This window comes from Lemur catta, chromosome 4, assembly GCF_020740605.2.
Source record: "Lemur catta isolate mLemCat1 chromosome 4, mLemCat1.pri, whole genome shotgun sequence".
NCBI classification, from domain to species: domain Eukaryota; kingdom Metazoa; phylum Chordata; class Mammalia; order Primates; family Lemuridae; genus Lemur; species Lemur catta.
This window is the reverse complement of record NC_059131.1, coordinates 338,136-481,564: the sequence shown is the minus strand read 5'-3', so window position 1 is coordinate 481,564 and position 143,429 is coordinate 338,136. Positions and strand designations below refer to the sequence as shown.

The 143,429-nt window shown below is 47.6% G+C and overlaps 3 protein-coding genes across 6 annotated transcripts; 2 read left to right on the top strand and 1 right to left on the bottom strand.

Moving 5' to 3' along the window:
- Positions 1–70,235: 70,235 nt before the first annotated feature.
- Positions 70,236–78,484, top strand: ALKAL2 (ALK and LTK ligand 2). 3 transcript variants are annotated; one of them, XM_045548955.1, is made up of 6 exons: positions 70,236–70,301; positions 70,921–71,192; positions 72,372–72,425; positions 72,512–72,592; positions 75,534–75,593; positions 77,895–78,484. In XM_045548955.1, the coding sequence occupies exons 2-6, from the start codon at positions 70,940–70,942 to the stop codon at positions 77,987–77,989; spliced, it is 543 nt and encodes a 180-aa protein (XP_045404911.1). In that variant the 5' UTR covers positions 70,236–70,301; positions 70,921–70,939; the 3' UTR covers positions 77,990–78,484. The 3 variants fall into 3 exon arrangements, with proteins under 3 accessions (XP_045404911.1, XP_045404909.1, XP_045404910.1); XM_045548953.1 differs by lacking the exon at positions 70,236–70,301 and having other exon boundaries at positions 70,940–71,192; positions 75,534–75,598; XM_045548954.1 differs by lacking the exon at positions 70,236–70,301 and having other exon boundaries at positions 70,940–71,192; positions 75,534–75,598; positions 77,898–77,947.
- A 1,793-nt stretch (positions 78,485–80,277) lies between these two features.
- Positions 80,278–92,559, bottom strand: ACP1 (acid phosphatase 1). 2 transcript variants are annotated; one of them, XM_045548952.1, is made up of 6 exons: positions 92,441–92,559; positions 88,326–88,399; positions 88,125–88,238; positions 82,842–82,903; positions 81,024–81,129; positions 80,278–80,881 (listed from the first exon to the last, which is right to left on the bottom strand). In XM_045548952.1, exons 1-6 carry the CDS (start codon positions 92,481–92,483, stop codon positions 80,804–80,806), a joined length of 477 nt encoding a protein of 158 aa, XP_045404908.1. In that variant the 5' UTR covers positions 92,484–92,559; the 3' UTR covers positions 80,278–80,803. The 2 variants fall into 2 exon arrangements, with proteins under 2 accessions (XP_045404908.1, XP_045404907.1); XM_045548951.1 differs by lacking the exon at positions 88,125–88,238 and adding an exon at positions 87,971–88,084 and having other exon boundaries at positions 92,441–92,558.
- Positions 92,560–92,983: 424 nt separating this feature from the next.
- SH3YL1 (SH3 and SYLF domain containing 1) lies at positions 92,984–124,402 on the top strand. Its single transcript, XM_045548950.1, has 10 exons — positions 92,984–93,094; positions 102,394–102,504; positions 105,957–106,070; positions 108,929–108,993; positions 114,131–114,243; positions 115,177–115,305; positions 117,123–117,291; positions 117,885–117,963; positions 122,074–122,130; positions 124,196–124,402. Coding segments are annotated over exons 1-10 (1,029 nt in total). The 5' UTR covers positions 92,984–93,093; the 3' UTR covers positions 124,387–124,402.
- Positions 124,403–143,429: the final 19,027 nt, after the last annotated feature.

Below are 143,429 nucleotides of genomic sequence, written 5' to 3'. Positions count from 1 at the left end.
GTCCCATCGTTTCCAGGAGGCCGTGGATGACTGCCTGGGAGGGTGTGGGCAGGGTGCGTGCACAGTGGCTCCGCAACCCCCCTGCATGGCAGCCATTGTCCACACACATGTCACCACTTTTAGCTGCTCCTTCCATAGCCTCTTAGACTGGAGGTTTTTAAGAAAACAACATGTGTCCTTTCTTCTTTGTACCCAAATATCAGTTTCCTGCATAAAAATAGTATGTACTAATAAATGTTGGATGAAATTATGTGCGTACATTTTCGATGGTATCAGAAACTGACATGCATGATGTTGGGGATCCTGTCCCTGATAGTTGGGCACATGTTCTGTACGGGAACTTTCAGGTCACACGTCTTTTTGGCCTTACTGCTGCACCTAGATTAGCTGTGATTCTCCAAAGACGATGTTTCTTTCATCATGTTTGACCCCCTTGTGAATACCTTTGGCTTCCTCCTTGGTATTTAGCTCTAAAGAGTCATATTTGCTGGGTTATATACACAGCAATCCCCTCTCATCTGGACCACAAGGCTCCCTCAACACACAGAGTCACCAATAACACACACCCCTCCCACATCCACACATTTAAAACTTGGAAGATTTAAAAAGGAAGTTTTTTTAAAAGTCAGAGGAAAAAAAAAAACCAAGATCTCATAAACTCAGCAAGAATTCTATTTTGTAAAAAATCCCTCATTTACAAGAATTTGAAAAGATTTAATCTCCAGTATCATCGAAAGATAGCTTCAATAATTAGAAAACTGTTTCCTTGGAAGCGACTGAGTTCAACACATAATTTAACTGCTGTTCATCATGCGAGTGACAACGTAGGACAAAATCTTTTAGGATGCAGCTGCCTTTCACCCAAAGCTTTGTGATCATAAAAACATGGCTCTAGGTTTTTTATTCTGCAAGATCTGCAGTTAGCTTTTTAAAAGCTTAACTTTTGTCCAGCAAACTCATAACTCATAAGCTCGTTCCAGCTGTTTCCTGGGCCGCCTGGCCTCCAGCCCACACGTTCGCTTGGCGCTGGACGTGGGTGAGACAGACGCCGCACTGCCCAACCCCGCAGCTGCGCACACTCCCCGTCGCTGTGGAAACCCTCTAGAAACCTGCCCTGATGGACGAGGTCCTGCCTGGTGGCCTATTTTGGAGCAGCAGCACAGCGAGAGGCAAATGCAGCCTTCTGAGTGATGGCCCATCGGCAGCTGCGCGGTCCAGGAACGAGCTGCGGGGGTGGGGGTGGGCCGGCTGCTTGTGAGGAGGACCTGGCTCTAGAGCCGCAGGGACGTGAGGGACAACAGCGGGGCCGTCACCTGCCATCCGCATCCCCTGCCGACTGCAGGTAATACAGCCAGGGGTCAGGGGTCAGACATGCGTCTGCAGAACGCCCCAAAACCAGGTGCAGACAGTCCAAGTGCATCCTCCGTGTGTCGACCTGCACACCAAGGGTGACACGGGCTGGTGTCCTGGGGGGACCCAGCGACACGGGGGCAAGAGCATGTGTGAGACGTGAACAGAAAGGAAAGGTTTGACTGGTTTCCACGGCACGGTCACCAGCCGTGTCCACCAAAAATGCATCTGGAAGTGCTTGTCCAGCGTGTGACTGTGCAACTGCATTGCTCTTCCCGGCTCGCACATCCATTAAGCAGGACGGTCCAAGTGGCCGTCACCACCTGTGCTCCCAGCTCCCAGCACCTGGCAAAGCAGAACCTGATCTTTTCTAGCATCTTGCGTGATGAGTAGCAGGGTCTGACAGGAAAGCTGACAGACAGACGCGTCCCCCATCCAGCTGAAGAGAACGCCAGACACCGGAATCTTCCCACAGCTCCTGGGCAGCCGCACGGACAGGGAGAGGAGTGTGAGGAGCCGGCTCAGCCTCTGCCACGCCACGGCCTCTGCCAGGACACGGCCTCTGCCACGCCACAGCCTCTGCCAGGACATGGCCTCTGCCACGCCACGGCCACTGCCAGGACACGGCCTCTGCCACGCCACGGCCACTGCCATGCCATGGCCTCTGCCAGGACACGGCCTCTGCCAGGACACGGCCTCTGCCATGCCACGGCCTCTGCCAGGACACGGCCTCTGCCACGCCACGGCCTGCCAGGACAGGGTCTCTGCCACGCCACGGCCACTGCCAGGACATGGCCTCTGCCACGCCACGGCCTCTGCCATGCCACGGCCACTGCCAGAACACGGCCTCTGCCACGCCACGGCCTCTGCCACGCCATGGCCGCTGCCACACCACACCACCGCAGGCCCTGCCTCATCTGTGGCATGGCCAGGATGCCGGCAGACACTGACCCGCTCGGGCAGCAGCCTGCAGGCCATGCTCACAACTGCCCTACTGCACTGATTCCTGCAGGGACAGACGGGCAGTTCCCCAGGACTTGCCGTTTGCTCCCTCAGTATTTAAAACCGATCAGGTGATGCACACACTCTTTTTTTTATCTTGAATTTTACCATAAACTGTGAAACTATATTTTTAGCCAGAGGCATCCGGCATCCTCCTCTGTCTCATCTCAGCTTTCTGAGGGAAGTCAGGGAAACCCTTTATCACTCTTCCCAGAAGTATAAGGCTATTTTGATAACTCAGTGCAGTCCGATATTATTTTAGCTGGTACCAGTGTTCATTCAACAGACAGTCGTGAAGTTACACAGATCCAAGTCCCTGCAGTGCCCAGTGTCTCGCTGATGGCAAAGAACCGTTTGCTGCTACTGCACGGTGCGTCCAGTGGACGCAGAGAGGAAATGCCTCCCCCACAGTCCAGCCAAGGCTGTGGGTTTTTAAAACCGGCTTGGGAGCCTGCCCTCGTTCCTCCCATCGTGTTAGTCCCAAACATGAGTCATCCCAGACTTCGACCATTGTGTTGAAGCATTAACTCATATGTGTTCATACTCCCGTGTCTGCATCTCTGCCTGCGGCATTTATGAAATTGCTCCTGTGAGTTCAGGAACAGAGTGAAAACCCACGTATCCCTCACATTGCTACGCACGTCAGGGTCAGCACGGTGATTTCATCTGGTCTCCAGCAAATCGATTCGGGTCAGCAGTAGGTCATTAGGTAGGAAATGTCCCATTTCCTTAGGTCCTGAGTTTGACAGTTGACATCTGTGACATTTCACTCTGACATTTCTTTTTTGATTTTTATTGTGAAGGTACATCCTTAGTCTTTCAAATGCACAGTTTGGCTTGTTATTATGTTTCACATTTTTCGGAGCAATTTTTGTAAACCATGGATAAGTCATGTTATTTTCGAAAAGAGTTCTATTGTGAAACAAATGGTGTGCAGACAGCTAGAAATACCAACGAAGTGTTTGGGAAGGATGTGGCTAATGAACACATAGTACATCGATGGTTTGAGAAGTTCCATTCTGGTGATTTCAGTTTTGAAAATGAGCCACGTGGCGACCTGAGACCAAGGTGGATAATGATGGGCTGAAAGCTGTAGTGGAAGCAAATCTATCTCAATGTACGTGTGAATTAGCGCAAGGTTTGACGTTACTATTCCAACAATATTGGCCCATTTGAAACAAATCAGCAAGGTAAAGAGGCTGGATAGATGGGTGACACATGAATTTAAACCAGCATCAGCAGAGAAATCGTCTCGAAGCTTGCCTTTCTTTGCTGTCATGACATAAAGGCAAACCATTTCTACACTGTATTGTGACATGTGATGAAAAATGGATTATTTTTGACAATCACAAGTGTTTGGCACAATGGTTGGATAAACATGAAGTGCCAAAACAGTCCAAAACTGAATATTCCTCAAAAAAAGCTAATGGTGTCTGTCTGGTGGTCCAGCACTGGTATTATCCACTACAGCTTCATGAAACCTGGTCAGTCGATCACAGCGGATGTCTACTGCAACAACTGGACAAAATGATGAGGATGCTTGCTATTAAGCAGCAGAGATTGGTCAATAGAGACAGTACAATCCTCTTGCTCGACCACATGTCGCACAAAAAATGCTGCTCAAACTACAGAGACTGGACTTGGAAGCTCTCTGTCATCCACTGTATTCACCAGACCTTGCACCAGCTGACTCCCACTTCTTCCAGGCTTTGGACCACTTCTTGCAAGGAAAAATATTCCATTCCCAACAAGCTGTGGAAAATGCCTTTCATGATTTTATGGCCACTCGCTCTCCAGGCTTCCTCACGGCTGGCATAAACAAGCTACTGGTAAGACCGAAAACTGTGTTGATAGTTCAGGCTCATACTTTGATTAAGTGTACTGCTTTTTGTTTGAGATATAATAAACTACACTTCTGATTCCAAATCAGACATTTCATATTTAATGACCTTTATATTTATAATCTCCCCATTTCACAGGTGGGGTTACTGAGGCTAAGTTAAAAAATTGCCCAAAGTCACACAATTGTTACATGGTGGGGTGTAGGTTTGAACACAGGTCATTTTGATTCCAAAGCCTGTGTTCTTTTAGCATGCACCTTGTCATCTCTGGTAAAGAAACAAGAAGGATCAAGGACTGCTGGTGACAGGAAGGCGTCTGTGTGAGTGACATCATGACTGATGGTGGAAAAGCACCACTGCCTTATCACCACGCACGTGGCTCCTACCGTGGACCAGGCATGACACTGAATAACTTTTCAAATACGGACATTTTAAATTTTCACAACTCTGCAGGGTGGCGTCATCGTCCCCTTTTATGTGAAGGGAAACTGAGTCCTGAAGAGTTTTCGTTTCCTGCCCAGGTTCCGCGGCTGGGAGACGGCACAGCCAGAGCTCCCACCTCACTGGGCTCTCTCGTTAGGGGCAAGGTTTAGGAGACATTTCTACAGACACAGCTTGTATATTTTATGTACGTTCCCATTCATGGGTTAATTTGAAATGCACCAGATTTGTCACAGCCACTGTGCTGAGTGCTGAGGACACAGCAGTGACTGACACTTAGCCCCAAGGAATGCAGTCGGAGACGGCCATGTTCCTCTCATGGCTCTGGGACTTGCGGACAGAGTCCTGCTGCTCCACAGCCTGGGAGGGACAGGGACATGCCCACGGTGCATGATGTCACCAGAGAGGCTCAGCAACGTCCCCAAGACTGCAGAGGGGGTGGGGCTGGTGACGTGCACCCCCCGTGCCTAACCTGCCTGGTGACACACACACGGGTCCTCTGAATCTGCCCCACACGCTTTCTCTTCCCCGGGGTCTCGGCGCGGGTCTTTGCCTGGTGACTGCCCACAGTGGCCTCTGTCACACTCTGTCACGGCTGCCTGCCTGCCCCAGGTTTCAATGTCTCGGCCCTTGTTTCTTGACAATGCAGCTCCCTGTCCATCCACACACCCCACTGCCTCTGTATTCAACATTTCACTGGAAGTCCCAGTTCAAAAAGGCATTAAAAAGAAATTAAGATATGACAATTGGATTGGAAAAATAAATTATCGTTATCTGCAGATGGCAGACTATGTATGTTGAAAATCCAAAAAAATCTAAACATTAACTATCTGAATTAAGTAAGGTTTCTAACTACAAGGTCAAAATTTTAAATTTAATTATATCTCTATAAACCAGAAACACACAGAAAATAAAACAGCATCACAAACACCATAAAGCATTAGGTATCTGGAACAAACCCACAAGATAGGTGCAGGGCCATTCATCAGGAAACTAAAAAAAAGTATTCAGTGAATTTTAAACAATAAAGACTCGATACTGTAAAGACATCAGTTACTACCAAATAAATCTGTAGATTCAGGGAATTATCAATTAACGTGCCATCAGGATTTGTGTTTGCAAGATTTTTTAAAATTCTGAAATTATATTTACATAACCCTCTTAAAGAAAAAAAATTACTAATGAAGTATTCAGGACAATCTTCACTAGAGTGAAGGAGGGGAATAGGATACCGGCTTCAAAATACCGGGTAATGGTTTTATTTCTTAGACTGGGTGACACGTACACGGGTATTCATTTTATTATTCTTTAGTAAATAATACATGTGTGTTCTAAATCCTCATTTGCTTATATGGTATACTTAATAAAAATTTTAAATTTCATTATAAAAAAATTCTGAAATTTGCCTGCAGAGGCCAAGAGTGGACCAGACGACGCGCGCAGGGACCGGACGAGACCCGCTCAGGATGGGACCGGGTGGGACGGACGGAGCGTCCGCGCTCAGCGCACACCTGGCATCGGCAGGTGACTCAGTGGCACTGAAATTTCAACACGGGGTGCCAGACCGCTGGGAACACACGCGGGAGACGGAGGAGACTGCCCCACCGCGGCACACGAGGTTCGCCCACGTGGGTGGGAGCTCGGAGCCGGGAGGGGAACCGAGACCCCAAGGAAAGCGTCTTCGTGCCGGGAAGAAACGTCCCCGACGGGGCACAAACGCGGTACCCGCCAGGGAGACGACTCACTAGTCAAACTACGTTAAATACGAGCACAAACAGTGTGAACGTCAATCTACATACAGAAGCCCGTGTAGACACGTGCGCACCCGCCGGGCAGGTGGACGTTCTCAAACGCGACGTGCTGAACGTGAACTTGGCGACGTCGCATGTTGTGTCAGAAATTGCTTGACAGCGTCGGGCTAACGGCTGCGTCGCATTCCAGGCTCTGCGGTGCCCCGATTCTCTCACCGGCTCTGCCTTGGTTTCCCCTAACAGAGGGTCCGGGTCTTGTTCCGGCCTGGCGGGAGGCAGGTGGGGGAGAGGCAGGTGGGGGAGAGGTAGGTGGGGAGGCTGAGGCAGGTGGGGAGGCAGGTGGGGGAGAGGCAGGTGGGGGAGAGGCAGGTGGGGAGGCTGAGGCAGGTGGGGAGGCAGGTGGGGGAGGCTGAAGCAGGTGGGGGAGGCTGAGGCAGGTGGGGGAGGCAGGTGGGGAGGCTGAGGCAGGTGGGGAGGCAGGTGGGGAGGCTGAGGCAGGTGGGGGAGGCAGGAGGGGAGGCTGAGGCAGGTGGGGGAGGCAGGAGGGGGAGGCTGAGGCAGGTGGGGGAGGCAGGTGGGGGAGGCTGAGGCAGGTGGGGGAGGCAGGTGGGGAGGCTGAGGCAGGTGGGGGAGGCAGGTGGGGAGGCTGAGGCAGGTGGGGGAGGCAGGAGGGGGAGGCTGAGGCAGGTGGGGAGGCAGATGGGGAGGCTGAGGCAGGTGGGGGAGGCAGGTGGGGAGGCTGAGGCAGGTGGGGGAGGCAAGGGGGGAGGCTGGGGCAGGTGGGAGAGGCAGGTGGGGAGGCTGAGGCAGGTGGGGGAGGCAGGAGGGGGAGGCTGAGGCAGGTGGGGAGGCAGGTGGGGGAGGCTGAGGCAGGTGGGGAGGCTGAGGCAGGTGGGGAGGCAGGTGGGGAGGGAGAGGCAGGTGGGGAGGCAGGTGAGGGAGGGGGAGGCAGGTGGGGAGGCTGAGGCAGGGCGAGCCCGGGTGCCCACCTGGCTGCCTCACCTGCGGGACAAGCCACCCCGCCGGCTTGCGCCCAAGCCGTGGAAGAACCAAGGTGGGAGAATTTCAACACCGAGTGTGTAAATGCTTCGTTAGGTGGAAGGAGCAGCAAACGTGTCAGTTTATATGGATCATTTTAACTGTGGTTGTCACACTTTCCATTCAGAATTTCAGTGACAAACTTTCCGAAGTGTCCGTCTTAGCCTCGGCTACTGTAACGGGCACCGCGCGCTGGTGGCTGAGACAGCCCGGACCTCGCAGCACGGGGGTCGAGGTCTGCGATCTCGGTGCCAGCAGGAGGTTCCCCCGGGCGCTGCCCTGGGCCGCCGCAGCCGCCGTGTCCGGGCTCGGGGCTCACACTGCACGTGTGTGATGGGGGCTCATACTACACGTGCGTGATGGGGGCTCACACCGCACGTGTGTGATGGGTGCTCACACCGCATGTGTGTGATGGGTGCTCACACCGCATGTGTGTGACGGGCGCTCACACTGCACGTGTGTGATGGGTGCTCACACCGCACGTGTGTGACAGGTGCTCACACAGCTCACACGGCTTCTGCTGTTGTGGCCCGGGGAGGCAGCGCCAGCCTCTGGGGTCTCCTGCGAGAACACTGACCCCATCACGGGCCCCACCCCCACGCAGCCCTAATCCCCTCCCCAAGGCCCGTCTCCAACCACCATCCCGTCTAGTTCTTCAGTGGAAACAAAAAATATGGTTTTAAAACAAACAGCCAGAGGATCAAAACCTCTGCCATCCGGTCGACCTGAGGTTTTCAAAAGAACAATCGCACTGACACTAAACCCTAAAAGATCAGTTTCCATCTTCCGCAGTTCTGACTTGCACAAAGTTGGCTTCAGAGCCGCGTTTAAACGCACCCTCATTTTCCGCGCGTTTCATGGGCATCTTCTCACTGGGACAGCCAGGGTGTGGCATCCACGCTTCTCAAATGCCCCTTATTAGCATTTCAAAACACTATCTGCAGCACTACCCCATGACAAGGGCAGAATAACACATCATTAATGACTTGTGCAAAGGCAAATGTACCAATTAAAGCGCAGTTCTTTTGTAAAAAGGCAATAATTAACCAAATGCCCACGTATTGGCAGATACTGTGATTCCACAGCAGATTTAACATGGTGGCAAAACAACTGACTTGGGAGTGGAATAATTGATGCTTCAGACACACGGTGCTGAAAATAGGATTTTCTTTCATAGAAGGGTTGAGCTGCACCATTGACTGAAAACATCCATTTCTGTAACCAGCAGCTGAAAGCATTTTCACCAAGGACAGAGAACTCCCGTCGCCATGGCAGCCCCGGCCTGAGCATCGCGTGGAGCCTGTTGTTGCTTTCGGATGTTGGATGTCATAACCAACGTCTGCACCCGGACGCTGGGAATGTGGGAACGCGGACCGAGCACAGGCTGGATTCTCCCACAGCCGGGACCACGATCGGGGCAGGGGGACCACCCGCTCCCAGCCAGCCCTGCCAGGTGTGGGTGGGACGCCTCACAGCCGACAAAACACATAGAGGAAGCCCCCAGGATGGGGAAAACAAAGGCCCTGGACTTTGAAGAACAGATAGAACACTGGAGAAGGGCGTCTGTGGGAGGGTCGTGTAGACCTGCCAGCAGCTCCAGTGAACGGAGGTGACCCATGGTCACAGGGAAGTGCAAGGGAACAGGAGTCCCACGGGCAGAAGCCACTGAGAACGATCAGGGACGTAGGTCATGTTCATGTTATATTTAAAAGAAATTGGAAGCTGGGGATGTTTTTGAGAAGGGAATGCCGTGATCCTAACTCTGCCATGGGAAACAGACCTAAGCATGCCCGATAAATCAGAGGACACATTTGAGACATTTTGGGGACATGGGGGGGCGACGGTGGCCAGGGGCAGAGTCAGGGGTGTGACGTGCGGGTCCCAGGGCAGGCACAGAGCACACTGAGGCCACACCCGATGGCCCAGAATCGGGGAAGAGTGGGGCTGAGACAAGACGAGGTGGCCAATGAGGAAAGGGACAGAGTGTCCAGTCTCCATGGCAACAGGACAACTCTGAACACTGACCCTAAGCTTGCGTGTGGACCCAGAAGCCACCTGGGCAGCAGGGCGGGAGCGCGGCTGGGCCCCAGCACCCACCTGCCACCTGCGAGAGGCTAAGACCTTGGCCTCCCTGAGCCGGGAGCCGGCCCGAGTCTCCCACGGTTGGCGTGGTGATCGGAACACGGCACAGGGAAAGGCAGCGCACGTTACAGGACTGGAGGATCAAGTGTGGTGACCAAACACTCAGGCTTACTGACAGATATTTTTGGAATACGGGGTTTGGGCGGCAGATGCGTGAGACGGCCGTAGAGCAGGGGCATCAGCCCCGAGCACACACTTACCTACAAGGCGCCAGGTACCATGTGAAGCACGACTATTGCAGCACGAACTGTACAACTGTCTTGTCCTAAAGAACCACAGTGTGGCACAAACCTTCCCGATGGCAGCAGGGCTTGAACCGGAGATCTGTCCTTTGAGCGTTTAGAGGGACCAAGAAGTACCCACAGTGACGCCTCCAGCACAGCTCTGGACCTGCTTGTCCTCTACCCCCCACCCAGCAGGGACCCCATGACCAGAGTCTCCTCTTCCACTCAGGGTGAGTCCTCGAGCTCCGGTGAGTTCCTGGCACGTAGCAGTCGCAAGTGCTCAAAAGTCTTTGCTGGTTGATTTAATTATGACAGAAACCTGGAAACTTGTGGCTCCTTGCCCGACCTCCCAGCCCCGCCCCAGCCTGCGGCCGCGTGGAATTCTGGGCCACTAGTTACACTGCCAGGCGCAGCCCTCTCACCTGGAGCAGGAAGGGGGAGCCCCGAAAGGCTGAGTATCCACCCCAGGAGCCTGGCAGCCCCTTGGTGAGTTTCTCTCTGCCTCCAGCTGCTGCCCAGGGAACGAGGTGGGACGACATGAAGTAGACTGTATTGGGGGGACAGACTAGAGCCCCCAGGAAAACCCAGCCCCTCCCCGTCAGTGAAGGCCTAGAGTCCACGCGCAATACGGAGGTGTGATCGTCACAGAATCATAAATGCAAAATATGTATGTGCATAACTGTGCATTGGGACTGTACCGCCCCACAAGTACAGAGAAACAGTCGGGAGACGACACTGCAGAACTGGGGCTGGCTGCACTGCCGTGGTCGTGCTGCTCAGGGTGGCTGCTGTCTCTTCTCTGCTTTGTCTCGTTTTACAACATAGAAATAAAAATCTCTGTGAGCCGGAATTTTCTCCTGAAGATCCGTTGCATACACTGAGAGTTAAATTTGCTTTCCTTCCAGAAATTTCCTCGCTATTTGGACTAGTGATCAGCTATTTCCTCTGTCTCGTACAGAGACAGTCACGGGCAAGTTCAGGAACTCCGTGGTTGCTTCCGTGTGCTGCCGTGAGCTGAGCAAACCCCTCTGGTATCAGGACGTAGCTTGTTTTTACTGTGCTGCAGGTGCCACTTGGTCTAGAATTGTTTATTTTATATCTTGCACTTTACTGAACTATCTGATGAACATACAAAAAATTGTAAAATGTAACTAAATCTTTGATTACAAATTCAAAAAGTAAATATAATGACCTCACGTGAAAGCCAGTTCTACTCCGTATCCTGCACCAGGTAAAAAACTGAAAACTGAGGCAAAGTGATCATAGCTGTCCCGATCCTGTTGGTATCACTGTTTTAAAGCATCAGCGTTTGCAGAAGGTGGGGGAGAAAGGCTGGGGTGGACGCAGGCAGGTGCAGGGCCTGGGCCCAGCAGGGCAGTGGCAGAACCGCTGACACCAGCCGGGCGGGAGAGGAGGCGGAGGGGACCCTGCTCCGAGGGAGCCTGGTGTGGGGACAGAGGGGACAGCCGGTCCCAGGACGGGCTCTGACGGCTCCTTGGGGGCAAGCCCAGAGGAGCAGGATGGGGCCACGGGGGAAGCATCCTCAGACCCCTCCTGAGTTAATCCGTGGCCGCCCGGGCACGTGTTCTGGTCATTATGTGCCCAGGGATGGGATTGGTGAAGAGTTTAACACAAGAAGAAAACCGAGGTTCAGGAAAGGGGCAGATTCAGGTTCAGAGGGCGGATGTTCTGAGTCCCGGTGAGCCCTGCGTCTCTGCAAACTCGGGAAGACTTTCTATCTTTTCTTTCCTTACGGCAACACAGAGCCTCAGGGACATGGGGACATCCCTTCCCGGCTGGCCCTTGTGGTCCAGCCGCCTCTCGGGATGCTCGATAAATGGTTTTATTTTCTTCCTTCCCTCCCCCTTCCTTCCTGTGTTTCTCCTTTCCCTCCAGCTCTCTCAAGCCTTCTGTCTTGTTTTCACCAAACAAAGGATTTCTCAGGGGACAGCTGGGTACACGGGGGTTTGGCCCAAAAGCCGTCTCGAGCTGCGGCTTTGCCTGCGTTTCCATCCACCGAGGAGAGGAGAGCCGAGCCGGACGCTGCTTCCTGGAGCTGCCATTAAACGTGGTGATGCACTTTACAGGCATCCGGCATCCAGGAACCACTGCCACCCCGCATGGCCCCTCCCGCAGTGGCCACCGCAGCCACCGCCCCGTGGGAGGCAGGAGGGCCAGGACTTGGCCGTGACTCCTGCAGCCAGAGTGGGTGAGGAACCTCCCCACGGAGCCCCGGCCGTGTCAATGTGGCTCTAAGTTGTTCCCCTGCGTCCTACGTGTCCTTGGCCACTCTAAGTGTAGATTCTTGTTTCACTTCTGAAATCAATTCTTATTCTGTATTTTCTTCCAGAAAGCAGGAAGGCAATACAATAGAAAGAATGGACTTCCAAGCATTTCTGTAGACAAGGAAATGGCATTTTAAAATGCTCTTCTCAATTGCAATAGCCATACACCTTCCGAATGGTTTCTCAAAGGGGTTCTGAGAAGAAATCCCAGCCACCCCGCCTGTTGCCTGAGCAAGTTGTCCCCCCGCTCCCCGCCCCCCGTGGGAGTCTGCGGCTCTGACGCCGGGAGGGCGGCTCTCGGGACCTGGGGCTCACACTGCTTCCCCGACGACCACTCCTCCTGGACATCTGCCCCTGGCAGTCCCCTGGTGCCAGCACCTGGCGACAGTAGATGAAAAGGCCACTGTCCCGAAGGAGACCTAGACCCGGTCACTGCGAGTGGGGCTGTGCAGGGCTCCCCCGCGGGGGTCTGTACGAAAGGTCCACGAAAGGCGCCGCAGGGCCGATCCACGGGGCCAACCCACGGGCCTGGTCCACGGGGCTGACCCACGGGCCTGACCCACGGGGCCGCTCCACTGGCCAACCCTTGGGGCCGCTCCACGGGGCCGATCCACGGGGCCGCTCCATGGTGCTGCTCCACAGCGCCCTGCAGCTGGAGTCTGGGGCCCAGATTTGGAGGCCGGGCGGAGCTCTCTCCCTCCTCCCGCCGCAGGCCCGGGTGTCCACGTGGCCCTGCGGTCCCTCACTCTGTCTGAGGTGAAGATGATAAACATAAAATTCCCAAACCTCTCTTTTTCACAACCACCTACTCATTAAAATAATTCTGCTTATTTTTCAAGCTTGGTGATAAAAAAAATACCTACACATCACTTAAAGGAAAGCAAAGGCAAAGATCTGATCAGTCTGTGGACTCATCTGGTAATTATGTCACTTACTGGATTAGGACTGATTTATCCTGAAGTTTGGCCACTGCGATCTTCCTGTCACGGGCTGATTCCATTTGCCCACGGCTGCAGCCAGAGCTTGGGGTCAAAGCACATGCCAGGTACTGATTACATAGACTTATTTCCACTTAAATAGTGAATCCAAATATCCCCCTCACTATAACCTGCCCTAAGCACAATTCTGTCCAAATTCTGCCTCACCCGCTGTCATTCCCTGCATACAAGAAAGAATAAAAGATTCAGAACATTGGTGACATAATGTCCCTGAGCTTCAGAAACCAGGCACTGCCCCTGCCACCCCGCCTCGCCGCAGAGCCATCATTCTGGGCCCATCCTGCCTGCTCGAGCCACTGGGCTCGTGGCACATCTCCTGGGGATATGACAGTCTCTGCCGGGCACATGCAGCCACCAGCCCGCAGGGCGGCTGACATCCACACGGAACCACTGCCCCCGGGCCCTGTTAGGCCAAGTCCAGGCACAGGGAGTTTACCCAGAAAGTGTGAAAACCCTGATTGAAATAATTTCCCCTTTCAAGTCATGCAACTTCCTACTTTTCAGAAGGATAGAAACACTGATACCCCGGCAGAAATTTGCATGGCAGCTTCTTGCTAGATACCGCGTGGAAAATAAATTCCCTGACGTTGCCCTTCAGTGCCGGCTGTCAGAAGGGAGGAGAGAGGTTTAACCGACACAAAGCCCAGATAAGGCTGCTCTTTCTTCTCAGGGGAAATGATACACCAAAGGAAACAGTGTGACAATTGGTAATGGCACTTAGCACGTCTGTGCTGCGCCCTGTTCTCAGCGTCCCCAGGACCCGGTGAGGCCAGCGTGACCGTGACCCGGCTCCAGGCGGCCGCTTCCCGCAAGGCAGCTTCACAGGGCACAAAACCTGCAGTTTGGTCCTGTCTTTGCTGTGCTCACGGCTGCAATAGGTCTTCGCTCTTTTGCTTCATTGCACGCTTGGCTTTGGGTTTTTCCAAACTATTTTTCCAGACATGTTTTCCTCTGTCGCAGGGTCAGGTTTGGAATCTCGCAGCCACGTTGCTGCAGAGGGAGCTTATGTGGGTGCCACAGCTGGGGTCGTCACTTGTCCGGGCCCTGGGATATCGTCGTGCCGTGATTTACGCAGCGCGCACCTCTGACAGGTGATGTGGTCTAGCAGGAAGTGTGCGTTTTACCGGACATTTGGTCTAAATCCTTACAGTGTCACCTCCTAATCATGTGGCCGTCACGTTGCTTAGTATTCCTAAGGCTGGTTTCCTCGTCTGCAAAACGAGAGAGCAACACGTACCTCACGGGGTACAACACCCCACCCCCCGCACTTCCATGTTCTGCTTGGATGGGTGGGTTGAACACGGCCCCTGGGCTGCAGGTCAGCTGAGATGGGCAGGCTGTGTCCTACGGGATGGAGGTGCCTCAGGAAGCTTCTAGTTTTGTGATTGTCCTGAGAATTACTGTGTCTCCTGAATGCAGCCAAGCTGAAGGCTGCAGACACACCGAGAAATACCAAGTTCCCCAAATGATCTGGCTAATTTTATCTTAAATTATGTATTTATATTCTATTATTTGCAAAATTGGTATGATGAAGGTTTTCGTAACCAGAATACACACACATTTTCTCCTGAGGCTTGCCTGTGGGTCTGGGGGCCATGTTAATATTTTTCAGTCCCTCCGAGCCCTGAGTAGTGCTGCTGCTCGAATACCCAGCACTTCCGTTGGGTCGCGGTTCCGAAGCTCCACGGTTCAGAAAGCCGCGTGGGAGCAAGTGCTCCCGGGACAGTCGGCCAAAGCCTCCGCCCCGCCGGCCTCGGCACTGCGCTGGATTCTGGGTAGCGGCAATTTTAAAGGGATTTCCTTGCAGAGGTGCTGACTCAGTGAAGTTCTGTTGTTTGTTCGTTTTTATCAATTGCGTGTGTTTTGATGTCTCTGTGGGACTCCGTACTCACTAGTGCTCCCAAAGTGTGCAAAATCTCCGAGCGCCACGACGTGAGGCTGAAACGTGCACAGCGCAGCCGCCCCTACCTCTGGGCTAACACATCACGCTTCACTGCCCATTTTTGCTTAATAAAAAATGACAAAACAGACTGGATTTTCCCACACTACGTTCTGACCACACTCCTCAGTTCGCACAGAACGGGTCACGGGTAAGACACGCTGACTGTGTACTTATGATCCCCAAGTTAGCCAGGTTCAATTTAGGCTTTTTCAATTTTATGATGCTGCAAAAGTGATATTCAGTAAAAACTGTACTTCGAGTACCTCTACAAACACTCTGTGTTTCTTCTTTTTTTTAATTTTATTTATTTGCTATTTATTTATTTATTTTGAGACAAAGTCTCGCTCTGTCACCTGAGCTAGAGTGCAGTGGTATCATCGATGCTCACAGCAACCTCAGACTTCTGGGCTCAAGGGATCCTCCTGCCTCAGCCTCCCGAGTAGCTGGGGCAATAGGCAGCTGCCACCACGCCCGGCTAATTTTTCTATTTTTAGTAGAAACGGAGTCTCACTCTTGCTCAGGCTGGTCTCGAACTCCTGACCTCAAGCAATCCTCCCACCTCGGCCTCCCAGAGTGCTGGGATTACAGGCGTGAGCCACCGCACCTGGCCAACATTCTGTTTTTCACTTTCAGTACAGTGTTGGGAAATTACCAGAGCTGTTGAGCACGTTGGCATAAAATAGGCTTTGTGTTGGCTGCTTTTGCCCAGCTAGAAGTGTTCTGAGCTCGCTTAAGGTGGGTGAGGCTAAGCAATGGTGTTTGGTAGGTCAGGTGTATTAAATGCATTTGGACTTACGATATTTTCAACTTGCGATGGGTTTACCAAGACGTGGCCCCGTTGTAAGTTGAGGAGTGTTTGTGTGTTAAAGTGCTGAGGTCAGTAAGTCTTTTATCGTCATCCTGTCACCACAGAAAGTCAGAGAGCCCCTGGGGATTGCAGAGAAGCAGTAAACCTGCACGGGGACCGAGCGCAGACGGGGCCTGCTCCGCGCTGGCAGAGCCCGGCAGCAGCCGAGCTGTGGGGAGAGTCCCGGACCTCCAGCCCCCTCTGCCGACCGCAGCCGTGAGGCCTGGCCGGGCCGCCCATGCCGGGACTGGGGACACTGGTCCAAAATGAGTGTGTTTCGCTCTTTGACCCAAAGGTCTATTTCTCCCCTGAAGCTGAGCCGTCCTGAGCAGGGGGTCGGCACCGGCAGGACGGCTCACGCGGCGGAGCCCTGAGCGGAGCTCCGTGTTCTGAGCTGCCTTCGCATCTGTTTCCATGGAGTTGTTGTTATTTTTATTTATTTATTTTTGGAAAACCACCTCAGTCACTTTTTCCCCAGCTTTACTGCATGCAATTGACAGAAATTGCATCTATCTAAGGTGTGCGGTGTGATGATCTGACGTGTGCGTCGCGAAGGTGTCAGGGCAGCTGGTCAGGTGCCAGCAAGGGGGGGGGGACGGGAAAGTCAGTCCGGTTCCAACCGACAGCCCTGGACCAACCCCCCGAGGAGGGATGAGCCATTGGTTTCCAGCGTCGCAAGGGACACAGTGGCCGGCCCGCATTCTGCCGCGGTTACAGTAACTCAGCACCGTGGCTTTGCCCCGCCCCGTGGGAAGAGCAGGAACCCTGAGTGACAGCTGAGACCGGGCAGGACGAACTCTGACCCCGGCGTCTCCGACCTCAGCAAACGGAAACGGCCGCGCCGGGTGGTCGTGGCGGCTCCGCGGACCCTGCCCGCTGCGTTCCCCAGAGCCACCTCCCCCTGCACGGCCCTCCTGCGCGTCCGCTTCCCCGCAGCGTGTGCGCGCCCTGGCGCTCCTCCCGGCGACGTTAGCAAGAACGTGGACGCCGGTGGCAAAACGGTCCCCACAATCAAGTTAATTCACACGTCCCTCACCCCACGTGGGCACCTGCGTGCGTGTGTGGGGAGAAGACGCTCCCAGCAAACTCCGAGTGTCACCTGCAGTGAGGAACCGCACCTGGGTCTCCGGAGCTCACTCACCTGCGTCGCGGACACGTCATGCCTTTGACGGGCATCTGCCCGCTTCTCACCTGCCCCGGGAACCGCGCTCCTCTCTCTGTTTCCACCACTGCGACTGTTTCGGTTCCACGTGTGCGGAGATCACGCGGTGTTGGTGTCTCTGTGCCCGGCTTGCTCCCCTCAGCGGGCCGTCCTGCGGTCATCCGCGTGGTGGCACGCGGCAGGCTCCCCCCTGTCGAGCTGAACAGCCCTGCCGTGTGTGCACGCAGCGCGCTCTCTGTCCCCACGCGCCGTGGACGGACGCTGAGGGGGGAGCGCGGCTGCAGTGAACACAGGAGTGCAGATGTCTCTTCCAGACGGGGATTGTGTCACCTCTGGGCACACACAGACAGGGACTGCCAAATCACATGGCAGGTCTATTTGTAATGGGGGGGGGGAACTCCACACTGTTTTCCCTAAGAGCTGCACCAACTTACGCTCACATGGGCACTGCACGTGGTCCCCTTCACCACCTGTGACGTTTTGTCTTTTGGGCACTAGTCATGGGGATCAGTGTGAGGCGTCCTCTCCTTGTGTTTCTGCCTGGCGTTTGCCTGCTGGTCGGGCTCTCGTTGGCCATTTGCGTGTCCGAGGACCGTGTGTCGGGTCGGTTTCCCGTGACCGGCTTGTCTGGGTTCCTACGTGGTCTGCACATGAACCCTTCGTCGGGGCCAAGGTTTGCAAATGCCCTCCCACTCCCAGGCTGTCTCTTGCCTCCATCGGTTTTTCTGTGCCGTGTAGAAGTCTTTTGTTGGATATCGTCCAGTTTCTCCACTTTTGCTTTTGTCTCCTGTGCTTTTCGTGTCATAGCCAAGAACCCCCTGCCCAGACCAACGTCAAGATTTTTCCTTGTTTTTTTCCAGTAGTTTTACTATTTCAGGTCGTAAGTTTAAGTCTTTAATTCATTTTGAGTCAATTTTTACATATTATGTGAGGTAGTGGTCCAATTTTGGGTTTTTGCATGTGAATGTCCAGTTTTCCCGACACCGTTTATCGAAAAGACTGTTATTTCCCCTTGCCTGTTCCCACCCTGGGTCAAGACCAGTCGCTGCAGGACTGCAGATTTATCTCCAGGGTCTTTGTCCTGTTCCATCGGTTTGTGTCTGTCTTACACCAACTCCAGGCTGTTGTACAGCCGTTTAGTACATTTTAGGGTCAGCACTGTGGTTCTTCCAGCTTTTCTTTTTCTCTCAAGATTGCTTTGGCTATTGAGGGTCTTTTGTGATTCCATATGAATTTCAAAACTGCCTTTTCTATTTCTGTGAAGAATGCCATTGGTGTTTCGACGCGGATTGCCCTGAATCTGCAGAGCACTGTGCGTAGCAGGGACACTTAACAATGTTGACTCTTCCAAACCGTGAACATGGATGTCTTGCCATTTCCGTGCATCCTGTTCAATCGCTTCATCAATGTTTTCTAGTTGTCACTGTGGACATCTCTCATCTCCCGGGTGAAATTTATTCTTATTATCTTATTTTTTGTAGCTATTGTAAGTGGGATGGTTTTCTTGATTTCTTTTTCCTCCTGTTATTGACTTCTGGTTTTACACTAGTGTGGTGAGAAAGAATATTTTACAGGATTCCATCCTCTTAAATTGGTTAAGACTTGTTTTGCTCTAATAAATGATCTATCCTGGAAGCTTCCTCACGTGCTTGAGAAGAGTGTGTTCTGCTACTGCTGAACGCACATGTCTGTAGGTCCGTTTAGTCCGTGGGGCTGTTCGAGACCTGCCTGCCTGCTGATCTGTCTGGATGATCTGTCCACTGCGGAGAGCGGGTGCTGACGTCCCCTGCGATTATCACGTTGCTGCCTCTCCCTTCAGTCCTGCCCACGCTGGCTTTATGTATGTCAGTGCCCTGATGCTAGTGCACATACATTTATAACTGTTACAGCCTCTTCATGAATTGCCCCATTGTCATTATGCAATGACCTACTTTGTCTCTTTTAACAACTTTTTACTGCAAGTATAGCCCCCTGCTCTCCTTGGGTTACCCTCTGCATGGAATATCTTTTTCCACCCTGCACGTTTAGTCTATGTGTGTCTGTGAAGCTCAAGTGAGTCTGTGCGGGCAGCAGAGAGTTGCATCTTGTTTTTAAATCCAATCAGCCTCGGTGTCTTTTGCTTGGAGAAGTTACCCATTTACACTTAGAGCACTCGCTGATAGCTAAGGGCCTACCATTACCATTTGGTGATTGTTTTCTGGTTGTTTTGTGTTTCCTTTCTCCCTCACCTGCTGTCTCCTTTGCGTTTTGATAATTTGATAGTGGTTTGCTTTCACGCTTTTCTCTTTTTTGTTGTGTCTACTGCAGAAACTGTTGATATCCTGATGGACGTCGGTGTGTGTGAAGAGCCTCTTTTTCCTGCTGTTTCCAGTGTTCTCTACTTGTCTTTCACGTGTAAGAGTTTGATTATAACGTGACTCTGAAACTCCAGTCGTCTGTGATCACTTCAGGTTTCTTTGGCTCCACAGATCTGGACGTCCATTTCCTCTCTAGACTGGGCGTGTTCTCTGTCAGTGTTTCTCTGCACCGGCTCCCTACCTCCCGCTTCCTCTTTCCTTCTGGAACTACCCTCACAGGTGTACCGACCCACCTGGCGGTGCCTGTGAGCCCTGTGGGATTCCTTTCGTCCCTCTGACTGGGTAACTTCAACTGACCTGTCATCAATTCTTCCTTCTGATCGAGGGAGTCGGCTGGCAAGCTCTCCCTGGAATTTTTCAGCTCAGTCATTCTGTTTTTTAGCTCCAGAATTTTTTATTGGCTCTTTGTTATGGTTTCCATTTGTTGAACTTCTCACTTTGTTCATATATTTCCTGATTTCATTTGGTTATCTGTGTTCTCTTGTATCTCATTGAACTACTTTAAGGTGATTATTTTGAGTTTTTTGCCAGGTTCATAGATCTGCATTTCTTTAGGGTTCATTCCTGCCTGGGGCTTTGATTTATTCCTTTGGTGGTGCCACGGTTCCCCGATTACTCCTGATCTTTGTGGCTTTGAAGAAGTAGGCACCTCATCTAGCCTTTATAGGCAGCATCGGCAGAGAAAGCCTGTGCAGAGATTCTGGGTGGGCTGGCTGGGGGGCTTCCTGGGTGGGCGAGGCTGGTGCCTGGGTCCGTGGGTGTGGCCTGGATCCTGGGTCCGCAGGGCTGCTCTGGTGCTGGTGTCGTCCTCGAGCCTGAGTCTCAGGTCCTGGTGTGTCACGGGGTGGGGACCCAGTCACATCCATTGTGGCTGGCCCCTGGGTCCACAGAGGCAAACCTGATGCTTGGAGCACATGGTGCCCTGGAGCCCAGGTCTGCAGAGAGTGGCCTGGAGCCCGAGGCTATGGGAGCCGGTGGGGTCTGAGCTGCAGGGGCCGGTCTGGCTCTGAAGCCCCCGGAGGTGGGCCTGGCGCTGGGGTCTGTGGCAAAGCCAGATGCTACTGGACTCCTGTCCCTGTGCGAAGGGACCTCTCTCCGTGCTGTGCCAGCTTGGGGAGGGGAGACATGGGCCGTGTGAAATGTCCCTCCTGCCTCTTCAACGCATAATTTTCTACTTCTTTGTTCCACTGGGTGCTCTGCTCCCCCGCCCGGATCCCTTAGCTTTTGTGAAGGTGTTTTCCTGTGTGGATAGTTGTTCAAACTGACATTTCTGTGAGTGCTGGAAACCCCTGTTCCACCATCTTGCTGACATCACTTCTTCCACGGAGCTGTTTTTAAACCCCGTATTTTTAGAATTCATTGAAATTTATTGTATAACCTGTGTATATAAAATCCACTTTATGAAATTACCACATCATCCTTAATATAGTTCTGAAAAGAATCCTATGGTTTTGAGAGATTCAGAAAATTTACATTTGTGGTTTCAACAATGACAAGAAACACCCACCTCCAGTTATCCCACCTGCCACAAAAACGTGGCCTTCCTTCCACGGCAGGAAAGAAGATAGGACCAGAGCTGCTGTTTTCAGAATTTTTGGTTATTATTTTCTTTCCTCATTCTGTATATTTTATTATGTATTTTTAAAAGTATTTAGAAGAAAGTCAAGTATCCATAGGTAAATTTCTATCTACATCAGAAACATACCATCTATGGCAGTATATATATCTGAGAAAGCATGTTAACAGACAACAGATCAAACAATAACAGATCTATTAAAAATAACAGATCAGATTTATTGAGCTAAAAAATGATTTTTAAGAAGTGAATGACAAGCAGATTGAAGATGGTGAGTAAAGTTCACAATTATAATCTTTATTTCTCCAACAGAATCATGCACATTTGGTTTTTAAAAGAAAAAAAAAGATTACAGAAGTGCTTTATTTTACCCATGCCAAAAACAGACAGACTTATTTTCACGATAACAATGAAATTTTAATCTGATTTGGTACCACTATATAAGTGCATTTCAGAAATGGATTTTAAAATAATAATCATTTAAAAACTCAAGCTTTCACTTTATTTTTAGTTGTCTAAACTTAGCCTGAACCCTCTGGCTGGTTTTCATAAGCTTAAAAACAAGCCAGTCTCTTTAGAAAAGGAATTTTTTTTCCTTAGGGAGTTTACGGCTCGAGAGATTGGTAACAGGAGATGCAGACTTCTTGTGCTTTGCACTTAAGCTCTGAGCACATCCCGGTTTGAGGCCTTGGAGAAACGCATCGAGAACTGAGTGCTGGAGGCTGGTCGTGTGCAGCGTGTGTGGGACCAGCTCAGCGGTGATCATGCAGTTGGCACTAAATCAAGGCTTATCAAATGCAGGATGGAAAGAACTACTGAATACGCCAGCACTGGAAATGTAGATGTCATTTGTCCTCTGAGGAAATGCATGGCACTGCTCAGCGCGTGGTAACCAGTCCGTGCACCCGAAGACGGGTCTCCGTGGGCACAGGGCCCCCAGCACAGAGGGGCCACACGCCCAGCCCTGGGGTTTCTTCCAGCGCCAGGGTGACAGCATCGCAGGAGAAGGGACAGCCACACGGAGAACGTCCCCTCCGTAGCACGCACGTGAAACCACGCACGCCCTGCGACCCCCTGTCCTCAGACCCGGGCGGAACAACGATGCACTTTTTCTTTGAATAACATCGGGGAGTGAGAAACAGAGAAATTTTAAAAGGAAAACAAAACAAAATCTTAGAATGCCAAGATTTTAGGGCCTAAAACAAATTGAAGAGATTCCATAGATTTACCTAAAAAATGATTTGGCACAATAAAATTTGCTTGCTTTGAGAAAACTACAAAACCCCTCTCACGTAATGAAATCTCAGCCAACAATACCAATAAATCTAACCTCGTATTTCAAAACTGTATTTTTGGACAGCAGACCTTCATAATATTGGATAGAATCCACAGTAAACGACTCTCCCTAAGCTTTAGTGAGTGTGTGGTCCTTTGCCATGTGAAAAACACACAGTTTGGTTTTTTAGGGTTTTTTAATGAAACCAAATCTCAAAATATGTTGAGCACAGTAGATGCCTGTGAAAATATTAATTACCGCTCGGAGAGAATAAACGCCAGGTAGGCTGTTATTTTCGAAATTCTCAGAGGCAGTTTATGTTGAACAACGCAGTATAATCACGGTGTCTGCAATCTTGGACCCTGGGTCTGGGCTCCTCGGCACAGTCCAGGGTGCCCAGTGACGGGGCTGGACCGGGTATGTGGGGGACGGGGCTGGACTGGGTATGTGGGGGACGGGGCTGGACACGGGAGGAGGAAGGAGGACGTTGGTGTCTGCAGGGAGAAGAGGAGCCTGTCTCGGTCGGCTGGTTCAAGGACCACGTTGCAAAGACTGAGCGGGTGGGGACAGCTCCTGGGGTGACAGAGCGCGTGGGATCCCCGGAAACACAGCCGAGCTGGGACAGCAGCGTTTGCCCCGAGCCAGCACGGGGTGTGTTGACAGCAGTGACCTGGTACAGCCACATGGGACAAGGACCTCACTGGGATGCAACGTGGTCCCCGTGTCACCTCCTTCGTTTTCACAGTAGAACGTTTTCAGTTCACTTGTTTCTTTGTGTTCCTTTAAGGTGACTTTTCTGTCCTGCTTTTTATTGGTTTAGTCCCCACGGTGTGTCCTCCAGCCGGTGGTGGCTGTCTAGCATCGTGCTCATGTGCCATCACCGTCCCAGACATTATGAAAAAGATCAGGCCACGCATTTCAGACAACGTATCGTCCTGTCGTGACTGGGCTGTGCCCGGCCCAGTAGCTTGGCTCTGCCACCCAGGCCCGACTGCGATGGAGCAGGTGAGAGTCCCCTGCAGCAGGTGACAGGCCGTGGGCTCATCTCCACGCGGGACCCCCAGTGACGTGGTGCAATGGGAGTGTTGCCATCCAGCGGATCAGCATGGCTCTGGATGACTTTAATTCCTCCCCTGATATTGCCATCACGTTCATTTGTGATTTTGAAGCAGTCATTTAAATCCCTGGTCTGTTTTGTGGTTGTAAAAAAAAAAATGATGATTTATTTGCCACCTGTTTGTCAGAAATGCAAAAATGAATGTCAGTTGAGCCACATACTGGTTTCTAAGTTAAAAAATAGTAAACGTTGTTGTTATCCAAAACAGGAAGGATTACTTCCAAATTCATTCTACAAGGCCAGCATCACCTGACACCAAAACCAAAGACATCACAAGGAAAGAAAACTATAGACCCATATCTCTGAGGAACATAGATGCAAAATCCACAGTACACTACTAGCAAACCAAATTCAACAACACATTTAAAAGATTGTATGTACATCATGACCTTGTAGGTTTAACCCTGTGATACAAGATTGGCTTAATATACACAAATCAATGTGATACTCCACATTCAGAGAATGAAAGATAAAAATCTTTTTCTCATCTCAATAGATGCAGAAAAAGCATTTGATGAAGTTCAACATTCTTTCACGATGAAAACTCTCAGCAAATTAGGTTTAGAAGGAAATTTCTTCAACATAATTGAGGCCATTTATGAAAAGGCAACAGCTAATATCATAAGCAATGGGGGAAAACCGAAAGCTTTTTCTCTGAGATCCGGTGCAAGGCAGGGATACCCATTCTCACCCTTTTGTTCAGGGTCGTACTGGAATTGGCAGCAAGAGCAATCAGATAATAATAAGAAATAAAAGGCATCCAAATCAGAAAGGAGGAAGTGAAACTATCCCTACTTGTAGATAACATGATCCTGTATGTAGAAAACCCCAAAGTTTCCACACAGAAAAGCTATTTAAACTAACAAATCCAGTTAAGTTGCAGCATACAAAATCAACATCCAAAAGTCAATTGCATTTATTTTCATCAATATTGACCTATCCAAAAAAGAAATCAAGAAAACAATCCTATTTATGATAGCTTGAAAAAGAAGAAAATACTTAGGAATAAATTTAACCAAGGAGCTGAAAAAGCTGTACACTAAAAAGTATGAAATATTAAGGAAGACACAAATAAATGGAAAAATATTTTATGTTCATGGACTGGAAGTATTAATAATGTTAAAGTGTTCATAATAAACCAAGTGATATATAACTTCAGTGCAATCCATATCAAAATTTCAGTGTCATTTTTCACAGACATGGAAAAAACAATTCTAAAATTCTTATGGGATCATAAAAGACAAAAAAAAAAAAAACCCAAAGCAATCCTAAGAAAGAAAAATTAAGTTGGAAGCATCACACCTCCTGATTTCAAATTGTCTTAGAAAGCTATAATAATCAAAACAGTATGGTACTGGCATAAAAAAGGGCACTATAGATCAGTGGAACAGAGTAGAAATCCCAGAAATAAACCCAAGCATAAACAGTCGACTAATTTTCAACCAGGGCACCAAGAAGACACAGCGGGGAAAGGACGATCTCTTCAATAAATGGTGCTCAGAAAACAGGATATCCACAGGCAAAACAGTGAAGCTGGGTCCCTATCTTATGGATACACAAAAAAATCAACTCTGAATACACTGAAGACCTGCAATTGCAAAACTCCTAGGGAAAAAAATAGGATTTTTCTCCTTGACATTGGCGTTGGCAGTGATTTTTTTAGATAGGCACAGCACAGGCAAAAAAAGCAAAATAAACAAGTGGGACTACAGCAAACTGAAAAGCTTCTACACAGCAAAGAAAATAATAGAGTGAAGAAGCAACCTATGAATTGGGAGAAAGTATTTGCAAACCGTATGTCTTATAAGGGGTTAATACCCTAACTGTATAAGGAACTCAAACAACTCAATCACAAGAAAACAAAGAACCCCATGTAAAAATGGGCACAGGACCCAACAGGCACTTCTCCAAAGCACACACATGGCAGCAGGTGTGCAGAAGGTGTTCAGCATCACTAGGCATCAGGGAAATGCACACTAAAACCACGATGGGACACCCCCTCACACCCATTAGGGTGACCAGTATCAAAAAGACAAAAGATAGCAAGAGTTGGCGAGGATGTGGAGGAAGGGCAGCCCTTGCAAATTATCGGTGGCTACGTAAATGGAGCAGCCATTGTGCAAAACAGTTTGGAGATGCCTCAAAAAACTAAAAATAGAACTACCATATGAGCCAAAAATCCCTCTTCTGGGTATATAGTCAAAGAAAACAAAATCAACACCTCCTGTACATACCCGCATTTCCATGGTCATTGCAGCATTATCGATAGTGGCCAAGGTATGAAAATAATCTCTCGCCCATCGACAGATGAGTGGAAAAATGTGTGTGTGTATGTATGTATATGTATTTCATTTAAAAATAACCTATTTCCTTGCATATTTAATCCTTTTAATATTAAAAAAGGCAGCAGCAGAGACAGACCTCCGCCGGCGGGGGCAGAGCCGCGCCCACGCTGCTGGCCTGGCCGGGCGTGGTCCCCGCTGTGACGTACAGGTGTGGCCGTGAGATCGTTGCTCATGTCTTCCTAGAGTCCCACTTTTGGCCAAAGAAAGTGGGGAGTAAATTACTGTTTTTGTATTTTTTAAAAATTGAAATATTCTGAAACAAGTGACCGAATGCATACGTATTTTAATATAATATGTAAAAGTGCAAATAATCATTCTAACGGTGCAGGAATCATCCTTAGACCCTGGGTTACGGGTCACTCCTCCTACTGGGGACACACCAGTAACTCGATGCCAGGCAGCACCTTCTCCGAGACCAGAAGTCTCTTGTATCCTCTCAAAAACGTAACAGTTTTGTGCGTGTGTAACGGAAAACTCCAGGAGGAAGCTTTCATCCTTTGAGACTTCCTTCTCGGAAGCTCATTCAGACATGACACGTCCCAGCAGCAGGCTGTCAGCCCTGGGAACCACACTCAGGGGTCTGCGGGTGACACGAGGGACAGGGTTTGGTTTTGTCCACACAAGGTGGCCCCAACGGCACCACCACCCCGGAGTCCCAGCCCCGGGACGCTGCCCTGTCTGCAGGACTCTGCGTTCTCTCTGTCCTCTTCCCCCACTGTCTGTCTGGCACACCGTGACCTCGGCCTTGACCCCCACATCGACTGTCCTGGCCTCAGTCTCCCTCTTCTCGGGACCCACGGGGACCCACCACTTGTCGCTGACGGGCAAGTCACATCTCCGGCCTCAGCCCCTGCTCTGAACACTGGCTTGAGTGCCCTGTAGCCTCCTCTGCATCTTGCCGAGCACCCACAGCCCTCCCCGCGTGGCTGGGGTCCCCGCCTGGGAGGAGGTGTGGCAGCATGAGGTCAGCCCTGACCTCTGTCCCAGGCCAGCCTGCGTGTGGCTCATGAAACTTAAATCTCCAGACTCATCGGGCAGCAGAGGCTGCTGGAGACCCTGCTGGTGAGTCACGCTGCCGTCACCCTCTCTGCCTGCAAACTGGGTCCCCTCCTGGCCTGTCTCTGTGATTAATCAGATTGCAGTCGCATCGATCAGGGGCAGATGCTGTTCTCTGTGTTGTCTAACGTATCGATGGGGCTCGTAAATGCCAGACGGGGTTAATGTCATGGCCACCCTCCGAGGACCTGCACCCCCAGTGGCACACGATGCTTAGGCCCCGGGCACCAGTCGGCCTCCGGCTCAGTCGTGGTCATTTGACCCCGTGGGCACCGTGGGCTTGGTCGTCCCTAGAACCAGGAGCACCTCAAGGTTGAAAGAATGGCTTCAAAATAGGAAAAAGAAACTATAAAATCAAAATTAATAAATGTTTAATTATTTGTTAAAAAAATTAATTTTTTCTTTTAAACCACACACTTGCAATGCAACTCGTACATTTCTAAATCAATTGTATTTATGTGAAACGTCGTTACACTTTGTAACATTGTAACACTTGATCTTCTGCGGGGTGTCCTGCCGGGGCCGGGGACATCCTCTCTGTGCTGCTCCCCTGGGCAGACTCCCCTCACAGTGCTCACTCTCCCCACAGTGCTCCCCCACAGTGCTCCCCTCACAGTGCTCACTCTCCCCACAGTGCTCCCCCACAGTGCTCCCCTCACAGTGCTCACTCTCCCCACAGTGCTCCCCCACAGTGCTCCCCTCACAGTGCTCACTCTCCCCACAGTGCTCTCCCCACAGTGCTCCCCCATGGCCCTCGCCCGTGGGGTTTGCAGCGTGGCGGGAAGTGGGCACTTTCTGCGCCACGCCGTGTCATCTTCGCCCATTTCTGCGTCAGCGAAGAGGCGAGGAGGCTGACTTTAGGTTCTGAGATTTTTTTTTTGCTCTTATTCTCGCTGTTCAAGGTTGAAGCTCTCTGCTGGTGACTTAGAAAGTTTCTAAAGTGGAGTAAAAACATCTCCGCCTACTTGCTCGACTCCTAAACGCTGCCAAACGCCCGTACTGGAAAACAGACGGTGAGTTTTCAGCACGTGGACAGGAGGTGGAGGCAGCATGATTCGAACACAGAAGGAAAACGGTTAACGGCTCAGTCGTCACAGGAGTTTACCTCTTTGTTCCCGTAAAGAGAAAACAATGAAATCACAGAATAGAAAGACCAACTTAGGCAAGTGAGGAATTGATTTGCCAAATCACCTTCTAGACTAATACATTTCAGGATTCTAAGATGTCAGAATCAGAGATCAATACCCTGTACCCTGGAAATACATCTGCGGTCACTTTCGCTGACGTGAAAAGGCATCATTTTCTGGCTTTTGTCCAATAAAAGTCATCATTTTAGAAGGTTGAAATAGTTTTTCTCAGCAGATATTAGAATCGCGTTGCTAAGCAGGAATCACACATCTCAGCACCTAACTCTGCACACACTTGTCCTCGCTCCACACGGGACAAACCCGGTCGGTCTGCACCGTCTCTCGCGCCTGGCACGGCCGCGGCTGCGGGACAACCGAACCGGTCAACGGAACGGCTGGGAGCGGACAGCCACGGCGTCTGCAGGGGACTGTAAGGAAGTTAAAGCCCCCCAAATTAAAAATAGGTAAACAAAGCAACACTTGGACTGTCCACTTGTCACCGCTGTGCACGTGCTTCGTCCTCCTCGGTCTGTGGTTCTCTAACGTGTGCTGGACGGTCGCCGGCACGCAAGGCTGCCACGGGACCCGGTGGCCCAGCAGCCGTGGGCAGCCAGTTTCTGATTTTAATGGCGGCCAATTTATCTATTTTTCTTTTGTGACTTGTACTTTTGATGTCACATCCACACAGCCATTGCCCAGTTCAACAGCACGAGGCTGTCCCTGTGCTTTTTTCTAAGAGTTTTATAGTTTTATGTTTAGGTGTTTGATCCCTTTTGAGTTACTTTTTTGTCTATGCTGTAAGATAAGGACCCAACCTCATTCTTTTGCGTGTGGACATCCAATTTTCCCAACACTGTTTGTTGAAAAATCTATCCAGAAATGCTTCATTTAAAAAAAATGTGATTTTTCAAAGGAAACATTATTAAAGTTTTTAATGTAAATGCTAATTTTCATATTAAAATTTTTAAAAGCTCACTGTTTTCGTGCACTTACCCTGTGCCAGGCACGACGGTATCTCTAAGGCTCACCAGAGCCCCAGAGACTTATTCTGTCAGAAATGTCTGTTCGGTGTCTACTTTCTGGCTACTTCTATGAGCGCTGGGTGCAGCACAGGGAAATGAGGAAACAGAAATCGCAGGTTTCTCGAGGAGCAATTCTAGTCGGGAAGACACACAACAAACACAGAACATGTATAGAATTGTAAGTACTTAGTGTCCCGGAAAAAATAAACCAAGGAGGGGAAGGACACGGGGCCTCAGAGGGCAGAGGCTGGTGGCAGCCGCGCGGAGGGGGAGGCGCTTGGTCCACGGGCACCACCACCCCCGGCAGCCTGCAGGGGTTGGGGGGCAAGAGGAGCCCGGCGCTAGCGGGGAGGGAAGGACGCGGCCCTGTGGGGCCTGGCGGGTGCCCGGTTCTCGTCTTCCCCCCTCACAGGCGGGGGCTGCAGCCTGCAGGGGTCAGCACCGCCCACGGCCCCCCAAGTGGCAGGTCACACCGGCAGGATGTGCCCGGCCGGCCTGAGTCCCGGCTGCTCGAAAACCACCCGTCCCGCTGACGGGCCCACCCGCGGGAATCCCAAGTGTTGCAGGATTCTGGTTAAATAATAACGTGTTAAACCGTCACCGTTTTCCTCGACTGCAGAGGGAAAGGCCAGCGGCTGTTCTCCACGGGCCGATCCAGCAGACAGCCTTGCTCTGCCCAGGACGCCTCTCCCACCTGCTCCTGCCAAGCTGCCCGCCCACCCGGGCACCGCTGGCTCGGAGGCCGTCCGTGGCCCTGCGTCGGCTCCAGACACCTCTGCCCGTGCCCGCGAGGGCCCCTGTCTGCCCGCTGGGGCCCTGACTGCTCATCCCAGCTGCACATCCGTCCCAGCTGTGGCCCTGTCATTCTTGTCCCCTGACGAGACCGTGGCCCCACAGACCCAGGGGCCGGAGGCACCGAGGTCATCGCAGGCCTGTGGGTGTGCACGGGGCACACGCAGGGAACCGCATTGGCACGGTGGCCCCCTCAGGAGGGTCACACCTGTGTCGTGTTTGCACATCAGCCTGCCCTCCCCGCAGTCGCCCCACGGCAAACCGGGAGCCTCACCCCGTCGGGAAATGCTTTCCTTTCATCTCAAGTCTCAGCTCCAGCCCACGCCTGGCACTCGACATGCTAGACAAGTGTGTGCTGAGCGTGATGTCAGAACACGGTTTAAGCAAAACACGCGAACCCGTCAGCGAGCCACGCGGCCAGTCAGGCTGTGCTCTGATTTGACGTTCGTGTGCCCAGCAGTCTTTGATGTGTGTATTTTGGGTCTGATAGATGTGTTTTGGATAAAATCATGTCAATTCGTTCTTTCAAAAGACGGAAATGAGTGTGCTCCTAAGGGTGACGTGTGGGTGTGGGTGACCTGGGCCCGGAGGGGCCGGAGCTCAGACGCCGTCCGGAGAGCCCGAGACAGACGAGCTGAGAATCTCCGATCCCGGATGATCCGGAAACTTACTCTGGCTCCAGGTTTCCAGGGTTCTAATTATACCATCCTTTGAAATTCCTGGGAACAGTCACTGGAAATACGGTATTGGTCACGTCCCAAGCTAAGGCATATTCATGAGAGAGGCTTTTCCCTCCCTTCCATGTGGACCATATGGATTCAGAGTCGCTTTCAAGTGCAGTATTTGGGTTTTGGAACAAACACTGCATTACTTTTTGGAACAACTAAAGCGTTTTTATTATATGATTTTTGTAGATCAAAAAAGAAATATACGGACTGAAATGGTCTTCGGGCCTGCTGAGGCTTTGTAGCCACATCAAGGACAAATTCAAAGGCATCAGCTGTTGGGTGAAATGACAGGTACTGGAAGCATCAAAGGCAGAAGGAGCCACACGGGCCACTCGGCACCGGCCTCGGCCTCGCCCTCAGCCTCGCACTGCTGTGCTGCCGATGTCACTGCCCCCCGCAGCCGCCCTGCCCCACCAAGATGTGCCCAGACAGCGCTAAATGCTCGGGGGACAAAGTCACCCGTGGTCAGAGCCCCTGTACACGTGGAATGACCACAGGCCCCACGGCAAGGAACAAATGTCCCCACTAAGTCTCCCACAGACTCACAAGGGTGGACACAACGTCCCCATGGGGACAGCGCAAAGACCATTCACTGCTGCAGACTGAGGGGCAGTGAGTCCAGTACCTGTCTCCAGGTAAGCGAACCCCGCCTACGTAAGTAAACAAACTGCTCCAGCCTGCATCTGAGATGTAGTTAGAAGTCCAGAGAGGTTCATATATTTGCCAAAAGTCACACAGCTAGTTAAAATTATTCACATAATCTGTGGCCTTTCTAGATTATAATCTAAACCCCAAATTTCAGACTTGGAGGATCAAGTTAACAAAGTAATTTAGAGCAATTTAAACACTTAGTAAAAGTCTTTCCTTTATGTGTTAGAAATTAAACACGTTCTACACACTAAAATTTTTATGCAGTGAAACATAAATTGATATTTGGCAAATCATTACATGCCAATGTTTTCCTAAATAGCAATAAAATTTTGACAGAATTCAGTGATCTTTTCCTTCTCCAAATTCCCCGCCCCCAAGCAAGTTAGGAAGGGTGCGGGCAGAAGAGAAGAAGCGGCCGTTGGAAATTTTAAGGGACAATCTGAGCACAAGCATCACCCCACTCCAGCCCCTCCCACGCAAGCTCCTCTCGCTTCCAGACCAGAGCGAGTGGAGGCCCAGGCAGGTGTAGACCCTCCCTCTGCCGCGTCTCGGGGGCAGCTCCCTTCTCAGGGGACACGCGTGAACAGAGAGGCTGCAGAGGCACCACCGCAGAGCCTACGGGTGACTTCTGCAAGGCTCGAGCTGTGCGGCACCTTCCCCCAGTACGTGGTAGAGGGTCCACGTGGGGAAAACACACCCAAGCTTTGCATCCTACACCTGAGAACTTACAAAATGTCCCCAGATTAGACACCAGATGATGTGCTGTCTAGAAAACTGTCACCAGTGCCCTGTAATGTCTCTGGTGCTCCCAGCAGCCAGAGTGCCCCCTGCTTCCCTGCCCACAGCCCTTCCTGGACGGCGGGGAGGCAGCAGCCTCAAGCAAACAGGGAACTATTGATTAGAGCCGTGAGGGTGGGAGGGGCCGGCGGTCGCCCGGCACCTGGGCAGAGAGGCCAGCGAGGGTCTGCACGGAGCCAGCGAGGGCGGGTGGCTTCAGAATACATGCTCGGGAGTCGCAGGGAGGAAGTGGGTGTTTGTGGAGAACGGGAAATTGGGAGTCTTTACAAAGACCCTCGTGATCCAAAGAAAGGGCCCAGAAACGTGGAAAAACAATAGGAAGTGACTCAAGACAACCGTCCTGGACTCAAAAGCAGTGTACGCTGTCATTCCAACAAAAACCAAACCAAACCAAACAGCACTGCAGAGTCACCACGAACACAGTTGTGTGCACAGCAGTAATAAAGAGAAAGTCTAAAATCCACCAGCAGCAGAGCAGGGGGACAGTTGCCTACTCAGCAGCCAAAATCCCATTTTTATCCTAAAAGCTAAAAGCCAAAATGGAATGGAGTAAGGCCAGCCAGTATTGGGGAGAGGACATGGGACGACGGAGCTTTTCCCCAGCAAGGTGTGTGTCCCCTAATGTGCACAAACAGCCGCGCTGGAAACTGCTCGGCTCATGCCCGCCTGGAAAGCAGCCCCGGAGGGGAGTCCCGCCCACCGCGACACGCTCAGAGGGGAAAATCACGATGTGACAGAACTGCTAGGGAGTATGGATGGTTAAACGGGGTCACAAGGGCCGGCCCCGATGCAGCAGGGCTGGGGTCCTTACAGGCAGAGGAACAAACCCAGGGACGGCAGGTGCACAGAGAAAAGGCCGTGTTAGAACAATTTTAAAACATTATTTAAAGTACAGTAAGTTGACCCCTGTGGAAATCGATACTAAAGTGTACTTTAAAGTTTTCATAGTTGAAAAAGTGTCACGATGGTACAGTAACCGATAAATGTGTGAAAAGAGCACAGTTAAAACAGACACAGGAAATGTACAAATGGTTTTTGCGTGGTTAGTATAGTGTTTTTCTTAATACATAACATGAATTAAAGGGTCGAGTGTGATAGACAAAGTTTCTAAAACATCCTCAGCTTTCTGCAATCTTTGCTCCTGTGGCCACTAGAGTCTCACAACTAACTGTAAGGAGTTCCAGTCTGTGTCAGCATGACACAGCAATGTCTTTGAAAGAGGAAGAAAGAGGGAAAAGTGAGAGTCGCTGGGAAGCTGTCGGGGGCTCAGGGCTCACACCTGTGATCCCACCACTTTGGGAGGCCGAGGACGGAGGATCGCTTGAGGCTGGGAGTTTGAGAAAACACATAAATGGGAATTGTTTAGTTTTACTCTGATTATAAAAGAACTCATTGATAATAGAAGATCTGCACGGTGCATGAAACTATAAAATAAAAATGTGAAAAAAATTGTAAATAAGAATGTAAAAAAACAGTACGCTAACTCCTCAGACTCACCTTGCTAATGTTCTGGGGTGTATTTGTATTTTTTCTTCAGAAACGAGGGTGAGAGTAGTAGTCGGAATTACAAAAACACTAAAACTACCACTCAGGGAACAGTCACCGCACCCGGAAACCGGGAGAATCTCTGTCGGCACCTGGGACCCGGCTCACACAACGGCAAGGTGGGGTGTGGAAGCCGGGGAGGAGGCCCCGGTCCAGGCGAGGGCACCGGCGGCCCCGAGGTTGAGAGCCGGGCTCTGCGGGGCGTCCGAGGACGCTGGGCCCACACAGCAGCCTCCCTGCGGGCCAGGCCACGGCGCCGGGGTGTGACGTGCTCCACACACGTTTTCTCTGCGTTTGCACCAGGCATCCTGCCGGGAGCAGTGACACACGGCTGTAACGGTTTTCCAAAATGTTTACCGTATTATTTTAACTCTTTGTTCTATAGCTGCACGTCCAGGTGATTTTCCATACATCACACTAGCAAAAGCCACGCTGAACAGCTTGCGAACAGGTAAACACGGAGCTAGTCCCCAAAATGGAAATACTAGGTCAAAAGTGTGAACGCGTTTAAGACTCTTAATTTAGTCTAATTACCTCCAAAACGCCTATCACTGTGCATTTGCACAGACGTGTTGGGTGTTACGATCCCCCCAGCACTGGGTGTTATTACTATTATTAAGCCTTGTCCATCTGGAACGCTCAAACATTTTAACTTGGATTTACTTAATTTCTCAGAATCTTAGACATTTTTCTTACTTTTTAATGTCAATTTATTTTAGTTTTGAAATTTTTGGTGATTTGTTTGTGTCTTATTAATTTGCAGTGGTTCTTTGTACATTATGAAAGTTAACATTTTCTGCCATGAATATGGACAGATGTTTTTATTGCTCCATTATTTATTTTTAAAACTGTTTTGATGTTTCAAAGCTAGAGCTTAAGTTGTAAAATCTGTTAAACCTTCATGTTTAGTTATGTGAACTTAAGCCTTAAAATATTTAACTTACCAAAAATCTAAGACATAGGCTGCTGCTTCCCAAAGATTAGGCCTCCTCACTTTGGTGGAGAGCAATTCAATTTCCAGAGTCCTTCTTATCCCAAACTTAAATATTTTATTTTGTAAAAAATCCCAACCAGGTTTCTTGGTTTCCAGTCTCGTGTCCTTCATGCATTTTGAGTTGACCCTTGTCTTGGCGTGAGGCAGGGTCCAGCTCATGCTTCCCCGGGTGGACCTCAGTCTTCCCAGCGCCATTTATTGAAGAGCCTGTCCTTTGCCCATTGTGTGTTAGTGGCACCTTTGTCAAAAATCAAGTGAGCGTAAACGTGCGGATTTATTTCTGGGCTCTCTGTTCCATTCCATTAGTCTCTGTGTCTGTTTTTACGCCAGTACCCTGCTGTCTGGGTCACTCTGGCTTTGTGGTATATTTTGAAACCAGACGGTGTGATGTCCCCAGCTTTGTTCTTTGTGTTCAAGATTGCTTCAGCTATTTGGGGTCTTTTGTGGTTCCACACAAATTTTAGGATTGCTTTTTCTATTTCTGTGAAAAATATTATTGGAATTTGGATAGAGATTGGACTGAATCTAGGAGATCTCTTTGAAGAAAACGTAGGAGCAAAGTTCCATGACATACGTCTGTCAATGATTTTTTTTTGGATCTGACCCTAAAAGCCCTGGGAGCCAAAGCAGAAAGAGACAACTGGGATTGCATCAAATTAAAAAACTTCTATCCTGCAAAGGAAGAAGACAACGGAGTGAAGAGAAAAACCTGTGAAATGGGAGAAAATATTTGAAATCCATGTGTCTGACAAGGGGTTAATATCAAAGACATATAAGGAACTCAAACACTCAATAGCTATGAAACAAATAACCCCATTAAAAATGGGTAAAATGGGTAAAACTTTTCCCAGGAAGGCCAGCAGCCACATAGAAAATGTCCAGCATCCCCACTCTTTAGGGAGATGCACAAAATCACATGAGATGTCACCTCCCACTTGCCGGAATGGCTACTACCAAAAAGACAAACGATAAATGTTGGCGAGGAATTGGTGAAAAGGGACCTTGCACACTCACTGTTGGTGCGACGATGTAAGTTAATACAGTTGTTATAGAAAATTTTTCAGTTGCCACACACACACACACAAAAAAAAACCTAAAAATAGAACTGCCGTATTATCCAGCAGTTGCACCGCTGGGGAATTGTCCGGAGGAGATGCCATCAGGGTCTTAGGGAGACGCCGCACCCCACGCTCGCGGCAGCGCCACTCACAGGAACCGCGGTGTGGGATCGACCTGCCCGTCCACCCGCAGACGGACCCACGCTAAGGGAGATGAGCCGGGCGCAGACAGACACACGCGTGTGACCTCACATACATGGAACCTAAAAACACCCCACTCACAGCAGCAGAGGCAGCAGGTCACAGAGGGCCTGGGGAGGGGACGGGGGAGTCCAGGAGCTCTGCTGCACGGCATCCAGCTATGGTTAATAGCAATGTGCTGGGTGCGGGAAAATCGCTAAGACAGTAAATTGTAAGTGTTCTCACAACAAAAAATGGTGAGTGTCTGAAGGCAACGGCTACGCTCATTACCTTGATTCAGCCATTCTGCAATTCGTGTTTCAACACACCACATTGTACATATAAATATATATAATTTTTACTTTTCAATTAAAAATTTCCAACCCAGTACAAAATAATTATTGAAAATAACCTTATAATCAGGGAAATACAGTAAAAACTAATTTATCTGGGTTTTGTCATCTGGAATTTTTAACAGTTACCTCTGAAGTTGCGTATCTAACACATTGTTTTGATATGAAGAGATTAAGTGAAAAAGTGGATACTGGGGCTCAGGTGAGGCAGCCTCTCCCGGGCTATGCCACCACGTGGTCATTTCAGATAAAGCAACTCCCCCCACCCCAGCATAATGCTGCCCAAGCCCCTCTCTGAGCCACTTCCGACTCACCAAAGTGAGTAATGTCTTTCCTGTTCTCCGCATTTTGATACATTCGAATTCTCCAGAAGCAGAGCAGTGACAGGGCTGACCAGCCGCCGACCTGCCCCTGGGCGTCCCCCACTCCGTCCTCCACCCCCGTCAGAACTCACACAAAGTGGAACCCTCAGGAGGGACGGCTGTTATGTTCCTGGTTAATCGGATCCTCTCTCTCCCCTGGGCGGCTTGGAGAGAGAACCTTCCTGCTAGATACGAGTGCTGGCGTCTGGATGCTTATTCTAGCTCCCCCCTTCCCGGGTGTTTTCACGAAAGGATTTACGTCTGTTTCAAACGACATGTAGATGAAGTGGGGTTTTTTTATGGCTTTGGTAAATTTCACCTGACAAAGTAATGAGGACATTAAGCCTCGGTCCTCAGAGAGCACAAACCGCGGTGAGGATGGGAACAGTCGGCCAAGTTTCACACAGTCAGCGCTAAGTGTCATCTACCCTCTGACATCTGAGGTTTGCATTCATTTACTCTCCTGAATTCCTTGTTCTGAGAACAACTTGAGAAAAAATGAGGACGTCTCCTAGGCATTGAGTAGCTCCTGAATGTCAAATGTACATGACTCAAATTCGCCTCAGACGGACAGTCTGGCGACTAAAGACGATGTCCTGGATGCAGTGCCCTGTTGCTGCTGACCTGCCTCTGCAAGAGCCGTGCAGCCGAGGGTCCCCCCCAGCGGTGGGGAACTGTGGCCTTCTGGGTCTGTAAGTGTGGCCTTTCGACTAAAGCCAAATCTTACAGAACAAATCCTTATAGTTTTATTAATACATTTTTGTTTGTCTTTTGTATTTTTATTTTATTTTTAAAATGAATGTATTTAAAATAACAAAGAATAAAATAAGTTTCAATGAAATAATCCTCCCAGATGGACCGGTACAATTAGAACATTAATAAGCCGTGAGGGCTAAATTGACGGCTGCTTCGCTCGTGATTTAGTTCTAATCTCCCCACCTGAGTGGCCTCGCTACTGAATGAGGCTGCTTGGTGAGAGTTTGCGGGGGTCGACTACGCCAGTCTGTTACCAGCTTTTGACAATGGTGCACTGTGTTTCTGTTTGAAGTGGAATTTGTGAGTAGTTGCACAGCTTGACAGTATTTTTTAATTCTTAACAGACTATCATGTTGAAGAAGACAAAGAGAACGCTGAAGGAAGAAAACAGATTTTTTAATAAGGATTGGGAATTGCAATATTATCTCATTTCTGCTAAAGATAAGATGATTTGCTTGCTTTGTGATACTGTAAATATCAACATTAAAGAAATTCAGTGCTCATCAGCATTATAACACTCATAAGGGCCACAAATATTTTAAGTTAGAAGGAGAGGCATGAAAGATTGTATTGCAGAAATTAAAAGATGAAAAGCAAAAGCAAAGACAATTATTTCAAGCAGCAATAAGATCTGGAAGTAATGCCACTGAAGCAACTTACAAAATAGCTTATATACTCGGGGGGAAAAGGAAACCATTCAGTGATGTAGAAATTGTGAAAGAATGCACTGTGGAAGTTGTAGGATGCTTAGACCCTGATTATGTTTCAAAGTACAAACAACTGCCTTTGTCAAGGAGAAACATAATTGATAAGCAGCATGAATTAGCCTTCAACTTAACCTAACAACTTCATGCAATACTTTGAAAGGAAAATATATATTATTGAATTTCTTTGGATGAATCAACTGATACTACTGACTCATCACAGGCTTTATACTTCATTCATATCATAACAGCAGATTTTCTTTGCTACAAAGAGTTACTTGCTTTGGGCACTCTTGTGAACAAAACACGGGGAATAGATATCTTCAACAACTTTCATGATAAATGTGGTGAAGTTGGACTGAATTTGGTAAATTTAGTGAGTGTATGTACAGACGGTGCACCTTCCATGACAGGAAAACATGATGGATTTATTGCACAGATTTAAAAAAAGTATTAATAGATCCAGATGCTCTCATTTCTTTTCATTATATCTTGTATCAGCAAAATCTCTGTGCTAAATCTACTATTTTAAGTGACATTTTGTAACAAGTTATAAGTACTGTTAACACTATTTATGCAAATGCAACATGGCATCATCAGTTTTGTAACATGCTAAAGTTGAAGGATGAGGTATCAGTGTGGATTTGCCATTATCATTCTAAAGTGCATTGGTTATTTCAGGGACAGGTGTCAGCCAAAATTTGATGTCTGCAAGAACAGATAGTTAAATTTTATGAAGGCAGAATCAGCAATGGGAATTATTGAAGGAAGATTTCTATAGGAATGCAGCATTTCTGTGTGATATCATGTCAAATCAAAATGACTTGAATATTTCTTTGCAAGGTAAAACTGTCTATATATGATATGTGGCAAAAAATCCAAGCATTCCAAAAAAAGCTATCTTTTTTCAAAACACTTCTTCAAAAGAAAATTTCGGATGAACATTTTTCCCAGTTAGCAAAGGTCATTGATGAGCAGGATGACAGATGTGAATCATTTGAAGGAGTCACAGCTGTTGCAGACCTATTATTATTAATTGGAGAATACAATGAAAGGTTCACTGACTTGAGAATCATGACATCACACTCAAATTAGCATTTCATCCTCACCTCGTTGATATCACCAAGACAACTGAAGAACTACAGATGGAATTGACTAAGCTCTGTAGATGACATTTTAAAGTCATTGTTTTGTAAACAGGTGGAAAACCCTACCATGCTCATGGATTGTCAGAATCAGCATTGTTAAAATGTCTATACTACCCACAGTGATCTACAGATTCAATAAAATCCCTATTAAAATACCAACATCATTTTTTACAGAACCAGAAAAAAATAATTCTATGCTTCATGTGGAACCAGAGAATACCCCATATGCCCAAAGCAACCTTAAGCAAAAGGAATAAATCTGGAGGCATCATATGGCCAGACTGCAAGCTATGCTACAAGGCTATAGTAACTAAAACAGCATGGTACTGGCACAAGAACAGAGACAGAGACCAATGGAACAGCACTGAGCACCCAAATATAAAACCATCCCCATACAGCCATCTGATCTTTGACAAAGCAGACAAAAACATACACTGGGGAAAAGAATTTCTATTCAATAAATGGTGCTGGGAAAATTGGATAGCCACATGCGGAAGACTGAAACAGGATCCACACCTCTCACCATTCACAAAAATCAACTCATGATGGATAATAGACTTAAACCTGAGGCATGAAACCATAAGAATACTAGAAGAAAATGTTGGAAAAACTCATAGACATCGGCCTAGGCAAAGAATTTATGAAGAAGACGCCAAAATCAATCACAGCAACAACAAAAATAAACAAATGGGACCTGATCAAATTAAAAATCTTCTGCACAGCCAAGGAAACTATCATTAGAGCAAACAGACAACCTACAGAATGGGAGAAAATATTTGCATGCTATATATCTGACAAGGGGCTGATAACCAGAAGTTATAAAGAACTCAAGCAAATCAGCAAGAAAAAAAGTCAAACAATCCCATTAAAAAGTGAGAGAAAGACTTGAACAGAAACTTTTCAAAAGAAGATATACTAATGGAAAATAAACATATGAAAAAATGTTCATGTCTCTAATCGTCAGGGAAATGCAAATCAAAACCACAATGAGATATCACTTACCTCTAGTGAGAACAGCTTTTATCAAAAAGTCCCAAAACAACAAATTCTGGCATGGATGTGGAGAGATAGAAACACTCATACACTGTCATGTGGGACTGCAAACTAGCACAAACTCTATGGAAAGTAATATGGAGATACCTCAAAGAACTAAGAGTAGAACTACTGTTTTGATCCAGCAATCCCACTACTGGGTATCTACTCAAGGGAAAAAAAGACATTCTATAAAAAAAGACACCTTCCCTTGAATGTTTATAGCAGCACAATTCACAATTGTAAAGAAGTGGAAATAACCCAAGTGCCCATCAATACATCAATGGATTAATAAAATGTGGTATGTGTTCTACTCAGCCATAAAAAACGGTGAACTAATACCTTTTGTACTAACCTGGATGGAACTGGAAAACATTCTTCTAAGCAAAGTGTCACAAGAATGGAAACACAACCACATGTTGTCACCATTAAATTGGAACTAATTGATCAACACTTATGTGCACATATGGAAATAACATTCATTGGAAATCAAGCAAGTCGGGGGGACGAGGGGATGGGTAAATTCACACCTAATGAGTACAATGCACACTGTCTGGGTGATGGGCACACTTATAACTTTGACTCAAACAGTACTATAGCAATTTATGTAACCAAAACATTTGTACCCCTGTAATATTCTGAAATAAGAAAATATATATATATTTTAAGTCATTGTTTAGTGCTAAGAAAGATGCAATTGAAATATGGAAAAATGCAGTAGAATACCCACGCCTTTGGCAACATGCCTGAAAAATGCTTCCTTACTTTTCAACCACTTATTCCTGCAAATCTACATTCTCCTACCTAACCCAAGTCAAGATGCCCCTAAGGTCACAAATGACCGATACCGTCTAGAGGATCAACTGACACTGCCGACCTCCTGCTGCAACCAGATATTCAAATGCTTTCCAACAAAAAGCAGACACAAAAAAGTCACTGAAAGGTTGGTTAACTTTAAAATTAACAAATAGTTTACATTTTTTGAAGTTATTAAGTAGGTAGTAGTTAGCTTTTTACAAAATAACGTACATTTTTAAGTATTAAGACATCTAATTTCAGTGTCTTGAATGTGGCATTATTTTATTACAGCTAAATTACTGTGGTCTCCAATGTGAAAATGTCCCCACCCCTGGTCTGTGCCATCCTCGGGGCCCTCGTGGGCACAGGGAGAACTCTCCATCTTCTGACGCCAAACCAACCACATGTCAGTTGTCAGAGCAAGTAGGGTGTAGCCTGAGAGTGGTGAGGGAACCAGAAATGCATCACATTTTCTTCTGGTAACAAATCAGGATTATCCAAGTGCGTTTATTATCTTCTCAATCATGTTAACTTTCTCGTTACCAGATACTGTATGAGGAGTATACGGATACTGCAAAAGGAAAGTATCTCAAACAATATCTGCACCTACCTCCAGGGCACTGCAGAATTGCTAGAGCTCGTCGCTCCACTCCACCCAGGAATCCAATATTACAGCATTTCGGGAGACGGCCAAACGCATGTTTTAAGTTAGGTTATCTGGATAGGAATGAGATGTAGAATCACTAGTTAAGGGTACAAGATTTTTCATTCAACAAACATGTAGAGAAAAAAGAAAGGTGGGAAATGAATTGGAGAGAGGGAGAAAAACAAGGAAGAAAAAGGAGCAAGAAAAGAAAGAGAAGACAAGAGAAGGAGGAAGGCAGAGAAGGAGGGAGAAAGGGAGTTGCCAGGCACAGCCCTTTGCCAACTCAGGAGCGGGAGCTGGGTGGAGATGATGCCAGGAGACAGGAAGGGGCCACCCTCGGGCTAGCAACGAGCCCTTAAACTACTATCTGCAGCACAGTGAGATGAGGGAAAAGACTTTGAAATGATTCTAACAACAAAAGCTGTATAGTATGATAAATCAAATTTTCATAGATAATTCCCTAAAATGAAAGGAAATTAAAAATTGTCTTATATTTTCATCTTCTATTAGAATGGATCACTTTCAAAAATATGAAATAAGAATTTTACCTTCTAATATCTTCAGGAGTATATGAACAGAGAAGAAAGACATGAATTTAAAAAAAGTTGATGTAAATGTATATGCATGCACCACAATTTTTTAAAGAACATCTTGAGAAAACATAACTATTTTAAGAAAACTACAATCTTTCATAAAACCCTATATGTTATGAACAAAGACATAACTGTAAGAAATCAATACTTTTGTAACCCAAGTGATGAACAGAAACTAATACCAAAAGGAAAACTGACTTCTGTGAAATGCCCACTAGCAAACAGGTAACCAGGGGTCACCCACGTAACCCTAGCTTTGGGTCTTGACCTGGTTTCATTGCATAAAATTCAGTCTAAGTCACATAACAACAATGTTAACATGGTTAAAAATTAATATTTCCTTTAATTAATAGCACACTGAATCCATTAACACATTAAAAGGGTCGTGCACCATGAAAGGATTTGACAGAGTGGGATTTATCCAGACAAGCAAGGGTAGTTCAACATGAGAAAATCAATAAATGTAACACACCACATTGACAGAACGTGTGCAAGACACACACACACATCTCAATAGATGCCGAAGTAGCATTTGACAAAATTCAATGCCGTTTTATGATAAAAACACTCAACAAAGTAGGAATAGAAGGGAACTTCTTTGCCCTGCAAAAGGACAGTTGAAAGCCCACTGCTAACGTTGCACTTATGGTAAAAGACTGAAACTTCCCCCTGAGATCAAGAACAAGATAAAATTGCACCTCCCACTTCCCACCACTGTTCAGCATTGCACTGGGCGTCCCAACAAGAGCAATAAGGCAAGAAAAGGAATAAAGGCATGACTTCCAAATTGGAAAGGAGGAAGTAGAACTTTATTTGCAGGTGACATAGAAAATCCCGCAGAACACACCATGCACACACAATTCTACCAGAGATAATAAACAAATCTAGCAACATTTCTAAGATCAAGATCAACACACAAAAATCAGCTGAGCTTCTCTACACAGCCATAATAATCATAAAAGAAATTAAGAATGCAATTTCATTTATGATAGCATCCAAATGAATAAAATACCTGGAAAGAAATTTAACCACAGAACTGAAGACTGCTACAGTGAAACTGCCAAATGTTGCATAAAGTAAAGAAGATCTAGAAAAAGGGAAAGACATGCCACCCCCCCCCCCCCGGCTCCCCCCCCCCCCCCCCCCCCGCATGGACTGGAAGACTTAGTATCGTTAACATAACAACATTCTCCCAAGGTGACCTACAGATTCAATGCAACTCCTATCAAAATTCCAATGGCCTTTTTTGCAGAAAGGGAAAAACTGATTCTCGAATTCATATGGAAATGCAAGGAGCTCCAAATACTGAAAACTATCAGGGAAAAGGAAAAACAAAGTAGTAAGACTCACACTCCCAATTTCAAAACCTACCACAAGCCTACAGTCATCAAAACACTGTGGTTCTGGCATAAGGATAGACAGAGGCCAAAGAAATAGAATTAAGAGTCCAGAAATTATCCTAAACATCTCTCGTCAAATGATTTTTCACGAGGTGCCAAGACCACTCAATGGGAAAGAACAGTGTCTTCCAGAAGGGGTGCTGAGACAAAAGGATAACCACAAACACAGGAACGAAGTTAAACCCCAGCCTCACACCACATACAAAAATTAACTCAAGATGGATGATGACTTAAATATGAGCTCAAACATAAAACTCTTCGGAGGAAGCATAGAGGTAATCATTCTGACTTTGGATTTGGCAATGAATTCTTAGATTTCACATGAAAAGAACAAGCAACAGGCCAGGCACAGTGGCTCACACCTGTAATCTCAGCACTTGAGGAGGCTGCTGAGGCAGGAGGATCACTTGAGCCCAGGAGATCGAGATCAGCCTGGGCAACATAGCAAGACCCCATCTCTACAACATATTTAAAAACTTAGCCAAGCACAGTGGCACACACCTGCAGTCCCAGCTACTTGGGAGGTTGAGGCAGGAGGATCTGTTGAGTTCAGGAGTTCAAGACTGCAGTGAGCTATGATCTCCACTAAACTCCAGCCTGGGGACAGAACAAGACCTTGTCTTAAAAAGAAAAGAAAAGAAAAGAAAAAATAACAGGCAACAAAAGCCAAAAATAGATAAATTTCATTTCATAAAAATTAAAAACTTTTGGACATCAAAAGATCTTATCAAGAATATGAAAAAATGACCTACAGAATGGGTGAAAATACTTGTAAAATTATATATCGGAATTAATATTCAGATCACATAAAGAACTCTCACAGCTCAACAGAAAGACAACCCATCTTTTTGTCTGAATTTAGCTCTAGCTTCCAAAGATTTCTTCAACAATATTTTCCAACTCCTTCACTGAATTTTAACTTTTTGTCATGCATGTTTTTAATTTCTAAGAGTTCATCTTTATCCTCTGAATGTTTGTCTAGTAACGTCTTGTTCTTGCTTGATGGTTAATGAAACTGTCTCTAATCTCTCTCGAGATATTAATGATTATGTCTTTTAGTTTTCTTCTGCTTGTAAAATATTTAAATTCGTTTTTTGTTGTTTATTTTGCTGTCTATCTTTCCTGCTAGAAAGTTTCCTGATATGCTCAGTAATTGCTGGGCTTCTGTTCCTAGTTTTAAAAGGAGCATTAAACACCCGATGGATGAGGAGTGTAGACACAGCCCCCACGCCCCGTCTCCGGCGCGCAGTGGGGCCGGGCAGCCGAGTCCGGCAGGGCCAGAGCCGGATTCCGTCTCAGCAGCTAACGAACGTCCAGGCCTCTCGGGGACCAGACAAACCCGCCTGCTCCGCCTGGGCAGGGCAGGTCCCTGGGCGTGGGCAGCCTGTCGTGAACCCTCCGAGGCCGCTGCTCGCTCGGAGCCTCCCCCCTGGCCAAAGCCGCCATCAGACCCCGAGGTTCCCCTGTCACCGCGCAGTCTGGGACGCAGCTTGCAGTGTCCCTTGCCAAAGAAGGAAAAAATACAAGTGTAACCTCTCTAAAGAGAATGGGTGCAGGCGGGAGAGGGGAGAGTGGGGGCACAAGAACTGCCCGTGGCTGCTTTGCCAAAGTCACCTAGGATCAGCCGCGCACCGGCCCCCCCCCCCCCCCCCGGAGCAGACACCCGGGGCCAGGCGCGCACCTGCGCGGACACGCTGCCAACGGCAGGGAGACCGGATGCTCGGTCTCCCTCGAGGAAACAAAACAGAAACGATCTGATTTTACATAAAATTCAATATGCACACAAAGGTTTGGAACCACTTTCAGGTGGACGTTCTACAGAATTAATCTCGGAAGGAGGAGTCAGTCCAGCAAGCTTGCCTCTCTGGGCCACCTGCCTGCCACACCTTGCGCAGGGCGGGGCGCGAGGAGCCGGGCCCGCAGCCGGGGACACCTGCACATTGCGCGTCCAAAGAATCACATTTTTGAGCATGTTCAAAGTTATGTTTAACCTTTTATAGTCTTTCTGGTTTTCACAGTTCAGAGGTTATTATGAACCTTTTCCTTCTTTATAAAATTTGGAAATTCAGAGAAAAGTACTCACTGTAAATTATGAATGAAATAGGAAGGACCCTAACTACAATAAGGAAACCTCTGGGCTTACACAGAAAGAGAGGAAAGAGAGGGGCACACCTGAGTGAGATGAGGGGGTACCTGGGTGAGGGGAAGGGGCACCTGGGTGAGATGAGGGGGCACCTGAGTGAGATGAGGGGGTACCTGGGTGAGGGGAAGGGGCACCTGGGTGAGATGAGGGGGCTCCTGGGTGAGGGGAGGCTGTCCCTCCTTCAGGGAAGAGCAAATGTCAGCTCCTCTGGAGGACCTGTGTCCCACCCTCTGTCCAGGCGGGACCTACTGCTTGTGGCCATGGCTGTGACTCTCCTTGGAGTTCTGTTCCCGCACAGGTGGGGCACAGGCTCCTCCCTACCCCACCTGCAGCGACTGTGCCACGTGAAAGCCCTGCAGGACCTCAAGTCTGCGTCCCCCACTTCCGCCCGCATCGGTCTGGGCCGTCCCGGGCCTCTGTCCCCAGCTCTGTCCCAGCAGACGCGGAGCCCGCCCTGCCGGGCCGGGGTTCCGGGCGCGGTGGAGCCTCCCCAGGGCCAGACTGGGGAGGGAGGCCGAGCACCGGCTGACACAGCGTCTTCTCTGTGTAAACATTCGTTAAGAGCATCAGGTGCTGGGTACACGTCCTTCCCCTTTTATATCCCTCCCCGATGCGCCGCGCCGGCACCTGCCTGCCGTCCTCCCTCTGAAGGAGTCTCCCTGCCGCAGCCTCCCCGTCCCTCCTCCGGGATCCGAGTCAGCCAGGGAGGACGCTGCGGGCCCGGGCACCACAGTGGGCGGGGGGGGAGCGTGGGAGAAGGGTGCAGGACGCCCCCTGCCCCTGGGGTGACCCTCCCGTGCGAAGTGGGATGCTGGCGTCCAGAGAAAACGAGTTTCAAACAAAGCTGCTCCCGCTCTGTTGCTACGATCCGGAGGAACTGAAACTTGGCAGATCCAGTCGAGGATTTCTTTCACTTTAAAGGATAAGAACAAATTTTAAAAATACCGTGTTTGAATATTCTCCAAGAAAGTGCATCAAAGATTGTGGACTCCTATTTTTTGTGTGTGTATAGACTTTGTATCTAAGTACAGAATAGATGATTTTATTTATTTTGTTGTTGTTGTTTTTGAGGTTTTTTTAAACATTAAGGTAAAATTTTCATGCAGTCAAATGCACGGATCCCAAGGGTACATTTGGAACTGGGTACTGCACGTTCACTCGCTCATAAAGCCACGGAGCCAGCTGTACCGGTTTCCCGCGGCGGCTGTGACAAAGCACTGCAGAGCCAGTGGCGTAAACCAAGATGCATTTACTACGTTTCCACACGGTTCCAGCAGCTGGGAGTCCAGGACGGTTTCCCTGGCCCAAACCAAGGTGCGGTAGTGCCGTCTCCCCCAGGAGGCTCGAGGGCAGGTCCCTTCTGCCTTTTCCTGCTTCCGGAGCTCGTCCTCATTCCCTGGTGGTCCCTGCACCACCACCTGTTCTTCCCTGCGTCCTTTGTCTCATCATCTTCTTCCTCTTCTGTCTTCAATCTCCCTCTGCCTCCCTCTCCAGCACGACCTCCCAATTTCAAGATCCTTAGCTTAATCCCATTTGCAAAGTCCTTCCACGCAGCACTGGCACGTTCCTGGCTTCGGTTCCTGGATGTCTTCCGGAAGGTCCCATTGAGCTCCTCCCCCCAGGCGCGGTGAGCCTCTCTGCCCCTGGGGACACAGGTGCCTGCTCCCACGCCATGCAAAGGCGTCATGCAACGCTCCCCTCTGTGCCGGGGTTCTTTTACTCAGCGTCACGTGTTTCAGATTTATCTATGTTGCTGTGTGCAATTCTTTTCATGGCTCAATAGTATTGTTTTGTGATTGCATCGCGTTTTTTAAATCTATTTTCCTGTTCATAGGTATCTGGACTGTTCATAGTCTTTGCAGTTATGAATAAAGCAATTACAAGCCTGCCTGTGCAAGTCTTTTTGTGGAAAGATCTTTTTGTACTTCTCTGATGAATACCAGGGCAGCATCAGACTCAGGGGGCACGTATATTTCTACCTTATGAGAAACTGCCAGTTTGCAAGGTGGCGGGGACACGTCACACTCCCTGCAGCGTGTGTGAGAGTTCAAGGTGCCCAATGCCCCCCTCAACATTCTGTGCAGGTGAGTTTTTAATTTTAGCAGATATCACACATGCAAAGTGGTATCACCTGTGACATTAATCTACATCACCCTGACATCTAACATTTTCTATATTTTCATGTTTTTATTGTACGTGTGTACATATTCTTTAGTGGAATATCGGTATAAGCCATTGAATCATTTTTGTTTGGTTATCTACTTTTACTGATTTTTTGGAGCTCTATCTATGTTCTGTACACAAGTCCTGTGTTTGATATATTAGTATGAATGGTTTGTCCTCGTGTGTGACTTGTCTTTGTATTTTCTTAATGACGTGTTTTAAAGAGAAGAATTTTAAACTTCGACACAGTTCAATTTTCCAATTTGTTCCTTATAAGCTTAGTGCCTTTTGTTGTTGTTGTTCTCTGTGAGGAAACTTCGTCTACTCCAAGGTTGCAGAGTATCCTCATATGCTTCCTCTCAGGTTTGTAGTGCTGGCTTATACTTTGTATATGATCATAACTTATATGTTCAGTGAGAAGGAGGGATAGAGGTTTGTTTTTTTCCACGTTTATTCTGTTATTCCAGCATCACTTACATAAACATTCCATTCTCCATTTAACTTCTTCAGGACTCTTGTCAGCACTCAGTTTACCGTCCACGTGGCACCAGCTCTGTGCTCTGGGTGTGGTGTCCAGCACCACACTGTCTGTAGCCAGAGCTTTATAGCAAGTCTTGAAATTCAGTAGGATGAGTCTCGCTACTTCATTCTTTCTTATCAAAGGTACTTGGGCTATTTGGGGTCCTTCGCATTTCCATATAAATTTAGAATTAACTTGTAATTTTTTTTCAAAAGCAGCCTGTTGAGGTTTTGGTTGGGATTGTGCTGAATTTAAAAATTAATTTGTGAATATTTGAATTCTTAACAAACTTGAGAGTCTAAATTAATGAAAGTAGTGTATCTCTCCATTTACTTAGTTCTTCTTTAATTTCACTGTACATGTTTTGCCCATCTTTGTAAAATAGGCTCCTGAATATTTTATATTTCTTCTTGATTTGATTATAAGGTTTTAGTTCATTTTCCACTTGAATGATGCATGCATATAGAAATGCAATTAATTTTTATGTTTCTTTGGTATCTTACGGCCTCGGTAAATTCACTTATTAATTCTAGTATTTATTTTGTATATCCCTTAGAATTTTCTGCATAAACCACTTGTGTCATATGTGAGCAAATACCATTTTATTCCTTCCTTTCCAATCTATTAACATATGCCTTTAATTTTTTTTCTCATTTGATTGCATTGGCTAGAAGCCCCCATGCAGTGTTGACTTGAAGTGCTCAGAAAGAACATCTTCGTCTTGTTCAAAATTTTTATTAGATATATGATTATTCAAATTTTCAATTTCCTTCTGTGTTGATTTTGGCAAGCTGTCTATAAAAGAATTTGTCTATTTCCTCTAAGTTATCAAATTTATTGAAATAACTTTGTTTATAATATTCCCTTATAATCTTTCTAAATTATGTAGAAACTACAGCAAAGTACCCTCTTTAATTTCTGATATTTATAATTATGTTTTCTTTCTTGATTAGTATTGCTGAGGTTTATAAATTTTATTATTCTTCTTAACAAACATCTTATAGCATTTTTAGTTGTCTTTATTGTTTGCCTTTCTCTATTTTACTTATTTCAGTTCTTTATCATTTCCTTTATTCTATTAATTTGGGTTTAATTTACTTTTCTTGGTCAAGTTTCTTAGGTGGAAGCATAAAATAAGTTTAAATCATTGTTCTTTTCTAATATCAGCATTAAAAGCTGTGGATTTCCCTGTAAACACTGCTATTACTATGTTTATTTTCATAGAGTTCAATTTTTTTAAGTTTTCCTAAAGTTTTCACCCTTTACCTATGAGTTATTTAGAAGTAAGTTGTTTAATTTCCAAGGATTTGGGTGTTTTCTAGGCCTTTGTAGCTAGTTCTATCAAATTCTGAGAAAAGGATGTTAAAAATCTCCACTACAATTTTGGATTTGTCTATTTCTCTTTTCCATTCTATCACATTTTTTTCATTTATTCTGATGCTCTATATTTAGATGCATCATTATTGATTATTATTTCTTCTTGAAAATTTGAACTTTTATTATTGTTAAACATTCTTCTTTATTTCTTGTAATAATCTGTGTCTTTAAGCCTATATTGTTTAGTACTAGTGTAGCCAGCTTTCTTATACTGATTGCCTGGTGTATTTTTTTCCATCCTTTTACTTTGCACTTGTTTTTTTATAGTAAAAGTATAAATCTCTTGCAGGCAGCATATAGTTAAGTCTTACTTTTTTATTCAGTCTGACAATCTGCATTTTAACTGGAATATTTGGCCCATTTACATTTAACATAATTATTGATGTGGTTGCGTTTCCAACTTGAATACCTAAGACTGCCATGCTAAAGGCTAAGCTCTCCTGATAAGTGAAAATCTAGACAGAAAACAACTAAGGAACCTCAGCTGGTTCTCAGCTACCCCTGGCCAGCAGCCTGTCAACTGCCAGACTCTTCAGTGAGACCATTCTAGATCATTTGCTAGCAAACCCCCAGCTACCAGCAAACCTACCAACTGTCCACTGAATGAGAGAGCCCTTCAGAGATCAGCTGAACTACCCCAGGACAGAAGAACCACTCATAAAACCCACATAATTGTGAGCTTAATAAAATGACTATTGTTTTCATGACCAACCTTTGAAGCCATTTCGTTGCATGGCCAAAATGAATTGATACACGATCTCACTTACTACTGTGTAATTGATTGACTGCTCTAGCTACACTTTCCTCTGATTGACCCACTTCCAATTTAGTCCAAATATTTCTTTGCCTGATACTTTCCCCACATTACTTATCTACTGGAAATCTGTTAAGGCTACTTCTTGACTCCCCCACCCCCACAAAAAAAAACTTTTGCTAAATTTCATTTAGTGGATGATTTTATTTGAAGTTGTTTAACATCTAAGACCTTTGCCTACTTTTGACAGATGATGTGTTTCCTCAGATTACCCCAAATCACCCACCTTCATTCTAAGCACTAGTAGCCCTAATTTTCCTTTCCTATAGTGACTCATCCTTTACCTTTTCCCTTCTTCCAGAAACGGAGAGATCTTCAATATTCTATCAACCAGAGTGACATTTCTAGGCAAGCAGAACTCTCACCCTTGTCTACTATTTAATCAATATAATGTTGCCGCAAAAAATTAATGGTGCTAAAAAATCAAAATACATGAAAATATCTGTGTATTTATATGTGGTTGTCCTGAAAATATCCCAGGGAAGAGTGTGACCCAGGAGCAATATTGTTGGTCATTAACCCACAAATAAGTCTAAACATAGTAAGCTCTGGAGGTATCTCACAGGCGTGTTGTCATCCATGTGTGTCACTGATGGAAAAAATAAAAACCCCAGCTCACTCTGTCACCTGGCTCACTCAGGATAAGGGTGGAGAACTTTGCCACTCAGTGCAGGGTGCACTCGGCTGGGGCATGTGCTGTCAGTGTTGGTAGGAGTCCCAAGTCTTACTGATAATGGCATTAAACAAGATTTTGCACATAAATATCTTTAACATTTCATGTATGTGTATTTACATATGAAATTTCCATTCTGCTAACATATTCGGAGCCCCCAGATCATTTCCTAATGTGAAATTTGGGGTTCCTGAGAAACAACCCCGGAGACTGGAACAGTAGGTACTGCTGTTGGCCAAACTGTATTTGTTTTCATGCCCTCACATTCTTAAAGCACAATGTTTTATTTATGGGAACTCTATATAAAACTTGGAAAATTAAACAAAAACAAATAGATATGCTCTGCTTTTGAGTCGTGAGAGTTCAAAAACTACCAGCTCCACAGAGCGTCATGGGACCCTCATGACACTCACCTTTCAAAACGACATCAGGGTAAACATGGTAGAGACAGTGCCACGTGCCACCGCGCTCACACTGGCACTCCCCTCCTGAGCCACGACTTTCTCTTGGACCTGGACGTAGCTGGAGAGCATTCCAGTTTCAGCAGGCGGCATCTGAGGGTGTGGAAAATAAGATTTCTGGCTTCTAGGTCCTGAATCTACAAACCATGAAACCTAACACATCTGGGAACGTTGAGCTGTGTGTTGCAAGACGGGTGGAGAAGTTGCCAGAGCCAGTGAGACGTCTCTGCCAGCTGGTTTGGCTCTGCGGAGCGCTGCCTCCCGTCCACCTTCTACTCGTGGTCATTGCTGGGCATACCCGTCGAGCTGCAGGACTTAAGCCAGGGTGAGCAACCAGACATGGGTTTTCGAATCTACCTTCGTGGACTCCAAAACACCCAGCAGTGGTGCCAGGGGTTCTATTTACTTATGTGACTCTGTAAAGTCTGGAGACCTGCCTGCCAGGACTGAGGGTCACAATTTCCCCTGGAGGCACAGAGCCATTTACACCACTTTTAGAATCTTGCACAGGTACCGGGTGCCAAGCTGCGAGGTTCCTGCAGTGCATGGGGCCCACACTTAGCTGATAGGCCCCACACAGGGAAACACAGCTCAGCTCAAAGCAAGGCCGTCTCCCTGCAGCAGGAGCTCCGTGAGCCAGCAGGCACGGCCTCGGGGTGGACGTCCAGTCCTCTGCCGTCCGCTCCCTCTCTTCTGCCCCTTCCCTTCCCCACTGTCTTCTAAAATACAGGGAGTCACAGCAGGTAGACAAACATGGACCCTGGGAAATGAAGAGGATAGAAACAAAACACATTCTCCTCCACACAAATCTCCAGGAATTTCTGAAACAAGTTGGCTTTTTTATACCAGCACTAGTGACTCGTGGGGTGAGCACTGCACCAAGGGGCAGAAGACTGTGTTCTGGGCCTCAGCCTGCTCCCTCCCCTCAAAAATAGACCCCAAAGATGAATAGAAATTTCTACGGTTTCCTTATAGCATAGAGGTTTCCATTCTCAGAACCTGCTGGTTCCAGCCCTCCTCGGGGCGGGGAGGGCAGCCCGGGAGGCCCAGTATCCAGAGATACGACCACCCCTTGACCCAGAACAGCTCAGCACAGCTTCAGGACTAGAGGAACGTGAGGTGCCAGCACAGTCACCAGGATGCCCAACTGAGAAACTGCCTCTCGGGCTCCTTCCACAAAGCCCCCAGGACAGTTTGTTGAAAAGAACCTGAGAATTCTGGTTGAAGTTCATGGGAGTTGACTTAGGAAGCCACCTAATGTTATGAGCTAGAAAACCAAAAAAGGCCACAGTGTCTAGCTACGAAACATCAGAGTCAGGAGGCACCCACAACCCCAAGGCAGAGTCTTCTGAGCTGGATCGTCCCGAATCCAGTGGACACCTCTGGCGAGGCCGGGTGGGGGTGATGGGCTTGCAGGGCCTGTGGACGGCCCAGAAAGGAGAGAATCCCGTCTTTGGAGGACGTCAGCGTGTCAGGGTGGTACCCAGCACCCCGCAGCTAGAAGACACGGCCGTCCCAGAGCTGATGATCCCCTTGGAAACAGGCTTGCAACTCCAGCCGGGGAGTCCCCTCTTTCTCACCAGTTTCCCCAATTCCACTGTCTCCCGAAGAGTGGCCAGGCCCGTAAGTTTGGCAAGGAGAGCTTCATGTCCCACGAGGGGCCCAGCCTGCAGGTGGCCATTCTGACAGGCTGGGAGGCGGAGCTCGGGCAGGAGCGGGAACAGGGCTTCCACGGAGGGACAAGGGCACAGGAATGTATGCAGAGCAGGATGGCGGAACATACATGTTTAACAAGCTATGGGAGCAGTCATGGATGTTCATGAGAGGAGACACATGGGCGTGCAGAGTTGAGCCTCATGCCCTGCCTGGGACCGTGTTCAGAGGGAGGCAGAGGCTGCCAGGCCAGCACCACCCGGTGGCCCGCGGTCTCTCGGGGGGAGGGAGTGCGGCCCGCGGTGCCCACGGCGGAAGGGCAGGAATCGGCGCTGCCCGGGCCTTTCCCGCGGGTGGGCTGTGCTCTGCGCACAGGGAAGAAAGCCTGGGGGTCCGGCGAGGCTGCCCGGCCCACCCTGTCCAGTCGTGGCCAGGAACTCAGTTTCAAGTTTTCTCTAGGGTCCCCTTGGCCAAGAGAGGGTCTGCTCAGTCGTTTGGGGGTCTAGGATTTTATTTTTATTTCTCAGTAGCAACATGGTTTTTTTTTCGTTTTGCTTCCTGGGATCTCAGAACCAAAGCATCGGATGCCGAACACCTTCCTTCTGCTGCCCTTTCAGAAACCAGAACTTTCTGGGTCAACCGCGATCCTGCCCAAGCCGGGGTGTTTCCAGTCTTCCCCCCTCCCGGCCGCCCGCTTCCTGCAGGTGCCTGGTCTGTCACGACGCCACACTGACCCGCGCGGTCCCAGACAGACACGTTAATGTCTACACCTCACTGTTACTTTAGGGGCTTAGTACATTTTAGGTTTTCTTTTATGACGTAGCCAGTAGCCTGAGAGAGAAACGCCCCGAGGGAAGGACCAGCGATTGCGCCCCAGGTCAGACGCGACGTCAAACCCTTTCATCCACACAACCGCCCTAAGTGACAGGGACCGTGACTCCTGCTTCGCGGATGAGGACGCTGGAATTGAAAACCTGCGAAGGTCGCACAGCTGGACAGGACGCCAGGCCACTGACCCCGAGGCCCTGCCCTCCTGTCCCCCCATGTCCCCCAACCCCCAGGACGTCCCTTGCCGTCCAAGGCATCCTTCCATCTGGGGACGCAAAAATGTCCCTCTCTGCCAGTCACCTCCGAGAAGCGCACTGTGAGAAGTGACCCCGCACGTTGGCGCGAGGCGCGGAGGGAGCGTGCACGTGTGCAGTTCGGGACCTGCAGGTCACCCACGTCCTGCGGCATCAGGAGCGGGGCCAGGAGCCGCCCCCTGCGTGGCTTCGGGATCCCCAGGGCCAGCCCTGCTCCGGCCACACGCAGGGGACAGACAGCTGTCCTGAGACGAAATGCGTGGGTGTCGGATGAATTACTTAAATGAAGCTTTTGCGTGCTCCGTTTACCTCATCTGTTCAATATAGTCTGTAAATACAAAGAAACATCCTACCAAAAGCACAGACTCTCAGGTGCGGGGCCTGTGGCTTTGTCCACCGTGTCCCCATGCCGTGTCCCCGTGGTCAGCTGTCCGGCCGTGCACGTGGCATGTACTGGTCCCAGGGATGCGACGCCAGGTGAGAGGACCCCCGTCCGCCAAGGGCTCAGATTTTGGAGGAAACCGGGCCCGGTGACCCGTCAGGCCCGTCGGTCACTGCTGCAGCAGACAGGGTCCCCGTGCTGGGGACAGGGCGACAGCGCACGGCTGCGCTCAGGGCAGAGTTTCCACACGCGTCAACGTGACAAGGAATCGCGGCCGCTCACTGTCCGGGAGCCGTGAGGGTCTGGACGTTCCTCTCCAGGCCTCGCGTTCCGTGTCCCTCCACCTGCTCGGCGACGCGGGCTCTAGGCCGGCAGGTTTGACAGACGGGTGTGTCCTGAGGGCCACGCGCTTCATCCTCTAGTGTGACGGGCCCCCACGCGCCTGAGATTTCGAGACGACGGTTTCCGCTCCACGGATGGTGTGTCCAGGAGCTTCAGCCTCAGAGGCCCCAGGGACGGGGGAGGCAGCCGGGCCGCGAGGTTCCGGCCCGGGGCGGGTTCGGCTGCAGCGAAGCCTCGTTCACCCAACTCGGGACTCGACCCAGGGCCAGGCGCTCAGACATGCTGCCCACCCTGGGGGACACACGGCGCCCCAGCCCCACCACACAAACCAAGTTTCAGCAGAGAAGTAGGAAATCAGAAAAACTGTTTTCTGCTTTTGTTTCTTTATTTTGTGTTACTGCAAATGGGAGGAGAAAAGAAAAAGCCACCCAAGTTTACAGAAAAGGGTTGGGATTCCTGTTACCCAAGGCTTTCACGTCCCTTTTCCTTCCTTTTACAAAACAAACAACAACAACAAAACCCCCAAACTTTTAAAAATACCCACGGATGGGATCTAAGAAGCATTTCTCGGTCCAGCCCCGGCCCAGCCAGGGGCCCTCGGAGCAGAGCGCGGGCGCCGTGCCCTGCCCTCTCCAGTACGAATCCGGACTTTTCCCCCCAAATTTAAAAGTATGTCTTCCCCGAGCCTAACCCTAGCCCTGCCCTCCTCGAGAACTCGAGAACTTCCGAACCACAGGAGGCCGTGCGCTCCCTGCCCTGGGTTGGAAACTCAGTCCGCTCACCCGGCGCCCTTGGAACGCGACTTCAGGACGTGTGAAGTGTCAAGTCCAATCTAACATGAAATCCCACCCTGCAGTCGCCGCCCGGAACGAGCACACGTGGCGCTGATTGCGTGGTGTCGGGGCAGAGCGTGACGGCCGAACCGCGGGTCAAACCCAGCCCTGCTGTGCCGCAGAGGGCTGCGCTGGCCCCGCTCCAGCCTCTCGGCAGCGCGGGCAGCTGTTTACATCTCGCTGCTTTTTCTGTCACTTACTAAGCCACCAGGGGAAGATGAAAAATTCCCATCCTGGTGGTGCATAAGCTATTTGGCCAGATGCCAAGAAAGTGGCCTGCGGCCCACCATGCAAAACTGATCATGGAATTTTGCCTTTATTTGGGCACCAGAAGGAGAAAGAATAAGCAAGGAAGAAGACTGGAAATCAAGAATACCCTTTCGGATGAAAAACTCGAATTTGTTTTTGAACTTGGGTGGCTAAAGGGCTTGTCCTTGCATTTCGGTGTGGGTGAGAGGAAAAGCCCATTAGTCCTCCAGAGCCCGACCGGGGACACTCGCTCAGCAGAGGTGTCACTAACAGGTGGCAGCAGAGGCCTGTCCCACACTGTCCACCCACGTGCCCCGCGGGCACCATCCCTCTGGCAGGCCACAGGCACTGAGGAGTGATTCGCTCCCGGCATATCCAGCAGGCAAATGTGTCCTGATACCACACTGTAACTGGCTGGTTCTTTTTTAAAAAGGCAGAGAGAAGTAAGTATTTTATTATTTCTGCTTCTTGAAACAGACTCTTTTTTTGGCTGCCACCAGATTTGCAGGCATCTGGCTGTTGTTCTGTTCTGAAAGCAACATAAAAATTAGGCTTCTGAGTCTTCCCCCCCCACCCCCCATGTTACCACTGTTACAGCCACGGCTTGGATTGCAAATCTGTGCATCACTTACGACAAAGGTCTGCTCTCCCGGGAAGCAAAGCCGACAGGCTGCAGGGCTGCAGAACCCGAGTCCTGGAGGACAGCAAGCCCAAGCATGTTTTCTCACCAAGACAGGAACACCTGTTGCCAGAATGACAGGCAAGTTCTCCCAATACTGAGAAGGGTCAGGGGTTGACCCGACAGCAGGTCCTGCCTCTGACACATCACGCGTGTCACATGCAGTCCTCCCCCTGAAAAGAACACTCTCTGGAGAGTCGCGGAGGTTCTGCTGAGCTGTGGCGGGAGGGGGGCGTCTGCTGAAGCCACGACCCCGGCAGGCAGCCGAGGAACAGGAGAGACACTCACGGAATCCTGCGTGGGGAGCCACCTCCTGGGCCCCCTGGATATCCGCGCTGCTCAGTACCGAGTCGCTGCCACCAGCAGCTGAGGCTCCATCGCAACAAACGTGTTCAACCAAAGCCTCAAACTCACCTCTCCTGTGTGGGTTGACAGCTCTGACTACACAACAGAAAGTAATTCAGCTGAAAAGCGAAAAATACCATTGACTTGGGTGAACAGTGAGTCATCATGTTCACACCGCGGAATTTGCACAGAGTGTCCCTGGCCCGGGGACCCCCACCTGCACCTTCTGGGCCGGCCGTGAGCTAATCAGTGGTGGAGCAGGACCAGATCCTGCCCCAACTCGGGACCGAGCAGGCCGTGCCGGGAAACACGGTGTCCCTCTCTCCACTCACACCCAGAGCTCCCCACCCCGCACCCTTCGCACCTGGCTCGGCCCAACCACACAGGTTCACTTTTCACCGTTCAGGGATTTAAACTAAATTTTCTTTCACTTGTTTCAGCCAGATTGACCCTTGCCGGGAGGCCTAGGGGCACCCAGGGCTCCCTTGGCCCCCCACTGGGTCCCTGGGCTCGCACCAGGGGTGAGGACAACCCCAGCTCTGCGCCGCAAGGATCGGTTCATGGTTGAACTCTGTTAGATCATATCACAAGCGTGTGTCCTAGTTTGCATGGCAGCATTGTTCAGTATTCACGCAGCAAACATTGACTTGTCCCTGTAACAAATACAAGAACTGTGGACATCTGGCGTGTTTTGGTTAGTTTTTGCTGGTTGTCTCAATCAAACAGAGCCTTCCTCTTGGAATATTAGCTGCTATTTCGATTGACTGGGTCCTTCTGCGCAGTGTTTCTGCAGCAGCCGCTGGGATCCTGTTTAAGCAGCCTTTCCTGTCAGGACAGAGCCCCCAACAGCACCCAAGAAAGTGGTTTTGATTGGGAAAGAATTAAAAGCCTTTCTGACTGAAAACTTTCCCCAGTGACTTGTCTACAATTTCCACGCTTGGTTAAATGCAGTAAAGGAATTGATTCAACCGTTCAAGATACTCGAGTGTCTACTACGTCTCAAACAATTGGCTAAACGTCGAAGCAAAGCAGACGCGACCGGCTCGCAGGTCTTTGGGATCTCCGTCCTCATCTCAGGCGTGTCGGCTCACGTCCCGGCGTGGGCACCGACCTGCCCGCGCACCCGTTTGCTGCTCACACACGCAGAGCCACGCGTAGAACACGGTGGTACTCCAGGAGGGTGTGCCGGCAGACGCTCGCTGTCTGGACACCCCCCCACCCTGCGGCCCCTCCTCCCCCGTCACACGTCCCCAGCCCCTCATTGCGCAAACCTGTGACAAGCTTCGCTGTCGATGGCAGTGGATGATGTTAGCTTGATGCTTTAAAAAATCATTTTCCTCCTTTCTCCTCAATTGGAAGACATCCTTTCCATACAGACCAAGGGGGCAATTGGGTAAACAGCGCACTTGGGAACAAACGTGCTAGAAACCAAAACCGAAGCGGCATCTCAGGCATCACACAGGTGAGCAGTCCAGGGCCAGCTGCCCCGGCACCCAGAGGGGCTTCCTCCTTCAGCGGGGCCCCGCCAGCCCTGGGGGGCCAGGGGAGGCCTGGGCGCGGTGGCTGTGGCCTGCCCGGGGGCGCTGGGCTGCAGGCGGACGCCCCAGTATGATTCCCGCTTGGGGAGCAGAACCGCCCAGTGTGGGCTCCCCCAGCCGCCCTGGCCACACAGCCCACCAGGCCGCGGCACCCTGCACAGCAAACCGCAGCTGTCAGGAGGTTCTGGGGGAGACGCAGGTTCGGGGCTGGCTCTGCAGTGAAATAACAGCCCAGGGCTCAGCACCTGCCGGAGAGGAAGTGAGGGGGCCCATCGCACGGAGCTCCTGTCAAAGGAACAGAGTCTGTTTGTCTTGCTTGCCTCCCTCGGACGGGACTTGGAAATCTTTCTGTTTTCTTTGGACGCTCTTAAGTGGAGGAATGTTCTGCATTTTGAACTGCACTAATGCTACCTCTTTCAGTGACAACTCTCCTGGGGTTAACAGATGCTGGAAAAGCCAAACTGATGACAAGCCCCCAAACCCAGTGCGGACCTGACTGTGTGCCGCCCCCCACAATCCCTTTTTTTCATCCGAATTAAATTCCAGATGCTGACAAGCACTCCGGTCAGAAACGTGACGTGGGCAGCCGTGTGGAGGTCCGGGGTGGAGGCCGGAGCCCTCTGAGGCTGCCTCAGCATCTACCTGGAAATCCAGTAACATCATCTGTGTGAAAGCCGGGCTCACCTGGGCTCACCCTACTTCACAAAACGCAGTTGTGAACGTAAGTAAAGACACTGATTGTGTTATTTCCTTCCCTGTGGCACCTTCCCTGGCAAAGTCATCCCAGGCCTTTTTATTCACGATTGATTTTTACACGCTGAATTTCTTGTTTGACTCCCAGGATGAGACTTCGATTCTGCCTCTCACTCTGTACGGGGACTCAGGGACTTTGTTGGGGACTCTGAGGCCGACTCCGTGTCCGCACTCAGGGACCATTGTAGGAGCCGCAGGGAGGCCCAGGCCCCTGCTCCGAGCTGCAAACGCCCTGCGCTGCCGCCCTCTGTCCGGCTTCATCTTCCTTGGTAGCATTTCGCCATCCGCCACATCCTGTATTTGATTTATTTGGCCCTTCCTTGACTCCTCACTGGAACTAACTCCCACAAGAACAGGGTTTTCCTCTGTTTGCTCACAACGGTCCTCCCAGCACCTGGATTGTGCTTGGCACACCGGGAGCTCACGGGCGTGTGGGGGGGGCGTCACTGTGTGCACACCCCCCGCCGTGAGCCCTGTCATGCTGGCAGGAGAGGACACTTGTCCCCAGAGGGCAGCCTGTCCCCAGAGGGCGGCCTGTCCCCCAGGCCATCCCTCCAGCCCTTCCAGGCTCAGGGTCCCTGTCATGCACCCTACGCCTGCTCCCCCTGGGGCTTACGTCACCCTGTCCAGACAAGACCACGCATGTTTGTCTTTGAGTCTGGGTCACAAAGCCAAGCCGGGACCCTGGCCACTGCCCTCCCAGCCCTTCACCTGGGGCTGTCAGATGAAGCCGGTGCCTCAAACGCCCCAACAAGGTGGACTCCAACCTGGAGCTGACGCTGCACCTCTGCTCCCGCATCCGCTGTGCCGCACCCTCCCCCTGCCGCAGCCCTGGGAGGGTGGCTGCCTGTCCTCAGCCTGTCCGAGTCCCATCCCGAGCCCCAGACCCGTGCTCACCCCAGCATCCCCTCCCGGCTCCTGCCTGGCCGTCTCCCAGGCATCTGAGGAAACATCCCATTCTCTGTGTGTTGGAGATTTATTCTAAATATATTTCCCAACTATCATTTCATAGGAAACCAGCAAGACATAAACAGAAAGGCCAAACAAACCAGTGTGGTCACAAGAGTCCTCTGAATCCAGGAAAGCAAGTCCCTCTGGAGGACGGTGGTCACATTGCAAATACGGAGCCCTTAACTGTCGTCTGTTGCCCAACTCTGTGAAGGAACTTGTCACCAAGCCCTCCCTGATGATTCCCAGGCAAGGCAGTGTCCCTCAGCTAGATTGAGATTTTAAATCACAGGCTTAATATTTCTCACATGGGAACTGAAATCAATGCTGTGGGTATGTCCGTAGCAGATCGATTCTTAGGACCAACACTGGGAAACTTCCCGTTCTCTCTTCACCTTTACAGGGGTGAGCGACATTCTGCTGGGCACAAAATGCTTTCTGTAACCGGCCACCTGGCACGAAACCGGGAGGTTAAGTGATGCCCCGGTCCCGGGCCACGGAGCAGCATCCTGCTTCCAAGGGAATCAATTCCTTTTGTAAAACCCACAGAGCTATATCAAGTCAGTCATTAGTGAGAGTAATTAACGCACTTTTCATCTTATTATTTTGAAATTTTTACGGAATCATTTAAGGAGATGTTTTAGTCTATAGAGGAGGAAAATCTCAAACACCAAAGACAAGTAAATGGCCAGTCTCAGCCGGCGCGGATTCCAATCAGACTCTTAGTCCCGGCTGAGCAAAGTACTGACCTCTGGATGGGCAAGACGTGTTTGGTAGAAATCCTCTAGCAAAACTGCCTGTTCATTTTGTTCTGTGAAAAATGTGTAAGATATTCGGGACTCAATGCTTGGGGTGGGGGACGCAGAGAGAGACAGAGAAGGCAGGAAGGTGAGGGGCAGACCAGGCAGGACGCGGGCACCTTCCGGGTAAAGGCAAACTGCGGGTTTCCTTTACAGGCAAATGTATTCTTCATGTTACTGGTGTCATTTTACAACATATGAAAAGAAATACTCACTGGATCCTACTGTGTCCTCTTGGGGGTTTCCTAGTAAAGGCTAGCCATTGACACAGCAAAATAAACTGTATATCCTGTAAAAAAAAAAATATTCAGAGGGGGAAAAATGCTACATTAAGCAGAGAAATAGCTGGCTATGAAATTCCCAGATCAAAGTGTCATGGTCAGCAGAAAACCCAAAACTTAACGCTAATTAAAGCTTCATTGAACAGCAAGGCTACAGTAACAGAGTGGTCGTCATAGCAATAGCGGCTGTCACGGAACCTGCACCGACACACTTGTTGAATCAGTTTCCGTTGACAGTTCCTTGCACAGACCCTCATCTGAGAGCGCAAGACCCTCTGGAAGGAAGACTTGGCCGTATTGGCCAAAGCATGTTTGTAAATTTCATGAAGTAATAAACAAACAGAAAACATTACATACATGTAAGACGGCATTAACTTTGTTGAGCACTGATTTGCAAACTCGTCCCCTTCCCGTGCTACCAGCGAGGAGTGACCGTGGCGCAGGTGAGTCTGCTCCCGCCATCCTCCCCGACCTCTGTCTGGTCATCTCGCAGCTCGGGCTCACCGGGTGGTCTAGGCATTCGCCTCGTCTCTCTGTAGCTTTCCCGAAAGGCCCGAGGGACACGGCCCGGCCCCTCCACGTTCGCCCAGGTGGCAGCACCAGAGACTGTGTCCCCCCTTGTCTGCAGAGTTGCCGTGGAGAAGCTCCCGTGAGGAACCAGGACAGGTGGAGGCAGAGCCTGGACTCCCCCCGGCAGGAAACCTGAGAACAGACCCGTAATCTCCACCTTCGTTTAAAGCAGTGAAACTCCTCCATTTTTTCCTACGTGTAATCTCAGGCAGAAACACAGTTTAAAACTGAAAGCAGAGTGTGGCGTGAGGTCGGGGGCCCTGGTCCCCAATGCTGGGGCTCTGTGTTCAGCGACCGGCTGGCTCCAGCGGGTGTGCCACACTCTACCATTAACTCGGCAACAAGAGAGGCACACGGAGAGTTTTACACAAAGACTTTCAGACACAAAAATCCTGCTGCCTATAAACGAGATGCCGCGGGTCCTGCTGGACGACATGACAGGTGACAGTAAGTTGTCACTTCCACAGCAGCCACCTGGATTCAGACTTTCAGCAGCAGCCCTACGTCACACCACCCAGTGGTGGGTTGATTCACGGGCACATCACAGGAGCGTGATTAGGACTGAGTTTGGCAATTTGTGTAGGAAACCCACGTGCCGTGGCCTGGCCAAATGGAGGATCGCTTTTGCATAAAGCGAGCGGCGCGTCACTGGCGACCTGGCACCGACACAGCAGTCCACGGTGTTGAAGCCCCGACACCCTCTGCTCTGTGGTCCTGGGCTTAGCTCTTGTCTTTGTGGTGTCAGGTCGGCTTGGCTCGCAGGGCAGGAAACGAGTGCAGCTGCCCACCAGCCACCTCCGCCCTCGAGCTGGGCTCCCGTGAGCAGGGGCGCCAGACCCTCCTGTCTGACCACAGGTGTGACCCGCCGTGTCTGCTCCTGCGGCTGCACAGAACCGACCTTCACGGTCCCCGTCCCTCAGCCCCAGCGAGGTGCAGACACCGGGAGCCCAGCAAGACTCAGGGGGAGGGAGAGGAAGGTGCTGCCCCCTTGGAAGTCGCCAGAGCCAACTTGTCTCCCCACTGAGGGTCACTCCCCTACTCTGACTGTCACCCCCATGTGCTGATGGTCACTCCCTGCACGCTCTGCCCCACCCTCTGGGCCTGGGAGTCACAGTGGCTGTGTGCTCTGCCAGCAGCCTGCCCGTGACTCTGTGAAGGAACTTGTCACCAAGCCCTCCCTGATGATTCCCAGGCAAGGAGTGACGAGGCCGACACCCTCTGGCTCTGTGTCCCTAGTGACAAGCCCACATATGCTCATATTCCTCTGTCAACCCTCACAGAACTCTCCCCCACATGCCGCTTTCGGGAGGTTCCAACCTGGAAGCTTAAAAGCCAAACTCCCGCCCGTCCAGGCCCAGCACGGTTGGAGGAGGAGCAGGACGGCCCCACACGGCGTCTCCCAGCCACGCAGAACTGCCGTGGGCCGTGGCCCGGCCCGTGTCCCGGAGCCAGCCCCGCCAGCGGAGTAATGAAGACCTGCTACCTCAGTGGGAGGCAGCCACCTGTGGCCGGGACGGAGTGTCCCAGGACTGGCAGAGGTGGCCCTGACACTGCCAAGCTGCTGAACTGGCACCAGACACGGCCGACGTCCTGCCCACTGTGTGCTACACACATGTGGATTTCACACACGCTTCTTAAGCCGCCTTTGAGTTTCCTGTTACTTGTTACAAAAATCATGGCTCAATCTTTCAGTCCTAACTTCTAGATCAACCGCAGCCTGCACGTCACAGCCCTCGTCGTGGTCCGAACAGAACGTGCAAGTTCTCAATCTGAGGATGGAACTGCACCGCGGACGCAGGAGCAGGACAGAGCGGGGGACGCAGAAGAGCTGCGTGGGGAGCGGAAGGTCGGGCAGGGCCAGTGCACTGTGCACTTCCCCATGGAGCAACCGCAGGGGGAAGGAGGGGCGGGGAGGGTGGCAAGTGAGGCCAAGGGCTCCATCCTCATCACCCCAGCACCCCAGATGCTGTTCCGCACAGGCCGACTCAGCTAGGACACCCCACGCCAGGGCCTCTGGCCTTCCCTGTGCACCTGAGTCACCTGGGGTCTCCCGGCAGCCGGTTTCGGATTCACTGCGGGGGCGGGGGGGGCAGGGCGCGAGGCCCCCAGTGACGCGGCCCCCAGTGACCCAGCCAGCAGCAGGGCAGACGCTGACACTGCAGGAGCAGCCCAAGCAATGGACAGCCCTGGGTCACGGCTAACCGTGAAGGAAGCCAGGGTGTGTGTGTGTCTGTGTGTGTCTATGTGTCTCTGTGTGTAGTGTGTGTGCTTGTGTGGCATATGTGTGTCCGTGTGTGATGTGTATGTGTCTGTGTGTGTGTCTGTGTGTGTGTGTGTCTGTGTGTGTTTATGTGTCTGTGTGTGTGTGTGTGTGTGTTGGGTCAGATCTGTTTGAGACTCATTCATTTGATCTGACTGATATTTGTCCACCTTTTTGGGAAGAACGGTGCATATAGAAAGTGAATGAAAACCCACATAATGTGAAAAAGATCCACCGGGACCCTCAAGGAAGATCTTATAGAAAGTAATAACGATGGTGAGAATAACACTCGTAACAATAATGCATCGTTCTCGATAACAAAAAGGACTGCAGCGTACTTCTACACACTTTCCCGAAGCCCGAGCTCAAGTTTAGCTCACGTCTACTTGGCATTACTGAGCTTGGACATGCAGACTCCCAAAGCTGTGAACAGATATTTGTTCTAATGTTCTTAGATAGCCATTAATACTTAAAAATTAATATTAAAATAAAATTAAAATGTAAAGAAATAATGTAAGTCATTCTAAAATATCCACAAATTGGTTTAACATTCCATTTTTACATGGCGAGGTAAAGAAATTCAGGTTAAAAAAATATAATAATGAATAGCTATTTTCCTTATGAAGTGCTTATTTGCTTTAAAAGTAAATTAACCAGAGGTTCTTTAAATAACAAACATCCTTAGCACATTTAAAGTTCAGCTCAACTTAAATTTCACCTATACTTCTCGGGGATACACCAAAGTAATTACAAGCATATCCTCAGGGTCAGCTTGGAAAAAACTCTTTGTAAAACAACGCGGCAGCATCCAGATGGGGTTTCTGCAGATGCCAAACATTTGGAAGTGTCTGTCTGGGTGACTGATCTCGATCGAAAGTAGACATTGACACAGTATGTAACAGCTTCTCAAAACCGAGTGCGCTTTAGAAGATGGAGGCGATTATAATTACCAAACCCGTACATATGGGGCTATTCTTTCACAAATCTGCTAACCACAAAGGTTCAAATACAAGTTAAAATGTAATGAGCTCTTTCACTTCTTGTACATACAAATTATATATAGAAAGAAAAGCTGGGCCCAGTGAAAGCCCCACTTCGGAGTTGATATAAATTTGTTTTCACTATTTTCTGTCACTCTGTGATTCCAATCTGCTGAAAATAAAAATGAAAGTTCATAGTGTGGTATGTGCATGATGTTCATCATTACAAATATTCATTAAGGTTTGAATGAATATTCAATTAAGGTTACTACTCCTAGGTAGTAAGAAGAGCTACCAAGCACTTTAAATAGCTATCAATTAATTTTAGCAAAAACAGTCCCTTAAACATTGATTTTTATGGCTAACACTTCAACTAGAAATGTCTTTAAAATTGTATCAATTGATTCCAAGTGTTGTTCCAGGCTGGCCCTTCCTTACGTTGGTTACGTCTCAGTAGCATCATGATTCTTGATGACGCTGAGTAAGAGCCTTACCTGAAAAACAGTCAAGTGTCAAAGTTTCTGAATGATGCAAACTGTATTTACTTCCTACTATATAACAGGAAGCAGCTGTTATATAGCTACTATTTTATAATGTAAATGCAATGTAAGTGCAATTATTAAAATATACAAGGCAATTAAAATTTATTTAAATCTTAGTAAAATTATAGCAATTTAAAAATGCAGGCTATAACATAAAGTGTTCTTTTTAAAGATGGACCCTCTTCTCAAATGTTCCTGCTGTTGGGAAAACAATAACCACCCATTGCCACCTGCCAAAACCCTCCTTGAGCAAGGTATCATTCATATTTTAATGTAACACTGTGATAATTGATCATTATCGTTCCTAATTTGATAATTTCTGAATGTGTGTTTTTTAAACATGTAGTAATGATTACATATGAAATAAAAACAACATACAGGCATACCTTAGGGGCATTGTGGGTTCGGTTCCAGACCACCAAAATAAAGTGAATATTGCTTTATTGCAGGTCACGTGAATTTTTTGGTATCCCAGTGCATATAAAAGTTCGTTTATACTATACTACAGTCCGTTAAGTGTGTCATAGTATTGTGTCAAAAACATGTACAACCTTAAATAGAAAATACTTTATTGTTAACCAGTGCTAACGATCACCTGAGCCTTCATCCAGTAGTACCCTTGTAGCTAGCTGCTGGAGGGCCTTGCCTGGATGCTGACGGCTCTGGACTGATGGGGGTGGTGGCGGCTGAAGGCTGTGACAATTCCTGAAAATAAGACAACACTGAAGTTTGCCACACGCACTGATCCTTCCTTTCACAAAAGATTTCTCTGTAGAATGTGATGCTCTTTGATACCATTTTACCCACCAAAGAACTTCTGTCAAAATTGGAGTTGATCCTCTCAACCCCTGCCGCTGCTTCATCAACTGAGTTTACGGAATATTCCAAACCCTTTGTTGTCATTACAGCAGTGTTGACAGCATCTTCTCCAGGAGTGGACGTCATCTCAAGAAACCACTTTCTTTGCTCGTCCCTAAGAAGCATCTCCTCATCTGTTGTTTTGTCACGAGACCGCAGCAATTCAGCCACACCTTTGGCTCTGGTTCTCTTGCTGTTTCCACCACATCTGCAGGGACTTCCTCCACTGAAGGCTTGAACCCCTCAAAGTCACCAATGAAGGAGGGAATCAACTTCTTCCAAACTCCTATTAATGTTGATATTTTGATCTCCTGCCATGACTCATGAATGTTCTCAATGGCGTCTAGGATGGTGAATCCTTCCCAGATTAACATAATGACTGAACAAATATAATGATTCATTTTAAAACATGTTGTTAATATATATTTATTTTAGAAGTCATTGAAGCCAGTTACTATTTTCTAAAATTAAATATATACCTTTTGGGGAGAAGAGAAAATTGATTGCAGTTGAAACACTGGAATTTTATACTGTTTATAAATTGAAAAAATAACTTGCCTATCTCATGACATCAATACACAGTACTGAAAGTGGACTAAATTCAATTTTTTTCTCTCTGCTCAGTTTTCTTCCTGTGATTCAATATAGTTTTCTCGAAAAGAAAACCAAACTAAAATCAAATCTAGCAAAATATATAATTTTTTGTCAGTAATCCTAGAATACAGTTTTTGCTAATTTTGTCTCTTATCTTTTTGGCTTCTTACACCCTTGACAGCGCAAACTTGTTCACTCAGTAAAGAAGGAAATTAAACTATTTAATATGAATGTGTCACCTCTTCTTGACTGAAAATAGATGGTGAAAATCATGGCGATGACTACAAGTGAATTATCTTCAGCTTTTTGTAGAAAACATTGCATTTTCTCGTTTCAAACTTTTTTGGTAACGATCACAGAATCAGTTTCAGACTTCGGGACCATCTAGCCCGACCACCTCACGTTACACAAAGAGCAACAGAGACACTGAGCGACTCGCCAGCCCGACTTCAGGACGACCTTGCCCGGGCTTCCCTGTCCCTTGGCCCGGGGACGCGGCGGAAACCGTGCGGGCGCGCTGACCGTGGGCGCAGCCCCGCGGCCGGCAGGTGCAAACGCGCGGCAGGTGCAACGCGCGGCCGTGTGCGCGGCTTGTTCTCAGACGCGGGTGGGACGTGCGGGATCCCCGCCGAGGGAAGGCGTGAGGGGTCCCGCGCCCCATCCCTGCGCTTGCCAGGGGACGCTGTACACCCGCCCCTGGGGACTGGAGAGTCCCAGGAGTTCATGCTGACAATATCATCGACCGGAAAGCTCAGTAGAGATTAATCCATCAGTACACTCTTTCAAGTAGGCTTTCGAAAGTCTGTACAAAGTGTTTATGTAAAAGGCGGGCACCTTGAGTAATCTCAGCAGAGACCTTTGCAAAAATGAATGAATGAATGAAATGTCTGATCCTTAATGGTCAGATCTCAGGAATCCGAAGGCCAGCCAGGCACCAGTGCTGTCGCGTCTGGTGTTGGGCCGAAGGCCCCGGCACAAGCGTGTGGCAGAAGGGTCGCTCAAGGAATCCGTTTGTCCGTCCCACTAAAAACTGCAAAAGAAAAAAGGATAACATTGATTATAACACTAGCAAGGCTGCCTTGGTTGGTAGAATTTGTGTAGGGAGGTGGTAGGGTGGATCCTAGTAGTATTTTTTAGGAAAAAAAAATGTAACTTTTGATTTTGTAGAATACTATTTTAAGAAAGTCCATGGAAATTTAAAGTAATGTGTGATTGGGCTAATTTCTTGCTTTCTTTTTTTCCTTTTTATCATCATGCCAAGATTTTTTCCAAAAACTATTTTACACCAAAATACTTTACAAAAATAAAATCTTCACGCGTTTTATTACCTGGGAACTGTGGCTGGGCACTGCTGGCCCGGGGGGCGCAGGGAGCGTGTTATCAGCAGGCGTCGCTCTTGCAGGAGGAACTTACATTTCTTCTTGTACTTGGAAAGGGGAAAGGGAGAAAGGAGAAATACCTCATTTTATCTGCCTAAATCTGTTTGACATGGAATTTTACTTTTCCTGAGTGTATTTTAGCAGAAACGTTCGCATTTCAGTCATATTGCTTGGCGGAAAAAAAAAACCTTCTGTGAAATCAAACCATTTGCTTTCAAATGGAGCAGAGATAATCAGACCCCCAAGGAGGGCGGTCTGACAGCCCCATCTCTGCACCGCGCCCCCCCCCACCGGCCTCAGACTCTCTCCCCAGGAAACAGACCTGCGGCGGGGGGAGGGGGGCGCGGCGGTGGAGACGAAGATGGAGACGGGGTTCCCCGGGAGGGTTCCAGGAGACCCGGGCTGGGCGCCTGGGCGCACGTGCCTTCCGCGCTGCCATTGTGTAACTGCGCCTTGATGGTGGCGGCTGTAATGCTTGCCCACGCTCTCGCCTTCTGGCGCTGTACTTACAACACCTTTCCCCATCCGATCGCGGACTTGGAGGACGTCCAGCTCTTGCTCAGAAAGCGCCAATAAAATGGGAAAGTGCGCAATTGATTGATAATACATTTTACAAGAAAAAATTGAAGCAGGCAAATTGTTGAACTCGCAGATGCGTCTGGCTGCATCCCAAGAACCAAACTTTCTCTAAGACCAGCCCTGGGGTCCAGTGCCCTCCTGCGGGCGTTTCCGAGCCAGGGGAGCAGGGGCTGCGGCCCGACCCGCTCAGTTTGGCCACAGCTCAGCGCGCTGGCGACGCTGTCGCGGCTCGTCCTCGCGCGGGGTCTAGCGAGGGTGCGGGTCCTGCCCCTGCCGGCTGGTCGGCTGCGCATCGCGGGCTCCGGGGCGCCGCCCCGCCTGCTGGGCCGCCCCGCCTGGGGACCCGCCGGAGGACCCTTCCTGGGCCCCGGGCTGGGCGCTGCGAGCCGCTCGGGGTCCCCAGAGCGGCCCCAGGGTGCCGGCGGATCCCCACAACACGCATAGACTCTAATTGACTTATTGAATGTCGAGGCAATCAGGCAGCTCCTTTTTTAATAGCCCAAGATCTACATTTAGACAAAAACAGATCCGAGTTCCTGGTAAAGGCGTTTCTCTCATCCTGTCACAAGTGACAGGAACGAAGGGAAATAGACCGAGGGAGGGGGCAGGGGCGGGCGGGGGAGGGGAGGAGACGCGGAACGGGGGTGGGGAGGCGGGAGGCGGCGGTGGCAGCAGACGGGGGAGGGGAGGCGGGAGGCGGCCCCGAGGGGTGGGGCGGGGGCCGGGGGTGTCTGACGAAGATCCGCACCGGGGTACGAGCACTTCTGAGGCTTCTAATTAAAGGCGCGCTCGGAGCCCTCGGGGACCCGCCTGACGTCGGCGGGCGCGGGGATAAGAAGCGCCCCGAGGTCCGAGGCGGGACTCGGAGCCGGCGCACCCTGGGGCGGCCGCGGTCCAGCGCTCGGAGCCGCCGAGTCACCGCGTCCCCGCGTCCCGTGCGCTCTGCGAGCCGGGCGCTGCCGGGCATGGAGTAGCGGGGCGCGCGTGCCGGGCGCGGGGACAGACGCCGGGGCGGACGCGCGGACAGACGGCCGGACGCCACCGCGGCTCCCCGGCGCGGACGCAGGTAACCAGCCGGCTCCGAAGCGCAGGTGGCCGCGGGCGGCGCGGGCAGGTGCTGGCCGGGGCTTCCAGAACCCCGCACGGCGGGCGGCAGGAGCCCGGGTCCTGCTCCGGGGCTCCTGGGCGCGTTTGGGGGACTCGGAGCCGGCCAGGGCGACCACCGCACAAAGGTGACGCTGGGAACTTGGGCGCAGCAGCCCCGGCGGGGCGCGCGGCACTGCTTTCTCGGAGAGGGGTGGGCGTGCAGGCCCGACCCCTCAGACGTCCGCCCCCGGGCGGAGAAGCCGCCTGGGCACCGCGTGGCTTCCAGAGGTTAAAGAAAGTTGCGTGGATGCTGAGCACCGCGGGGCTCGGCGGACGCCGCCATTCGGGCGAAAGTTGGGGGGCGAGCGGGGGCGGGGATGCCCGGGGGGCGGGATGGGGCTCCTCTCCGCACCGGCTGCTGCCGCTCGCCGTGGCGGGAGCTCAGCGGGCACCTCCGCCTCCGTCGCCCTCACCTGCGGGCCGGCCGGGACCGCGCGGGGCGCCCTGCTAGGGATCCGTGTCGGGCGCCCGCGGCCCGAGCGGGTGTGGCCCTCCCGCCGCCGCTGACTTTCTCCCCGGCCCCTCGCCCTCCTCGCCAGCCCGGGACCCGAGCGGACGATGCGCGGACCCGGGCGCCCCCTGCTCCTGGGGCTGCTGCTGCTGCTGGCGGCGGGGCCCGGCCGGGCGCGCGCGCAGCCCCGGGAGCCGGCGGACCGGCCGACGCTGCTGCGGCTGCTCGCGGAGATCGCCCAGGAGCTGAAGCAGCACCAGGCCGGGGAGCTCGCGCGGCTGCAGCTGCTCGGCGGGCAGCGCTGCGACCCGGGCCGCGGGCACGTCCTGGACTTCCCCTCGCCGGAGGAGCAGAGAGTGGGTGAGTGCCTGGGGAGGTGCTTGAAGGAGAAGCGTTCTCGAGAAACACGTTTCAAACAGAAATCAATTTCGATCATTGTTTTAAAAGAGAGAATTTCTTTTTAAAGAAAAATAGTAGCAATAGGATGTCGCCACCCGGCTCCTTGCAGATAGATAACCATCCTAGTCTGCCGCTGGCACGTGTGAGCTGTTGCCCGGGTCACTAATTTCCGCACGGAACTGTCATCTGTTATTTTGGAAGTGGAAGTATTTTCAACTGAGAAAGAAATGTCCCAGAGCCCCCACGGAGGAGCCTTTCCCAGAGTGGCTGCCCCCAGGGGAATTTCCCAAGAAAGCATGTAAGCTTTTAATGCTTTCCTGACACAATTAGGTCAAATATGATAAGGTCAATTTTATATAGACCAGCTAAAGTTAGGAGTAAATGAAGACTGGCAGTAGGGAGATGTCTCCGCCTCCCCAGTGTAGGAACCCAGAGCTCCCCCTTCAGAGGGCTGAGCCGTCTTTCCGGTGGAATAAGGGTGGCTCACACACCACCAGAGCCCAAGGCAGGGGAGTGCAGAATGACTACAGATTACTGTAAAAAAGCAAAAACGGAGGCTGAAATCAGAAAGAATGCAGTGGGATTCTTGCTGGTATGCCGTGCAGAGAACTGGGAATTTTATCTGACAGCCCAGGCTAATGTGTATTTCCATTCATTTACACCAGCCTTGCTAACAGGTGGTCTTATAGGCATTTAATTCTTGTTCCAAGTATTTCTCTAGAAAAAGTCATGTTCCATAACAATTTTGGGGGAGTGGGAGGGTTGAAGGGTCAGGTTTTCTTTCTAGAGCTCTGCAATGCTGTGAGATTTAATTCCCAAGCTCTTCAAAATAAAAGTGTCTAAAAGTGATTTACTGGAACCTGTTTAAAAAAAAAAACAACTTTCTTCACCCTATAACTTTATGGGCTCTGTCTCTATCCTAGTGGTAGAGAATAGATAGGTAATATTGGAGCTTTATGAGCAGTTAATACTATTTGGAGAAAAATATGGCCCTGATTCTGTTGTGTCCTATCTCACATCAAGGTGCTGCACTCAGTGTACTGTGGCCAGTGCAGTTTCCCGTAATTTTCTTCAACGTTAAGATCACATTTAAAAAATGCTTCATTCAGGCAATATAATAATTTCTTTTCCCTGAAACAGAAATTGTTCCTCGAGACCTGAGGATGAAGGACAAGTTCTTGAAACACCTTACAGGTAAGTTTTCTCCTCATCCCTCGCCTCTCCTCCCGCTCCTCGACCCCCGTGAGCCTTGACGATCTGTCTCTTCTCCCGCACCCCAGGCCCTCTGTATTTCAGCCCGAAGTGCAGCAAACACTTCCACAGACTTTATCACAACACCAGAGACTGCACCATTCCTGCGTGTAAGTAACAGTTTCAGAACTCTTTATAGAAAGTACGAGCACGGTGTAGACGGTGGCTCTCACGCCCTCCGTGTCATCAGACAGGCCCCGGTGACTCACGCCTGCTGGGCCTGCTCTCAGCCCTGGAGCAGGGGTGACCACTGAAGAGGATAACTAAATTCTGCATCAGCTCATGCCAAGCCGAAAAGTGTCTACAGTCACTGGAATATCAACTTTTGAAATGGGCTGAACTCTCCCATTCATGTTCTCCTTTTGTTCATCGATCCTGGCAAGATGCCCCATTTGTCTCCACTCAGCGGTGACAATCAAACACACCCTAAGCATGAGTTGCTAAAATGTCTTCTGCCCGGGGCTCACTCTGGGGTACGAGGCATCAGGTTGGCCTGGACCATTCCGGTTGAGCTTCTTCCAGAGACTCTCTTTCCATCAGTAATTATAACCTCATCACACAGGAATTTTATTGCTATTTCAAAATTCCGGGGTTTTTTTGGCTGGCTTCGTCTCCAGTTCAGAAATGCAGAGCTGCCCCTGGCCTCGCACTCAGCCATCGCCTGCTCTCCTGCAGGCTTTCCCTTCTCCCTGACCTGCTTCTGGCCGTGTGCCCTAACAGAGCATGTCTCATGTCCCCCAAAGTGGCTCTTTGTGCTCCTCACAAAACACAGGTCAATGACACGGACTTGGCTAGACAGAGCCCTGAGCACCTCCCGAGCTAGGACTACCACGTCCCTCTCACGCGAGGCCCACAGGAAGCCAGTCCTGCAGACGCCAGGAGTCTTGTCACCTGGACCCTCCGGAACGCCAGCAGACCAGACTCACCCACTCTGACAGTTTACATGAAGAAGTTTTTTTCTTTGTTTAGGCAGCAAAGTTACTCCAATCAGTAATAACCGTCATCCGTGGGGCTGCTTCTGTATGCCAGGCACACACCGGTGTAACTTGGCCCAGCGAGGTGGCACCACTGGCACTTCTCAAACCGAGGCATGTGCACACTCACCACGCCATGCCACAGGCAGGGAGAACCCAGGGCAGGTCTCGGCCCCTCTGGCCATGCTCTTAGCCACACCGTCCTAGCCCCAAGGCCAGCATTCGCTGCCTAGGGAGTGTGGCTTTAGATTCCTCAAGGGCTACCCCAGGGCACCCACCCCACCCTCTCGCCCAGGCCATATGGACGTGGGGCACTGTAGCTCCGTATTCTTCTTTTGAAATGGAATCACCTTGTGTTTGAGAATTATTAACCTGCTTCCTGGGGCCAAAGAACCCTGTTATTTTTATTGCTTAAATATCCATATATTTTATATTAACTATTATCTTATAATAATAGGATCACAGGTTCTAAACTAGAAAGTGGCCTTTGGGTCACCACATCTCCTTTCTTTAATCTAGGGGTGAGGAGCAGAGGGCTCACAGCGCTACGTGCTGCCACACAGCCTCCGGCAGCATGGCCAGGACGAAGGGCCCATGCCCACACCCGCCACCCTTTTGCTCACAGTGGCTCGGATGCACGACAGCGGACCCCCGGTCACAGCGCGCTCCAGGCCGCTGGGGGTGGAAGGAAAGCAGACAGGCCTGTGCGTGGGGGTCGTGGCTCCTCAGGTGGTCTCTGCCTCTGCTTGGCCCCCTGAGGGCTGCAGAGCAGAGGCTGGACCACGTCAGTGAGGCTTCAGGCTGCATAAAAGAACATCCCTAGAATCCTGGAATGTGAGAGCTGAATGGAGCTTAGCGCCTTCTTATGCAAAGCGTGGCCCTCAGGGGGCTTGCTGAAATGCAGAACTGAGCCTCATCCAGGCTGCTGCGGAGTCTGCACTTTCGCAAGCTCCCCGGACGGGTGTCACACCGGGACTCAGGGGCATCCTCGACACACCGGGGTTGCACGGGTGGCTGCTCAGCTGGGGTCCGAGACATGCTGCAAGTGACCTGTCCACTGATGCGGTCTGCCGCATCCATGACGCATAATCTCTCTAGGAAAACACATTCTAAAAAGCATGGTGCCAGCGAGGAAGAGGAGCGATAAAGCCAGGAATTCAGGTGACCCAGCCGCCAGGGGTTAGATAATGTTTTCCCTTTGAACCCAAACAAGGTGTGCTCTAAATATTTAGGAGGTATATTTTTGGAAGTAGAGTTAAGCTATGTATCTAACATATTACACAGATTTATTGTTGATTTGCTCATTCATTCATATTTTCATTATGAACTCTTTCAAGTCCTTCAAGGATTTTGCTGTTCTTCAGAAATAAGCTCCAGTAATTCATACACTATGGCAGCTTTCCAAAGAACCCCATCCTGAGGAAATTTTCTCACGCCATGATCATTAAACCCCCTCGCGTACTTTCTCTGGGGAAGCACCTGTCTGGCAGTGGCGTGGGGCCCCCGTAAGCTGTCAGGGAACAGCAGTCTGCGTGCAGAGGCCGGGGAGAAGGGTGATCTGGAGCAGAAGTCAGCGTGTGGCCTCCTCCCCCACCCAGCCCAGGTCTTGGCTCTGCTACGTGACTTGCTGCCCACTTTCTCTGGAATTTTAATGCAGGCAGCTTCGTGTCAGTCGGTTCAGGTTGGGGCTCAGTCTGCACATGACCTTGAAATTAAGTAACACAAGGATATGGACAGACTCTCTCCTAGGAAGCAAAACCTCCCAGTGAGCTCTGACAGCCACTGAGGGAAGAAGGGGGCAGCCCGGGCTCAGCTGTGCCGGTGGTTCTGCCCGACAGCCACCAATGACATTACCTGACTGCTGCCATGTGACGCTAAAGCCCTTGAAGTACCATAAATTATTAAACCAACAACTTAGAGAACCCGTGATTTCACCTGACAGTCTCCATACTGCTTCCGGGGAATTTGGAATATTTAAAGAAACAAATGGCTTTCGCAGTTAAGATACTTGCAAAAAAGCTTTTATTTAAGTGTTGTCCAAGTAACTGACAGAAGCCTGTGCTTATTTTCACTGCAGACTACAAAAGATGCGCCCGGCTCCTCACGCGGCTGGCCGTCAGTCCGGTGTGCACGGAGGGTAAGGTGAGCTGCGCACGGACCCGCCTTGGGGCACACACCGGAGACCGGCGTCCCACTGGGATGGGAAACATCATGGGAGTTTAGAAACATTCTTTGGCTAACAGCTCCACTTTTGAGTAAAGGTGACACAACACTCAAATTATCTCAAAATATTGGCCGTAAGCAAGAGGTGCCACCTGCTGGCCTGGCCACAGCACCTCGGGCAGTGTTGTGGGTCACCCATGTGTCGTAGGTCATTAACGTGTTGTAGGTCATCCATATGGTGACACAGTCCCGCGTGTCCCTTTGAAACACATTAGCTTAGTAATTTCCGCACATGACTGAAGGCACAAACCAGGCACACACTTGAAACCATGCCTATTCCATCAGCCGTCCCTCACTGACACACAGTGAGTTTATGACTAACCACGTCCCTGCAGTTTATGGCACCTGGTCAGTCGGGGGCGGGGTCTGTTGCCATGCCGACAGGCTCATGAAGAACAGTGTTACTCCTTCATAGCCTCTCAGGGTAGAAGTGTAAACGCACTTACGGACTGAACTCTGCCGTGGCCTCCCAAGGGCTGAGTGACGTGTAACCATCAGTCAGCCGCACACGCAGGGGCCACGTTGAGGGGTAGGGTCTCGTTTTCCTGATGCAAATGCCACAGAATTCAGTCACTTTAGACAAACGTTAATTTCACCGACTGTGCACTTGCTGTTGGCTGCTTGTGCGGCACTGCCAGGTGCTGGGCACACACAAGACAGACCTGCTTCCTGCCCACGGGTGGCTGTCCCCTCAAGTTTGCCAGCTGTCCAGAAAACCGTGACACCAAGGGAGCACTGTCTTTCCCTAGTGGCTCCTTGTCTCACGTAAGAGCAGCACCCTCTCCCACACAGACGTGCTCCCCGCCATTTAGCAGGTGGATGGATGTATATTTCTGCATGTCACCCACAGCCATAGCCAGGGGAGAGGAATACGTTGTTTCTATTAACATTCTGCTTCCTCATCTGTACCGTTAAATCACCACTGCTGACGGAGACGAACCAGGCAAATCCTTAGAAAAAACTTCCATTTACTTACAAGTGGGGAGAACAAGTGCCTGCTGCTGCCTCCCCCGAATGAGCCAGTCTAGGTAACCCAGAGTGGAGTCGTTTAGTGGCACTTGACCCCTCGGGTGGAATTAATGCCGCCTGGCTCTACGGCCCCAGTGTCCACGTGGGCACAGCCCAGGGGAGCTGTGAGAAACGCGGCCCAGCAGGCTGGTGGCCGTGGTCGTGGCAATCTGCACCCCTGCCCTCGCATCCCTTCCCCACCCTGCACGCCGGATCAGAATCCGACCGGGTGAGGAAATGCACGAAAGGCAACAGGTTGAGGCACGAGCTCAGGTTCCCAAAAGGGCAGCAGCTTGACAGCCAAGAAATGGGTAAAGCTTCCAACACTGATGTGCCTTCCTGTGAGCTGCAATGATCCGTGCCCTACTCTGAACTGGCTTGTTACCTCAGTGTAGACACAGCCCAGGCTGTCTCTGTGCTCTGCAGACAAGGCTGCAGAAGACATTCCTGTCCCAAAGCCGCACCATAACCTTGTCCTCTTAGAGGGCTTCGGCAGGGACGGGCTCTGCACCTGTGACCCCAGAGCAAATCCGCCTCTGTCCTTTCTGAAGCTTAGTAACCGACCCCCTCAGGGCCAAAGACACTTACGTTTGCAGCAAACCTCCTTACCAGTCACAGACGCGCTCACTCGATCGTCTGGACTTACGGGTCAGTTAAAGAAGCCTGAGCTCTGGAATATTCTCAAAGAAATGCAGTTTTGAGTAGTAAGTACCTAGTTTAGTCTACCACATGCAGCCTAACCTTAGTAACCTGGAAGTTTATCAGTCTTTCAAAAATAAATGGTATACCAATGGTTTAGGTAGTCTACCAGGGACTGCTAGAAACGAGTGTCTGATCCTCATTAAATCATTCACTTTGCCAACCCTGTGAGCACGGAGGCATGAGGCAGCCCAGCCACTTCCCCAGACTGCCGCAAATTCTAAATCATCACGGACTGGAGCACTGAGGGTTCTGACAGCAGACCTAAGACAAGCACGATCCTTAAACTTCGATAAGCATTCACACGCATTTACGGTTTCCATTCCTTCAGCATAGCAGACATGCAGTAACCACAGAACTAAGTTATACAAAATAAAAGAGGCTACACTTTTTGGAACACAGAGAAATATCCCTGCACACTGAGATCCCTTATGTTTACCAATGTCCTGTCCTGTGACTGACAGGTCTTCTAGAATTGCTAAGTGTGAAACCGACTGTTTCTCTCCAGCAGTGAGCGGAGCGGAGCAGGAGCGAAGGCGCAGTGCACAGGAACCACGAGAAGTGCCTTGGAAACCAGCAGGGACACAGCTACTATCTTTATAAACACACTCCCTCCCTGACAAGAGATTTATTTTTGCAGACTTCCATAGTTCCTTTGAGTTTTGTATGTTGTCGACGCTGTTTGCAGATACTTATTCGGTAATCAGTGAACTCGACAGTGACACCTGCCACTATTTTAGGAAACGAGAGAACGCTGAACATTTCATGTGCAGTGCTATAAAATACAGAGACTATTTCCTTGTCCTGATTAGGTGAAGTCACAAAGAATATTTCTTTAGAAGTATAGGCAGAATCTGAAACTATATTTTCATATAGCATACAGTATGATTTGATATTTTATATTACTTTTACAATTAAATTCTCAGAGTTTAATTTGAAATGGCATGAAAATTAAAAAAAGAAACTTCAGGCGTGTTTTGGAGACAGTAGAGTAACATGCGTGAGTATCTCCAGGCTAATGGCATTTGTCCCCTGTACAACTGTGAACAGTCCTCAGCTGTCGTGCAATATGTAAATACTGTAAATAACACAGGAATAAATAAGGTGTTTGTTATAACGTACGGTCTCCCACGTCACTCCTTCCCTCTCACGCTCAGCCGAGACCATGGCACAGGCAGAGCCACAGCGCGGAAAGGGCATGAATAAATGAAACTGAAAGACTAAGAAGTTCTGTAAGGGATAGCTAGAACTTTTTTTAAAGTAGAAGGTACTATATACTATATGGTGACATAATTTCTTAGAGTGGGCTCTGATTTGGTGGTGAGGATCCCGAATCAGGTCGTAGCCATCACCCCCCTGTGACTCTGTGATCACAGAAACATAAACTAAGAGGAACTTTACAGCTTCTAAGCAGTCTCAGATTTCCTATGAGTAGATGTATTTTAAACAAATCTAGGTGGATTCAATTTTAAAAGATAAGCTGAATCCGGCACAGCAGTGAGTTTGTCACGTGAGCCCCTGTAAACAGATGGGGCTGTCTGGACATGGCCATAGGGCCAGAGCAGTCCGAATCCTGCGACCTTTGTTTGAGGACCTGTATTCATCACATACATAAACATTAAAGAAAACCAACAACAGTATTTACAAACGTAAAGGAACAGAAAAGAGTAAGAAATTGCTTGACTCCGAGACTAAGCAATTACTGAGCGACAAGAACAGGGTATCTTCTGTCCTCACAGAATCCTGTGTCCCAGTTGCTTTAGGGGCGTCATGACCAAATACCCACTTTACTTAACATCCTACGTCTTCTGTATGTCTGAGTTACTCCACCAGGATCAAGACTCACTCGGTGAGCAAACCGCCGTCCTGTGGTGACACGGTGGCCCTTCCACGTGGCGTGGTAGGGAGGCTACTCCCCTTGTCTGAGGCGCACCAGTGAGCCCAGGATCAAACACCCCTCTGCACCCTGGAAGCCTCACGGTACGGAGGCCAGAACAGACACCCAGACCAGGAGTCATGTGTCTCCCCTTCCTGAAAACTCTGCCTGGACTTTGAGCAATGATCCACTCAGCCTTTGGATAAGCACTGATTTTTTTCTGACTAGAAGTTTTCCCAAGATTTGAGGTCACCAACGATGACTGGAGGATCCAGACAGAGAGGACACCACACTGTCACTCACCTGTCGCACCGGGGCCCAGCCTGGGGTGCTGCCCACCCAGGTGGTGCCTGGGCAAAGCCATTTCCAGGACAGGGAGCCTCAGACCTCCTCCACGCACGAGGCACTACTGCACGGGGCGGCAACGTGCTTATTCTCACCACTTTACTTCCTAATACCGAAGTAAACATGCAAATGCCACATCACAGAGCATCTGAAAAGGACAAAACAGGCAATGCTTTTGAATGCTCCTTCACTTGTCAATAAAAAAGCAGGCAGACACCAGATTTACATCTCAGTTGTATTTCTGTAACACCCCAGTTTATTATGAAAACAATCTTTTCTGACATATCCATATGAATTTGAGATTATCTAAAAGTACATAGAAATTACCTACATTTGCCTATAAATTTATTAAATGCTGATGAACAAAGACTTATTAACATACCAATATTTAAGCACGCCAACATCACAGAACTTTTCCCAACTTTTTAAATTATTTTTTCCCAACTAAGCCAATTTACATTCGATATCTGGGTTACATGTGCATAAGAAAACAGACATATCCTCAACTGACCACAGACAGACCAGCAGTCAGGTGCCCTTCTTTCTGGATATAATTAAGTTTGCAGAGGCCAAGTAGTTCAAATGGGAGCAAATGAGCTGACCTCCTCAGGCAATAAACAAGAGAGAAATCAGAAAGTATTGAAGGTGCTAAAAGATTGATTCCACAGATCTTTCTTTTTCATATACAAGTGTGCACTATGGGTGTATGTGAACTAAAACGCTTCTAACCTAGACTGCGAGCTCCTTCGGGGGGCAGAGGGGTGCACAGGGGCAGAGAGCACTGCCCATCAAGCGATGCACACGAAACTACGCAAGAGGTAGACGAGATTATCTAAGTCTCAAGAGGCTTAGATGACAACCTGGGCCTTAATTGAGGTTTACACATCATTGTGTTTTATTCTGTTGTTCTAGACCTTGTTTGTTCCACTAATTTTGCTATTGGGGCAAAGTGACAGGTTCCAGTAGTCCAAGAACACTTACTATACTATAAACTGTCTGCGTCAAAGATTTTTATTTATTATTCTGCCAAACACAACTGATTTCCACCTGCAATTATTTGTTAAGATAAGAAGCAGGAAGTCAGCTGAAGGAGGAGCCGGGGCCACGGACATCGCTCTACGTGAGCACTGCCTGGGAAAGCAGGGCCGCAGGGCGGGGTCTGGCCGCCGTGGCTGCAGCAGGGCCGGGACCCCGCCTCAGCGGGCCTTCTCCAAGAACGCTCTGCAGCACCTGACACACTGCTGGTACACCCTCTCGAAGTCGGAGTCATTCCCCTGAAAGGACAGGAAGAAGAAAAAACAATAGCAAAAGCTGCATAAAGAAAAAAGTCCTTCAGAAACCTTAATCTGTTATTTAATACGGCAGGATAAAGACATGATGTCTTCACATTAGCCCTAAAATGTGAACGGTACTTACATAATAGGGATCTTCAATGATAAGTTGGTTTTGTGGATCATAGCTCCCAAGTAGTTCAATTTTAGCTTTGCAGTTTTTAACTTGATTACTTTTTCTATTCAAATCTCTGTAAAATTGAAACATGAACTTAAGTTTTTTGATCTACGGTTTCAAGTTAAACAGGGACATCTGCTAGGGTTTTATGAAACATCCATATCAAAATCCAGCGAAAGTGACCTGATTTGAAATGAAACCCAACACTCCACAGACCTGCAGGGCCTGCTGCAGACGCACGTCACTGCTGCCTCTCGGGCGAGGGCGTCTCACCCACTTTGTTACACAAAATATACGTTGCAAGGCAGACAGTAATTGTATTTTCTCCTGTGAAATACACTGAGACAATCAATCAAAAGACATCTCCGAGATAAAACAGGTGACAGGAAGGAACTCAGAAACCCAGGGACCCGAGTCCCAGTCGCACCCAAGACATCAGCACACGGCATTTCACGCAGTGTGTGCGCCTCACTGACTACTCTTCCTTCTTTGACGCCTCAGGCCTCTGCCAAAGCTGAACACTCAGCTCCACTCTTGGCGCCTGCACCGTTGGCTTTCACACCGCTGTGAAGGAAGAGAAAAGCTACGGCAGCTTTTGGTCACTCCTCCATCTACCACACACTTCAGCTGAGCACCAGCGGCCGCTCAGGCACGTGGGGCACGTGGGAAAGGAACGCGACGGCCACGAACCCCCACGCACGGAGCTATGGGGTCAGGGGTGGGGGCAGAGACCGGAAGGGCAGGGAGCCCACAAGTCTAATGGACAACCTGGCCAAGGTGACAGGGCAGCAGGACACTGCCACAAAGACAGGAATGTAAGCTGAGCCATGAAGGGCAATCGGGAGCCGACCGGCCCGCGCGGCAGGGAAGAGCTGCCAGGCGGAGGCGGAGGTCAGGGCAGCGGGCAGGGCCTGCAGGGCCCCCTGCCCCCCCGGCAGACGCAGCCTTCTAACCAGACGATGTGCACAACTCCTACAAGCTATGGTGTAAACGAGAAAAATTAGAACAAAAAAAGTTAAGAATTGAAAACCAAAAATGGAAAATTTATACATTTCAAGGAAGGTCCTAATCAATTAAAAAAAAGTAAAAAGGTGGATTCTTATCTGTTCGCCCCTGCAAAAGCAACTAAAAGCATAGTTTCTCTTCATAAAAAAAAAAAAAAAAAACATGAAATATTATGAATTCGCAGGGATGCAAATTAGTAAATTCTTAGTTGCAAGAATTGTGAAGCGATTTGGCTGGTGCCACGAGGCGGGGACGGGGGGCTCACGAGGCCACGTCAGAGTCCTGTGTGGCAGGACCCTGCTCTGAGCCCAGGCCTAGATTCCACCACACCCACCACTAGTTCTTTGAACTTGTGAAGTGACTTAACCTCACCGTCACTCAGTTCCATCTCTGAGAAGACGGGGCAGTGACACGAAGCTGTGGATGAAGCGCTTCAGCATGAGAAGTGACAAGGCACCACGCTGTCCCTGACCCACCACAGCAGGGACAAAATCACTGTCCCGCAGAACAATACATCTCGTACAAACTACACATCACAACCCAGCCAACCTTCCAATTAAACCGTGCTAATTGGACTTTCCCTTATCTAAGGGAAATATAAATATACCTGTAAATCTAGATTACTCTAAACTTCCTGCTCTTCTAAATAAATAATTCTGTATGTTGTGACCATCACTGTCTATTAAAGTCTTTAAGATAAAAAAGTCATTTTAACAACAAACTACTTGGCCTATCACTGAATTGAGAGTGGAACAGAAATAACACTATAAATACGATTACCTCAGATTGCTTTCATCCATACATAGTATATAATCAAATGTGGCGAAGTCTTCTTTGGTAATCTAAAATTGAATAGAAGTCAAGATACAGTGTTTATATTTATACCATCCAAGCCTAGAGTATCCAAAGCAGCACTTAAAAAACCCTGCTATATTTGTGTCTGTTACTCAGTAATGGACAATTTAATTAAATGAATAATTTGGGGCACCTTTAAGTTAAAACAGTTAAACATAGTTCCCAAAATCATACTGCAAAGAAATTTTATTATTAAGTTCCTTGCAATAATCATAAAATAGTGACTATTCAGACATGACGTTCACACTTCAGCTTGACTTCCTCAGTAACAAAGCGCAATTCGGTCAACACATGAAAATGCCACATTTTTAATCCCTTCGTCCCTACTGTGCTTTCATTCTACCAGACGGAGCAGTCCATGCCTCAGCGACACAGACAGACCCTGTCCTGGGCAGACGCCCCCAGGAAACAGGCCAAGAGAGAGAGGCAAAGGCTGCAGGGACAGCCACTCTGAACGTCCACAGTTTCCACCTGACACAGAAGAGAAGGCCACGCGGCGTTCCCACTGACGCTAACCGCAAAACTCACCACTGTGTCCTGACAAAGTTTACAAACATAAGCCTATCTACAATATAAATGAAAATATTATTTTGTGAATTTTGACTACTGTAAATAATGACAGAATAAGAACATAGACATGCTGTTGAACAAAGGTGGAAATAGTTTCCAAGAATATGACTTCAATAATAATGTTCCTCACTAAAAAAATCCTCTAAAGTATCATTGTACAGTAAAACTACATAGAAGATATTGAAAATCTGGTTAAACAAAGTAGTGATACTCCCTTATAACAATCAGTTGTGTAAAAGAACAATAAATATACTCATTACTCTGTTAAAAAAGAGAAATTTTGGCTTCTAGTATGTACTTCCATTAAATTACATGTTAATATTACAGAGGACTGTATTTTGTTAACATTCCCAAGGCACTAACTTATTTCAAAACCTATTAGAATATGTATTATAATATTACATATTATATTATTTCTCTAAATTAATCATGTGAGAAACGTCCTAGGCTTTAATATTAAACATTTTTTAAATTCTGAATTGACTGTAATCTTTTCCTTAAAGACTTAGTAACTGTTACATGATTTTTACATGTCAAAATAATTAAGAGAAACCGCTAAAACCTACATAAAGAATGCACAAAAGAGGATTTTGCTTGCAGTTTCTAAATGAAATAGCTTGTAGCAAATCAACCCTGCCACCAAGTAGAGGATGCATATAGAAAACCAAAATACCTCTTCAAAATCCTCAGGACACTCCTGTGAAGATCAGGCTCCGTGGGCCAAAGCCTCGCTCCCAAGTACTCAGCCCTGCTGCTGTGGCATAAAAGCAGCCACAGCCTACAGGTAGAAGAATAAGCCTGGCTATGCCCTGATAAACTCTATTTACAAAAAAGATGCCGGCCTCCACCTGCAGACTCCTGACACAGAGGGAAGCTGAAATTCTCTCCCTCACTGCCAAGAGCATTTGCTAATTCTGGGCACTGACTAGGCCTCAGAACAGAGATCTCAAATGGTTTAATAGAATTCTTTTAACTCTTAAAAATTATTTAAGCCCTATGCTCTGGTTTGAATGTTCCTCCCAAAGTTCATGAGTTAGAAACTTAACCCCCAGTGCAACAGCATGGAGAGGTGGCCCCTTAAAAGGTGATTAGGTCATGAGGGCTCTGCCCTCACAAACGGATCAATGCCTTTATCTCAGAGCAGGTTCCTGCTACACGGACCAGCTCACCACCGCCCCTCTCGGGTCTTTGCCCGCCCACCAGGGGACGCGCTGCAGCAAGGCCCTCGCCAAGTGCAGGCCCTCAGTGTTGCACTTCACAGCCTCCAGACCTGTAAGAAATAAATTCCTGTCCACTATAAATTACCCAGTCTCAGGGTTTCTGTTTCAGCAGCCCAAGTGAGCAGATGCCAACAACAAAACAGAGAGAAAGCAGAACAGAAAAGCAGACTCACGGAGGACCCAGATGTCAGCGTCACCATGCTTTACATAAAGTAACGGTGATGGCTGAACATAAGGCAAGATGCAGAATGTCACCAGAAAATCAAACAAAACTTAAATAAGTGAATGAAGTAACAGACGGTCAGTAAGTATAGGTTTACAGACTGCTTAAAAACAGCAGAAGGATCAGTGTGTCAGAAAACAGGTCAGTAGAAAATCTCAGACTGAAGAACAAAGTAAAAAGGATGGAAAATAGAGAAAAAAAGCACACAAAATGTACGTTCAGTATACATCCAAGTTGAATCTCAGATGAACAGAGAAAGAGGAGAAGTAAAATATTAAGAGTTAACAGCTCAAAATTTTCCAAAATTGATGAGAAACATCAAGCCACAAATTCAAGAATCATACTTGGCCTATCATACTACAACTGCTGAAAACCAAGTAGCAAAAAAAAAACCTTAAAGACAGCCAGAGAAAATGACAGATGACAAAAAGACAACTGATTAGATGAATTTTCTAAATGATAAGCAGAAGTACCACCAATCTTCAGCAAATTTTTAGAGGGCAGAAAAAGAGGGAGTGTCCTCAACGTGTTTTACGAGGCTGCACGACCCTGACATGCATGTCTGACGCTGGGTGACGTCCAACGGGGCCCCACGCGGGTGCACGTCCTCCCTCACAGCAGCACCGTCTGGAGGAGCCCAAACCAGAAACAACCCGAATGTCCATCAAGAGTTGAGTGACTAGACTGTGAAATGATCTCGTGCCCAGAAATGACAACGATGAACTACTGCTACACACAACAACATGGAAAATGTCATAAGCAAAAAAAGCTGACAGAAAACAGTATATACTATAATTCTACTTCTATACTGTTAAAAAGGTAGAATGAAGTTTTACTGTTATCTCCAGAGAGTGAGGAGTGGCAGCCAAAGGACCTCCAGGCTGCATGCACAATCTGGGCACAAGAAAATGAAAAGTTACTGAAGAAAAGTGCCTCATAAAGTAAAACTCTCCACCTACCTGACAGAACTGAGAGCTCACGTACTGAAGAGACTGACTGCAAGAGTCAAAAAGAAATAAGCACTCTAAAAAAATTTATTAAATCTAGGTTGAAAATACTGGGAAAATTAAGATTTTAAGGAATGTAGTTAAGAGTAGTTATCACACAAATTGTGATATTAACAAAGAAAAAGAACTTACAAACATAACAAAGATCTGATGTGATATTGATTTATAAAACATACCTTAATTAGTACTTCAAAATTTTGAAAAATAACATTGTTGAGAAAATTTTCTTAAAAGCAGCAGAGAAAAGAAAAATGCAAGAATCAGATTCTGTGCAAATACTACTTCCAATCTGGTAATTAAAACTGTTCTTGAAAGAAAGTTTCTGGCTTTGCTTTTTTAAGGCGTATATATTTAAAATACTTCATTTGTATCTACTTTTATTATATACTTAGTGTATGACAAACAATCTGACCATAACAACGTAAAACTTGGAAGTATGAGTGCCTATAATTCTGAAGGACTACTGAAAATAAATCTATATTCTCTGAACAACTGCAAGTAGAAATTGGCAAGGTATGAAAAAGTCTGAAGAGACAAGAATGGATAAATGATACTATTCATCAGAGATTCTATATCATCACAGCCAGATTATGAAAGCACTTAAAATCTTATTCTCTTTTAAAATGCTTTTATTCCTCTTCATTTATATATGCTTTTTGTTTTTCTATGAACCATGAGTCCTCAAATGTCATGAAATGGCTAATAATGTTTAAAACATTCTACATCCTAATTTAACTATGAGTGATGAACCTTAATTTCATATTTAACCATCACATAAGAGTTTAGTTAGGGTATGATAATTTTTTGTGTTAGAGTTTATAAAACTATAAATACCATTTTCAATTTTTAAGATACCTAAGTGTATTTTTCTGCAACTGGCAAATATTTTATTGGAAAGAATCTTTATCTTGTATTTGTAATTAAAAAATGCAACTCTATTGCATACTTTTGAGAAGAAATTAATTTTATCTTGAGCATGTCTTTACACTCAGTTTCATGTGATTTTATACAGTAAACTATGAATAACTCGTTTAATATCTACTATACCAACGAGGTATCTAATGCCCAAGGGTTATCTAGTCATGACTGGGATACAAATACCTTCTTGCACTTAGCATAGATGATGTATTTGAGCATATTTGAATACGCACTACCCAACTTTCAAAAATTTGTTTGCAGATCATGATTAAGTCCTCAAATTATTTTTCCAACTTCACATTTTTTGAGTAGGACATACTTTCCTAGACAGCATACTGTAATTGTGTGTAAATTTGTACAAAATTGTGTAATTGTGTGTAAAGTTCATGCTTTGCCTTTTACTATTATCGTATTTTCAGTGTTGTTGTTTATAAAGAGGTAAGTAGTCTATTATTACTGCAAATGCTTAACTATTTGGATGTAATAAATTTGTGTAAAACTTAAAAAAAAATGTTCAATCTTCTGCCCCATGAAAATTTCATTTCAGAAAGAGCCAGTTCTTAAGTACTTAATTTAAGTAAAGAACTCTTAGAAAATCAACTGCATCTTCTAATGTATAACATAAATACAAGGCTGTCCTCATTTGAAATTGTAGTGTGTGGCTGTGATTTTACTAGACTTCACACTTAAGTGTGGCCTAACAGACTGTAATTACGTGTCCATCATGGTATCAGCATTACCCTGTGTTTCTAAGGCACTTTACAGTTGAAATAAGGTTTTGTATATATTATATAACTTTATTCTAGCAACAAACTTGTAACAGAAGCAGAATGATCACCGTGGCCTAAATGTATACCTACAAATGACCCAGAAAAGAAAGACCACCACCACTCAGCTCTAGCTGCCAGCCAGGCTCTCTCATTATAAATTATTTAACTTTTATATGCATTTTAATAAGCAAATTCCAAAATCATGCCAGTCTTTCAGCACTGTGTATCTGGAAGGAAACAGTGAGCAGACTAAGCATCCCATTAATACGCAAGTCTGGTTAAGCCTCGCACAACTTCTCAGGTGACGGGACTCTACGTGTTAGAAATTGAACAAGAGCTGGTCTACCTGTCTCGCGTTATGGGCTGTGTGAATGCCATGATTTCTCAGGCAGCTCACAGCTCTGGAGTCGGGGGCCCGGCCCACGTTCCAGTCAGAAACGGCGCTGCTGTCAATGACCCACTGAAACACAAAACACACGTCTCAAGTTCAAGGACGGTACCTGCCGGGCAACGTGGCTCATGGGAACGCCGTGCCTCCTCATGCAGCTCTGCCCCCGGTAGTCAGGGGGGTTCCCTATCTCATACCCGGAGGTCGCAGCGCTGTCTATCCTCCACTGCAGGGGAGAAAAACGAAAGATTTTGGCAAGTCCCTGCCCAGAGGCACTCAGGTTGGTCTCCCTAAGACAGTGAGTGGTACTTACGTTGTCTGAAACGTTTTGATCAGCTACAAGTTTCCTGAAAACAGCTTCTGCAATGGGTGACCGACAAATGTTACCTTAAAAAAGAGGGGCAGAAAGAGAGAAGTTAGGTTGATGGAAGGGCAGACGCCAGCTCTGTTAGTAACCACTTCCCGCACTCGGCACGGAAGCCATGCTCTCCCAAGGAAGGACCAAGGCCAGCACGACTGTTTGATGCCACTGACTCTGGGGAGAACAGCTGGCCAAGCCAAGCTCAGTGACTTGACACCAACTGTCCAAGTATTCAAAGTATAAACGACATAGACATCAGAAGAACTATTTTAACCAAAATCACTGCTTTTCTTGTTGCTACTAATGACCCAGAAGTGAATCATGAAATCAATGAAGCAGATTGCAACCAGCTTATTCTAAAGTGAAATACAACAGAACAGAATTCAATACACAGCCAGCCCTTGGTACACTTGGGGACTGGTTCCAGAACACCCCCATACCAAAACCCTCACATGCTTAAATCCACAAGTTGGCCCTGCAGAACTGCGTATGGGGAAAGTCAGCCCCCACGTATGCGGGTTACTCATACCACAAACACTGATGCTTCTGATCTTCATTTGCCTGAAAAAAACCCACCTATAAATCAGTCCTTACAGTTCAAACCCACGTTGTTCAAGGGTCAACTGCATGTATTTTTAAGCATATCACACTGACAAGGATATTGTTTCATAAGACAATATGCAAACAGTGCGTGGCGCAGGGCAGTCTGACTGTCTCCGCCACCCCAGGCTGGCGCACGGGCCCCAGACCACGCGCCCCAGTTGTCTGTCTCACAACACCACAAAGCACTCCTAGCAATCTTGCTGAAACAAGGAGCTCAGTTCTTTCCTGCCATTAGCTTTACCAGTGAAAAATCTTTCATGCTTCTCCGTACTTCAGTCTCAAAAGGGTTTGAATAAATGCTTTGAAGGAATAAAATTTTTGTATTTCAAAACCATACAGTTCTTACTGTCCTGAGTATGGCTGTCACGTAAAATGGTATTTGTCTACATCAAATCTTCCCAGAAAGCAACTATTCGCCATCTGACTAGTAAGGGCATGCCCCTCCCTCAGCCTAATCGCAACACAACAGCTGGGGGGAACTTCTTTTTAATCTTAAAATAAGATTTCCCACATCTGCGCAAACCCCTCTAATGACTTATCTCATTCAGGGTAAGCCCAAGCCTCCACATGGCCTCCCAAGATCTGGACCCAAAACAGCTCTGAAAACCACGGCTCACAGCCACCACCTTTGCCTTTGTGTACAGCCTACAAAGCTAATAATTTCCACATTGTTGAGTAGCTGAAAAACCACTCAAAAGTGGTGATGTGAAAATTATATTAAGTTCCAACTCTGGTGTCCAGAAATAAAGGTCTATCGGAACAGACCTGAATTCAATTGTTTACATGACGACAGTCTAGGGCTGCCTCCCCCCTACACCTTTGGTGTGACCCGCAAGTCTAGAATATTTACTCTCTGGCTCTTTACAGGACTTCGCAGACTCCACTGTATTAAGGAATTAACTTCTCCCTATACAGATATCTAAAATGAGAAAACATTCATTCAGATTATCTGCTGAGTCCTCAGGGACAGATGAGGCATCGTGGCTGAGGAAATCTACCTGGTCAGTCGCCACAGCCTCAGTGGCTTCCCTGCTGTTCTGGGGCACAGCTACTGCTCTCCCTTCGCCTGCTTTCCTCTGGGCCCACGGTGCTTCTCCAAAACATCCTAGGCTTGCTTCCTCACTCCTTCCAGGTGGGGCCTTCCCCGACCATCCTGCTCAAAACTGACCTCCACTCCCATCCCCATTCCTGCTTTCCTTTGCTTAACACTTCACAACAACTGATTGAGCACACCAATGACTACCTGCTATTGACTGAGATAGAATACAAGCGCCAGAGAGACGGAAATTTTTCCCATTTTGCTCACTACAATATATGTCCCTAGTACTCAGAGTAGTGCATGGCATATAGTAGGTGCTCAAAAAACAATTACTGAACTGAATCGACGATAAACACAGTAGTCCTCCTTTATCTGAGGTTTCACTTTCTTTCCATGGTTTCCAGTTACTAGCAGTCAACCTCAGTCTGAAAATATTAAATGGAAATTCCAGAAATAAATAATTTGTAAGTTTTAAATCTTGTGCTGTTCTGAGTAGTGTGATGAAATGTGCTGTCCAGCTATGTCCTGCCCCAGAAGTGAATCATCCCCTCGTGGGGCATATTCACACTGGTCACTTAGGAGCTGTCCTAGTGATCAGATCTACTGTAGTGGCATCGCAGTGTTCCTGTTCAAGTCACCCTTATTTTACTTAATGATGGCTCAGAAGTGCAGTAGTGATGCTGGCAATTTGGAGATGCCAAAGAGGAGCTGTAAAGTGCCTCCTTTAAGTGAAAAGGCGAAAGTTCTCCACCTCACAGGGAAAGGGAAAAAAAAAAATCCCATGCTGAGGTTGCTAAGATCTACAGTAAGAACAGATCTTCTATCTGTGAAGTTATGAAGAAGGAAAAAGAAATTCCTGACAGTTTTGCTCTCTCGCCTGAAACTGCACAACCACAGTGCATAAGTGCTTAGTTAAGATGGAAAAGGCACTAAATTTGTTGAAGATGTAAGTAGAATTGACTTGGGTCTGGTACCACCTACCATTTCAGTCATCCCCTGGGGGGTCTTGGAACGTATGCCCCAAGGACAAAGTGGAACTGCTTTATGTACAAGCATATACTCCCCATTAACAGCCACCATGGGACATTAGACCACCACAGTCACAACACTAAGCAAAAATAAACAAGGCAACGGAATACTATTTGGTACCCAACCTGAGCTAAACTACTGTTTATGAAACTTGTTGATTTTATCAGTCAGCCTTCAATGAAGCTCTTAAAACTCAAGTGATGCCCACCACCAAAGTGAAACAAGGTGAGCCTTCCCCTTCTTCTCCCATGAAAATGAGCTTCAACAAATGCCTAGTGAATGTCTGTCGTACATTGTCCTAAAGCTGGAAATAACAATACAAAATAAGCCAGTTGTTGCCCTCAAGAAAATTAAATCTAGCTGGAATCTCAACAGGCTATCAAATAATTAAAATAAAATTTGTGTAATAAGAGATGTTTTAAGGGATCACATGAAGCAACCAGTGGACTGGGAAAGCAAAGGAGGAAATATAAATAAAACCAAAGGCTTGCCAGGCAAAATGGGCACCCAGTAATGGAGGCGCATCAAGCCTCTGAAGTGCTGGAGATCTCCAGAAGGTTCTAGAAGGCAGTGCCCAGAGGGCGTGGGCGGGAAAAGGTAAAGGAGACAGAGCAGGCAGGGTCTGGAGGGCTCCTCTGCAGGGCTGACACTTAGGGTGGAGGCACTGAGGAATACAACCGTGCAGTGCTCCACCAAAGGAAGACCCCTGAAAACTAAACGGACAGTAAATTCTACTTTGAGTAAGGAAGGAAAACTAAATACTGAAATCCTGAGAGAAAATAATTCGAGCTGCAAGGTACCTGACGATTTAAAAAAAACTCCTTCGTTTCTCACTTAGACAAAGGTTACATAGGGACCCGGAGAATCAGTTCTCCCAGTCTTGCCTTTTACACCCAAGAAACCCCAAACCGTAGCAGTTCAGGTCCCTTTAGCTCGGATCCATGTCTGAGTGTGAGCTAAGGAAACCGGCAGAAGCCCAGTGTCGTCAGGGTCCTCAGGAGGCCCCCAAGGGAGCACATCAGTCCGGCAGCCCCAGGCCTACCTGGGCACAACGAAAGGAACCCTGACTTGGAGGGACTGTGGCTGCACGTGCCAGGGGACCCGGGTGGAGGCGGCTGGGCAGGGGCTGGGCGGGGACGAGGAGAGGGGAGGAGAGGGGCGGAGAGGGGCGGAGAGGGGCTGGGCAGGGGCAGGAGAGGGCCGAGACGGGCGCGGGCGGAGGCACCGGCAGAGGCGCGGCACCGGGCCGCTCCAGCCCACCGTCGGCCCACCAGGTCTTCTGGTCCCCGGGCTCCTCCCGCTCACGTTCCAGGACCGGCGGCGCCGCCCACCGCCCACAAGGCCCACCCAGCCCTCCGGGAAGAGTCAGAGCGGGCGTAGGCCGGCGCCCTCTTACCCAGACAGACGAACAGCACCGACTGCGGCACCATCTCCGCCATCTTCCCGCACACAGGCGCCGGGAGACCGCGTCGGCCAAACGGGGCGCCGCGCACGCGCACTGGCAGCTGCCCGCACGCGCCGGCGCAGTCGGCTCCAGCGCCTCCCGCGCCGTGTGGAGGCCAGCGCCTGCGCAGTCGGCTCTCGCGCGCCCGTGGGGGCGGTCCTTGAGGGCCCTAGTGGGGGCGGAGCCACGACTCACCTGGGAGGGGGAGGAGCCCGCGAGGGCGGGGCAGCGACTCACCTAGTGGGAGGGCCGGGGGGAGGGGACGGGCCCAGGGGGCGGGGCCCTGGGGCGGGGGGGGCCCAGACCGGGAGCTGCGCCTGCGAGCCGGGCGGCGGCGGCGAGTGACCGTCCAGCCGCGGGGCCGTCGGGTTTTCCTAATTTAAAAAGAGGGGCGAGGGGGTCGGCGCGGCCCCCCAGCTGCCCCGGGAGTCGGGGCGTGTGTACCACGAGGTGCGTAAAGCGGGTGCTGCGCTGCGGCACAGCCAGGTGCGCTCCCCCCGCACCTGCCTCAGGTGCCACCTGGCGGGCGCCCCGCCCAGAGGCGGAGCCGGGCGCGCTTCCTGTTCCTGGCGGGGCGCGGCCGCCGGCGGGACGGGCTCGGCGCGAGTGAGTAGCGGGCGGGGGTCGTCGGCTGACGACTGCGGCCCCGGGCGGTCCCCGTCGGGCGGCGGGCGGCGAGGTCGTTCCGCGACTGGCGCGAAGTCGGATGAGCGGCTCGCGGGACTCCGACCACGGTCGCCCCGGTGCGGGCCGGGCCCCGGGTTTGGTGCCGAGGACCGTGTCCCGCCGCGCCGCCCTGCGTTCGGAACCGCGGTCCGCGGCGTCCGGGCTGGCTGGGGCGTGGCTGGAGCCGGGAGGCGCCTTCGCCCCGGTGCCCGGTCCCTGGCTGGACCGAGGCGGCGTTGGGCGGTCCCGAGCCCGCGCGCGCACCTGGCCGCCCGGCCGCGGGGTCGCTACGAACGCCGGGCCGGGCCTCTGGCGCCCGCGACGGCCGTTCCGTACCCAAGTGTGGCGCTGTCCGAATCGGCCGGTGGCGCGGGGACGGCCGGCGCCAACGCCGTTTCCACCGTTTCCAGACTGCGCGGGTGTCGCCACCGCTCGGAGGCTGAGCCGAGAGGTCGGTGCCGGGAGGGACCCGCCCACCGGTCTGGGCCGGCGCGTCCTGCCGGGGCAGAGGGGGCTTCGGTTCCTCCTCCGCGCGTCCTCGCAGGCGTTTTGGTTGAAATGTGGGAAATGCCCGAATGTTAGCGAGTGCGGAAACCGCGCGCGCAGTTGGGAGAAAGGGCCGGCGTCAGTCATTAGATTCCTGTACAGTGACTGGTGTTCACAAATTACTAGTTGGAAGGTAAAATAACCCAGTAAGCGATAACCTCCATCCGGTTCATCATGTTTAAGCAGAATGAGTTATTTGGTTCACTAATGTTCTATTAAAATTTCTGTAAAACGAGTAAACACTACCCTTCATCCTTTGTAAGAGTTAAAAAAAAAATTTTCAATCTTTGCTCATCAAGAGTGATTTGACACTTTTAGTCCGTTTGGGAAATCGTTACTCTGAGGAGGTTTCTCACTACGCAGAAATAAGGATTTGGTGTGTCAGCGACAGAAAGTGGATCCAGGGCAAAGGGGACGTTGTTTGCTGCCAGGACTCGCTGCCCGTGGCGGTGAAGACCTTGCGCACATCGGCTTATTTGCAAACGGCGCCCTGATAAGACATAAGTCTCTGCAGTGTAAGACCTGAACACATTGAATTTTTAAATTTTATTTGGGGAGAGTCCATGTTGCACCCCAAGTGATCAGTGGCACGTGGGGTCCTGTCTGAGCCAGAGCACTCTTCAGCTGAGGAAAGAAGCAGCAGACATGGAGGATGGAGGGTTTGCTTATCCCAAAGGGAGCCTCTCCTCACTTCTCACTCCGTCCCCACCCACAGCCTGGGCTGGGGAACACTACTAGTTAACTCCAAGTGGTCAGTTCTGTTTAAAGTTCAGATTACGGAAGTTAATGGTCTGAGCAGAGAGGCAGGTTTTGATTTTGAAAACTGACAAGCTTTGTCTCCTTAAGACAAAGAAAATAATTAAACCAAGGCCATAGGAAGATAAGAATTGATTTAAGAAACAAAGGTCATAGTTGTTAGGCAGGGGTGTTCAAAGTGGCATCATATTAATAAAAGTAGCTAAAGGCAACATTTCAAAGCCTCTTCAAAGATTAAATTTCTTTTATTTTGGCTAAGATTTAAGCAATTTATTCTAAATATATCCTCCACAATATTCTAGTTTCTTTGACTTTGGATGGAATTTTATCAGTAAGTTAGCCTCCATCTCACATAAATTATAAGGTTTAATAATTTGATTAACATGTAATTAATGGAAATTTGGAAAACCAAATTTACTACACTTGCTCCTCCTATAGGTACTCTTTTCATAACAGAGAGACCACTGAGGAAAATGATATAGTGGAAGTTTGGGAATCCCTGAACTCTGGTCCCACCTTCATTCCGGACGCTGGGTGGAGACCCAGACTGGAAACAGTAGTCAGCTCTCCAGGTGGCAGTTTACTACAAGGGGGATTCTCCTGTCACTCTTTGCTCCCAGTGACCTTAGCCCTGAGTTTGTTGACTTATAGTCAATGTGTAAAATTACTTTCAGTTCTTACGTTTATTTTAGCTCTTGAAGTTTTCAAAGTAAAAGTTTTCTTCCCTGTATTTTTTTTTTTTTTTTTGAGACAGAGTCTCACTCTGTTGCCCGGGCTAGAGTGAGTGCTGTGGCGTCAGCCTAGCTCACAGCAACCTCAAACTCCTGGGCTTAAGCGATCCTACTGCCTCAGCCTCCCGAGTAGCTGGGACTACAGGCATGCGCCACCATGTCCGGCTAATTTTTTCTATATATATTTTTAGTTGTCCAGATAATTTTTATTTCTATTTTTAGTAGAGACGGGGTCTCGCTCAGGCTGGTCTCGAACTCCTGACCTCGAGCGATCCACCGGCCTCAGCCTCCCAGAGGGCTGGGATTACAGGCGTGAGCCACCACACCTGGCCTCTTCCCTGTATTTTATAAAATTGTCTTACTATGGGAAATTTCAAACATTTTAATTGCTTTTTAAAGAAAACCTTACATCTAAGAGTTTCTTAGCTTTAGGTTTGGCAGCCACTTCCCTTAGGAAAAATCTAAAATGTTTAACAGAAAAGTTGCTTGGCCTTGGAATTCAAGAGACTTAAAACTTCTGTGAATGTTCGGATGCTAACTGTGGCTTAAGGTTTAAGAGGGAGGCTTCATTAGTGATGACATGTTTTCCTAACTGCAGCAATGTGATAGAATGATACCAGTATGCTGGTCAGACCACAATCTGTGTGCCTGTGGCGGAGCAGAGGAAAGATGGGAGAGTAAGCCATTATTTGATGCTGAGGACAGGAATTGAGGCTTATACCTAAATTTTTAATTTATATATATTTTTCTGACACATTCCCTGCACATAACTGTATGACCAGACAATATCATTTTATCTGAAGTTTAACAGAATCTGTAATGTTTTCTGTAGTTCAGCTGACACACTGGAGATGGCCTGACAGTGACCAGGCTTGTCAACAACTAGTTCTCAGTAGCACAGGACTGGTCTGGGAAGGGGTCTGGGATCCTCGGGGTGCCAAGCTGCGTCCGGTCCCAGGGCCCACAGGGTCCCAGGCTGCATCTGGTCCAGGGGTCCCGGACTCCATCTGATCCTGGGGTCCGAGGGGTGCTGGGCTGGGTCTGGTCCTGGGTCCAGCAGTTCCTCCTGTGTTTACAAAACAGGCCTGGCCTGCCCGTACAGCAGGGTGTTTACAGCAGCAGCTCTCCACCAGGAATTTGCTTGTTTGACGATCTAATACTGCTTGGTTGAGAGAGTTCAAAGCAGAAAGTCTTTTGAGGGTACAAGACTTCTGTATTATTTACTGTGCTTTAGTTGCATGTGTCAGAAAATGGGGTCTGAATTGGCTTGAACAGAAAAAGATTTTGCTGGTCCATGTGACTTGGTCCAGAGCTACTCATGACTTGAATGCAGCTCATCAGAGCCCGGGTCCTCCCTCCACCTCCTGCCAACCTGTGCACAGCTTTGGTCTCAGCCTCTCCCCTTACGGAGACAAAACCCTGCCGCGGGTTCAAAGGGAAGTGCCTTGGGAAAGCTCTTTCTGGCAGCTCCCACCTAAGTCCCTCATCTGAGGCTTGTGACGAACTTTGATCCGGAAGCTCTGCTGTGGCCACAGGAGGAGACCTGGCCTAATACTGCAGACTGGGTCACCTGCTCCACTTCCAGGTGAAGTGGCTGCAGCGTGCAGATGCAGGCGAAAAGCCCTGCTTCTGAAATAAAGTGGATTAAATATTCAGCAAAAAGAACAAGTCCCCACTACAGTGAGCTAATTCAGACGTGTTGAGCACCTAGATACCTGATATATGTAATATAACATAGAGATATACAAGTAGACATGATGTGTGTATGTGATATGAATATATGGGATTAAAATGTATTGAGCGACTAGATACATGAACAAGGCCCATTTAGGAATCCTGGTCTGTCAGGATTGTACAATTTAGTGGTGGAAAAGGTGTGAGTACAAAGGAAGTAAGAAGAAAAGACAGCTGTGAGTCTCAAATCACAAACGAGTGCCAGAAATATAAAAATTTTATCCTGAGCCCTCATGTTCAACCAATCCTGGGCCTCCCTTTCTCCCTGGAGGGTTGACAAGGTGTCTGATGTGTATCCAGCACACACACAGCGGTGCCTGTTTGTCTTTGGTTATCGTTAACCCTAAGATACTGCTAAGCCGACCCTCGTGTCCCTCCTCAGGTTCTGAGAGTCCAGTGCTCTTCCAGAGTAAGAACAAGGTTTCCCTCGGCAGGTGGAGTCCCTGGCTCCCCGTGTCTTCTGGGGTGAGCTTAGCTATGCCCTGGGCACTCACACCCTGCCCCACTGCGCTCAGATCTCCGTTTGTTTTCATTTGTTACTGTCCTGGGGTGGGGCTATTTTGGGCACACATACCAACTGGTACCTTGCTGTCCTCTGACCTCTCTCTCCCAAGGCCTAGGAAATGTTACGCAGTCTGAGGAGCACAGAAAACTTTGCTATTACTGAGTACATTTGCTTCTAAATCCACTGGGTTTTATATGTAAATGAATCTATGTAGGGATTTTACTTTTATTTCCCAAATGCCACACACGTGCTTCATTCATTTAACAGGTATTTAGTGGGCACTTGCTATAGGTCAGGCATCATGGTGTGTGCTGGGATGTTACAGTGAAAATAGTCAATGTGCTTACCTTTATGGAGCTACATTCTAGTGAGGAAGACGTGCAACAAACATATTTATATAAATACACACACATGTAGTAGTGGTGTAGGCCATGGTGCAGACTGAATATCCCAATATGATGGGAAAACCTTGAGAGACCTAAGCAGTGGAGTAATATTATCTGAGATATTACTTAGAGGGAGCCTTTCTTTGGAAGGCTAAAATAACCAAAAGAGTCAGAATCTAGTTTAAAGCAAGTTTATTCAAGTGCAAAGTTGAGGACAGCTGCCCCAGAAGAACAGACTCTAAAGAATGGAAGTCAGCGTTCCAAACTGTAGGACTTTGGGATTGCTTTATATAGACAAAGCTCAGGAAAGTTTCGCAGAACTTTAACATCTTTCGGTGATCTGATCAGTTGAGACGGTCCTTTTCTTTCAGGAAAGATACATGGAACAGTCCACACTGAAGATGTGACAGGGGTCTCGGGCACCAGCTGGTCTGAGTTGGTGCAGCACAGTGGAGGAGGCAGTTAATCCATAACATAGATCAGCCGTGGAGTCGGGGCGGGGGGGGGGGGGTGTCTCTGGTCTCTCCTGGTCATTTACAGAATGAGAACGATGAGGAAGAGGGTGAAGCTGTAATCTAAGAAGCAGAATTGAAAACATACTACGTGACTCAGTCTCCAGGATTTAACTTCCTGCTTGGCATAATAAATGTACAGGGCCCTGAAATTTTATTTTTTACATTTCCCCCTTCTCTGCACCCTCTTTTGGGGAAACCATTGCAGAAGAAGCAGGTATTTAGGTCATATTTAGGTCAAAATTCCACATCACTAGGAAGGCTCATTCCTAGGAAGTCATGTCCCAGGGAGTGGGGACAGGAGATGTCTCAGTGAGGGATTTAAAGAATGCCAGAAACCAAATTGTGATGACATCACATGGTGACAACAGTGAGACCTCAGGCAAGTCACTGACTTATATAGCTGCTGTCACTCATTGAATCATCTCTAATTCAGAATACCACGAGCTTGGTTTTCTCTGGAGAAGTAAAACATTGAAAGATACATAGTAGAAATATCATGCACATAAAGGATTAAAAAATTTTTGTGTCAGGATAAAAACGACCTATCCCATTGGGGAGTCAACAGAAAACATCATGAAGAAAATTAAAACCCAGTCCTTCTTTAGCCAAGAAATAATCCAGGATTACTGGGACCAATTTACTTGCAAACTAAGTAGTAGTATTATACTTGGCCTGATTATTTGCATAAGTGCAACAAGAATAGTGAATGGCTGTATAGGCTCTTTTAAGTTGATTTTGCTGGAACTTTTTATAAGGCATTTTAAAAGCCTTGAGGTTAGAAAGCCAAGCCAAGGATTCACTATCAGACTGTGCCTGTGATACCTGTGTGAAGCTGGTGAATTTCTCTCTTCCCCAGGTTTCCAAAATATCTTCAGCTTCCTGGGCCTGCCAAAAAGTGACATTTTTTACTTACTGCAAGGTCAGAAGCCTTGTAAAGGAAGCATGTAGACAAGGTACCAGTCCAGTCTTTCCGAGGGTCTTTTTAATCAGCTCTATAAAGTCAGCCTGAATCCCTTGAAGCAATCTGGCCATATCTGAAAATTTGCCATTGCAGTCAAGCCTTGGTAAAATAGCCAATTGTGTCCTGTTACAAAGGAAAACAGATTCTCATTGAACTTACTCCAATAACTATAACTATATTGCCAGAAAATAAGAATACTCATGAATAGTTTCCAAATTTGGGGGAAATTAGGTAGACTCTATACACAAAAAAACATAAAAACAAGCCTTGAAGAGCTCGAGCTGATCTGCAAGTGCAAATGGTTTTTAAAGGAGACAAAATTCAGGCACTCGGCATGTCAGTTTTCAGTGTGCACAATGCTGGATCTAGCACCATCATATTTAACTAGAAATGAGTAGAAACAGGAAAACATAACCCATAACTGGGAGAAGAATCAGTCCAAAAAACCCCAAAAGTGACAGAGACGAAATGATTGTCACAGAAGGATTTAAAATGCCCATTTTAAATATGCCAGAGATTTAAAGAATGGCATAGCATAACGCAGACAGAAATGAAAGGTGTGGAAAACAACCAAATGGGAGAGTTGAAAACATCATATTTGAAATGAAAAATTTATTGGATGGTATTAATAGCAGATTTTAAAAAAACAGTGAACTTGAAGACATAGCAATCAAAAATATCCAAAGAGAAGCAGACTGGGGAAAAATGAACATGCCTCAGTGGCCTGCAGAGAGACAATCGAGTGACCTAAGCCATGCGGAGCGTGGGCACCAGCACCAGGAGGGCGGGTGGGGTTTAAATTGATGCCTCCAGAACTGGAACAGACACCACTGAGGAAATGGCAAGGCAGACCAAAGACTGAGAAAAAAACATTTAAAAAATATATATTGAAGAGGGAGATGTGTGAAGATCTTTGACAACCAAGAAAATAGAAGACAACACGCTTTTAAAAATGGGCAAAAGATTGGGGCACTTACTTCAAGACAGAAATAAGGACGGGAAACAGTGTTCAGCGTCATCAGCCGTCTGAGACGTGAAAATTAAATCCACAACGAGATGTCACTACGCACCCACTAAAATAACTGGAATTTACAAAGCCGGTCAGTCCCAGTGTTGGGAAGGAAGTGGAACCACCAGAGCTCCAAAGCTCTGGGGGGAGTCGGAGGTGGCAGGTCACCGAGGGACCCCTGGGCAGCTCCCTGCAGAGTTACATGTACGCTGACACATAACAGTTCCTGCCCTAAAAACTACCCAAGAGAAATGAAACATTGTCCCACAAAAGACTTATTCGGGAGTATTTGCGGCAGTTTTACTGGGAATAGCCAAACCCGGAAACAATCCCACTGCCCATCAGGAGTGAGGGGAAAGCAAACCGGGGCCAGAGCAGCCTCGTGGCCCAAAGGCAGAACTGCTCCTTGCGCAGCACCTGGGGCAGGGGGGTCTCCGTGATGTCACGGCGAATGACATGAGTCAGACAGAAGAGAATACACAGTGTATTTTTATTTATATGTAAGTCTGGCACCGACAAAACTGATACATAGAGACAGAAATCAAATCGGCACTGGCTTGAGGTGGGAGCTGGGGGCAGCCTGGGTCGCGTGGCATTGGGGACCTGTACTCCTGCCCCCGCTCACTGGGCTGTACCTGAACGTAGGTGGATTTCACTTTGTAAATTACAGCTCCTGAAGTTGATTTTAAAAGCCTACACTGAGAGCCAATATTTTAACTATTTGGGAATAAAATTGAGCAACAATTGCAAAGTGCCAAAAATATACTAATGCCATGATGCCATTGTTTTTAAAAGGGGGAAAGGGGCCAGGTGTGGTGGTGGTGCATGCCTGTAGTCCCAGCTGCTCTGGAGGCTGAGGCAGGAGGATCACTTCAGCCCAGTTAAGTTCGAGGCTGCAGTGAGCTACGATGGTGCTACCGCACTCTAGCCTGGGCACTAGAGAGAGACCCTGTCTCTAAAAATAAAGGAAAAGGAACATGCATACATCACACACATTTTGCTTGCATAAACTATCTATGGAAAACATATTTCTCTCCCCAAACTAACACCACTGATGCTTGGGTTTGTGGGATCTGTGTTTCCCAGGGCTTAAGTCTTGCCAATAATCCTGTGTTGAGCTGTGAAGAACTGATACAGGTTCTTTTTAAGAAAACAAAACAGAGTTCCAATATGACTCTAATTCAGTTTCCACTTTAAAATAAATTCCATATTTCAAACATACCAGGCACCAAAATGCATCACATTATTTTCTTTAAAAATCCTTATTTTGCAAAAAAGAAACAAAGCAGAGGCTCTTTTACCTGCCATTCTGAAAGTCACCCAGGCGAGACAGCAGAAATGAAGCCTCACCCCTCCCACCCTGACGCCCTGCAGTTTAGCCTGTGCATAGTCAGACAAGGACCCCGCCTCCAGCACTCGCTTCTCCGGCCCCCTGGCCCCTGTCCAGCGACAAGGGAGTGGGCCATCTTCTCCACATGCTGTGGAGCCGGGAGGGCCACGTGAGCATTGTTATGACAGACAGACGCCCATATGAGTTTATAAATATCCAAAAGACACTGAAAATGTAAAACGCTGCCCAAGTGCAGGCTTTGGTTACTTGCAGTGATTGCTTAATTCTGGAGTTTCCTGGAGTTTCACTAATAGAAAAGTCTATACCGGCAACCAAGTCCAACGTTTTTGACAAGAATAGTGAAGCATATTAAATTTTATATTATGTATTTTAGACAGTTGTAAAATACATCTTTTGTTAATTTTTAAAGTTTTAATCCTTTTAAATTAGTATTAAGGTGAGTTAATGACAGGGAAAAGATACATATGAGGAAGTTTGATCAGATTTTGTTTAAGATTCTTTAGGGTCCCATGATTATATAATTTCTGAGATTTCAAAAGTTAGGGTTTTCCAATCTCAGAGTCGATGTGATTTATTAGGAAAATAGAGATGATATTGTCAATAACAATTTCCAATTCATTTCCTTTGTGTGGTAGGATACGATTTGTTAATGCTTACCTGTGTATGAGAAAAATGAAATAATAATAAACTTCTAACTTCTGTTTAGTAGAATTTTGCATTAAAATATCTTCTTTAAATCTTTCAGTGAACAACCCTATACCCTCCAATTTGAAATCAGAAGCAAAAAAGGCGGCTAAAATACTGAGAGAATTCACAGAAATAACTTCCAGAAATGGGCCTGACAAGATCATTCCTGGTAGGTGAATAAGCTGCTCGTTCCCCCACTTGTTCCTGAGTCCTCGGGTCCCTTCCCTGCACCTCCCTGCGGGCGGAGCTCTGCCCCCCTGTGTTCTCCAGCTGAGCGGGGGCTGTGAGGCCCTCCCAGTCCTCTTCCCCCGGTGGTCTCCCAGACAGGGCCGGCTGCAGGCGGGGCAAACCCCAGGCCTTGTGCCCTCCCCGCCCCACCCCTGCACAGCTTCCCCGCAGCCCCCCGGGCCCCGGGCCCCGTGCGTCCCTGCTCCACCGCACCCCGGAGTCCCATCACGTTCTGAAAAGCCTGCACGCTAACCGTGCAACCCCACTAGCTAATCTCACAAATAGATTTCAATTCCGTGTTTCCTCTTTCCTCGTAACATGTTTACAGTCTACTGTGGTTTCAGAAGACGTTAATCTATAATCCCCAGCACAGCCGGGCACCAGCACCCCCGGCCCCGGAAATGCAGTTCTTAAGCCTCACTGCAGCCCGCCGAACCGCTCCGAGCAGCGTGTGCGGAACGTACGGTTCTGACACGTTCCTCATGTGATTCTTACGTAGTCACGCTGACCAGGTGAGCCCTGGTCCAGAGGGTGAATCAGCACTTCCCGTTATTTCCCAGGGTGTTTGCGAGCATACTTACCTCCGCAAAGAACGGTCACGTGCCAATCAGCCTGGGCGGCGTTGCAGACCGAGTTCCCTCTTAATTCGTCACAGTGCTTGATTCTGAGTCCTGCGTTAAAGAAACCAGTTTAATTTTCCTATGCAGGATTTTCCAAAGTTATTTAACAGAGCATTAGATTATTTTTTTAATTTGTTACTGTTATAATAACAAGATGATATTAATCATTGTCACATCGGCCCAGCCGCTTCTCCCACCTTGAGAGAACAGCGCAGCCTGAACCCGCAGCGCGGCCTCCCTAGGAACTCGCGCGAGACCCACTCAGATCTCACGAGTGGGGCGCGGCGTCCCTGGGAACTCGCGAGACCCCCTCAGATTTCACGAGTGGGGCGCGGCGTCCCTGGGAACTCGCGAGACCCGCTCAGATCTCACGGGTTGGGCGCGGCGTCCCTGGGAACTCGCGAGACCCGCTCAGATCTCACGGGTTGGGCGCGGCGTCCCTGGGAATGCGCGAGACCCCCTCAGATCTCACGAGTGGGGCGCGGCGTCCCTGGGAATGCGCGAGACCCCCTCAGATCTCACGAGTGGGGCGCGGCGTCCCTGGGAACTCGCGAGACCCGCTCAGATCTCACGGATTGGGCGCGGCGTCCCTGGGAACTCGCGAGACCCGCTCAGATCTCACGGGTGGGGCGCGGCATCCCTGGGAACTCGCGAGACCCGCTCAGATCTCACGGGTGGGGCGCGGCGTCCCTGGGAACTCGCGCGAGATCCACTCAGATCTCACAAGTCAGGCCTGCGTTTGTCGCCAGGTCCCCCGCGAGTGGGCTGTACACACACGTTTGAGGAGTGCTGCTTTAGAGAGTAGGGAAAGTTAAACAACAAAAACGGAATCTCCAGTAGCAATATTCTGAAGCGGAGGACAGAGACATTTCTGGATACGTGTCAGTATCTAACACGCGTCAGGCCAGCCCGACCTGTGTATAAACACGCATGTTAGGTGTGTCCCCGCATTGGGAACCTCTGCGTGTGGTTGTCATTCCGGGTTCTGCGCAGCAAACGTCCGTCCTGCCTGTCTCCTGCCTCCAGTGGAAGCCACCAGAGTCCCTTCCAGTGGGGAAAGCCCAGAGCAGGACGTTTGTGCGTCAGCCTGCGTGGAGCGTCCGTAGCGCCCGGGGGTGCAGGCGGCTGGCGGGGCGGGACGCTCACAGCGCAGACCCCAGGCTCACCTTTGCTGGAGTCCGGCGGGGGCACCGTATGTTCCTTGAAACAAGGGAGATGTGTCCTGGCCGGAAGATCACGTCTGCAAAACGTTTAAGACAAGACAGCTGGACACCCGGCTCTGCTCGGTGGTGCTTTGCCCTCCTCTGATGTTAAGGGCTCTGAGATGTAAGAGAAACTGAATTTGAAAAGTAAACCTGCAGTTAGTATTAACACATGTATATTATAAGTAAAAAAAGGCAAGTGGAAAATTATTCAGGGCTTGTTGGTATTTTGCTGTCCCTGAATTTGGGTGGATATCCCATAAAAACATAGTTGACTTGTGGAATATGTTCATTTAATAACATATGCTTCTGTTATATCTAATATTTCTTAACAGGGCAATAATAACTCTAAAAGCATGGAGACTAGAACATGAGGTGTTGAGGAGATATTCTGCCAACATGTGGTTGTAAAAATAAGCCTACATGATGTATAATAGGCTTCCAATCTTATTATAATATATTTATAACATATTTATAACCTTTTAAAATAGAAAAATAAGATATCCTTAGTGGATTTCCATCCAAGAACAAAACCCTTTTTCTGTGCCTTGTGTAATTAAGAACAGCTCTACAAATGTTCTGCATGTTAACTTCTTCATGCTCTTGGATGAATTATTTCCAAGAGCCTGTTTTTAATTTAAATTTTGAAATGATGGCATAATTATATTAGGAGTTTAGTGTTTTCTAGGGGCATCTACAAAACCTTTTTTGGACATACTAGAGCATAGTGTCTGATTTCACTTCCTTGACAGAATATTTGATAAAATTGATGGTAAATTAAACTATCATAAAATTATATTTTTAAGCTCCCCTTGTTAGTGTGAAAGATGTACTATTGGGTAAATAAATTCACAGAAAAATGAGGCACTATGTTTGGTAGATAGATATTTTAATAACCCTCATTTTATGTACTGGATGTCCCTGAAATATGAATAAGCCAATATTTTGTAAATTGAATTATATTTTCAGGGTACTGGTAGTTAAGTGGTACTTGCATATTATAGAAGATCATTTAATAAAGTTAAAAAAACTTTTCAATGTGGTAAAATAGCTTAATTTTTCTGTTTTTGAATCCAAAGTTTTACATCAATAAAAGATGAACTTAGCTATATGGCTTTAAGATCAAATTTCTACCTCAAGCTGCCTTTTGGTCATTTTTGAAGTTTCTCCTTAATACTGCATGGATCTTAATTTCTTGAAAATGTTAACTTTTAATTTTTAAATTGTACATTATGTTCTAAATTAATTGGAATTGTGAACACATTTGCCCTGCTACTAGATATCAGTAAAATCTCTCTCAAATATCTAATTTATTTTGGCAGTTGCAAGATTTGGGGATATTTATGATGTTGCATTTAGCGCTGCAACAATAACAACATTGAGAAAAAGTAGGAGTAGGGGGGCCTGGGCCCACCTGTGACCGGACTGGGTTTTATTCACGGCCCCAGCGTGCCCCAAGGGTGACTGGAGGGCCCGGACCCTGCACGCAAACCTCCGTGTGCGTTGAGTCACGTGTCTGCTCAGGCGTGTGCGCGGGGAGTGCTCACCGCCTGTCGTTTTGGTGTTGACAGCCCATGTCATCGCGAAGGCCAAAGGCCTTGCAGTCCTGTCCGTGATCAAAGCCGGGTTTCTGGTGACAGCCAGAGGAGGCAGCGGGATCGTGCTGGCCCGTCGTCCGGATGGCCGTAAGCTGACATTTGTTCACTAGAGGATGGGAATCTTAACTCTTTGTGTTTCTTTTTTCTGTGGGGAGCGGGTTGGTTATTGGAGTTATTTTATTTATTTATTTATTCATTTTTTACAGATAAAGTTCTTTTTTTTATTTCAGCATATTACGGGGGTACAAATGTTTAGGTTATATATATTGCCTTTGCTCCACCCAAGTCAGAGCTTCAAATGTGTCCATCCCCCAGACAGTGCACACTGCACCCATTAGGTGTGAATATACCCATCCCCTCCTCCCCACTCCCACCTGCCCGACACTCGATGAATGTTATTATTATATGTGCACGTAAGTGTTGATCAGTTAATACCAATTTGATGGTGAGTACATGTGGTGCTTGTTTTTCCATTCTTGGGATACTTCACTTAGTAGAATGGGCTCCAGCTCTGTCCAGGATAATACAAGAGGTGCTAGATCATCATTGTTTTTTGTGGCTGAGTAGAACTCCATGGTATACATATACCACATTTTATTAATCCACTCATGTATTGATGAGCACTTGGGTTGTTTCCATGTCTTTGCAATTGTGAATTGTGCTGCTATAAACACTCGGGTGCAGATGTCTTTTTTACAGAATGTCTTTTCTTCCTTTGGGTAGATGCCCAGTAGTGGGATTGCTAGATCAAATGGTAGTTCTACTTGTATCTCTTTCAGGTATCTCCATATTTCCACAGGGGTTGCGCTAGTTTGCAGTCCCACCAGCAGTGTATGAGTGTTCCTATCTCTCTGCATCCACGCCAGCATTTGTTGTTTTGAGACTTTTTGAAATAGGCCATTCTCACTGGACTTAGGTGATATCTCATTGTGGTTGTGATTTGCATTTCCCTGCTGATTAGAGATGTTGAGCATTTTTTCATGTTTGTCAGCCTTTAGTCTGTCTTCTTTTGAAGTTTCCACGTCATGGGCACGTGGGGCACGTCTCCTGCCCGGAGGAACGTGCCGTTTGGTGTCAGTGCACACGTGAGGCGATGAGCCTTCCCTCCTCTGCCTCAAAATAGCAGGCAAGACCCAGCGCGCAGGTCTGACTTTGTTTCGTGTGCACTGTGTCATTCTTCCATGGAGAAAATATTTACACATGACAATACATGCATGTCTGTTGTTAAATGTGAATTTTTGCCCTTCTCAACTTTGTGGTTTAGCTGCTTTCTCTTGTTTTGTGGAGATTGACGTGAACACAAGGGCTGTCTGCGCAGATCATAAAAAGTAGGACATTGGAAGAACTTCCCCCAAGGCAGAATCACATCAAGAATAGTATAATTTGGTTTTATTGTCCTGGGTCAGATCTATTACTTGACTTTTCAGGGATGGAATCAAAATACATTTGCAACAAATCCCAAGAACCAACATTTATAGTAATGGTTAAAATGGATTTAGGTGTGTTAGAGCCAACCGAAATGCTTTTTATACCAATTTAGCATTTGCTATTCAGTCACGTAAGTGAACACATGTTGCTGTTAATAACTGTTTTTAGCATAGATGATTTTATTTTATTTTGAGACAGCGAATGGGACACTTTACAGACAATGGATGGAGGTGCGTGTGGAGCGTGTGGCCTTTAGACCCCAGTCAGGTCCCCCGTCTCCCATCGAGGTGTCCCGCAGTGGATGAGAACATGGCTGTGAGGAATCACAGCGTCTTCTCCTCCCAAGCCCTGCCACGTGCCCACAGAAGCCCCCTCAGCAGTGAGAACAAGCCAGGCAATCACCTTCCAAGGGCTCCGCTGTCCGTGGGTTCTCCGGATGATTCCCTGAGGGCGTCAGGGCCCTGGTGGCCCCGCTGACGGTGGAGAGACCCTCAGGCTCCTCTCAGACCCCAGCCAGACCTTTCTACTCGTTTCCACCCTGACTGCTCCCTCCCCCCTGCCCGAGCTGCGGGGGCCCACTCTGAGGGTGTCAGGCTGCCCAGACGGACCCCACGTCCCCGGGATGCTGGCCAGGACGGGCACGCTGAGCACAGGACGGTTCCTAGCACGGGGAGCAAAAAGCAACTCGGGATTATCAGACAGCAATTTCTGTAATCAAAGGTCCTCTAAGCCCAGATAGGTTAGTTCTGGATATATTCGAGAGATATCCTATTATCTAGAATGCATGGTACAAAAAAAATTGCAGTTAGAAAGCTATTAAACGTTTTCAGAAAGTGCTTTGGCTAGACCATCCCACCCTCCCCTGACAAATTAAAAATATTTAATGAAAATATTACACTAGTTTGGTGTAACTGTTTCTATATCAAGAAAAATAAGCTACAGTAACCGTAAAATGTGCCATATCATGACAAATGAAATTATTGAATGTAGTTTCCAAATGTAAAGAAAGTTATACTGTTAGAGTTTGAATAGTCTTGGGTTTGCAGCCTATTTCTTGTGATTCTACTTGGCACAAAAGCTATTAAAACAGTTTTTTACCTCAGAAATTTACAATAGGAGCAATTTAATATGATGTCACCTTAGAGGTGATTATAACAAACTCTCGTGAATTCTTCTGACCTCTTGTACTGTGATGAATTCTAACCGAAGACTAGAGCTATGGCTAAATCATTTTAATAAGATATTGGTAGCTGAAGTTGTCAAATGCTATGTCCCTTCAGTGGGTAGGAAGTCGATGCTTTGGCGTTACGCATACGGGTAGAGGAAGATTAGAGAAAATGGGTCCAACTTTAAAAAAATCATGTACTGTTTTTAAAGAACATTTTTAAACATAGGGAAAATATCTAAGTCTCATTATTTTAAAAAGAAACACTATTTCTATTTTAGCATTTTTCCTCTCTGTATTTAAATGTCAAGGAGTTTTAATGTTAGAACAATGTGTTTTGCTTGTTTGTTAGAATGGTCTGCACCTTCAGCCATTGGCATCGCTGGCCTCGGAGGGGGATTTGAAGTCGGAATTGAGGTAGGTGGGGTGTGTGTGTGTGTGTGTGTGTGTGTGTGTGTGCGTGCGCGCGCACACGCGCGCGCACGCAGTGGCCACATTCCCTAGCAGCGCCTGAAACATGGCGCTGCCTGAAACATGGACACTGAGACATTTCCTGGTGTTTTTATTTTACTACTGACGCCTATGAAAATTGTTCTCTTTTCTTTTCTTTTTTTTTTTTTTTCTTTTTTCTTTTTTAAGATAGGATCTTGCTCTTTTGCCTGGGCTGGAGTGCAGTGGCATCATCATAGCTCACTGCAAACTCAAACTCCTGGGCTCAAGCAATCCTTCTGCCTCAGCCCCCCGAGCAGCTAGGACTACAGGTGCGCACCACCACCTGCGGCTAATTTCTCTGTTTTTTTGTAGAGATGAGGTCTCGCTATCTTGCTCAGGCTGGTCTCAAACTCCCAGCCTCACTCGATCCTCCATCCTTGGCCTCCCAAAGTGCTAGGATTACAGGCATGAGCCACCACACTCAGCAATTTTCTTAATGAATCTGTAACTGAAGCTGTCTAATAGATCCCATTTTTCCCTTCCTTTTCTTTCATTGAGAGCAGAATTTATTTCATTCTCCATTTCATCTGTTTCCATCTTAAGCACATCTGTTTAACAAATATATCTCAACATCTGACAAACTGTACTTGGTAATTTATGGATTGCTAATTGCAAAGTTGCAGTTCGCGATTGAACAAGCCAGAGCTTGCAGAGTAGGCTGTAACTTTGGCAGCGTGTAACATATGATAGTGACGTCCCTTCCAATTCTTTAAGCAGAGACTACCTTCACGTTATTTCAGCATATAACTCTTCTCCTCATGATTATAGCCTCTGTCGAATGGACTAGAAAGCACACACCAGGATACACTTGTTAACAGAGGCCTGTCGCACAGAGATCATCTTATGCATGATATTAATCTTTCGTCTGTTGCTTTATTGCTAAGTGATTGGTAAATCAAATCTCCCAGTATGCTCAAATCATTCTCTTCTCAGGTTTCAGTCAGTTTTTTTTCCTAAGCTATACTTTTGTAAATTTTCCCTGTTGCCATAGATCTAAATTCTCTCAGCCTTATTAGGAGGAAGTATTCCTGCTAACTCTTCTTTCCTCTTTATTTGACCTTCTTTATTCAATCCTGCCTAAATCTATAGTATAAAAAGAGCATATTTTAGTTTTGCTTATCTTGACTGCATTTTTGTATTATATGCACCAAATCAAAGCCTTCAAATATATCACCCTCTGGTGGAAGGTATACTTCCCTCAGCTGCGGTGGTCCCTATCTTTCGTCCCTTCCTTCCCAGCCCTCGCTGCCCCCCAACCCCGCCCCGCCCCGCTGCCCCCAGACTGGCATGTTTCAAACAGACCACGTGCCCAGACTGCTGGTTCTGCTGAGTCACCATCCACTCTTTCCACAACCCTCTCGCTCCTTGTGAGGCTGGGGGACATGCTTTAAGGATCTGTCTCAAATGGCATTTATTTCATTGTTTTATTTCTGCAAATTTAGGGGGTACAAGTGCAGTTTTGTTACACAGATACATTGCGTTGTGGTGAAGTCTGGGCTCTTAGCGTACCCTTCACCCAAGTAGTGTACGTTGTACCCACGAGGTAATTTCTCATCCCTCACCCTCCACCCTCTCAACTTCGGAGTCTCCAGTGTCTGCCGTTCCACTCCCTATGTCTGTGTGCACACATTGTTTAGCTCCCACCTGTAAGTGAGAACATGCAGCATTTGACTTTCCATTTCCCAGTTTTTCACTTAAGATGATTGTCTCCAGTTCCATCCATGTTGCTGCAAGTGACATGATTTTGTTATCCTTTATGGCTGAGTATTACTCCATGGTACGTCTATACCACATTTTCTTTGCCCAATCTATTGATGCACACTTAGGTGGATCCATATCTTTGCTGTTGTGAATAGTGTTGCGATGAGCATACAAGTGCAGGTGTCTCTCTGATACAGTGACTTCTTTTCCTGTGGGTAGACACCCAGCGGTGGCATTGCCTGATTGATTGCTAGTTCTATTTTAAGTTCTTTAAGAAATCTCCATGCTGTCTTCCACAGAGGCACTAATTTACATTCCTCCTGGCTCAACCTCACAAAGTGCTGGGGTTACAGTTGTGAGCCACTACACCTGGCCAATTATTAACTTTTTAATATATGTATTTCAAATAGCTTTAAGAAGCATCACCTGGGGATTAGAAACACGGGCTTTAAACTTCTTAAATATGACCTGACTTTGCTTCCCAGAGCCTCACCGATGTGTCTTTGCATGTACGTGAGTGTGCAATGATGTCACAGCAGTCACTTTTCAATGTTAACAAAAAGCATTGTTTGTGGATCTCCATGAAGCATTCTCAGATTCTGATATGAGAAGGGGTTTGCCTTCTTTTCATGAGCTGGCCAGTATCAAGAATCAAATAGACGCCCAAACAAATCAGTTTCCTTTTCTGTAAAATGGAATAATGATAGTGCCTATAACCGCATAGGGTTTTACTGTCGAGCACCAAGAATGCATACATATAATCAAGTAGTACCATCAAATATTTGTTGAATAATTGAATTATCTGCCATTCTATTTTTATTAATCAGAGTTGAAAGTGGGTTATTGACAGCTCCAGCTATTGTTAAATTGTCTATTTCTCTCTCCTACTCTGTCAGCTTATGAGTCACATATCAGGGTCTCTGATTTTATGTGCAGATATAAATATATGTGCATATATTATGTTTATTATTTCATGGTTTTGGTTGATTGACCTTTTTATCATTATAATATGACCCTATTTATTCCTAGCAACATTTTGTTGTTGTGGTTTTAAAGACCATTTCATCTGACATAAATATGACTCTTCAGGCTTTGCTACGATTGCTGTCTGCATGACAAATCTTTTCCTGTCCTTAAGTGTGTCTCCTATAGAGAGTATATAACTGGATACAATTTATAAAGATCAGATCAGTGTGATTGGAATCTCTGTTACCTTAAATATTTGTCTTTATGCTAGAAACATTCAAATTATTCTCTTCTAAGCTATTTTGAAATATGCTATAATTGTAAACTGCAGTCACCTTGATGATGTATCAAACACCAGGGTTATTTCTCTTATCAAACTGTGTTAGGGTTAACTTTTAGTGCAAACTTCTTAAGCTTTTAGCAAATTTTCCAATGGCTCCTACGCTGTTCCACTGAGTGGCTCGACTGCTCTAGTGTTCTCGCAGGACATCTGCTCTTTGTTCGAGCTGTGGCAATAAACCCAGCAGTGCTGCTGCCCACTGGCTCCCCAAGTTGTCTGCGGCTCTTGACCTGGTTCTCCATCTAATCAGTGGAGTCACGAGGAGCACAGGATTATCTTACTCTCATTTCAAAAGAACTGATTAGAGATCAGATAGAAAATCAGAAGATTGGTTTTTTTTTTTTTCTTACGGCTTTGCCTTGCTTAACTGTTCTAAGGTGTTCCCAGCAGAAGAACATAACAGCTGGAGCAGCCCCAGGGCCACGGGCAAAAACTTAGATTCTCTGGGTGTATATGTGTCAACACTATGCAAGGCAATCTTGTTATCTAAAAGTGCATTCTTACAAGATACGGGTTATACAATCATTGGCAAAAATGCTTCATTTTGCATAAGAAATGCTAGAGAACCCTGTGTCATTCAGCACCAGAATCCTCAGAAATTGCCCACGTATAAAATAAAAATAACCATCAGCAGGAATCAAGGTGAAGCGTCTGCGTGGGGTAGCTCTCTGGTATATTTAGTTTGTCCTGTGGATCTTGAGTCTACCTTTTTTTCATAAAATGCTTCAAGTTAAACATTTATTAAAAACCTACTTGTATCAGGAACTTTTTTAGGTCTTTTCAAGTGTAATCTCCCTTGGTAATAATAGGATTTTCTGTAGGTCAGATGAAAACGTTGATTTAAAGACATGCAGAAATATATAAAGAACTACATAAATTAGGGTATCGTTTAAACGTGAGTCTGACCAGCCTCTGCGTTTCACTGAGATGTGGTCGGCGTGCCGGCTTCCCAGTGATCACAGCCTCACAGATGCGGTCGCTGTTATTACAGCCGCTTCACAGAGAAGGAAACAGGCTGGGAGCACCTTGGCCGCTGGCCCAGGGCCCCTGCGTGCAGAGGCAGCCGTGGGCACACACTCCTGTAGCCCCCACTGTGAGCCCAAATCGCTGGCCCTGCCACGCACCCTCAGTCTTCCAGGAGCACCAACACGTACCTCTGTCCCTCACGGTCACTCCACGGGGGAGGTTCTGGTGTCGGATGTCCAGTGTGGACCGACCAGAGACCCAGGGCCAGTTAAAACGCCCTGAGTCCCACGGCTGCTGAGAGGGGCTGGGGTGCCCCTGGGCTGGGGTGCCCCTGGGCCGGCACCCCAAGGGCTGCTCTCTTTCCGTGGGTCGGGCTGCTTCCCTGTTCTGCCCTTGGGCTCCGTGCTCTCTCCACGTTGACATGCCTCGAGCATGCAGTCGAATCTCATCCTCATGTTTGCTTTTACTCAGAGAAGAAAGTAAGTCATGGGAGTAGGCACTAACTAGTGGAAAGGAATTTGCTTTCTGAGGTGTCGATTTTGGTGACCTACTATGAAGTGCCCACGCAGGGCTCCCTGAGGCGGGCGCACACCCACGGGGACACGTGCAGGGGTCCCCTGGGCCTTCAGCCCCCGCAGTGCCTGACTCTGCTTCCTTTGGGTTTGGCTTTGTGGCACGTCCAGCTTGCGGAGGTCAGAGAGCAGTTTGATCGCCCCCACCCATTTTGGTTAGGTTTGTTCTAGTTTTCAGCACTGACAGTTCGCCCAACCTCACTAACCCGCAGAATCACCACCTTCGTTGTCAGCTGTTGGGAGATTAAGGAAGAGAATGCAGGTAAACGTCACAGTATACACTCGGCACGTAGTAAATGCTCTCTGAGAGTTTGCTGCAGTTACCTGTGGCAATATTGGCTTCTTACCTCATCAGCCCAAAATGAAAATATGTTTTTTCTTTCCTGCTCTTTCTCTGTCTATATTGAAATCTAGCTATATTATGTATAGTATATTTGAGTTTTAATCAACGTATATTAACAATTTAAATCATATTTAGTCTTGACTGTTTGTAAATAAATGGGTTTCTGCATTTTAGGTATCAGATTTAGTAATAATTCTGAATTACGACCGAGCAGTGGAAGCTTTTGCAAAAGGCGGGAACCTGACCCTCGGGGGGAACTTCACCGTGGCAGTCGGGCCCTTGGGACGGTGAGTCCTGTGCGGCGCTTTCCAGACAGATGTTCGGTAGTAAAGGCTGAAAACTATACTTGTTTGCATGAAGAGCAAACTTGAATTAAAATGAAAACATTTGCGATGTATACCTCCCAAAGGATTTGAGGTCAGCACAAACAGGAAATTCACAAAACACAGCCAGTGTGACAAACTAGAAAACCTGGAACCAGAAGGTACCAGAAGAAATAAAATGTGGTAGAAACACGTATCTGCTGGAACTAATCGTACAATTTGCCCTAAGCTCTGAGGGAGCCAAGGGAAGTCACCTTTTGTTAACTGATACAGGACAGCTTCGATCAGAAAAGGAAAGCTTTTTCTCAAACTAAATCATCAAAGTTTGAAATGGATGTGTGTTACCTGAGCAATTCTTACTGTGCTTAAAGTATATTTTCCTTTTCTATTAATGAAATACTATTCTTGAGTAAGTTAAGCAATGTGGAACTATTTTATACCCACACTATCTATAGAAGTTGCACAGTAAAACCATCTCAAAAGGTTTATAGGTTCCAGAAAAATACCAATGTAACAGGAATCCAAATTCTTTAGCACTCCTGAGATGTGTTTCCCTGTTTTAGAAAAGGAAGATCCAGTTGGAAAATATCAGCTTTTCATATTCTTCTTTTTTTTTTTTTAACGTATTTACATATTCGTCATTATTCTGCGGCAGGGCCTTCTGTGCTAGCACAGCTGCATGACAGTTTTGCAGAATCTGTTCTCTCCCGTGGCTGCCTGTCCTCTAGGCCACGTTAAAACATCTACCTTGGGCCAATAGGAAGTAAAACATAAAAACAATGAATTAAGTGCAGAACAGGACACTTCTTTGGGGCTAGAAGTGCGATGCTGCTCCAATAGCTGTCTTTAGCTTGAGGCCTCCCGTAGTTCTGTGCAGCACAGTCTCGCGCTTTGCAGGAATCTGGAAGGAAACGTAGCGCTGCGGAGCTCGGCCGCCGTCTTCACCTACTGCAAGTCACGAGGGCTCTTCGCCGGCGTCTCTCTGGAGGGGAGCTGCCTGATCGAAAGGAAAGAAACTAATCGAAAGTAAGTTCAAGCCAAAGTGATTTTAATCTACTTAAAGTGTGATGAGAAAATAACACTTCAAAAATTGATATAATTTACAGAGTGCATTTGTATATTCTTCTTAATACAGCATGTGGCTGTAAGTATATATTTTAAATTTTAAAATTCAAGACAAAAGTAATATGCACTTATAGAAAATTTAGAAAACTCAAAAATTAAAAGAAAAAATTTCTAGCCCCTGAAGACTAATACTATTCCCATTTTGTTTTATTGCCTTCCAACGTTTTCCTAACCTAAGCTATACTTGTCTTTGTTTTGCCGTATATAATTGTCATCATAATATGTATTCAGTTGTAAATACTTTCTTCCGCTTACCATTGTAAGAATCACACGCATAAGTTAGTAATACCTTATTAGTGGGATGCATTGTGTTAAGTATATTTTTCAAAAACTTATGGAGGGCACACCAGTTACCGCTGTGGGCCAGTTGAAGCATTGCTCACTGTGAGAAGTTTCCTGTTATTACATTCTGCCTTCATCTTTCCTTCATATCAAAAAGGGACAAATTTTGTTTAAAAATACAGTCTGGTTTTTAAAAAGAGGATTTGGAAGTATCCTAGGAAGTGAAGGGAAGCCTCTACCCTAAACTCACAGCTGGCTAATTTTTCCTAAAGACGCTCTTACAAATTGCCACTAACGTGTGAAGGCCCAGAGAGAGACAGCTGAGGCTGACGGGCCCAGGCAGAAGTCTGTGGACTGCAAGCCCTGCCGGGCACCGCAGACAGACCCACCGCTACCAGCAACAAATCTGATACAAAAGTTAACCACGCCAGTGCACTCGGGAATTCAGTAGCACATTTGATAATGTCAAATATCAACCACAAAAAGTAGAAGGTAGAAGGAATGGAGAAAAAGTAAGGCTTACAGAACTCTTCATCTTATAAAATCAAGAGCAATGTTTTTACTCCTGGTTTTATTGATTTGAGAAAGACAACAAGAATGCTTTTAGAAGTTCAGGTTCTAGGCCTTTGGAAGACTTTCTCACTCAAGTTCAACTAAATCCTGCATAAAATAAAACAAATATACTGCTTAATGAATTGCAGGGCTTTGGAACATGCAAGGCAAATCCTTATTTAATTTTGATAAAACTAAACATTTTAAAGAAATTACAAAGCCATATGTGTAGATACCATTTTTTTTTTGTTTGTTTGTTTATTTGTTTTGAGACAGAGTCTCACTTTGTCACCCTGGGTAGAGTGCAGTGGCGTCAGCCTAGTTCACAGCAACCTCAAATTCCCGGGCTCAAGCCATCTCCTGCCTCAGCCTCCCGAGTAGCTGAGACTACAGAGACTACAGGCGTGCACCACAACGCCCAGATGATTTTTTTATTTTTAGTAGAAACGGGATCTCACTCTTGCTCAGGCTGGTCTCAAACTCCTGAGCTCAAGCAATCTTCCCGCCTTGGCCTCCTGGAGTGCTAAGATACCATTTTTATAAGAAACTTAAAAAGTAAAATCTCATAAAATTAATGTGCTCGTATGTGTATTTCTACAAGTGTTTATATATAAATACGTGTGTGTACATAGGTGTCAGTATCTGTGTGCACACGTGGGTGGGCTTTTATGTTAATAGAGAAAGGACACCTGTCAGAACAGTTACGGAAGTTGCCGCCAGAGGTTAGCTTGGGGAGTAAACGTAAGAGTTAGACAGGGGCTATTGCCTGCAGCCAGTGCTGAGAAAGTGGTACAGATGCAGTACTATATACACACGTGTATATATGTAACTCTAGAAAAGATCTGTGTATACTGAAGACATGCTTCTAATTTTGTATTTATTAGATTTTATTGTCAAGATATTCGAGCTTATGACATTTTATTTGGAGACATACCACGACCTGCTCAAGCAGAAGATCTCTATGAAATCCTCGATTCCTTTACTGAAAAGTATGAAAAGGAAGGACAGCGCGTCAACGCGAGGAGGGCGGCCAGGGAGCAGCGGAAGTCCTCGGTAACGCTGGGCTGTGCGTCCCTCGGCAGCCGGAGCCTGCTCTGTGCAGGGCGTTCTGTCCTTGGTGCTGGGCTGCTTCCCTGCTAAGCTCCTGTGTCATTTCATTCACGTAATGTTCTCGTGAGATGTCGCACACCTTGGCATTTCACCTGTACAAATTTCAAGGAAAACCAGTCTGTTTTCCATGACTGCTTTTCTCCAAGGATGGCACTTTGTGACATCAATTAATAACACCAACGACAGCTGCAATACTGAGCACTGCTGTCTGTCAGGCCTGGAAGTGCCGAGGGTTTTGTGTCCGTTGCCCATCCGGCTCACAGCCCCCTTTCAGGGTTGGCTTGGCCGCTACATACAGAACGAAAGCCCAGCATAGAGTTTTGTTTGTGAGAAGAGCACACCTGGGCACATCTGAATCCTGTCATCCACTTTAGCTGTACATGGGCCACAGGAGGACACGTGAGCTTTTACGGTACCTCGCTAATAAGTGCATGGGGTAAAATTTGCCACATAAACTCATTAGCAGGGAGAAGTGTTATCTGTGTCTAAGTGAAAACAGTTTTAGAATTATGTGCATTTACTTTTGTTCCCCGCAGGCTAAAGAAGAACCTCCAAAACCAGCATCGAGACCACAGCTTTGCCCTGGACCAGTCCAGCTGAACTCTGGCTCTCCAAGTAAGTACTGTTATTGCAATTCAAATATAATTATGATTAATTATTAAATATTATTGTTAAGAAATCAAGATACATTGTTAAACTTTAGAGTCAAATAGAAGAACTAATAGGTATTTAATGGAGAAAAAAGAAATGCTTAGCATCTACTAAATACGTAAGACAAATTCTCATTGGTATAATTTGTGAACACTTCTGTTCTCATCCTCTACAGAGATTTACCTTTAAAATTTTTCTTATTTATTTTCTGTGTCATTTCTTCCAAAGACTGTTATCCCACTGATTTGAAATGTGAACAAAATAAGCTTGTTTTCCTTGCATACCCATAGATTTACAATTCTGAATATTGATTTTGCCACATATTCCTGTGAGCTCAGGATTTCAGAAGGTTGTTTTAAAACTAGATGAAACTTATAAAGCACCTGATTTTGGTCTTTACCTCTCTTTCTAGCATTCATTTTTATGACAGTCACTCTTAGAATTCTGTTTTTCTTTGTCGAGGTTACCAGTAAGTAGAAATCCGTCAAAGTGGGCGATCTTCCCTGCAGGGACACCTGCTCTCCGAGAGGCCCTATGCTTGGCTTTGGGGAGCACAGAGGCGACTCTAACTCAGACCCCGCTGTTAGAGAACTCTCAGTGTAGGAGGGGACAGTGCGTGTGGGAAATAACTGCTGTTAGTGGAAGGAAGCATAGGTAGGTCTTGAGGGGAGTAGAGCAAACACAAAAGCCCTGCAGAAGGCAGGAGGCTCGTCCTCAGCCTCCTCCCGCGATGTTCGGCCCCTCGTGTCGACTTGGGGCTCTGCCTTCACCTTGTCTGAGGTCAGCCTCCCGGAAGATTCCCAGGAACAGACCTATTCTTCCTTGTTACCCACCCACCTCCCGTACCTCAGTCTGTCTCCTGTTCTCCTGGGACGCGGCACCCTCTCCCAAGACGGGGAGTCTGTTGCTGATTCATGCTCAGATGATGAATTTGCTCATACTCATGTTTCCAGTGAGTAATGAGATGTGAGCACTAAATCTATTTTTACCTTAGATCTGAGTGGTTATATAAAATTTGACCCACGTGTAGGTTTTAAAATATATAAGGTTGCTTAAATTTTCTCACAAAGAGATGAGATATCTGTGTGATGTATATATAAAAGTCCTGTGCATATATGAAAATCCCAGTCTTTTTATTATCAGTTCCTTATCAGTGTGGATTAAAAAACTACTGTTGCCTCACCTTAGGAATTCCTTTTCCTTAACAATGGAAAAGCTCAGATTTGACCCCCTCCAGCTCGCGTCCTGCAAACAGGCCCCCTGTGCGTGTGACCCCGGGTGTCTGTTCCACCCAGATCCTTCCGCGTGGAGCTGCACGAACCCTCCCGTCTTGCACGGTCACGACTGTCCTGGCCAGTCATGCTGGCCTGGCGCAAACTCAGCTTTCCTCAGACACAGTCTCACGAACACGCTCCCTCATGTGACGTATCTCGTTTTGAACATTGCTTTTTCATCAAGAAAAGGAAAATTTAAAACTGGTATCTATTTTTAACCTTTTATTTTAAATTTGATCTCTTTTTTATTAAAAAACTAAATCTTTGCTTTTAATTTTTTTACATATCCTCATATATAAATGTAATTTTATATAAATGCAAGTGTGGTTCCTATAAATGGGCTTCATTGATGGTGGGGAATATATATGGTGGGGCGTGTTATGGAGAGGAATGTATATGGTGCCCCACCAATGTTTATTTCTGTATTCTCATATTCATGAACTTATTAGGCCAATGGACTTTAAACTGGTGTCACCAATCCCTAGGGGGACACAGAGCTGCCAAAGGGCACACGGGCCCAGGTAATGGAAGAGCTACGACTTCCATGAGGAGTCCTTTCTTAAAGCCCGTCCAGCCAGAGGGTACCGTGCAGGCTGTTATCCTGTCCCCGCCTGCTGTCCACATTCTTTCTGTACTTGAAAGAGAAAAGCAAACCCCAAACCACCCTGACTCCGACTGTGCTGCACTGACTCCCAAGTGTGAGAACGTGATCCAACTTGCAGTGTGGATGTGGACGTGGTGTAGGTAGTGAATGTTTCTCAGGAGGGGCAAATCCTTTCACAAATCAGGTGATTTCTGTTTCTTTGGTTTCAAAAAAACTGAAGAAGGACCCAATGGAATTTTCATCTGAATTTATAATGAGAATTATAATTAATATTGTCATTATGTATTATTTTAAAAATCATGTAGCTACCTATTATCAAAACAAAAACTTATACTAATTTATAGTAATTTTCTCGGTCTGTTTTCTGCTGCTATAACAGAATACCACAGTGTGGGTAATTTATAAGGAAAAGAGATTTATTTGGCTCCCAGGTCTAGAGGCTGGGAAATCTGAGAGTGGGGGCGGCGGGGGCTGCACCTGCTTCCTGCTGACCCACAGGGTGGCGGAAGGCGCCACGTGGCCGGGAAGCTCACAGCTCAGACAGAGAGAGGAAGTTGGGCCACACTCACCCTTTTCTCTGGGACAGTCACCTGCCCACTCCCTCCATGACACCATCAACCCATTCCCCAGGGCGGGGCCCCCATGGCCTGATCCCACCTCTCAACACTGTCACAACTCAATTAAATTCCAACATGAGTTTTGGAGGGGACATTCCAACCACAGCAATAGCTTTTATAATCTTACAATAAATATTACTTTATTATATTACTTTGCTGATAGATAAGTATGATTTTTATGGCCTGTATCTCAGAAGGCCTATAAAAGAATTCAGTTACATTGCTGTAAAATGCCTCCTTCTAGCCCTTTCTAGTTTTTCGTAAGAGCCAGATTTCTTAATACCTATATCTATAAAAAATAATGCTAAAATAGAATTTGATGTTGAACCTATGTCACCCTAGCATTAAGAAATATCCTGTGTACCTGCACTAATTTTTAAAAGTCTCATCCATCTATTGAGATGCATTTCAAATAAAATTCTACTTTTCTGGTTAGTAACCTAACAAATTCATAATATATTTAAGATTTTGATCAATTGGCTGCTAATGATTATAATAACTCAATCCACAAGAAATTATTTAGTAGAGCCTTATTCTTACATAAAATTTAAAAAAAATTTTTTTTTTTGAGACAGTCTCACTCTGTTGCCTGGGCTAGAGTGCCATGGCGTCAGCCTAGCTCACAGCAACCTCAAACTCCTGGGCTCAAGTGATCCTCTTGCCTCAGCCTCCCGAGTAGCTGAGACTACAGGAATGGGCCACCATGCCCGGCTAATTTTTCTAATTTTTGCAGAGATGGGGTTTCACTCTTGCCCAGGCTGGTCTTGAGCTGGGGGGCTGAGGCAGGAGGATCCCTTGAGCCCAGGAGTTTGAGGTTGCTGTGAGCTATGAAGACACCACAGCACTCTAGCCCTGGTGACAGAGTGAGACTCTGTCTCAAAAAATAATAATAATTATTATAAATATATATATAGTAATACATTACTGTAAAATCTTTTGAACAAATGGAATGAAAGTATGACTTGAAGATTAAAAATAAATACTACATAATTTATGACTATTAAAAACGGCTTGTTGGTCTTCCTTAATGAGTGACAGTAGGTTTCTGGTAGGTATTTAGATTCTTTTATCCAAAAAAGAGAACTATGATAGTTTAATTTAAATAATTGATATGTAAAGTATATTAAAAGTACTCCCCTTACAACTATTTAAGCTTACCTCGAATAATTTTAGGTGTCAATTTGAAAATATGCAACAACATGAATGTACGCTGTGTGAAAACCATTTTAGGGGTTATGCAAGGAATAAAAAGAACATAATCATTGCCTTGGGGGCTATAGGCTTTTTTATTCAGGTATTTTATGATTACTTCAGGAAAGACATGTTTTTGTATTTCCCATGCGTGTGTGCCTAGAAGGTGGTGAGTTACAGGTATGGGCTGTTTCCCATCTGCCTATACTAGGCGTATCTTGTGGGTTTATTCAAGCATACCTCTTGATTTAAAGCATGATTAAATAATGATAATCCTATCAATTACAGCAATTTAAAATATTTGCTTAGCAAGGGCAGGCTTTGGCTTTTTTGTGTATTTTATATAATCTACATTAAATTTCCTTAATCTCCCCCCCTTTTTTTGCAGGTAACAGAAATGAACATAAGCTCTATCCTGAACTTCCCAGCTATCATGAGAGAGTTGGTAAATAAAAAAATCTATATGTTAAAAATGATTCATATCTATCTTATAATCACAAACTTTCTAATAGATCTGACAAGTTGGGAAACTCTCTTAGCACTTCTTTGATTTATAGGATAGCCACATTTTTTTGAAAAGTATTTCATTTAAAAAATGCTATACTTTTGCTCTCTTATTTGTTTTTTTTTTTCCTGAGACAGAGTCTCACTCTGTTGCCTGGGCTGGAGTGCCGTGGCGTCAGCCTAGCTCACAGCAACCTCAAACTCCTGGGCTCAAGTGATCCTCCTGCCTCAGCCTCCCGAGTAGCTGGGACTACAGGAATGGGCCACCATGCCCGGCTAATTTTTTCTATATATTTTTAGTTGTCTGGCTAACTTCTTTCTATTTTTAGTAGAGATGGGGTCTCGCTCTTGCTCAGGCTGGTCTCGAACTCCTGAGCTCAAGCGATCCACCCACCTCGGCCTCCCAGAGTGCTAAGATTACAGGCATGAGCCACCGCACCCGGCCTTAACCTTTTTTTTTAACATTGATAGACTAAAAGTAAATATAGTATAAAATATAAAAATATGCAGAAATTCTTTGTATCATAGAAAAAACTAGTTACACCAGTAATATCTCTAGGGTAATTATATTGGCTATTATTAGGATTATTTCTTTAGGAGAACCCAGAGAACTAGACGTTACGTACTTTATAGAAAGAACTGTAGCACCATCTTGTGTGAGCTACAAATTCCGTGTTTTAATGTGGTTTAATTAAAGTATTGACTATTTTTATTTCTCACTAACTGTCCAAGTTCAATTTTATTATGTTTATTATAGTATTATGGGTTCAAAAAGGTACTGGTTCTAGAGTTTGGTTGTTGATGTTTTCTGTATATCTCTGCTTAGATGCGTTTAAGATCTAATTGCCTGATTTTTGCACAAAATTTATGAATCATAGAAGAATCACACTCCATGTAGCTAAGTGCACAGGAAGTGTTCATTTCTTCATATTTTGTGATGTTTCACAGTTTATGATATTTAATGTCCTTTATTCATGTTAACCACTCAACTCTCAAACTATTTTCTTCCTGACCCAATACACCAGGCCACACACACTGTGTGGAAACACCTGTCGAACGTGTGCACAAGCTTCTCAATGTGCCGATTTCAGCTTCGTCTCTGATACTGAGAGAATGGGTCAAATTACGCACAGAAACGAAAACAGACGTGGGTCCCAGGGTGAAACAGCAAAATATGCCTGAGGTGGAACCCTCGGGGCCAGGGGCGAAAGAGCTTGGTTTCTAAGTTGGCTCTTTTATGACACAGTCGTGAGCACAGACGTCACTTTCTCTGTGACGTCTGTGACTCACGGCAGCCGTCACGGCCGCCTTGGTCCACCTGAGCTGCTACAGCAAAACGCCGTAGACTGGGAGGCTGAAAACCAGCATAAGCTTAGTCTCAGCCCTGGAGGCTGGAAGTGCAAGATGCAGGTGCGGGAGACTCAGGGTGCAGAGGGCTCAGTTTCCACCGCAGGGATGGCAGCGTCTCGCCTCGTCTGTGAGGGCACGGAGCCCGCCCACGGCTCAGGAGGGAGCTGTCGTGACCTCAGCACCTCCCAGAGCCCCACCTCCCAACACCGTTTCCCCGGGGTGCGGATCTCAACATATGAACTGGGGGGAAACGTTCAGACCATACCAGTGACTAGTCCATTAAAATGGAAAAAATGTAAATAAATAATTCACATTTATAAATGTAATAAATGTAAATAAATAATAGTATCTTATAGATTATTCAAAATTCAAACAATTATAACCGTAAACATTTGCCAAATACACAGGTGCATAGTAACGTGCAGTTCTAACTTACATGGATTTGGGAAACGTTATTGCCAAATGCTGGCTCTTTCCAAAGAGGAAAACTGTTAAGTTTAATAATGTGATGAAAATCGCACAGACACGTGGCCTGGGTTCTGCTGTTCTCCCGGCCTTCAGGGCACCAAACACTAAGTTGTTGACTTACATCTACACACTCCCAACTTTTCCCCTGAAAGTCATGACTAACTTCAATTTTTGTCTGTCTGTTTTAGGCAGTTCAAATCCACCGATAGAGGTGACGGCACTCTACTCGTTCGAGGGACAACAGCCAGGGGATTTGAGTTTTCAAGCTGGAGACAGAATCACAGTCACGTCAAAGACAGACTCGCATTTTGACTGGTGGGAAGGAAAGCTTCGAGGTCAAACTGGCATTTTTCCAGCCAACTATGTAACCATGAATTAAAGTTTGTGCCACTTTCTTCTCTGAGAATTACAAAAAAATTATTTCTACGCTGACAGCATTTACTATCCAGCTAAGCAATGTTTAATATGAGTTTAAAAATACTCCTACAAACTTTCAATCCAGTATGTAAAAGATTGTTTTTCTGTATGCAAACTGTTAGTTTTCATATCTGTAGATAGTTTTTACTAATTTTTAGCACATATACTACTTAATAGTTAATATCCTACAATTTACATGGTCGTGTTTACATTTACATGGTTTGTCTTCATTTTCAGACGTCACTAAACGTTGATCTGGCTGTGGCTCTGGTAACTAATTTGAGAATCTCGGGGGCTGTGCCATGAATGTCAGTCTGTACGTTCTATTTGCAAAGTGACTAGAGAAAAGAAATCAGCTTAAATAGCGTATTGCATTATATAGAGAGTTGTGGGAATGAACCACAATATGAATCCTTAAATATTATCTTCACACCTTCAAAAATTACGTGTATTCATTTATGGTAGAAGCAAAGACAAAGATGTTCGCCCACTACGCATTGAGAGTCAGCGGCATCTACAGACTCTTCCCTGTGGGGCTGTGTTTGTGCGTTTCATAAGCAGGATCAACCTATGGCGACGTGATTGAGTTTTCCCTAAATAAATTTTAAAAATACTTACGAAGTTAGTATCTCAGTTTTGTTTTTCTTATTTTCTTTTTGAAAGGTAGGCATAGGTCCTCCTCCTCCTCCGCAGGGTAGAAGCCACCTCCACTCTGGACTGCTCACCTCTGGCCGCGCCCAGCCGTGCACCCGACAGCTCTGTCTGGACACATCTCGGCCCCCGGACTCTGCCTTCCTCCCCTGCCTGCGCCTCCCACAGCAAATGGAGCGTCCACCCCTCCTCTTAGGCCCCAGGATGACTTTGGAGCTGTCCTTGGCCCTTCTTTCTGTCCCACACCCTGTGTCAAATCCACCAGTGATTTCTGTTGCCGTTGAAACACCTCCCTGACCCAACCACTTGTCCTGCCTGTCACCCCGCACCACGGGTGCCACCGTCCGCTCGGCCCCAGCGCGGCCTGCATGCTCCAGCCTCGAAATCACACCTCCCATTCACCTCGTCCCGCTGCTCAGTCCTCAGGGCCTCACCTCAGACACACACGCAGTAGCCTTTTTATTGTTGTACAGTTCTTCAGGCATGGAAATAGGGGAATAAAGGCCCACACTACAGTCACCTGCAAGAACTAAAAGATAGCGTGTCCTCCTTCCCAAACCATTTCCAATTACCTCCTTCTAACCCAAAGGCAATGTCATCCTGAATTTGCTGTTTATTAATTCCATATATTTATGTTTTTATTACATATGTATGTGCCCCTAAGCACTCTGTAGTATTGTCTTACATGCTTTTTTTTTTTTGATGCAGAGTCCCACTCTGTCACCCTGGCTAGAGTGCTGTGGCGTCAGCCTAGCTCACAGCAACCTCTAACTTCTGGGCTCAAGCCATCCTCCTGCCTCAGCCTCCCAAGTAGCTGGAACTACAGGCATGCACCACCATGCCCAGCTAGTTTTTTCTATATACTTTTAGTTGTCCAGCTAATTTCTTTCTATTTTTTAGTAGAGACAGGGTCTTGGTCTTGCTCAGGCTGGTTTCGAACTCCTGAGCTCAAACGATCCACCTGCCTCGGCCTCCCAAGTGCTAGGATTACAGGCATGAGCCACCTCAACTGGCCTTTGCATGCTTTTAAACTTACAAAATTTAAACTTTTAGACTTAAAAAAGTGATGCAATGAATTCATTCATTGGCAATGGAGTTATCATAAACAAAGCATGCTTTATACATTCAAGAAATTAAAATAAAAAGTGGAGAATTTCAGCAGAAAGTTGACACTATAAGAGAGAACCAAATAGAAAATTTGGAACTGAAAAAGTAAACCAAAGCAACAGTAAATGGATTTAACAATAATATAGACACAACAAAAGAAAGAATCATTGAATTGAAGGCAGGTCAGAAACATGTTCAGACCGAGGCATAGAGAGCGGGAAGGTTTGCAAATGCAAGAAAGACCAAGGACACACACGGGATAAGGTGGAAAGCGTGAGCAAATGAATAATGAAGGTTCCGGTCAAAAATGAGGATAAAATCTGGTAGAAACAATATGTGAAGAGAGAATGAGAATATTGCACAACTTTAAGAAGACATCAAACTACAGACTTAAGAATTACTATGAACTCCAAGCAGAATAAACACAAAGAAAGCCACACACATGCACATCATTATAAAACTGCTAAAAACCACAAAGAAAAATCCAAAAGGTAGAAATTTACAACTCAATAAAATAAGGTATGAAACAATCCAGTTGAAAAATGGACAAAAGATTTCACTGATTTCACCACTGAAAATATATGGATGCCAAATAAGGACAGGAAAAAATGTTTAACACTTCAGTAGAGCAAATGAAAACTGACCTCCAGAATGGCTAAAACTAACATAATGGACAGTTCCAAGTGTTGGTGAGGATACGGAGCAACTGGGATTGCCATGCAGTGCTGCCGGGATGCAAAATCATACAACGGCTTTGGGAAACAATGTGGCAATTTAACTTAACATGAAGTTAAACATACCTTTACGATGTGGCCCAGAGATTTCATCCCTGGGGATTTATTCAGGAGAAATAACAATATATGTTCACATAAAGTCTCGTAAGATGTCCATAGTAGGTTTATTCATAATGGCCCCAAACTTAAATGTTTCATTATCTGTTGAATGGGTAAAAATAAATTGTGCTCTATCCACACCAGGAATACCACTCAGCAATAAGGAACCGACTACTAATACGTGCAATGCATGAATGCATCTCAAAGGGCCTTTGCTTAGTGTCAGAAGTCAGACACTGTATGAATCCACCTCTGTAAGATTCTTCGAAAGGCGAAATTATCACAATAGAAAGCAGAACAATATTTGCCAGGGACCAGGGGTTGAGGGGAGGGGCCTGACTGCCAAGATTGACAAGGGAACATCTTATCATGATGTTAATTTTAATGAATTTAAAATGAAGACATATGCTTATGCCAATCAATGGGCCTGTTCACAAACAAATATTTATCAAGCTAAACCATATTAGATAAAAATAGAAATAGACAAAATAAAAATGTAAATGGAGAGATGAACCCACCTCTCTCAGTACAGACCAAGTGGACACAGAGCATGACTACACATTCTATATAAGCATAGTATGGTGAATCCAACTGATCTGAGACTGCACTGAAACTAAACTGCCTGTTAATATCAAATATCCATGGAACATTCACAACAGGCCTGCACGCGAACAGACTCTATGCTTAACCATATATTCTGAATCTCATTACTTAAGGTTGACATTTTGGTGACCATGAAGGGACCCCAAGTAGACCTCCAGGGATCCCTGTCACTTTGCTGACAACAAGAGCCTTGGTACCGCATGACTCTTCCTCATGTGGCCTTGTCAGAATCAATGGGGAGTTTTATTTTGGAATCGATCCTAAAAGTTTTTATAATCTTTTCTTGTTTGAAATTTTGGTCAGGGCGAAAACAGCTTCTCTTTGAAAGGAAGTGAATGTGGCTTAAGCTAACAGGTTGTAATTTTAAAAACTGACCAGATTCTGATGAAACCTAAGCTTTCTTCTTGAGTGACCAAAATGTAAAAGGGCTCTCCACGAGGGTGACATTCCAAGAGGAGAGGCACGATTCCTTCCTGCCAAAAGGCACTTCAGTCAGCGAAGGCCTGGGCAGTGTTGGCACTTGCCCCTCGCCAGGTGAGAGGATCTCAGAGGGACCCCTCAGGAGGAACACACGGGAGCCTTGCTGGGCACACATGACGGCCGATCACCTCGTGCCTCGACCACACTTCGGAAGAGCTGGCACCACCGAGACACAGGGAAGAAGAGAGCCGATGCCCAGGTGACGCCGTGAGGCTTTGTTTCCGCAAGCAGGACACTGGACACTGAACACCCCCCCCAGGTCTTTTTGGTCATTCAAAAGGAAAGTCTAGATTATAGGCAATCAAACTTCTAAAACTGAGCTTTCCTCTTTAAAGAGAGATTCACCAGCTGGATTCATGTTTGATGAAACAGTGCCTTTTTGTGCAATTATTTAGAAAAATGATCTCACGTAACTTGAAATGACCCCTGGGTACGATGGCCAAGATGGGCACCTCTCAAGTGCCTAAACTGGTTTGTGCATCTGCTCAGTTAGAAAAAGCCAGCTACAAATTGTAACAAGGTAACCGGAAGAGCTATTTTCAGTGATACTTAGAAGCTTCTAAAAGAGGTTCTGATAGTTATTTCTTTGTGAGAGGAAAACAAAGGATTGTCTAAAACGATTTTGGAGCTGAAAAGACCCCAACATTTCTTGCCCCTTCAGCTCCTTCTTTTCTTTTGTCAGAATTTCCTCATCCAGATTTAGCTCCCTTCCTCCTCCTCCTGCTGCTGCTGCTGCTGCTGCTGCTGCTCTGGCACCGTTTGGGGACCCCTGTGTCTGGCAGAGGAGCTCACCTTGGTCCCTCCGTCTCGGCCAGGATTGGAGCTCAGAGCCCGGCTCCTGCTCGGCCCGAGCTGCCGGAGAACGTGACTGAACATTCTGACGACGACCAGGACTCTCTGGTTTGTGTTAAGTGATTACATGTTAGTGTCAGAACGTAAAGCAAGGACTGGATGGGAGAAAACTGGAGACAGGCTCCAGAGGCCGTCCATGAATTTCCCGAAGCAGGTCCCGAACGAGCCCCCAGCACGGCCAAAACCTGACTCGCCGCCACCCCTGAGTTTTCCAAAGAACAGTTAGTGACTGGACCAAAATACAACAATGTCAAAAAAATGTTGATGAACTTGTAATGTCATATTATGAAAGAGTTGGAAAAAATGTTTAAACAATATTGACGTCTACAAGAAGAAAGTCATGCTAACCACCACCATGACACTCTCCTAATGTAAACCTTACAAAAGGATTAGAGAAATGATTGTTGATTGTGATAGAGCTGATGCCCCAGGCTGGTCACCTCTCAGACTCATAATCTAGTGAATTTCACTGATCAAATGCCCCATACCCTCACCAAAGGGAAGAAAGAAAGAAAAATTAAATAGAAAGAAAAAGCAATAAGATTATGAGTTTACAACTAAAACAGTTGTTAAACCGATTTGTAGTCCTTAAACAGCCAAATGTTCCCAAATTGACCCAATCCCTTGCTTCACAATTAATGCAAAAAAACTGGACATTTTAAAAGGAATTGTCAAAAATTAAAATAGAAAGAACAGCAACAAGCCAGAGAAAAAGAATAGGGATGCTCCACGGAAATCAAATGTAACTTTTCTCCTCACTAAGACTTCAGGGGAAATTGAAATTAATTTAAATGGGTAAAAACACAAGTTCTTATTGGCACTGAAGCTACATTACCAGTGATAAATCTCACTTTATTACAAGATCCCATTCCTTGGAGTGAAAAAAAAAAATACAATTGTGGTTGTAACAAATACTCCGTATCAGTATATAAATCTCAACCCACAGTTTTTCAGGTAGGTCCCTACAGGGAGTATGTGTTTTCCTCTTGGCTCCCTCAGCCCCCATCCATTTGATAGGGAGAGACCTTTTATTAATAGAATTATACAGTATCCACAGCTCTTTCTCTCAAAACAGGGAAATGTATTTAGAATTACAATATAAAATAGAATTATTGCGTCCAAAAATTTTTCAAAATCTAATCTTCTTAATTCACAAATTGCAATTTGTATTGTCATGAAGGAAACTAAATTGTTAAACAATGAAGAATTACAAGAGCTGTTCAAAATAATACCTGATCCCAATTTTGGTCAAAATCCTCCAATGATATTGGGAAAATTATCTGGGCTGCCCCAGTTAGAATTAAAATAGGTCCATCAAAAGCTCTTCTGAACCTTAAACAATTCTCTTTAAGATCAAAGGTCTTGGAAGGGATGAGACCTGTAATTTGGGTTATGGAAAGAGAGGCCTGATGACTCCCTGTGTGGCCCGAGTGACACTCCCGTCCTGCCCATAGGAACAGCAAGTGGTAAAGGGTGGAGATTTGTACAGGATCAGAGAGCAGTTAATACCTCGTCCTTCCTCAGCACCCAGTAGTACCAAACCCCCACGTGCCGTCCCAACCGAAGGTGAGTTCCTGACTGTCACAGACCTATGCAGTGCCCTCCCTAGCATTCCCGTGGCCAGAGACACTGAAATTTTCTTCACCTTCACTCAGAGGGCAGACAATACACATGGGCAGTTATGCCTCAGGGAGGTACTGAGAGCCCAAGTAATTTTCACAGATATTAAAAGCAGACTTTTTGAATGTCAACTTCCCTAAGAAATCCACCTTCATGCAGTACGTAGAAGATTTACTTCTCTCTCCAGGGATGAGCAGGCCTCCACAGAGTAGGGAATTCGTTTATTACAATAATTACCTTCAAAGGGACACAAGGTCTCAAGGAAAACACTTCAGTTTTGTCAAAAACAAGATATTTGGGTCACCTAATAACAAAAGAAGGCATTTTTATCAATCCAGGTGGAATAAAAAGAATACTAGCCTTCTTTAGTCCCAAAACTAAGAACCAATTGAGAAGATTTGGGGGGTTGGCCAGATACTGCAGGAATTGGATTCCAAATTTCTCCTTAAAAACCCAATCTTTATATATTCTTTTAAAACAAAATAAGCCAGACACCCTGGGATGGACAAGGGTCTTCCAGTTAGCATCGGAAGAAATTTAAAAAAGAGTATTATAGGTGTCCTAGGTTTGAGCATCCAAATTATACTATTTCATTTTCATTGTTTGTTCAAGAAAATCAGGGAAGTGCCTTAGGCATTCTGACTCAAAAACATGAAGATCCAAATAGACCTTCAGGTGACTACGGTCAAGAGCCAGACCCTGTGGTTCCAGAATCGCCACCTTGCACGACAGCAGTTCTGCGGGAGCAATTCCACACCTGCACCACACGCAAACCACTCAGTCAGTTAGCAGACGGGCCCCTTACGAGGTTCTTCTTTCTACTCCACATTACGATCTCCAGTTGTAATGATCTAAATTCTGTCCCTGCCTTGACACGAAATGCCGCAGGACTGCACAACCTTAATCTGTCTCCTGGGACAAACCTGCAGGAGAGCTCCCTCCCTTTGTCCTGCTGCCGCTATTTGGTTTACAAATGGATAAGTCTGGAATGTATCGTGCAGGTTACGCTGTAATATGCTTAACTGAGGAAATAAAAAGTGCTTATGTTCCAGGGGTGGCCTTGGCTCAATAAGCAGAGTTAATGGCACTAATTAGAGCCTGTCGATTGGCAAGAGGAATAACTGCTGATGTTTATACAAATACCAAATATGCTTTCGGAGCAGCTCATGACTTTGGAATCCTGCAGAAACCAAGAGAATTTTTAACCTCTTCTGGGAAGTCCCTACAAGATGGATGCTCTGTTTCAGAATGTTTGGAAGCCATATCATTGCCCCAAATCAAAGCCATTATCAATATTCCAGGCCACTCAAAGATGCCCCAGAAAGCAAAGAAAATCAACTAGCAGATAGTAGAGCAAAAAAGCCTGTCCTACGCATATCTGAACAAGAAAAGTGCCCCATTTTAGCTTTCAGGGAAACACTTGATTTTCATATAAAATTAGCTCAATCCAAAACTCCAAAAACAGAACAAGAAAACTAAAAAACCAAGGGAATGAACCTCTGTGAGTTGGGGCTGTGTTGTGGACCAGCGGTCTCCTGTACATCCAGCCAGTCACAGCCATCTTTCAGATGAGCGCATGGGCAAAGCCATATTATTGGAAACGTCTCGAACCGTTGCTCCTGAGGTACACAGTTGGTGCAGTATCACCCAAAATATGCTGCGGGGAAACTTATATAGTTCTCAAGGTCATGTTCCATTACCAGAGGCCCCTCCAGGGTAGGGCAGTGAGATCTCACTCACCATCTACCATCACAGGATGCGTGTTCTAGGGACGGTTTGTGTGTTCTCTCATTGAGTAGAAGCATTTCCATGCGGAAGAGCAGCAGCCTTAGCAGTAAGTAAAATTCTCTTATAAAGTGAGATTCTGAGTTGGGTGGTTGCCCTAGAACTTCATAGCGACAGAGGTTCTCATTTTACTGGAGAAGTAACCAGTCAGTATGTAATTTCTGGCCCATTCTCCCACATTTCCATTGCACCTGTCACCCCTCATCTGGGTTAGTGAAACACACAAGCAGAAAGAGCCTTTTCAAGTTGGCTTTGATGAAATATTGCCTGAAAATATGTTATTCCAATCAAAGCCTTGCTAAAATACTTAGTGTCCCCAATACATCCTATTACAAAACAAAACAGTCTCGTTGAACTTATGCAAATAACTACGTAGCCATAAATTAAGAATGTCCACGAATAATTTTCAAATTTTAGGTATCAGGTAGAGAGAGAAAAATAAATTTTGTTATTTTTTTCAACTGTTGTAGGGTATAGATAGCTGAAAAGAAAAAGATTTTCTTGACTCTGGAAAACAAAACATAAAGCATCAGCAATGTTTCAGACAAAAAGATCATAAAAAAGTATTTCAGTCCTCTATCAGTTCAGCCCCATGTAATCAATTCTGTTTTGCTTAATTTCGGATTAGCAATTCTCATGAACACATGGGCTTTTTAATTAGAGTCCTGAAGGTTTTTACCAAGTCCAACAGTGCAAGCTCACAAAGTATCAATAACCTGTATTCCAGAGTATTTATTGGAGTCCTTTCCATGAATTTCCTTGAAGAAGTATAAACCACTTTGAGAAGACTCAAAGTAAAATAACTATGGATGACAAACATCTTAGAACTGTCATGTTTAAATATGCAATTGACAAGAATATTTGATTATTTCTTTGCCATACAATAACAATTTAGTATAATCATAATTATACTGATAATATACTAAGAGATCAGAATTTAGGGATCTCATACAATGTTTGTAGCAAATATTAATAACAAATATAACCCAAAGAAAGTTAAATATCATTTCATATTTGACAATGCTTCCTGTGTGATTTTAATATGCCAAATAAGCGTAATATGTCTTTCATAGACTTCCAGGGGCCCTCATACAAAAAAGTTAGTTTAAGATAACTTGAAATTTTGATTTTAAAAAGTTTGTCAAATGTCAGTTTTAAAACACTTGCTCAAAATAGAATCAGAGGTCGCTGTAAAATAATAGTCAATCATTTAGCCAAAGTGACAATTCAAAGTTTTCAAAAAGCAAAATCTTTACTCTTTGATAGAAAGGAGCGTCAGTTCCCAACACTCCTGAGACGTAATGAAGACGCTCGAGGCATACAGAATCTGTCTCTCTCTCCCTGGTCTTTTTTTCTGCAGTTTACTCAAAAGGTAAACAGAAATCTTTCACTATCTCTTACCACTATTACACAAAAGTCTTGTTCAAAAGAGAAAGCTAAATTCTACTTTTGCATTAGTGTATTCTTAATGCTAAAGCTAATTTTAATAAAACCTTATACATAAATCCATCCAAACTCAGTCAACGTTGACTACAAGTTAAGACTTCCATGAATGTTTCATAACATTTTATAGTTTTTCCCAATCTCCTTCCTTCCCAACTTTCTATATCCATTCAGCTTTATCTATCATTTATATTACTTCAGTTTGAAACAATCCTTAAAAGCTTTAAACAAGGCAAAATTACTTTCCCTTTTGATAAAAACCACATTCTTATGGCTTTGTATAACCTTTTTAACAAAACACATCCACTTTTTTATACCCTTTGCATAGAGTTGTTTCTCTTGTGCCCAGTAGTTTTAATTACATATGTTAATTACCATGTTAACTCTTAGTAACCCTTACTTCCTTCAAAACCACAGGAAATAAGTGATTTGACACAGCTGCCGGGGGGGGGTCTGGGTGCTGTTCCAAGGCCTCACCACGATCGCTCATCTGGACTTCGAAATCTAAGGTTTGAAACCGAAGACACACCCACAGTAAGGTGCATGCAAGGCTTTGGAGGAGCCCAGCAGTCAGCCCTTACAGCTTTAGCTCTCAGACAAATTAAGCAAGTACTAAAAGTACTACAGAAGCACAAATTTATGACCTTAAAACATCTAGCAAAAATAGCCTAAACTGATAGAATCAGGCAAAAATTAAATTCTGAGGAAGACTATCTTTACTTACAAAATACTACTAAAGTCACATGAAATTGAAAAGCACTTGGGCTTATTTACTTAATTTTATGGTACTCATTTACTTCCAAGCAATTTGGTATCATAGACAACATGCACACACCACACACACACTCATATGGAGACACAGACAGACACAAAGAAGCTACAGCTTGATTTCAAAACTCCAGCCATGAGACCGGCAAAAGGACAGCTGGATTTGGACTGTGCCTCTGAGAGTGGAACAAGTCAAAGCCCACTTGCCTCAGGCACAGCCCAGGGCTCATCGAGTCCCAGAGACAGGAGGGCAGCAACCCACAGCCCAAAGCGGAGAGAGAGGGAGAGAATCCAAGCCCTTTGCAGAAGGAGTTTGGCCGTGCTTGAGGAAGACCAAAATGGGTGCCAAGTGACATAAAACCACTGGAACTCACCCCGGGATTTTACAGGGAGACCAACTTCATTTAGACAGGTAGCTTTTCGGATACGCTCGTCCCCCCAGTCTGAAGACCCAGAAGTTGTCAGGGGGTCTAGAGGCCCCCCGAAGCTGCCACAGCACCGAGCAGGCGTCCTCCTTCCTCCCCAGCCTGACCAGGGGTCTCCATGGCTCAGCTGGGGCCACACTGCCCAACTAGGGCTCCAGTAGCTCCTCGTCATCCTCATCCTCCGTGACAAAGATCTGACACCCAGGCTGGGATGTGGCAATTAGCAGATTAAGTTGCCTAGCAAAGTCTAAAGAGCTTAATTTTGGACTGAGAAAGTCCTTTGCAAGAGTCAGAAACTCAGATTTTCCTCACAAACTCTGCCACGGTAGCATTACCGCCGCCCCCCATCACCCTGAAGGGCAGGGAGGACGCACCTTGTGAGTCAGAGGGGCGAAGGGTGGTGGAGCCGGGTCTGGGTGGGTGGGAGGGGGGCAGTAGGAGGGGAGCAGGGGAGGGCAGGGGGAGAGGAGCGAGAGAAGGAAGAAGAGTCAACTCTAAATTTGTCACATGCACTATTTTTCTTTAGGTTTGTGTAGTTTATGGAGTCTCTTCATGGAATTTGAAATCGTTCTTTTTAAGGGAGGCTATGAAAGACTCTTCTTTCAGAAGACCTGAAATACTAATTATAGAACAACCTGTATTGTTTTGGGCAGGTTCAGTAGCCTCTTTGTTCCAATAAAGTGCACAGATAAACTAGTTGAGATCTCATACGGCCCCAAGACACTCATCGTGGTCAGCAGAGCTTCAACTCATCCCAGGTTACCTTTGTCCAAGCTCTCAAGTGTTTGCAGGAAATTTCCCTACAGTTCTCAAACACCTGAGCACCAGTGTCCCTGACACTGTCGTCCCTGAGGACTGAGGGTCTCTACAGTCGCACAAGCCTCACCCGACAGTCCTGTGAGCTCCTTTCGCTCCAGTGTCTTCATGAAGCCTTCGGACCAGCTGCCCCTGCATAGACTGGGGAGCCCCAAACCCGGGGCTGGGGGAAGGTCCCCCCAGGGTCCGGGTGAAGGGACAGGATGGGACTGGGAGGGGATGCGTGGAAATGAAAAGAAGGGGTGGAGAGAAAGAGTCTCCAGGATCTTCATCCTCAAAGGGCAGAGCTTAGATCCAGGGGACTTACCCGAATTCCGGGAGCCGACTGAGCGGCGCCTGGGCTCGGGAAGACGTTGGTGCGTTGACCTCCGACCACTCGGAAACCCGGGGTCTGCGCAGACCCACCCTCTAGGCCAGTCCTGCCCACGGGAGGCGGGAGGCTCCGAGTCCAGAGAGCCGGCGACACTTCACAGAGGGCTGTGGCCGCAGACCGAGCTCCCCGGCCCGACCCCGGGCGCACGTCCGGGAGCAGCAGAGGCACCGGGTCCGCGCAGGAGCGGCAGCGGCGGAGCGGAGAGGCCGGTGAACCGTGAGCTTCGTGCCCGGGCCGCGTCCCGCACCCAGGCGGGCTGCGCCGCAGTCAGGGGCCGGGAGAGTCTCAGGTGGGGAGACGAGAGGAAGAACGACGAGGGCAAACGCCGGGACCTCTCGCACGACACAGGGACCACCACGGTCAGTAGCCGTGTGCCGTGTTCTCGAAATAGCTGAGAATGGGTTAGGAGTTCCCGCCACAAAAAAGGGCACGTGTTGGAGGTCGCCCACGTGTTAATTAGCTTGACGTGGCCACTCCACAATGTGCATGATAGGTATATACAATTTTATCTGTCAATTAAAATAATCTAATTTTTTTTTTTAAAAAAAGGCAAAATTGGAAAGATTGAATGTTGCAAGGGGTGAGCGCAGGAGGCCGCTGGCGGGGCGGAGAGCTGGTCCGTCGGCCTGGGCTCTCCCAGCGGCGGAGGCCGCCGCGCTGCACGCAGGGGCGCAAAGTGGCCCGATTCCGTCCTTGCAGAGGGCAGGAGGCCGCCGCGCTGCACGCAGGGGCGCAAGGCGACCCGATTCCGTCCTCACAGAGGGCAGGAGGCCGCCACGCTGCACGCAGGGGCGCAAAGTGACCCGATTCCGTCCTCACAGAGAGCAGGAGGCCGCCGCGCTGCACGCAGGGGCGCAAGGCGACCCGATTCCGTCCTCACAGAGAGCAGGAGGCCGCCACGCTGCACGCAGGGGCGCAAAGTGACCCGATTCCATCCTCACAGAGAGCAGGAGGCCGCCGCGCTGCACGCAGGGGCGCAAAGTGACCCGATTCCATCCTCACAGAGAGCAGGAGGCCGCTGCGCTGCACGCGGGGGCGCAGGGGCTGGAGCGGTTCGGGCCCGGCTCACCGCGGGCTGGGGAAGGGCCGTGGGGTAGGGAGTCCCCAGCCCCCTCCGTGGCCGCGTCAAGCCAGGATGCCCGTGTCCAAGTCCAGAGACGGGACAGGGGTCTGCAGAGCTGGAAAGACTCGAGTTTGAAGATACAGCTTGGGAATAACCTCTGTGTGGGTCGCGGCTGCGGACAGGCAAAGCGACGAGCCGGGAGTCCGACCGCCCGGTGGGGGTGGCCCCTGCGCACTCCCGAGGGGGCTCAGCCCGGGAGGGTGTGGAGAGTAGGGGGCGCCGGAAGGAGAATTCTTGTGCCCCTGGGAATGATCCGGCAGCGAGGAAGCAACTTCTAGTGTAGGGAAAGGGTGCTGAGTCCCTGGGCGGAGGGAAAACGGACCACGTGTTGGCGGAGCGCAGAGCGGGTGGTGGCAGCTACGGTGGTCCCGGGAGCCGGGTGGGGTCTCGGCCCCCGCAGGGGCCCCGCGGTGGGCCCGGCCTCAGGGGCTACCCCAGTGCCTACATTCGCATCAGTTTCTCAGGATAAACCCTCGTAGTGGAATCCGTAGTTGAAACCATGTAATTTTTAAAGCTTTTGCTATAGTCTCAAGAAAGCTTGTTTCGTTTTATGTTCAATAATTGAAAAGCATGTGAGAGCTCTGAAAAGTATAAAGCTCTTTAGAAATCAGAGTTCAAAATTATGTTGGTATGATTTCATTTTACTAACTTAACAGGGTTAGAGCTAAGCAATTTGTGCGGTATAAATCAGCTGTAAATGAATATTTTTTATAAGAAAAGTTATTTAAAAAATAGAGATGTTTGCGAAGCCCCCATGAGTGAACGTGGGGCAGCTCTCCCGTCCACGCCGGCACGGAGAAGGGACGTGAGCGCCGGCGCACCAGCCTCCTCCCAGCGCGCAGGGCGGTGGCGCCGGGCAGGTGGAGCTCTCACCTGGCGCGGGGGAGGGGCGTGAGGGAGACAGACCTGTCAACGCCGCCACACCGGCAGCTCAGAGGGACTCCATCAGCCTGTCTGCCGGCTTCGAGGTCCTTGCTGTTCAGAACTAACCGTTCTGAAGCTCCACCTGTCCTCAGTCAGGGCTGCCTCACTGCACAAGGCGTGGCTTAGTTGGCAGATGAAGGAGGAGAGGTGCTTCGGCCCCGCCCGCGGCTCACAGCTGCCTCCGGGGCGCTCACCTGTCACCCGGGGGGACATCAAGGATCTTCACAAAGTCGGGCTCCCTGCCTTCCTCTGGCCCCACAGAGGCCTGTCTAAACAGGGCGGCCTTCCAGCTGAGAATGTAAACACTGCGGGTGGTCCCGCTCTGTGGGCTGTCACCAGGCTGCTATGAGGGGCGGCAAGGGTGGGCCTGGTCTGCAGAGGCAGAGCTCTCAGGACAGAGGCTCCGCAGCCTGGAAGGTGCATGGAGGTTTGCCCTTGGAGGAGCCAGCAAGAAAGTGAGCTGTGCAGCTGGAGGGAGATTCAGACGGCAGGAATGCTCCTCAGCGAGGTGAGAACAGGAGACCAGCACAGGGCAGACGCTACGAGATCGTTCTGTGCCCTGTGCCCCAGTGTCTGATGCTGTGTTTGCGTATCGAAGGCAAGTGTATAGCGGGAGGACAAGGGGTGACCCCACCACCTGGGGGAGGCTCCACTGCCCCACCTGTGGTGGCCCTGGACCCAGCACACTGGTGAGGGAAGCCATGTGAAGTGACCAAAGTTTGTGCTTACAGAGTTTTGCCACTGCAAGTAGCATCGAGTAACAGGAGACGCGAGCATACCGGGCTGAACATAGCAGGAAGTGGGGAGACAGGAACCCACAGGCGGGGCTGGCCACTGGTGGACCAGAAACCCAGCACGTTCTGTCTTTCAGGAGTCTGTCCTCGCCCACCCATCCCCCAACAAATACTGACTAGCATCTGCCACAAGCCGAGCATTGTTTCTGGTGCCAGGAATACGTCAGTGAACAAAGCTCAGTGGGCCCTGCAGGATGACCCTCCCTGAGTTGTTTTTTGTTCCCTCAGACCTGACCAGTCAAGCCCAACAATCAGACTTAACTAGTTTCTCCCCAGGACTCACCACCCACCTACAGCTGACTCTTGAGTCAGACACCTGCAGACCCCATGACCTCCAGCCCGACCCCTGACCCGCATCCCGCAGCCCACGGCCAAAGCCTGGTTGGTGGGAGGGGGGTTTGAGACTCTTTCTCTGGTTCTCCCAACAGGCATATTTCACACTAAAATTCCCTTCCTCCCAGCAATCCTTGTTGTCTCAATGATTGACTCTTTGTGTGGCGAGTGAGGACCCAGGCTGAACCCGGGGTTCAGTGACAAAAGGAGACAAGGACATCTCCTCACGGGCTTAGTTCTCATGGGGAGGCCCCCAGCTGACACACGCACAAGTCTGGTCCCAGCACCTATGTCCCGACAGGTGCTGCGGAGACACAGGACCGGCGGCGGACAGCGTGCACAGAGGGGCAGGGGGCATCTCAGCAGGACCCCAGCCAGCGGCCAGTGGCCCAAGCTCGGAGCAGGACCTTTGCCCAGCACTTAGGCCACTGCAGGGCTTTGAGCTGTGCTCTGGGTGAGACACCACCATCCAAGCAGAGCAGTGCTGCCCTGACTGTGCATTAGCGGCTTCCTGGGCTGCCATGTTGAAGAGGGACTGCAGGAAGAAAGGGTGGGGCAGTGAGAGCTGAGGGTCCTGAGCTCTGTACTCATTCTCCCCCCTCCCCTCGTTCCTTTAAACTCTGGTTAGACATACACCGTCCCTTCTCACTCCAACGTACACTGTGGCATATTTTCTGTCTCTGCCTCATTGGACTATATTTTGGATGATTTATTTAGAAATAGCTTCCAGTTTTCTGATTCATCTTTAATTAGTTGCAATCTGCTTATTGATACATTCACTGGGCTTTAAATTTCAATTATTACATTTTGTATCTATAGAATTATTACATTTTTGTTTATAGGAGTTCTGCTAGTTTCTTTTTCAAATACCCTCCCTTCCTTTACTGTTTCTTGCTCTTGCTTGTATTTCTGTTTAATTTCTGTAACCGTATGAAACATCATGATTTTACATGTCACATCTAACAACCCAGCGCTCTGTCCCTGCAAGTCTGGGCACCGCTGTTCCTTTGCTGCTTCCTGCTCGTGGTGCCTGCCTCTGTGTCTGTGATTTGTCACAGAAAGCGGATCCGCTTCCAAGTGTCACCATGTCCTGGCTTATGCTGCAGGTCTCCCGGGGAAACAGGTTTCTGCCAGTGGCCCTGACCGGCTGTGTGCTGGCACCTGGCAGAGCCGGGCCGCAAGCTCTGCCGTCACTGGGGGCCACGTCCCGCCTTCTCCTTGCTCTCACCAAGCGCGGGGCCTCGGGAGTCCCAGAACATGTGGGGTCTCTTCCTCACCTTCGCACCTTGCACAGGCCGACTTCTTCTCCTGTGTCCCATGTCTGCGTCCCGTGTAGGCATCGTCCACGCCCCAGATTCCTGCTTTCACCTGGTCCTCGCTCCCCCATTCCTTCCTCTTGTGCCAACTCAGCATCGTGTTTAAAAATATCCCCTATTTCCTCCTGTGTTTTAAGGGACAGGAACACTAAGGGGTCCATCCGACTCACTGTTGGAAACAGAAGCCTTTTGACCCTGTGTGAGCCAGTGACCCTGGCCGAGCCAGTGATCCTGGCCACCATGACACAGCTCCGCAGGCTGGTGACTGGCACACACGGGCCGGAAGGCCAAGCCAGGGCGCCGGCGCGGCTCGTTCTGCTGCAGGCCTGTCCCCGGGGGCAGACGGCACCTCCTCGCGGAGCCCTGGTGCGGTGGAGGGTGGGGGTCTCCCTGGGTACCTTTCCAGGGCGCTAATCCCGCTCACAGGGGTCCTGCCTCGCAACACCTCACACTGGGGTTAGGTTTCAACAGAGGAATCTGGGGACACAAACACTCAGCTCATAACAAACCCTTTACTTCAATTTTGTTCTGCGATTTTGCTTCATCTTCATTTTCTGTTTTCCTGGAAGCTTCCAGCTGCTTCTCTGCAGTGCAGCATCTGAATCTGTTACCGCGGGACAGGTGTGTGCTTCCTGAAGCTGCTTTCTGGTTCCAGTGGGCTCGGATTCCTTGCCTCCAGCTGTCTTGACCCCTCTTCCCTGGCACGTGCACCTTTGCCTCGTGAGCTTCTTTCATAGCGGCAATTGCTGCAGTGACCTTCGTGGTTGATAAAATGTTAGTGGCGATATTAATCTGTTTTGTGGAGAAAGTTTTGGATGTTATTTAGTTCTGCAGTGTCCATCCATCCCTTCCTTCCTCCCTTCCGTCCGTCCTTCCTTCCTTCCTTCCTTCCTTCCTTCCTTCCTTCCTTCTTATGATTTTCTGTTTCTTTTTACCTTCCCAATCATGGAATGAGTTGGGGTTTCACATTTTCAGAGATGCTGCTTTCTGCAAATACGACTCGTCTTCTGGTTCTTCATGTCAACTTGTCCTTTCTCCCTGGGCCCCCCCCACCCCCGTCCTTCCCAAGCACAGGTGTGGCTTTTCTCCTTGCCGAGCAGCCCCTGGGTTCTCCTGTGGCTGCTGTCTCCCCGAGCCCGTGTCTGGCCTCAGCTGCATGTGACGGTCCTCGGAGTTCACACGGAATCTGAAGATCATGCTGGTCCTACCTGGCTGATGACTGAAGATCTAGGCACCTGCTTGTAAGAAACAGGCCAAATATCCAATTCCTGAGATTCTTAAAGCTGCTATCGCAGGAGAGAATGCCATCACAGTCAGCAGAATCGTTCTAGAGATTCCGTAAAAATTAGTGACATGGAACAATTTGACAGTCAAGTTCAGTGGTTTGATCTTCTCTCTAAGCTACAAAACAAATGGTGCTGTGTACAGTCAATAAAACATTGATTTAATTTCACTTAAATTTGGGGGGCTTGTAAAATAAACATGATGTGCGATTACATTCTATCAACACTAACTATGACGTTACGGAAACTCAGAATAATAATTGGCTTTTTGGGGCCTATTCCTCCTCCACATTTTCATCACCATGTTAGGTTTCGCTATAAAGGTCTTGATTAACATGTTCTTAGATTAAGCAAATTTTTGAAGGATTGCAAATTTGTGAAATGGCAGTTCTCAATGTTGTTATAAACTAGAACAAAGGGACAAATCGAGTACAATCTAATTCATCCAGGGTAGACATGAATCAGCATTTTCTTCTCTCCCCATGACCCACTCTCCGAATTGAATAATGCAAATGGCAAAGGAATAGCTTAAAGTAGGAAAATACAGTGACTTAAGAATCTCGTGCTCTTAACACCCGGGAACTTGCAGTGAAATGTCTCTCTTACCTCAGGGAAAGAGCCACTGTCTTTTCTGGACTCACAAACCAGCAGATGGAGAAACAGCAACTCTGCTCTGCACAAAGCAATGGAAAAACTCGACAACAGTGTCCAAAACTACCGCCTCAGAACTCTGGAGGTTACCCACGGGCATACGGCAAGCTAAGAAGCATTTATTCAAGGAAAACTACTGACCCTTGGTAAAAGCAGAAGTTTCTACCCTGTTTTCGTGGGGAGCTGCTGCCCTGGGGGCGGCACCGAGAAGCCAGGTCTGGTGCGTGGCCGGGACCGGCAGCTGCCCACGGCCGAGACGCTGAGTGGCCCAATGGCAGAAAAGACAAAAATTTGAAAGGGAAAGTAGGGGACACGACGGAACCTTGATAGCCTCCCACACATACCTGGAGGTCTGAGAGGATGAGCAGGAGGAGACTCATACTCACAGAGTACAGGGAGCTGGCTCACCCGACACGCCTGAAGCTGGACGTGGAATTCCACGTATGTATGTATTCAGAGCACTGCATATTAAGAGTTTAACACAAAAGAAGCTGTTATGTTAAATGACAATTCAATCATCTATTCAATCAATGTGAGTGCTTTATATATTGAATACCTACTCTGTGCCAGGTACTGGGGAAGGCTCTGAAGACACCTCGGAGAAGGAGCCCTTGTGCAGGGTGGGGGGACTCCCGAGGGACAGACCAAGGCAGTGGTTACCGCACCAGTGCGAGCTAGATGTCCCCTGCACTCTTGTCACTCACGGGTCTAGAAAAGTAGCACAAAAATGGGTTAAAAAACAAAATTTGGTGAAACTAACTTGGTGACAACTTCCTAATAAATAAAAGTGAAGCTCCTCCAGGTTTCAGTTCAGCCTCCTGCAAT

Coding starts and splice junctions, on each gene's coding strand:
- ALKAL2 (XM_045548955.1), top strand. CDS start 70,940: ATGCGCGGACCCGGGCGCCCCCTGCTCCTGGGGCTGCTGCTGCTGCTG. Junction 72,426..72,511: donor GTTCTTGAAACACCTTACAG/GTAAGTTTTCTC, acceptor CCCGCACCCCAG/GCCCTCTGTATTTCAGCCCG. Junction 75,594..77,894: donor CAGTCCGGTGTGCACGGAGG/GTAAGGTGAGCT, acceptor GTTTCTCTCCAG/CAGTGAGCGGAGCGGAGCAG.
- SH3YL1 (XM_045548950.1), top strand. Junction 106,071..108,928: donor GGCCCGTCGTCCGGATGGCC/GTAAGCTGACAT, acceptor CTTGTTTGTTAG/AATGGTCTGCACCTTCAGCC. Junction 117,964..122,073: donor GCTGAACTCTGGCTCTCCAA/GTAAGTACTGTT, acceptor CTTTTTTTGCAG/GTAACAGAAATGAACATAAG.
- ACP1 (XM_045548952.1), bottom strand. CDS start 92,483: ATGGCGGAGATGGTGCCGCAGTCGGTGCTGTTCGTCTGTCTGG. Junction 81,130..82,841: donor ATGGATGAAAGCAATCTGAG/GTAATCGTATTT, acceptor TCAATTTTACAG/AGATTTGAATAGAAAAAGTA. Junction 80,882..81,023: donor TCATTGAAGATCCCTATTAT/GTAAGTACCGTT, acceptor CTGTCCTTTCAG/GGGAATGACTCCGACTTCGA.